Below are 144,179 nucleotides of genomic sequence, written 5' to 3'. Positions count from 1 at the left end.
GAAAACAGGTAATCTGTTTAGGCCCTGTATTTTCAGTGCTGATGTGACGTTAAATATTAACTAACTCACTCACTGTATTTTCAGTATTTCCGTTTTTCACAACACGTGTCTACGCAAACTCTATGTATAATAATATGGGGTGTAGTCATAACCCAAGTTAGCAGCAGGGTACAGAAAGTCCTGATGAGATATTACCATCACGATCTGAACTGTATTGTGAGAGAGACACAACAGAGCAATGAAGTCCCACCTAAACCTTTCTACGTCACATTTTATTGATAGATGAACCAAGACAGATGGTTAAGACTTAGCGTATTGATGAACTTTTCCTCCTAACCTTTAGTACGAAGAGGGGTTGGTGATACACCTCCAGACCATGACAGATAATGGACTCTGGAGCATGAGGCAAAGATCCTACTTACTTTGGTTAGATTTTCATTATGATGTGAAGCTGCATGTTTATCCTGTTTTTCAGGCTCTCTGTAGGTAGTTAAACCAAAAAGTGTGTTATGTCAGTATGCCTTATGTGAATATTTTACAATCTACAACTGAAACATGAGATCTGCAAGCAGCTGGCCATATGTCTGTCAAGGTTAATGGAGGCAGTTTTTACACGACACATGTATCTTTCCTGTTTTCAATTATATATTTGGAATTTCAGCAATATTTTAGCCGAGGTACAGAGAAGTGTTTGATTATTTTTACACTGATATCAGTAATGAAATGAGGAACTGATATGGGCCAGGTTATTAAATACTACAGCTAATATATGATTGACATGCCTTCTTCTTGAATGAGTATTTTTATTTACCATTTTTCACAATCTATGCATACCAGGTATGTGGAAGAAATTTCGTCACTTCTTGTTGTCAGATGTCATGTGTGCATAAACCATGATGATGACACTAAAATCGATGGCTTTTTTATTTATTCATTTATCAATTTGTATATTTGAGATGGTTTGACCAGATGGTCCTTCCAGTTGAAGGACTAGAATTTAGAGTTACCTCCCTTAGTCTGTGTGCACATAGTGTCTTCACGCGTGTACGTATAGACAGCATTGATAACTCCATTGGTGTGTGAGTATGTAAACATATCTGCTTACCGAGCCCTGGGGCAAATGTCTGACGCGTCTGCCTACCTCCCAGACAAGGCATTCTAGAGGCAGCCCTTTTGAGAGGAGCGGGCGTCTTCACAGGCCGTCAGCATACAAATGGTGTAGGGTTCAAACTCGTAAAAACAGAGGTTGCGCCGCTGAAGGTTGCCTAATTACAGCGTCAGATGCACTCTTCATGAATGAGCTGGCCAAAATGGAGCGTGTGATATTTGGCTGTGCACCGGGAGTGAAAAAGATATCGCATCCATGTTGAAATATATCTTGACAGGAACCAGCTGCGTTGCACTAAACACGGAACCTTTATCTGTTCGAAGTCTTGCCAGTTCAGACAACTTTTCGAAATAGCTTCAGTTGCACGTGAAGAAGCACATTTCGATGTAGTTGTTCACATCGTCTGTGGTGGAACTAACAGGCACAGGGGAGAGTTTGTGGGTAATTTATGGTATAAATAACCTTCCTGGGCTGATGGATAAATGGCAGTTGAACAGGCAGGTTCGGGACGCGCCATATTCATTGGGAACACATCGGTGTAAATGAAACTTTTATCGCGGAGATTGATAGCACTCTTACAGTACATTAACGCCACATGTTGGTGTCGCTAAACAGTCGAGAAAAGGGCTGCACCGGAGATGCCACAGATGGGTATAGGAGGCTTGTTTTCTAAATGAAATAGCTACTTCAAGTAATGTTGATGTTGTGGAAATACGGCTGACACCTCATGAATGGGTTAGGTGGCACTTGTAGGTTTCCTAGTGAATGTATGAGTGTTAACGCGGCCTTTATCAGTATTGACTGGTCTTTGTACCAGCGTGGAACCCGTGAAGATCCGGATTAGACGTGATCTTCAAGACGAATGATATGCATTCAGTGTATCTCCACGGCAATATATAGACGAGTGACGTGTCTAGATGACAATACATGGACGGATGACATACACATTTACTTTATCTCCTTGGCCATGTATGGCCGTATGACATTCAGTCAGTTTATCTCCTTGGCAATATATGGATGAATGAATCGGAACCCGGCAGAAGACATGTTTTACTAAAATAGTTCCACGTGGAAGTGTTAAAAGGGGATTGAAAAAATCGGAAAAAAATTCCTTGAAAATTATAGAATATTTTTCATGTGGACATAGTCCTCTCAGCTGCTAATGTGAGGTTGTGGGGTTCTGACAGGCAACCTGAAATGTATTTTGTATTGAAATTATCTGCCGACTACTGGGACGTATCGGACGAAATGTGTTTTCAAATCGTCTAAATGGGAAACAGAATATTTTAACACCGCCTCGTAAAAGTTCAAACCTTGACGTGACATTACAACAACCGTCATTTATTCAATAATCCCTAGCAGATATTTTGTAAGCGGCGTCCATGACTGATATGACATATCTGAACATGCAGAATTAAGTTTCGATTGTGCTTGCTTTGTGCTACCTGTGTACTATACGGAAACTGCTATTGTCTGCAAATACGAGCTCCTCAACCGTAATAAGCGCTCGATTTCTATTGCAAACTGGAGAGAGGATTAAGTTGTAGCATGTGTGTGCAGGTTCCCACGTGTGGAGCTCTGAACTGGAGCGTATCAAGATTATGTGAACCCAGGGCATCTGGTGTGACGGTCCTCTATGGCTGCATAAACACTGCAGGTTCCAAATCCATGGTCACTTTCCGTCCACAGACCGCTGCTAATGGAGAGTCGACTCTAGGATCAGTAATGCTGGGAATTGTGTATTTGATTAAAACACTTAAACGTGCGGCGAAAATAGTGCGAACTTATTGACACCATCCATATATGAAGTTTGGAGGGGGAAGGTATTTGGATCAAGGGAGACAAGTACTGTTGTTTTTAATACAACCAATGAAGAACGAACTTTCATCATTCATTCAAACGCAGAGTTTCCTCAAGTACTGCCAAACAATTTGCTGAATGTACTGCACGTGGTGTTTAGCTTGCTGTCTGTATTTGGCTGTAGACCTTGTTCTACACAAGTCATGTATGGACGACTCAACAATATTCCATCTGTATGGTGGCGGTCTGTAGACAGGAGTCTGAAACACACAAACCAGCCAGTGATCAAAATCATGAATATCGATCTACGCAACTTGGATTCGACAATTGCTTAGGGAAATTAGTTATAAAATATTCGAGTTACTGTGTGAGTCAAATTTTAATGAAGGTTACGTCAGATACATGTTCTAATTAGCCACCCTTTTCAGTACAAGCGCTGATTTATATATTTAAGAAGGGGAGGTGGGGTATCCTAGTGGTCAAAGCGTTCACTCGTATGCCGAAGACCCGGGTTCTGTTCCCAACACGGTAACCGTAAATGTATGAAGCACATTTCTGTTGTCCACAACCCTTTGATTGCAGGAATATTGATAAAAACGATGTAAACACCCAACACACACTCACAGTATTCAGTAAACGAACGCGAACAAGCAGTTCTGGAAGGGTATGAAGGTACTTCCGGATAGTGTCATGACATCTGCACCCAAGCTAGTTCCTTTTGTGGTGGTGCATACATATCATTCATTTTGGTCCCGAGGTTGTCCAGGGGTACTACCACGTGAACTGTGGTGGTTATGTCCGACCGTGTTAGAAAGTGGTATCAATGAGATTGGACTGGACTAAAATGTTTTTATCTAGTCACATGATGGAGGATACAGGTTTGTCTGGGAAAGATTGTCCTTTGTTGCCATTTCTGTCCTCTGAGTTAATAATACACTATGCACTAAAGGGGCATCGTTAGACGCAGAATTAAATGATATGTGGTTTGCAGTGGTGTTCCAATTCGCCTGATTTCGAGCGCTTTCTCTGCATCGCGTTCAAGAAACCGGTTTAGTGCTCATCGCGATGAAGAACGGGATCGCCCTGTGGTACGATTCTGTACCTTTAGTTTCGCTAGGGTACATTTTTGTATACAAATAGGTACCTGGGGTAATAGCTGTGCCGACAACGACCACTTCAACTTTACTCCCACTAAATGCCGGCATGACCTCCTACAGCTGAGATAGCAATATTGTTTGCAGTGATGTGAAACCAACTCCCTTAACACCATGAAACTCATTTGTTTCAACTATGATCCTATGGATTGATACTTAATTTGCCCTCATTTTGTTCACGAACAGTCTTTCATGTTGCCATGGACAGTCTTTCGTGTTGTCATGGACAGTCTTCATATTGTCATGGACAGAGCGTTAAGCGCCCTCATTTGTTGCATTGTCGTTCTTGTAGTAAACACCCCCATGCACTTAAGCGGCCTTTTTGTAAAACACCCTACAGCGTTCCCATGGGATTATTTGATAAATGATACTCACATCATTCTTGTAATAATCGTTTCAAGCGAAATACGCCCTATCGTGGTGTGCTGTTACGTTACTGTGAACATCAAACTCGTTCTAGCAAGGAGATATGACAATGTCTAGTCTTTAACTCACTCCAACAACGATTTCAGACAGTGTCTACTATTAAACTCGCTCCAACAACGAGGTAAGATAATGTCTACTTTTAAACTCGCTCCATCAACAAGGTAAGATAATGTCTAGTCTTTAACTCGCTCCAACAACGATTTAAGATAGTGTCTACTATTAAACTCGCTCCAACAACGAGAAAAGATAGTTTCTACTATTAAACTCGCCCAAACAACGAGGTAAGATAGTGTCTATTCTTGAACTCGCTCCAACAACGAGGTAAGACAGTGTCTACTATTAAACTCGCCCAAACAACGAGGTAAGATAGTGTCTACTATTAAACTCGCTCCAACAACGAGAAAAGATAGTGTCTGCTATTAAACTCGTCCAAACAACGAAGTAAGATAGCGTCTACGTTTAAACTCGCCCAAACATGAGGTAAGATAGTGTCTACTAATAAACTCGCTCAAACTCGCTCCAACAACGAGTTAAAATAGTGTCTGCTCTTGAACTCGCTCGAACAACGAGGTAAGATATTGTCTACTATTAAACTCGTCCAAACAACGAAGATAGTGTATTCTTTTTAACTCGCCCAAACATGAGGTAAGATAGTGACTACCATTAACAGGTGGGATAACACTACCACACAGTATAACGAGGGTTTAAAACCGTGTCTATTCATTCGCAACAAGAGGGTTTAACACTGCCCATTGCATCGAGGGTGTGGGGGGTTGGGGGTCCAAAGTGTCCATTGCATCGAGGGTGTGTGTGTGTGTGTGTGTGTGTGGGGGGGGGGGGGGGGTTGGGGGTCTACACTGTCCATTCACCTCAACAAGGGGATTTAAGACTGTTAATCGCATAAGAGGATTTAACATTGTCTAGTCATCGCAACGAGGGTATAACACTGTCTATTCATCGCAACAACACGGTTTAACACCGTCTGTTCATCGCATCCAGCAAGCTTGACACTGCCTACTTTATCGGAAGAAGAGGGTGTAACACTATTTATACTCCAGCTCACCGTTACACGGATATATGATGATTTTATTGTCTTTTAATCGCAACAAGAGGGTTTAAAACAATTAATCACACCAAGAGGGTTTAACACTTTTTTCCCACCAGCTCTTCGTTACAAAGATATAACATAATTCTAGTTTTCACTGTTAAGGAAGAAGTGTGAGGTTATTAAGAGGCAGGCAAGTCGACAACAAATAGCAGCACGTGCACCCACATCCAGCTAGTTGTTTGGTGCGTCGTGTGCTGATGGTTTGTGGAGAGCCTGTGAGCCAGCCTCTGTTACATTCAGCGAGGTATTTCCCTGAAGAATGGCCGATGCCAGCAAGACTCTATTAGCAACTGCCACAGAACCATCCTCAATACTTAACGCTGTTTGTACAATCCATTACGTCATTAGCTGAAACACATTTCGCACTGGGTACTGGAGTCCGTATCCACGCGTTAAATTGGATCATAAACCTTCACCAAGTATCGAGTAGGATGACAAAAAATAACTGGTTTTGAGAAAACGATTGTTGGAGGTAATATTTCAAACAATAAATATCGTTTAAAGAAGGACATTTATAACGTTCGCGCTATCTCCACAATCAGAGCGCTCATTCATCATATCACGGCCTTCAACCGAGCTAAAGACGTCATAGAAAAAGGAGGACCACGTTTCCAAAGTTATCCATTAAACTGGGGATAAACAACATGCAGCACTTAGCTGGCGTTTGATTTCAGATACAGAGCAGAGAGCATCCCCATAAATCAAAGAAATTACTACCAGACAAAGATTTGGGTTGAACGCGGTTCTCAGAGCACGCGTAAAAGCCTAAACATTGGAGAAGTGGCTGACGGAGAGATTTATCTGTTGCTAGGATACTCTATTTCCCCGGCAACCGTCCGATAGTAGTGGTAGTATACGGATGTGTGTTACATTTGATATGTGTATGTCACAGCCCTTGTATATCTGCAAGTTCGTGCATGTGTCGTGCGGCAGGTGGGATGTACAGATGTACATACTGGTGGTGATAGGGACTGTGATAAACTCGACACATGTTGTCAGACCAGCAGCCGCTTCCTGGGGATATCACATGCCATATATTATCAATGTCTGATTCCGGAGAAGGCTTCGGTACGTTCACTTGTACAGCTCCAGGCTGTTTGATGTAATTATACCACAAAGAGACGAATAGTTTCAAAACGGTCTAAATCAATAGTGTTCAAATTCAGTGATCTGTTTATGAGCCTTGCGACTTGAGGGTCATGTTTTCTACACAAGACTAACTATTGTCCATTTTATTTAATCCTCTATATGCCACCAGAATGACATATTTTACTCGATAACTAGACGGATAAGCTAACAAGTAGTCCCTGAAATGAACATATTTTACAGATCAAAAGTTCACAGGAAAAAATATGAGACTGAGACTTTCTTCACTTCCTGAAGCAGTGGAAATCTAGACTTGCCGCATTTTCTAGACTTGCGTGGTCTTTATTGGATATACATTGTATTTGTTTCGGGGTCTGTGACAGACTACTAGACGGAAGACGTGAACCGTACAGCCTGGTCTGACATCTGCACTATTGTCTGAAATATGAAACATTTGTTTATAACAGATTTACATATAATTCGACCAGTTTTGAAAATGAAGGCATTTAGTAGTTCGACGAACATGAACACATGCCACGTTTTGAGGATAACAACTTCTTGATCCATAAAACGTGTCATGTATTCAATTTTAAGACTATTTTCAGGGTACGACCTGAACCTCGGTAGCAGTCCATTCCATAGTATTGTGATGATTTAAGATATTCTGTTAGGTGACAAATACTTTGGGTCCATTCCCAACTAATGTGGATATGTGGGTCGAATTTAAAAAAAAAAAACCCGTCCAATCAAATTACTCTCACGAGCGAGAGGAGAGTTGCGCGAATTTGTGACAATGAGGGCGTCACTTTCGAAACACAGCTACTGTCGCAAATGGATCAAGGTTATATGTCATAACAAAATGGGTCCAAATATAAAACTGGATAATCGAGGGCGAAGCTAAGCTTAATGTGGTCGTTTAACGATAACCGTTGACATTTGCTGTTCATACAGACCTATTGAATGAGAAGTGTTCGTCTTGACGCGTTTATCCCTTAACAATAGGGATGCTTAGTGTGATTCTGTGCTGGTAGCCGTTTACAGAGGTAACTCGAGGCAAGTGACGTCACGTGACAGGTCCAGGCACCTGTCCGACAAGCATCTGCCTTTTTCGTGAAAAGAAAATTAAAATAAGACCGTATTTTCTAATCGTGCAGTGTCTGTGTTGAATGTTTAGTGTGAGAGTGAGTGTGAGTGTGAGAGTGCGCGTGAGTGTGCCAATACGTTTCATAACAGTTATTTGTGAAAAGATTGTAGTATACGATCTTTCCCACTCTTGAATTGGGCGAATACGGTGTTTTCATTGTATAGGAGTGAGACCAGCACGTTTTTCAACAGAAGGAAAAGATATCGATGATAATCTGTTGAAAGAAGTATCCTCTGAAAAAAATATATTTACATGACAAAGATGTTATCAGACTCGTGAAATGCGTTCACGTGTTGACGATGCTTGACTATACGGAAAAATGGCATCGAAATAATTGAACTAGAATAAAGGATAACCTCTATCAAAGTACCTACAAACTCATTTCCTTGAATACTAACACCAGTTAACCCCTTCTCAACATCCTCGGTATTGTTCGAGATGTTTTTACAGTTTTATTGTTCTGTTTCGTTTGTAGCAGGCGTCCCGACCAGGTGGTGTGTTCACCTGTTACCTGTGCTCCCGACCCTCAGTGCCCTTTGTCCAGGGTCGTCGTCCGGGCCAATCCGTGGTTATAGGGATCAGTAACCTGACATGACGGGCTCGCATTGCTGACGTTTTGGGGGCAAGTGTAGTCTGTGTCCCAGGCTCAAGAGAATATATCACAGATAGAGACCACCTTAAGTTTAGAATGACTGGTCACTCCAAAATGAAAAATAACCTTCGGCCCTTTTTATATTTTATTCTTGTCGGTATATAATATTTACAGTATATTTTTATACAGTACACAGTCGCTGTATTACACACCTGTATGTTCACAGTCTCTGTATTACACACCTGTATGTTCACAGTCTCTGTATTACACACCTGTATTTCACATCTGTATTGTCACACTTCACTGTTTAACACACACACGCTTGGTCATAGTCAGTTACACCCCTGTCTTCTTACTGTATGTTCACTGATCTGGCCAGTAAACCAAATGTGCTTACAAACATGAAGAGATGTGAACTCAACGAATAAACACAGCGAGGCCTTATTGAAACATGTACAATGTATGTACAACACTGCTGTGAAATCTGATCAGCTATTGCCTTATTACCGAACAACAATGATATGTCACAATACACCTTCAACCATACGTTGACATTGTAATAAGTACAAGCGGGGTTCCGCTGTATCCATATAAATGTCGCTGTAGCCACGTGTTTAATCACGTCTTCATAGTGTCAACAGGTGGTTGTTTACTCATAAACAAGGACGCCAATTCGTGTCCACCAGTTACATGCTGGTTTAGACCCCGCCTGATAACCAGCCTGTGTGTAAGACATTTACCCTACAGCAGCGCACCACGTGTTGCTGTGGTCGGGGGTTTGGGGAGGGGTTTGGGGGCGTGGAGGCTGTCGGTGACGCTACAAGTTGCAGCCCATATGTGACATCAACTGGACTGTATTCAATACGGACTTGAGGCTGTGTTAAGAGGCTACTGTTATTGTCTTGCAGCCCATCAGATCGGTACCAGCTGTGTTCCAGATGTGACACAGATCGCTTTACGCATATGTTGCCCGTGAAACCACTTATGCTCACTAACCCGGGAGCGGAAGTAGCTGTGATCGTCTCCAGTTGTGGTGTTATTCTTAAATATATACTAGCTATGTGTGTTCTGTATAGTAATGTATCCTTAAATCTACCCCACATCCCTCATCCACACCCTCTCCTGTATCTGTATGCTACAGGCATTGACTGTTTCGTCTGATTGTATGCTACAGACATTGACTGTTTCCTCTGACTGTATGCTACTGATATTGACTGGTTCCTCTGAGTGCATGCTGCAGGCATTGACCCTTTCCTCTGACTGGATGCTACAGACACTGCTTCCTCTGACTGAATGCTACTTACATTGACTGTTTCCTCTGACTGGATGTTACAGACACTGACTGTTTCCGCTGACTGGATGTTACAGACAGTGACTGTTTCCTCTGTATGCTGCACACATTGACTGTTTCCATTGTATGCTACAGACATTGACTGTTTCCTCCGTATGCTTCTGACATTGACTGTTTCCTGTGACTGGATACTACAGACACTGACTGTTTCCTCCTGACTGTATGCTCTGGGGCGCAGTAGTCTGTGTATATAAAGCACGTGTCTAGGAACACTTTATTCAAAGTATCCACTATAATGTATTTGAATGACAACATTCCTTGAGCTCGTTCTCGCTTAAAGCAATGCTGTTCATTGTAATGTTTGATTTTTTCTCTCATAGTACATGCCAGCAGTGACACCGTGTAGAAAAATGTCATATGTGTAGATGAGTGTTGACATTATCAATTAAAATCGTCCATCGACCCAGTGATTATCGACCGAGTCATTAAGACACGATATCCGTGTGAAACGCTGGGGGTTAAACATGGGGACGAAACAGCCGCAGTGCAATGCCTCGGTGCACACTATCCTTCTTATTAGCCGACGTTTAACGCAGCCTTGCTCATCGCAGGAGCAACAAAGTGGATCCTTCCATGAAAAAAATACGTCAGGAAGAATGGAGTGTTTGCCTCCAGCTCGCGCAATAACACAAGCAAATTGATCAGCAGTAAAGGAACATGACACTTTGAAGATTTCCACACCGCCATTCCTCGAGAAGGTCTAATTGTTGTCTTCCATCCGCCTCGATGTAGCAGAATGCCACGGGGCATAAAAGGTGTCTTTTTCAGAAATCCAATTTGTGTTTGGATGACTTTTGGAAATAAAACGAGGTAATACAAGCAAGTTATTATGATGACTCTAGCCTCCGAACATAAAAGTTTGCAAAATAGTCTCCTAACATTTACTCACATCGTTGGAGTGAGTTTCTTTCCTTTTAAAGTAATGGATGATCTCAATAATAGCTCTGATTCGTCTCCATTAACACTGACTTAGTAGTGCTTGCGGACGTCCGCCCCTATGTGGACATCAACGCAAACTATTTCAAACAGCAATGCTTTTTTGTTGTACATGGAATAATCGATTCTAGCAAATAGATAATCGGATTTCTGTAAATATCGTAACTTGACCTTATGTGTTCGTGAGATTATTTCCAGATGTTGTTTAATGTTGCTGTCATGATAGTTCGTCTCCATAAACAACGAACTGCCTTGCCCATGTAATGTCTCAGGAATAAATAGATGTTCCATTTGCTGCAAACTGCAGACATCGGGCTGTTTTTTTCCCTTTTGTAGTACAACGTATCCAGATGCTTTGTGCGTTTTATTGCGCTACACCACCATAAGCACAGCCGTGTGCCCTGTGTGCTTAACTCTCACTTTGTTATGACTCCTGTAAAACCGTAATGGAGTATTGTTGTTTTTGTGTAAACTGCGGAGAACTAGCATCCCCTTACACGCTCGCCATGTTTACAGCCGCGATTGCAGTGAATCATGGTACTTGCGATTGCACGTGCTTGTGCAATATTCCAAATAATCCAGGCTAATTTCTCTTTGATGACTCACACAAAAAAGTCCCCGTAATAATTGAAATTCATCCGCTAAGCACAATAAAAGGCACTCCCGGTAAAACTATTACGTTAATACGAGTATTATTCCCCGAGTGGCAGAACAAGTAATCAACTCAAAATACCCGTCATTTTGGGATCACGTGATCGCTGGAGATAGTTACTCGATAGAATACAAGACGCGTGCGTCCGCGCGTTCCATTTACAGGTCGCATGAGTAACGCGACACTGACACGAGACTTGGTACCTGTACCCTGCAGCCACCTGGTACTTCCGGTTCTACACGAGACACGTGAGTTCTGCGCATGTTCGGGTGGCAGACGTGTTGCCTGTTCGCTGATAGACACACTCTTTGACAGTCATTAAACTATCTTCGCGTGCCTCCGTCTATCTCCGTAGATTACCCTCGGGGTGATTTATTTTGTGTCTCTATGAATAAAACTTGGGTCACACAAGTCCTAACCAAGGCATTGATAATGATTCAACCTTCAATAGACTCACCTCACGTCGACGGATTACGACAACGTGTGAGCCTGTTAATGGTGACATGATAACAATCCCCATTGGGTGAATGAGCCTGTTTTTGGTTCCACGTCCCTTTGAACTGTATGCAACGGGCAGAGGTGCTGAAGGTCGTAGCCGATAGCCACTTTGATGAAACCCACGGTGTAGAAACATATCAAGGTCGAAACTGGGGTTCGAACCACTAATCAGAGCCTGCTGGTACGCCGAAGGGTCGCAACTCCATCTGACCAATCTCTCATTAGATTACCAAGTGCGAGGTGTCGCCATACAAGCATTGGGAAACCGAACTAGGGCATTCAGTATAACAAGTGAACATGATATCCACGCGGCTACCTCGCTGCTGCCGACGATGAACATAGATTGACAACCGCACACTCCTTGGTCGAGGTTCATTCCCTAACACGCCTGAATCTCCTTGAAAGTTACTAGTGGCCAAGATAAAACGATTCGGTAAACGTTTCCACACTATTGTATATCCAAACAACATTTTTTAGAAAGTAAGGTACTCTACGGATGGCAACATTTTTACTGCTTATGATGCGACGTTTCGGTGTAGATTCCTAATAGACTTTTATACCGTTGTCAAGCACAGAGGCAGTTTGTGGATGACAGCTTCTTTATAAAACATGATGCGACATTTCGGTTTAGATTCTCAGTCTTATACCGTTGTAAAGCCAGACAGCGGTATAAAACTATGAACCGAAACGTCGAATCATAAATTAAGAAGTTGTTATCCATAAAGTCTATAATTTCTTATCACTCACCAACATCTAAAATGCGATTCAAACACAAGACATTTCTTCCATTCTTTTAGTTCTGTAATACAACTGGGAGATGGAGACCCCGCTAGAAATACACTATATCCATGGTTAGGGTTACAGTTCAGTGGGCGTGGTGTCTCCAGCTGAATATATTGTTTGTTTGTTGCTTAATGCAGCAATACTCCAGATAGCTAACTGCAACGCCAGTTGGCTTACTATGAGATCCATCATCCACATCAGCGAGCCTCCCGATCCCGTTTTTGCCCCTTTCGACCATGCATCTATAGAATACCATTCCCAGTTTTCATGGTGGCCATCTTGTGCGTCTATTCATGGTGGTCATCCTGTGCGTCTATTCATGGTGGCCATCTTGTGCGTCTATTCATGGTGGCCATCTTGTGCGTCTATTCATGGTGGTCATCTTGTGCGTCTATTCATGGTGGTCATCCTGTGCGTCTATTCATGGTGGTCATCTTGTGCGTCAGTTACTGTATACTAGTATAATGGTGCACGATCACAGGTGTAGAGAACGTCACAATGTATTCTGTTGATGAACTTCATTCTTTCACGAAGCACCGCAGTTAACAGACTGTGATCAATATTTTCTACCCTTGTGTTCCCTTGATTGTTTTGATGGGTGTACATTGGTCATATTTTCTGATTAATCATAACTGCATCAATATTTCCAGGTATATTTTTCTGCAGATATGATTCTTTAAGTATTTGGAGAAGTACCGATGTTTGTCACGTCAGTGTGTTCTATGAATTTGCTTCCCGTCATCAAACATCATCCTGTATATCACATTTCCATTCTATTTTAGATACATTTCCGGGTAAAATTCGCTACGATGGTTGCGGATGATACGATGGCAAAGTCCCGTCCAATCAAACTGCACTGACATGCGAGAGCGTTTCTGTTGGAGGTTGCCGGCAAGAAATAGGGATGCCATAGCAGGGTCTTTATCCTAACAGACACAATGCACAGATGCTGTTGTAAATGGTACGGGAATGTTGCAAGGGTTTATTATTGAACATAATTCTACAGAAACTAGTAAGAAAAAGTTGGCAAGGTACAGATGTATTTATATGCCATTATTGTCTCTGATCCCATGTGTTCAATGCCCCCTACTTCCGGGATATTGCTGACAGAATGATAGGGCGTGAGAGTGAGATAAATTACACTTAGAACGTACCACTAACAGTGCACACGTCTAGGTGTAAACACATCTAGCGCAGAGGAAATAACGCCATTAAGCATCTCCACCTGTATTCCCCGGCGTTTAGCGCAATGAGACCCTGGACTCTCGTCACTGACTAGGCTGCTAATAGCACACAGTAGCGCTGATTGAGTCATTAGAAGATCTCGGTCTAATCCGCCTGTCCTGCTGGATGTAGTTTTGCTGTCGCCGCTCTCATGAAAACAGATTGGTGAAAGTTAATTAATGTGACATTGAACCATTGCCAGGTTGTCAGATGGTCTGTTGGCTCGTGCACTCGCTGTTCAAGAAAGACACTGTTGATTCCCATTTAAAACCCACGGGCCACTTAAATGTACTGATAATGATAAGTGGTTTATCACTCCACTGATTAGTTGCCTCCGAACTCGTTAAATGAAACACGGCGAAGTTTTGTCTCCCGACTGAGTCTATATTTCAAAATATTATGTATGCAGTATGACATGATGTGCAGGGTGAAAACACATTGCATGACTTGTGAGTATATTGCGAGTATACCTTTCATGTTATATCTGTAGTTTATAGAATACTGCCACTGTTTCCTAATGGAATGTTATGCAATAAAGTATCTTATCTTATTTTACCTGGTGGAATGTGTGTTGGGCTGTGTGAAACTTGGAGGAAGTGACCAAGGGCTCACTGTCCATGTTCGACGTCCGTTCGTTATGTCTGATGACCACGTGTATAGTGTCTGATGCGTGAGTTTGTGAGTCGACTTTAACGTTGCTCTGAGTACTTCTTCAGAGACACCATGTTCAAGTGTGAGATGCAAGTCCGAAGTGAAGTCTTTATCACAATGTAAGATCCCATGAGCAATGCATGTTGTAGAAATACCTAGAAACAATTTAAAATCTTGTCGAACCCGGATTCGAACCAGTTATAAATGATTTCTTGGTAACATATGGGACGTTTCTGGTTAGATGACTTGGTTGGCCACCCGTGATATCCGAAAATAGGGTTTCTGAAAAAGTTTTCAAAATATATGTTTTTTACTATTAATGGAGTCAAAAGTCCATTGTTGGGCAAACCACGAAATATGTCTCTGACGCCGCTTTCACACCCACCTCACTGTCCAACCATCCGTTTTTTAGTATCCACAACGACTGTTTCTGTCGACGGCATGTGCGACGACGTCTTTAGGTGAGACCACGTGTTCAGGATGATGACGCGGTTTTATGGACTTGCTGCCGCCATGTGGTTGAGGATTTCAGGACTGACATCAAATGTTCCCGCGGAAGAGTCCGGAAAGTGATCCCGTCGTAACGCAATGAGCTTTCCATTGGTCGACGGCAAAGTCGTAGGGCATTAACGTCATTTATGTCGTTCCAGAACAACCTTTTCGACAGCCGGAATGGTGCTTGTAATTTGCTGACAGACAGGACACTCATTTCGTCTTAGGGTCCGCCCGTCAGCAAATTGATAGCTTCACCAGTGACCACAGGATTATAACGGTAATCGCCAGGAAGTGGATGGGGCGGCATTCATGCTCTTGGCATTGTCAATGGTGATGTCAAACAGCGGCATGATCATGGCACCGACATCAAGGACAGGTCCTGCACGTTTGCAGGAACAAATATGCAACTTTACATCGATAATATCATACCTATTTCACCATTTGACCCTACTCTGTCTAAGTTGATATGTTCGTGTCAAGTATGAATATCTGTGGCGTTCTTCCAATATGCAGTAACTACTCCTTTAATGCGTTCATGATCACCTAGAGGCCGTTTCAACTTGAGCCTTCCACAGTCCAGAAGCGCTCACCTCTACCAGCAATCGTTACATACACGTAACCAAGTGCACTGCTTTAATAACTCTGGTAACGGCTGTTCGCAATCGTTATCAATAAAATGCACATTTACAGGAGGAGAGCGCGCAACAAAGAGTATGATTAATGTCGGGAGATTAATGGCGTGCATGGTTTGGCCATTTCGAAACACGGGTCCGGACATAGGCAAATATTAGCTGTTTGGCACGGAGTACATGAGTGCACAAGGACAATGTCACGGGGGATGCACTCCGAGCTCTCAGTCGATCCAATAAATATCAAATAATTTGTGGATTGGTTCCCCTGGCGCTGCCTATAGAACATCTATTGGCGCTCGTCTGAGGGGGTTTCATGACTGACACCACCGGCCATCTTCGGGTATTTCCGGAAACATGCTGCATTAAGCAGCGCGTGAAATCTAATTTGATAAAGTGTGACAGAGAAAAGGTGTTGTCATGTCTATAATAGATCTGAACTAGAGTAATGACGATGAACGAACTACAACCACTCTCTGGTTTCGTGTATAAAAGCGAACATTAACGTCCCTGCTTTATATATTGATTTAGGATTTGTTTATCAAACACTTAAGTCTAGTGTATTTGATTAGATGAAATGGGTTTCGTATTGTTCGTGCTCCTTCGAACGGCCGTGGCGGAAACAGTCTCTCTAATGCTCGTGGCAAGCCATCTCCATCCATTTGGACGACATCGCCCGGAACGACGTGTCAGTATCGCCATCTTTCAAGAAACAGAAGTATCTGTTATTGTATGAACTTGTAAAACATTTGACTTACAGGTCACACTTTCGGTGCTATCGAATAAATGTACTGATAAAACACAATTTATTTATTTATTGCTTGTAAATATATACATTCCGCAGAGCCTATTGAATAACGTCATTACAGAAAGGAACATCTGAAACGTTGGTTTCTGTATCTAATGCCAGGAATAAAGAAACTAATCCGATCCAGGGAAAAATATCAGGTCCAAAGAGAGACTTATTATATCTCGAATTCAATTTCGTCCTGGCCTCGCGTGAGCAGCTATCAGACATACGGTCCGGTTGCAGTGTAATTATACGCCCAGTCGCACTGTTATTATAATTATCTGTCTATACGTCAATGCTCTGTCCTACACAAAATCTATTACGACGCCTTTCCCCTAACACCCGCGATCAGTTACTTATAATAATGACATCTTATCCTGCTGACATTGATACACCTTCAGCCAATTACGGAATTTGCCGAGCAATAGTTAAGTCAGCGCCCCCTGGTGTTTGCGAACAGGCGGTGCTCCTGGAGAATTCAGACTCAACTGCCTCGAAGATATTCTGCCCACTTTCGACCTATAACAACAAGCCACAGTTTAGCCTTGATTAATCGTATCATGACCCCGGCGCTATTACAAATCAATATGTTATGAATAAATCAGTAATCCCTTGCCGCGAATAACAAATGCCGGAATGAGCGAGAAAAGGGATCCTTCGTTTCTGGCGAGGTCAGCTGGTGCCCACAACAAATAAACAGCGTTGAAAAAAGTGCCGTCGGATCCTGACTTAGAGTCCGATGTAAAATCTGACACTGCATGTTTTCCGAGGAGTAGTTTGACATGCGTCTGAGAGAGAAGCAGTGAAATAATGACAGTGTGTTTAACGGAATTTAGTTACACGAGTGTCCTTGTTTTGCTATCAATGCAAAGATAACCATATTGATTTCTCTTGCTTGTATTTAAAGACCAGTTTATGCGGTGTGTCAGTAACTGTCCATTCCCGGCAAACAGGCGGTGGACGTCAGTCGGTGACGTTTACTGTCCGGTTGATGATGACGTCCGTTCTTGCAGCTGACGTTTTCTTCGTAGAATTGTCACAGGACTTTCTTCTCATTACATTCATGAATATAATTTCCTGAAAATAAATCAGTATAAAATGCACTTTTTACAACCTCCATCATTTTATTCTTACCAATTTACGTCTTTGAATGTCATTTAGAAGTGAAAATACATAAGAATGAAGATTTTTATGGATATCAACTTCTTTATGAGAGAACACAACGTTTCGGAGTTAATGCTTACTCCTTCATCAGGTGATTGAGAAAGGGATACAGAGGTGTATTTATATGTACAGGTAAAACAATAACAAAGTAACAAGTGGAATGAGTTAACGAAAGCTAGTATAAACAAGCACTGATAGGAAGCCGATAGTTAAGATAACAATGATGGAAGCCAATGGTAATGCATTACAGTTGATTGGATATGTTTACATAACATGATTGGGGATAAGGATGGAAGCCAATGGTGATACATTACGCATGATAGGATGATGTACATAACACACGATAGGGGGGGGGTGAGCATGTTACATGAGGGTTGGTGATGTACAAACACAAGTATGTACTCGGGTAGATAGGCTATACATGAATTACATAGATAGAATGTACACAGGTAGATGAGATTAATTTATCAATAAGTCCCAGGCACTTGGTAGGTACACTCCTTGGTCGCGGTTGATGGCTGGTTTCTGTCTCCGGATCTCGATGGCCTCTTGCAGTTTCCTTTGGCGCCAGTTGTTGTTGTTGGTAGATAGTATCCTAGTGTCCTCCCATCGAATTGAGTGTTCAGGGTTCTTGAGAATGTGTTCAGAGATGGCCGATTTCTGGTCGAGTTTCCTGACTGAGGTCTGATGTTCCTTCATTCTGGTGTTGATTGGTCTCAGCGTTTCTCCAATGTATAGGTCGCCACAGTTGCAAGGGATCTGGTAGATGCATCCTCTCGGATTAGGGTGTTCACAGCTGGGTCCTTTACCGTTGGCTTTTAGGTAGGTCTTGATGGTCTTGCCACTGGAGAAGGTGACATCTATGCTGGCTTTGGTCTTGATGAGGCGTGATATTTGATGACTGATGGGGCCAAGGTAGGGTATGGTTACTCTGATGGGTGATGGAGAAGGTTTGGGGCGGGGTTCTCGGTCCTTAAGGGTCTTGTTGATGGTGGCTGTGACGAGCTGGGGAGGGTAACCGTTGAGTGTGGTGAATGTCTTTCTGAGGTGGTCCAGTTCATTGTTTAGGGCATCGGGGTGGCAGAGGGCTTTGGCACGTCTGGTAAGGGTGGCGATGATAGCTTGCTTGATCTGAGGGTGGTGGCAGGAGTTGTAGTGGATGTACTGGTCGGTGTGCGTCGGCTTGCGGTAAACTGAGGTTCTAAGTCCATCGTCTGTGGTGTGGAGGGATACATCAAGGAAGGGCAGGTGTTGGTTGGTCTCAGTCTCCATGGTGAACTTGATTCTTGGATGTTGGTCGTTGAGGTGGTTGAGGAGCTCATTGGGGTCGTTGTCATAGGCGATGGTGGTGAAGGTGTCGTCGACTTTGCGGTACCAACAGAGGGGCTGGAACGGAGCTGTGGAGAGGGCTGCTTCCTCGAAGGAGGTCATGAAGATTTCTGTAATGAGAGGAGAAAGAGGTGAGCCCATGGGGAGACCGTGCAGTCACATCCATCAACAGGTACAACCGCTCTATTAGCAAAATTGTGAAAACCAGTAATCATCTGACTTTCCTGTTACGATGCCGAGACAACAACCTCGTTCCCAGAGGATTTCAACTGTCATCTCCTGTCCCTCGCTCACCTGCCATCAACAAGATACTCCACAATGCCAGCACCAGAATAGTCAAGCACCAGATACAGCACCTACGCCGCCACAAGTCCCATCTCCATAAAGACATTGAAACCAGCAGAAGCCACCTACAAGACACCCTCGAGTCTGACCTCTACCACAAGACCCAGTCCTTAGCAGAGAAGACCAAGCAGCACCTCCATGAGAAAGTGAAAACTACCCACATCACCAAGTTCACCCAGTTACAACGTCCTTCCACCTCCAACATTCCCGAAGCTGACAACAACAACACCAACCCCAAGACAGTCATCAACCTCAGCAGCAAGCCTCTCACACCATCTCAGACATCCCTCCTTGCTAAAGGCCTGAAGTATGTCCCAGTCGCCGCCAAGACCAACACAGATGCCTTCATCACCAGCATTGAAAGTGGACTTCAACAACTGGCTCCCAATGGCAACGTAGACTACCTCCGACACCAGATTATAGACACCATCAAGCAAGCTCCCAAGCCCCGCCCCAACCTCACGCACCAAGAGAGACAGGCCATCACCGAACTCAAGAAGGATGACAGCATCACCATCACCGAAGCTGACAAGGGCAAAGCAGCAGTCATCATGGACACCCCGGAATTCCTCCAGCTCGTCAACAACAGCCTCTCAGACACCACCACCTACCTCAATATCAAGAAAGATCCGACGGCCAGACTGGAAAGACAACACAAGAAAACCCTGAAGGACCTCCATGAGAAGAGAGAAATCAACGACATCATCTTCAACCAGCTGAACCCTATCAACTCCCAAGCCCCATACGGAAGAGCCACCATCAAGATCCACAAGAATCCGCCCAAAGCCCGGATCCTAGTCTGCTCAAGAGGTTCAGTTTTCTACAACACCGCCCAGTTCCTCACACGTCTCCTCGCTCCACTTGGCAAAGATGGCAAGTCCTACATCAGCGACTCTTCATCCTTTGTCAACCAGCTGAAAGAATCCAACCCCACAGGCACCATGGTCAGCTACGACGTCGTGGACCTCTTCACCAACATCCCACTAGAAGAAGCCCTGGACATCCTTCGCAGCAAGTTAGCCAACCGGATAGATGACTTGGACACCCAGCTCACCATAGACAGCATCATCAAGCTCGCCCGCAGCTGCTTTGACACCTCCTACTTCACATTCAATGGTAAGATATACAAGCAGATCCACGGTCTCCCCATGGGCTCACCTCTTTCTCCTCTCATTACAGAAATCTTCATGACCTCCTTCGAGGAAGCAGCCCTCTCCACAGCTCCGTTCCAGCCCCTCTGTTGGTACCGCAAAGTCGACGACACCTTCACCACCATCGCCTATGACAACGACCCCAATGAGCTCCTCAACCACCTCAACGACCAACATCCAAGAATCAAGTTCACCATGGAGACTGAGACCAACCAACACCTGCCCTTCCTTGATGTATCCCTCCACACCACAGACGATGGACTTAGAACCTCAGTTTACCGCAAGCCGACGCACACCGACCAGTACATCCACTACAACTCCTGCCACCACCCTCAGATCAAGCAAGCTATCATCGCCACCCTTACCAGACGTGCCAAAGCCCTCTGCCACCCCGATGCCCTAAACAATGAACTGGACCACCTCAGAAAGACATTCACCACACTCAACGGTTACCCTCCCCAGCTCGTCACAGCCACCATCAACAAGACCCTTAAGGACCGAGAACCCCGCCCCAAACCTTCTCCATCACCCATCAGAGTAACCATACCCTACCTTGGCCCCATCAGTCATCAAATATCACGCCTCATCAAGACCAAAGCCAGCATAGATGTCACCTTCTCCAGTGGCAAGACCATCAAGACCTACCTAAAAGCCAACGGTAAAGGACCCAGCTGTGAACACCCTAATCCGAGAGGATGCATCTACCAGATCCCTTGCAACTGTGGCGACCTATACATTGGAGAAACGCTGAGACCAATCAACACCAGAATGAAGGAACATCAGACCTCAGTCAGGAAACTCGACCAGAAATCGGCCATCTCTGAACACATTCTCAAGAACCCTGAACACTCAATTCGATGGGAGGACACTAGGATACTATCTACCAACAACAACAACTGGCGCCAAAGGAAACTGCAAGAGGCCATCGAGATCCGGAGACAGAAACCAGCCATCAACCGCGACCAAGGAGTGTACCTACCAAGTGCCTGGGACTTATTGATAAATTAATCTCATCTACCTGTGTACATTCTATCTATGTAATTCATGTATAGCCTATCTACCCGAGTACATACTTGTGTTTGTACATCACCAACCCTCATGTAACATGCTCACCCCCCCCCTATCGTGTGTTATGTACATCATCCTATCATGCGTAATGTATCACCATTGGCTTCCATCCTTATCCCCAATCATGTTATGTAAACATATCCAATCAACTGTAATGCATTACCATTGGCTTCCATCATTGTTATCTTAACTATCGGCTTCCTATCAGTGCTTGTTTATACTAGCTTTCGTTAACTCATTCCACTTGTTACTTTGTTATTGTTTTACCTGTACATATAAATACACCTCTGTATCCCTTTCTCAATCACCTGATGAAGGAGTAAGCATTAACTCCGAAACGTTGTGTTCTCTCATAAAGAAGTTGATATCCATAAAAATCTTCATTCTTACCAATTTACTGTTCCGTACATCATCGACACTAGAAGGAATATTGCAAAGTTCATATTTCTCGCCCAGTAGTAAACTGACAAACTCTTACGGTATAATTTATTTTCCATCGGTCCGATGGCTCGAGTAGGTTCTGTGCGGATCTGCTGAGGTCACTTGAATGTCAAGGCTATTGATGGCCGACAAGTGAGTATGACTGCCGATGTTGTCTAAACGATATAGGCTCTTGTGGTTTTCCTCACGAAAGTTAGAGGCAAAACTCCGTTGTGGTAACTAGCAAGGTCCCGATCTACAAAGCGTTCTTAGAGCTACGACATTCGTATGCATAAACTATTGAGTTACGCCATGTCGTAGCGTTTCGAAAGTCTTCAGGTGAGAGTTATACTGCCTCCATTTCCCCAAGCCTGCACATTTACATAGAGGTCTAACATAAAATAGGTACCACAGTGTACAATGTACGCCCGCAATAACACTTATATAGCGCTAAATACATCCACTTCTTGGGTTTAAGTCCCCATGTATCTATTTATGTAGCTTGCTGAATATGAAGTGAATGGTCAGGCTCAACTACTTGCCTGCCGCATGCCATCGCGTCCCAATGGCAAATACCGGTGTCATGTCATTCATTAGCCAAGACGGAAGCTGTTTTGGAATAATATCACTAAAACATCAAAACTATTAAAGAAAAAAGTACAGCATATTGATTTCAGAGCCATTTTTAATTTTCAACTTACAGATAGACAGTTGCAATTCAACGAAACTTGCTTCAGAACCAATGTCGGTAACATGACAAGTGCGCAAAGAACAGACCCTGTGATCAGTTCTCTCATGTAAATGCCAAGGGTAAACCTCGGGACGACGGTGAGTAACAAACAAAAATCTACACGCGTATATTTAAGCTGGACAAAATGTGTGCATGACGTTTTACCAAGTTGCATACATAATAAGTATTATGTGACTGCATACTAGGAACTAGTATTTAGCCGTTTTGCGGAGATGTATGTGGCTATACATCCGAGATGACCATAATTCAGTTCGTTGTTACCTCGCCTCTCCTCGGGGTATACACTGTCGTACCCCTGACATGATGCAAACTGACACACGTACGTACGATGACTTCCTATACACATCCACATACCTGTGTACATATATACATGTCTGTAAAGCACGTATGCAAATGTTCCATATAAACAATGCTCGTGTCTACATTTGCTCGTGTAAAACATTCTAGACGAGAGCAAGAACATGGTTTGGATGCGCCCCTTTTGTCAACATGATATAAGTACAGTTATCGAACATATTTGTCCAACTTGCACCTTCACTTGATTCCTTGGCCATGATGTAATTTATAAATCACTAAAGTCATATCTTGATCAACTGACGCAGTCGGAATACTCCAAACACTTGATGAGTTCAAATATTGCAATAATTTCCCAGATAGTTTCTGAAACTAGACTATAAAACACAATATAGCCTTCCCTGTGCTTATGATTAGATCCATTTAGGAGATAAACATCATGTGTTGGCCAATTTCCGGGTGTTAATAAGTATTTGAAGCACGGGAATGCATTTGGAACCGACGACGTCAGCCGGAGGTTTCAAATGAAATATTCCCGTGCTTCAAATACTCAATAACACCCGGAAATTGGCCAACACATGATGTTTATCGACATTGTAAACACAAAAGTAAACCAAAGGGTTTTACTGTCTGCACTCGTTTACATCGAATACGGATACAGCAGTGAAGTGTCATCAGCTGGCCGTTTCAGCTGGTTCTCATGGTAGCATCTGGAGTTGCTCATTTGTGACGTCATTCTAACTTTACGTCACAATATGATTTGAATGACGTCACCACTGTTGATGACACAACAAAACAATTGTTTGCGAGGTTTCTACGTGTCAGTACGCAGTAAATAGTCTTGCAGATTCCGGGAATCTAATACCATTTGATCATGTTTTTCAACCAATCAGATTACAGAACACAGTGACTTTTGGTTTACAATATGCACTATACACAGCTATGCATAGTTACACAGAGCTTATCGGCCACAGGAGTTCTTATCCAACCTTGTCATTTACCGAATTGGGTTGGTGGGGGCCAAACCTCTTACGGCCCATCTTTACTACAGGTAGGTGAACGGTAGTGTGCTCGTTGGTATTACGGAAGTTAAAGTATGGTGAAGTTGTCAATACTTCTTGTTTCTATTTGATGTTTTGTATACATAACGACTGGTGGCATCTCAGATGAATATGATATGCGTAATTGAACTTCAGTTTACATTTGCTAAAACGATTTAATGCTTTTCGTTATTAACATGCTGGAGTATTTCATTACAAGCGTGCTTCAATTATATGTCAAGGAATGTAATGAGGCATCCCCGCTGCCCGCTGACATGATATAACATACTTGGACGTCTCTCAAGTTAACACTATTCCACTAGAACATGTCATAGAACGCTTCCTGAGTAGTTACGTTATAAATATGTAGTCGTGTATGTAGTTGCGTACATGGTACAGCACAAAATCAAAAACTGCTCAGCAATAACCTTACCAGAACTAGGTTCCTGAATCTAAGAGTGAAGGTTCAAATCACAGAGGAGGAAACACCCTAAAGTAGTGTTTTCCGTACTCGCCACAGATGTGTAATAGCAATTGTAAACCAATAGTTACTGTGTTGTGTAATCTGATTGGTTGAAAAACATGATTAAATGGTATTAGATTCCCGGAAACTGAAAGACTATTCACTGTGTATTGACACGTAAACAATTGTTTTGTTGTGTCATCAACAGTGGTGACGTCATTCAAATCATATTGTGACGTAAAGTTAGAATGACGTCACAAATGAGCAACTCCAGATGCTACCATGGGAACCAGCTGAAACGGCCAGCTGATGACACTTCACTGCTGTATCCGTATTCGATGTAAACGAGTGCAGACAGTAAAACCCTTTGGTTTACTTTTGTGTTTACAATGTCGATAAACATCATGTGTTGGCCAATTTCCGGGTGTTATTGAGTATTTGAAGCACGGGAATATTTCATTTGAAACCTCCGGTACGCACGCACGCACACACACACACACAAAACCCAAAACCTTGACATCAAAAGTGCTTCGCTCAAAATAGAAAACGAGTTTAGTCTGTTCAGCATGATATAGTCTCGTTGTGCAAACAGGTCCAGATTCTTAGCATCCAGTCAAACATGTATGTCGGTGTTCATCAAAGCGATGACGTCACGCAATGGCAATGTCATGCCCAGTTGCATCAAACAGGAAAGCACAAAACGTAATATTTAGGAATGACACACAGATCCATACAGCGTCGTATTTACTATGATCGGAGTCCGTGCATAATTAGGGAGGAAACTCGGTAATTTCCCAAAGAATAAGTGATCTTTGGGGCGGAGCGCTGTGGGATTATGGATTCGACTCGTGGTGGTATTATTAAAGAAAATATTCCCCAGGTAATAAGACAATTGACTTTACACATATAAGTACATAATCAATGTTGGTACAGGGAATTTGTTTGTAATTGTATTCCCAGGTTGATGGCCTCTAGAGGTTTATTGGTATTTATATATTGCACCTCTACGAAGGCGTATTAAGGAGGTGTACTGTACTCTGAGGTGGATATAGTAAGGAGGAGCGTGGGTATTTGATAATAAAGAGGCTAACCACCCGTACTTGATGACCGTGATGTAGACTGGCCCTTAGTTTCTGAATGCATATAATTTTGACAATAACAAATATACCCATTTAAATTGACGGGAGCCTCAGTCTTGCTCTATTTAGGGTTTTGGAATTGCAGGGAGGACTGGGCCATTGGGAAAATAATGTGGTTCGGGGTCTGTGGGGCAGAATAGCCGTTATGGTACACGAACGCACGCACGCACGCACGCACGCACGCACGCAAGCAAGCAAGCAAGCACGCACGCAAATACATGCACACACGCAAATACATGCACACACGCATATCCTTGGAACATTCCCTAACGTCTACGCTAGTGACGTGCGCCAGACGGCCGCTAACCGACTGATTTCTCAATTACAGATCAGGGCCAGATAATCAATGCCACAAGCCGGTGTGTGGAAATGTTTGAAGCACAACTAGACGATTACACTGGAAGCGCTGTCCTCTTGTGGCCAGAAAGAATGTGACACGGCACTCGTCAGCTACCAGCAATGTAGGCGCGCTGCAGACAGAGGAGGCTGGAGGATTGCAATCTGCCAACTGTCTGGAGAAACACGTTCAGGGGGTGATTATCAGGACACAAGATCATTTTACCAAAGTCCTGTGTACATCCCATTAGATATATGCCGCGTTTTCGGTGTTGTTTAACGCGGCATTGGGCCATATTCCTGCTATACTAGGGAGCTGGTCGAGTCGAGAGAAATTAAATCCAGCGATGGACGTCATGAGCACCGATGCACGCAAGGAAGAAACCATGATTCCAAAGAGTCATGATTCATGATTCCAAAGAGTACGTGGAGCGGCGTCTTATCGGTATCTCAGTTACGTATGAAGTGACGTCTAATTCAGAAAAAATTCTCGCTAAAATACAGATAAAGGTATAGGGTAGATTGTTTTTCACTGAGCAGAAATAATTGCAATGAATGAAGAATGTATCATCGTGTGTATTTGCGTCTTTAATATAGAAATACCCATGTGGCTGTGATCATGAACTCGTGAAGATCCAGCTTAAAATTGATTCTTAGTAATCCATGTTTGTCGTATGAGGCGACAAACGGGATGGGGTGGTCAACCTCGCTGAGTTGGAATGTATGGTCCAGACAGTTATTTACAGACCTCTGCTATACAGCTGTAATATTGTTGAGTGTGGCGTCAAACAACAAACCGACCAGCTTTGATATGTGAAAGTATTTCGGTCACTGCCTTACGCCATGCTACTCTTCTGTGTAGCAATATATTTCGCTCAATGCATCCATGAATATTTTCATTATGTCGGACAATTTGTTTGGCTAACTTATTATTATGTGGACATATTAGACAGCAGTCAGATCAGATCTTGGAATAGTACGATATTAGACTCCATTCAATTAATATTGCACATTCGGAAGACAATTTGACAGTGCTTCAGTATAAAAGGAAATCGGTTAAATTCCCCGTTTCACGAGTCACACCCTACTTTTGATCTCTGTTACTGAAATATCAAGTATGAACCATTAATCTCTTCTAACATAATCGTTTCACCCACTTGAAGATGGTGTCACGGCGGTGTGGGTAGCGGACGCCCACTAACCCTATCACAATCCTCAATACGTGAGGCCCTCCAGCGGAAATCGATCGTTTCTTCATGTCACTGAACGTAACGAAGAGTAAACGCATTCACAGCCCTGTGGACGATGTCGTACACATACACGTCGGGGTCGATGTCCCTGGATTACGGCATAACTCTCTTCAGAACCATCGATCCCTGCTTTAGAACCGGAAGTCCTGCTAATGAAACAAAGATGGCGGTCAATTACCGGTAATCTGACAATTGGAGAAGACTGTGAAGGTTTCGGAGTCAATGGAGGCGCGACAAGTATTGGACGCGACCGTTAAAATGATTCTCTGTTGCACTGAAACATCATAAAAAGTTAATTGACTTGAAACATCTTTATAAAACAATTTTTTCAAGGACGTGCTTTTATGTGCTGAGTGTTATTTACAAGGGAATGTCGTTATTCTTGAACACAAATGTCATATTTCTTGTTGTGAGAGGGTATCTGACAACTTCACGCCGTCAGTGGGATATGAAATTTTATATCAGATTCGTGTACACAAGGTCATTAAAACAATTAGTCTCCTTGAAGAAGTCAGCTTAGCAGGTAGAAGCTAACGACACGGTTTGTGATTTCTCCCGCCCTTCAGTCAGGTGTTCGATCCTTCCACATTGTCTCTATGTTATACCAGCTAAGATTTCGATTACACAAATACATTACAGGTATCAAATATTCATAAAGCTTTTGAATGGTGATTCCACAGCTCAGACACATTGATCCAATATTGGCTTTCTCGGTAATTATCCTTTGTTGACAAATAATCCGCTGTGAGGCGACACGGTTGAATTGTGATCGCTGTAAAGGTGGCAATGACAGGAGCAGCCATGCATGGAAAGAACAAGTCAAGCTATTAGCAGCTCCTTTAGGGAGATTCCTATCGAGCATATACATCTCGATCTTTGCTAAGAATAGCCTTGGCTTGTTTACGCTTATCTGCCTTAAAGGGCTCGGGAGAGGGTGAGATTAAGTTATTTTCATAACCACGCCCGGCTATTAGCGCCTAAGTGCTTGAGTCTGTTTAACGCAGCTTTCTAAAGGGGAAGCTTAATCTGGGAGGAAATCCCGAAGTGGTATTTTTCTTTAGTTGTTATGACCCTGATCAAGCTATCATCGAACCTGTTGTGAACCTGTGATGGTGCGTTTCTGGCACGTCTAAGGGACGCAACTCGGCATTGCAACTTCCGGTTGCTCATCCGCCAACCCTGTCAAAATATTGTTTAGCTAAACAGTCAGGGATAGCCCTTTGAATTTTGACACATAACTCACTGAATGACTTCATGAGCATCGAGCTACGAAACTGGTATACGACCACATGCGTCAACCAATCAGCAAGCCTGACCACAAGGTCGCTTTAGCCGGCTCTTCCGATGAACATGCCTTGCTGAAAACCAAATCTAACAGGTATCTTCAGGGCTGGCGGAAGGGAATGGTTTATCGGACTGGTTCAATACTACTTTTGGTGTTAGTTTGTTCCGACTTCAGTTGTGATTGCTTTTCTTTGTGTGCGTTATCGGCTGTTTTGATAAACGGTGATGTCTCGCAGGACTCACAATCGGTAAAGCTTTTTACGAACTATTTGCGTTATTTGTCTAAATTATTATCTATTGTAGATATGGGCTTAATTGTATGGTTTGGAGAATCGGGATAAGTGCTTAACCACACCGGGCTCAACTAAGTGACATGTCTTCTTTGTCTTGCAGCTTGCATGCTTATCCCTATCAAGACTCGCAGGAACTATTCTACCTGTTGTTACTGTTACTACGGCTTCTGCTGCAAGTAGTAAATGTGCTGAGTTGTATCATGAGATATATCATTCATCTAAACATTTAAGTGACTACGGCTATTTAAGCAAACAAAAATACTGATTTAGTGTGAAAGAAAACCGAAAGCCTCATTTAGGACGAGTGCGTGTGCCCCTCCAAAAAATTTTCTCTTTTTTTGGTCCAAATACTCTAATCATATCTCACGACTGGCAAGTAACCACGTCTGGGTTGAAATCACCAGTGACCTTTTATTATGGGCGTCCCATGATCTCGAGGTCACGGTGAACTCTCGATGACTGCAACAGTTTTCTTCCCTGCGCTACTGAAAAGTTCGAAAACTTTGACTTCGTCTCAACCGGACCAGAGCTGTTTGCTATCTGTGACGAGTGCAAATGACATAGATCCACTCATTTTTCAGTATCAGGGGCGATGGGATTTCGGGTAAAAAAAGCGCCTTGTTAATTGATTTTGGTTTAAGAAAAATAAATCTAATTAAGCAGGGGAAAATGTCCTCTACTTGCGTCCAAAGAATATATACTTATATTCATTCTTTTAAGTAACTTATAAAATATATGTAGAACAAGTAATTTAGCTTTAAAAAAACGATTCCCAAAACACCCCCATGACTCGAAAATCCAGTGGCTGTCTCACCAAGGGGATATAAAGAACGAGTCGTATTATATACTATAGCTACTCCAGGCAGAAAGTCGCAGTTGGTTAAATATCCGCGACAACAACCGAGTGTATATGTGTTGATTGATCTCCGGCATTACCATAGACAGCATTAGATCCATCTACACTATCAGATACTTAGCGATATCAGTTCAGAACAACCAAGTCTTGTTGTTAATCGCCCTCCTATGGAAGGTGTTATAAATACCATAGCCCTCCACTGACACAAAAGCATATTGAATGTAAACATTCCCAATGCCCTTGTAGGCCGAAACACAGGACAGGTCTCAACGCGCCACTTATCAGACTGAGCATGTTCACAAGCCGCTCCAGTATGACACTAATATCGTATCTCTGTCTGTGTGTGTAGATCAACATGCGGGGATATGTGTCGGGAGATACATGCACCGTTAGTACGGGGTCGTGACCTTTAGCCAGTTAATGTTCTTGAACTTGAAACCAGGTGAGGGCAGGGACGCTGGGCCGAGTTCAATGAGCCAACTCGGATGAACGTCTTACTAATGCGACTCTTATACATCACCGAATGGTCTTGAGCCAACGGTGGGCCAAACGATTAAATAACGAATGTCGTTTTTCTTTTGTTGAATTCGTGTTTACTGGATATTGTTCCTAGTTGCAGCTTCCAGGACCTACCAGCGTGTTACGTTGGAATGTGTAGACGTTGTGTAGTGAACTCTCATTAAACAGCAAAATATGCCTCAGAATTTTCTGCGCCTGTGTTGAGCGGTCAGGTAACCACGCCCTCCTGTCCGAGTCTGACAGGAGGGAGATAAGAGACGACACACAAGAAAGCCCACAGACTGCACTCTCCCTGGGTGGCAAGACTCCCAGGGGCAGCTGGGCGTGAAGCGTTCTAGGGGGTCACAAGGTTAATAGAGTTGAAACTGACATGACCACGACCCAGGTCCACCTGCAGTAAGTGAAATACTAACGTTTTACGGCGCTTTGAACAATACCTCAGCCATATGGGTGGGGCTTCTGAAATTAGCACCATGTGCAGTACCCATGTCTGAAGTCAAACCCGGGTCTTAGTCGTGACGAGTCAACGCGTTAACGGCTTGCCTTCCCGGCCCATGGTGTACATAATTCAGGTTTAACTTGGACAGATCTGCTCACGTGTTTACCACGAACAGCTGAGTTAAATCTTTTAACAATCTAAACATAACAACGCTCACATATGGATGCAAAACATGCCTATGATAATTCATTACTACAAACAATATTCACATTAGTATCTATTAGCATGAGATGATGACGGGACACTAAGGTACTGCAAGATGAAAGGCATGACATACCAGTGGTAATTACATAGTTAACATATACATGTGTTTGAAGGCTAAGACAACGTGATATGCAGTCTCACAGTCCTTGAACCATATTATTTCCCCTCTGCTCAGTCCCGCCTGCGATGCTACAACCCTAAAAGCGGCTTCCACTGCTTCTGAATCCCCTTCACGGAGAGTCGCCTTCTTTAATTATGCAATTTCAAAGACTTTACCTACATGGTGCTGTGTATGCAACAGAGGTGACTGACTGATTGAGTGCTGTGTAACGCCACACTCAGCAATTCTGTTATATTGCGGCGGTATGGTAATAACCGAGTCTGGACCAGGCAATCGAGTGATCAAATCACGCACGTGACACATATGGTGTCTTACCGGGAAGTAGACATGTGTTATTACAGTATATCTTCTTTGATGTCGGGGACTGACGGTGTATGTTATTTTAACGAACTAACTTTCTGGGTTATACGAAATTTTGAACTACCTAACGAAATAAGTTATATGAACTCAACCCGTGTTCTCTCACATGATTGAAATATAATATGCATTCATGGCATAGTCGCAGCTGGTCATCCATTGTACCTATTCATCATCGATACTTCGGGCAAACGAAATGATATAAACTCAAGTTCATCATTACGACGTTGTCGTAAGTTTAATCCATGAAAGTTGGAACAGATATATAATACGGACGACGGTTACAAAACATCCCGTTTATTCACACGTATGTCACTTTATTATTTTGTACTTGGATAAACCTAGCTTTACCATCGCTATGCTTTTAACCTTAATCTATTGTACAATTCATGGCTGTATAGTACCCCTGGCACTACTTCCACATTTATGTGGTACGTGTCACTATTTCATGTATTTCTCTGATGGTACGTATGCTGATTATGACACTGTACATCAATACTGAGGAACGCTACGCTGGTTTGAATATATATGTACTTGCTGACTGTATACACTGTGTGACTGCCCATGGGGGTAACGTATTAGAGTGTGTCGGGTGTGCTCTGTTCAACGATACGTAAACTGCTGTGTATGATTGTGAGAGAGCTTGGTTTTACGTAGCCCTCGGCAATATTTCGGCAATAAGACTGCAATAAGCGGTCTGTAAATACTCGAGTCTGGACCAGGCAGTTCAGTGATCAACAGCATGAGTATCGATCTGCGCATCTGGGAACCAGTGACAAGTGTCATCCAAGTCAGTAAGCCTGACCACCCGATCCCACTAGTCGCCTCTTACGACAAGCATAGTCGCCTTTTGTGGCAAGCATGGGCTGCTGAAAACCTATTCTACCCCGTATCTTCATGGGTCTTGTTAGGATGTGTCCCTTGATACTTAACGTGACTAATGTATCTGAGTAATTCATTTATAGAATCGTTGTTATTGGTGTCTGTGTGCTCTTGTAAATGATAGAAATGTGGTATAAAACTTGACTGTAAACATTTCTAGTATTGACTGATTATGTATACATTTTGTGATTGTGTAATAAACTAGACGTAAACCTTGTGGTGTGTGTGTGTGTGTGTGTGTGTGTGTGTGTGTGTGTGTGTTTTGATGCTGAGCTCTTGCTGAGCCAACTAAAAGAAAACACACATGGATATATGCTCTTGTACTGTCAACAATTTCTTGATATAAATGACGAGTTTCATATAAACGACGCTTCTAGGTACCATATTGTCACAGATAATGGGAGTGAGTGACTTTAGCTTTACGTCGTTTTAGTCCTAATCCAGTAGTATCACGGAGGGGGTACCATAAATGGGCTTCACACATTGTACACATGTGGGGAATCGAACCCAGGTCTTCGGTGTGGCGAGCAGCCGTGTTAACCACTAGGCTACCCCGTCGCCCTCGTAGACAATGGAGTCAAATTGCGTTCATGAGTTTTGAAGTTCTTGTTTTTCTCTGAATTGGACACGATACGACAATAAAACACCTAATTTTGAATAACGTTTTACTTCTGTTTCAGTTTAGTACAAGCATCTTCTTTTGTAGCATTTATGAATGTTGTTTTATGGCAGGAAATCTACAACGTTACTTATGAATGCCTAAAGGTCTACATTGACAGACCAACAATGCTATAGCGTACTTTTCCATTGTGGACGTGTACACATGTAAATAATGCACCTTAAACGACATTAATGAGAACACCACACATGCAACACAATACGACACAATATAGTTTATTACACATGGTACACGCATGGGCGCACGAACGGGCATCTGCCACTTACGCACGTTCCGTGTAAATATTCAACACTCAGAGGAGATAAATAATTTTATCACAAGTTGTCTGTTGATATTAATAGCAATGTTATGATATCTTTGTAATATCTTTCATAACAAATATGTATGTCAGGGTAGAGATCTGATTCTACCAGTAGAGATTACAATCAGAGTCTCTAGCAGTAGAGATTGCAATCAGAGTCTCTACTCGGACAACCTCTGATCCTACTAGTAGAGATTACAATCGGAGTCTCTACTGGTAGAATCTCCGATCCTACCAGTAAAAATTGCAATCAGAATCTCCAATGAATTGTCAATTTCCAATTCAACTGGTAGAAATGCTGATTTATCTGTGGGACAACAACAAAGACACTTTACTTGCTGAACAATAATACAATGCATTTTACTCAGGTATAGACTGTTTCCAGTTACTGATACATTTATTACAATATTTACACATCTTACTAACAAAACAGGTAACAATGAAGACAGCAGTGAAAATAAGTAAACCACTAAGTTTTTCCTGACAGCTAAAAGATCAAACAACCCAGCCTAACAAACTGATTTTTCCTACATTCAACACCAGCATGTAAAGAAGGTGTGACATACTGTTTTACGTTTACATTCTAAAGTATATAAAAATATGTTTTTTTCTAAAGATTCACTGCTTTGCATAGTGTAGAATTGCAATTTCTACCCTGACAGATTTGAGCTTCTACTGGTAGGGATTTGATTGTATAGGTTATTTTATATAATCAGAGTCTCTACCAGTAAAGACTCCAATCGCAATCTCTACTGGTATAATCTCCGATTCTACCAGATTGCAATCTCTACCCTGACATATATATACACGATGTGTGTAGGTCAAAAATTATTTTCAGCTCTGTTAGTCGATTCTTGGAACGACGTAATAAGATATAGAATAGAATTATTTGCGATAAGGGATTGTTATTCCAGAACGGCTAAAACTATAAACCAATCAACCTGCTACCTACTATACTATCATTATTATATCCACTATCATTATATCATAATGTATTGCCCACTGGACCAGAAATAACAGAGACATAAAAATCCTAACGGCTTCGCTGACTTGAAACGTTTACTGCGTGACGGATGGTTGGAATGACTTGCCACTAGGAATCATGAAAAGTTTTTTATATTATTGGATATAGTTTTCTGAGACGACATGTTTGTCGCTTAGACATTACTCGCAGCAGAAAGCGCTCGTGTACTTTCAGAATACGCCGATTATACCGTTCGGATCAGAGCTGATGCAAACGTAGACGACCAGCAAAAGAAAGTGTGAAGAGAAAAAGTCGCATCCTTGCGATGATGAGTCGACGCTGTGAAACGGCACAGGGTGGTTAAACACTTGTTTTCTAGTTACAAACAATTTGATGTGAATGCATGTTCTGTGCATGATTGAGACGACCACCCAAAGTGCCTGCACCAGTTCGATAATACATTAAGTCCCAACATACAGCTGAACCACTGTCAGGTCAGTGATAAGAACGTTGGCTGGCACATGGCGTAGTGCGAATGTCGGCTGCATGTGTCAAAACGCCTCCAAAATAATATAAGTGTGCCGTGGTGTGACGTTACAAGTTAGGCAAGTTAGGCTTTCGCTTGTTACAATGAAACTCGTGTTTCGGGTCTTAATTTATAAAGTCGGCCACATTTTGTACATCTGGCTTACAAATGAATGTAAATTACCAATTAAATGTATTTTACAATGAAATCTTCGTGCCAAATGAATAATAATGTCCTGAGTAATGATATATGGGAAGGCAGAAAGTTTAATCCTCAGCAATTTTGCAGCTATATGGCGCCGGTGTCAAAGGAATGTAGTCTGGACAGGACAGGCGAATGGTTGACATCAAGAGCATGGTTCAGCACTGTTGGGATATGGTGACATGCATCAACCAAGTCAGTGAACCTGACTATCATCCCATGAACCGCCTGTTACCTCAGGCATGGGTTACTTATAGCTAATGATAACAAGAATCTGTACGGGAAGCCTGTTACGCCAAGCATGAATTACTGAAGACCAATTGTAACCTGGATCTTTATGGTTAGCCTGTTACGCCAAGCATGAATTAATGAAGACCAATTGTAACCTGGATCTTTATGGTTAGCCTGTTACGCCAAGCATGGATTACTGAAGACCAATTGTAACCTGGATCTTTATGGTTAGCCTTTTACGCCAAGCATGGATTACTGAAGACCAATTGTAACCTGGATCTTTATGGTTAGCCTGTTACGCCAAGCATGGATTACTGAAGACCAGTTGTAACCTGGATCTTTATGGTTAGCCTGTTACGCCAAGCATGGATTACTGAAGACCAATTGTAACCTGGATCTTTATGGTTAACCTGTTACGCCAAGCATGAATTACTGAGGACCAATTGTAACCTGGATCTTTGTGGTTAGCCTGTTACGCCAAGCATGGATTACTGAAGACCAATTGTAACCTGGATCTTTATGGTTAGCCTGTTACTCCAAGCATGGATTACTGAAGACCAATTGTAACCTGGATCTTTATGGTTAGCCTTTTACGCCAAGCATGGATTACTGAAGACCAATTGTAACCTGGATCTTTATGGTTAGCCTGTTACGCCAAGCATGGATTACTGAAGACCAATTGTAACCTGGATCTTTATGGTTAGCCTGTTACTCCAAGCATGGATTACTGTAGATCAGTTGTAACCTGGATCTTTATGGTTAGCCTGTTACTCCAAGCATGAATTAATGAAGACCAATTGTAACCTGGATCTTTATGGTTAGTCTTTTACGCCAAGCATGGATTACTGAAGACCAATTGTAACCTGGATCTTTATGGTTAGCCTGTTACTCCAAGCATGGATTACTGAAGACCAATTGTAACCTGGATCTTTATGGTTAGCCTGTTACGCCAAGCATGGATTACTGAAGACCAATTGTAACCTGGATCTTTATGGTTAGCCTGTTACTCCAAGCATGGATTACTGTAGATCAATTGTAACCTGGATCTTTATGGTTAGCCTGTTACTCCAAGCATGAATTAATGAAGACCAATTGTAACCTGGATCTTTATGGTTAGTCTTTTACGCCAAGCATGGATTACTGAAGACCAATTGTAACCTGGATCTTTATGGTTAGCCTGTTACTCCAAGCATGGATTTCTGAAGACCAATTGTAACCTGGATCTTTATGGTTAGCCTGTTACGCCAAGCATGGATTACTGAAGACTAATTGTAACCTGGATCTTTATGGTTAGCCTGTTACACCAAGCATGGATTACTGAAGACTAATCCCAACGCTCGTCTTCACGGACAGACATAATGATGCTTTGAATGTGTTTCACCATTCAAAGTCGTAATCGTCAGGAAGATGGGATTTCTGGAATCACGGTGTCCACATTACTGAGAATTAATAGTAACAGTTAACCAATCTCAAAGCGTTGACATTTTGCTGTAACTACAACGAACGATTTACATGTAATTATACGTCTTGCAGATACAACGCGGCATTGTCATTTCCGAGGTTGATCTCACTGCAGAATACTAGAAAATAAATCGTTAAGTTCCACGAGGGAATAACGGTTGTTACCAGATGAACGTTTTTTATTTGTGGTTTATGAATTAAACATTACAAGATTGAGCAAAATATTCACCTTAATCGATTTACAGAGTACCTCTTGTGTTTGCAGGTCGTGTATGCATAACCCGTCATGTTTATACTATAGCCTTATTCGGGCACGTGTCATGACTAAGACGATGTCTAATGCAATTCGCATTAAAGATCCGTTATCATTATGATTCAACTGCATTGAGAAAAAAATCTAATAAATAAAACCGTTTGATGTGGGGCGACATTGGTACGAGCGAAATGAGTCATTGATGTTTGCGAGCGCAAATTGCATATAGAGTATTGTTCTTCTCCATGTAACATCGAACGTCTTTGTCTTTGATCTTCAGACGACAAGCGAACCCGTTCGGAACACCTCGGACCATTACGGCAGGCTGTTAATATTAGCGACGTGTTCCGAAGTAATGAAGGTCCCATTAGAGCTCTCTGATTGAAGTGTGCCTACCACCGCCTTCTCAGCGCGATTCGCAGTGACGTTGAGGTTTTGAGTCGTGACGGAGGCCCGCTAAACATCCCTCCCAGGATTACCGCGTTAAAAAGAAGCCATTCCTCAAAGAAAATTGCAACACATTTAATCAACCTTGCAGGCATTCTTAATCAATCCCTTTGATACTTGAAATATGATAACTAGAAGATACTTAGTTTATTGTAATTCAATCATGAGAAGAGATTTTTACTCGGAGTGTAATGTCTTTTTTAAACACCTCCACGAGGACGACAGGACTGTTACACGACTGTAAGGCGATACCAATCGATAACTTCACATCATCTGTCACGATCATGACGTCAAGCGGTGGAGAGGGGAAAGTTGATATCTCCATTCTCATCACATTTGGACGCTAAGTTAAATCAATAAACTACAGAGAGATTCTCATCGCCCAATATTTGTCAATCTCTTAGGCCTGTTTCCCGACCACCACAGTTAACAATATAGATCAATGCCTAATGAACTCGCCATCCGATCGCGGTATTCCTCACAGTCGCGATCATTCCAGTGTCAGTCTGAACAGACAGTCTGTTCTCATTACGCAACACGGCAAAGAAGGAGCGTCGCCCATGAAACCCAGTATACTGGAATAAGTAGTCATGGTGGTGTAAAGCTTGGGCCCTCTGTGGGCCCAATATCGCAAACGTTGTAACTCGTCACCTTCAAGTGTATCAGTGTACGTGCAAACAGTACACGTGAAGGTCAGACCTATTCCAGCGTCAATCATTTATATGAGTATTCCATTGCTCGCCATTATGTCGGTGACATGGATTAGCGTGATACCGGTATCACTCCTGGGGGGGGATTTATTAATATTTATGTATCAAAGATGTTTAATTAGTTCTGGATAGTCTACCTGGTTGTTGTGTTGTAATGGCCTTCTTATCATGCAACTGTTTAAAAGAATCTGAGTTCAGTGTGCTTTCCTTACATGTTTGATCCCCAATGTGTTACGGTCCTTTAGGTGACAAAAGAATGCGTCAAGGATATTGTTAACAGTAGCAGGTAAACAGCTAACTAAGAGCTCTATATTGAGTTATTCAGAAAAGTCCTTTAGGGAACATGCGAAGATTCTTGAGGAACATCCAATTGCGCTTCACAGAAGAACATCGTTAATTAGACTGTCGATCTGTTTGCAAAGATAAGGATTAAATCTCAAAATAGCTCATCATCACAAGGGGAATTCAGGAAACGCAAATTTAATTTTGACCTTGCCGGTGCTTGCTAAAAGACACACGGGGCTTGGGAAAGCCACGTGACCCGTGTTGGCACAGCTGAATGAGATCACTTGATCTTGATGCTACAGGCAAGTCGCGTGTTTAACGGCGAAATACGACACTGCGTAGCGGAGCGCTGTGCGGATCTTTCCATGTCTTGCGTATGGTTAAGCTGGCATTGAAACGTAAATCTTGTGAATACAGAAGGCATGGGAAGTCTCCACAGTGAGTCTACTCTGATCAATCAAGTTTACTCTAGTGTAAGGCTGCGATATGAATCCCTCGGCAGTTATGTTACTGGCACGATGATACGGCTGAGCTTCTGAGGGTGGGGCGTGCTCCGTCAGTAGGCCATTTATTCTCAGTAAAGATCACGTTCTTCTGTCTCTGATACATTTTACAATTAAGGAATGTTTTGACAGTGTAGTCTTTGTTACCATTTCCTAGAATCATACTCGGACGCGTCGTGCGTGAGTGAGAGAGGGGTGAGTGAGTGAGTGAGTGAGTGAGTGAATAGATATTGCCAATCGCTGTATCGGCCATTTTGGAGCTACAGCGGCAATCTGACGTAAGATAAATACTTTCAAGGTCTATTAGTGTATGGAACATGCATTTAACTGGACCAGCACGAATCTTGGGAAAGAAAGGCGCACATTGGCCCACATTAGTGTTGACAATACTAAAGTCAAGAAATACCGTATACCATGTAATGTTCCAATGGTATTTAGAAGTGTTTCACTTAACAGGGAATATATTTGGATGTCAAATTCGTTATTGCAGGAAGCACATTGTTTAATTCCCACTCCGCCATTACAGGGTGAATCCATATTGTCACATCCGGGTTGTTCCGGATTGTTCTTCAGCAACCAAATCTGTCGGAAGAGACGACGAACAACATTGGGTGACAAGCTGTCATCGTATTCCATATCGATGTCCATCACTTGATTGTCTGAATGGGATTATTTACAGTCATAAGGTTAGAATATTGCTGAATGCCACGTTAAACAACAAACAAATGAGTAGTGTCTGTTATCGTTAGCCATGTCCAGTTAATTACCTACATGAGCTCTTATTTGCTGTAACACGCTGAATTTGGGATTTATCCAAAACCATTCCAATGACACAAGGATTTCTTCTATTTGTTATTGAATACATAGTTGATAAGAAAAACCAATAAACAACACCAACAAAAAAAAATAAAATAAAAAACCAAAAAAACCCCAAAAAAAACAAACAAACATGCTCCTATGAACACGCAAAGAACCAATGTGGTACTGTCGGTTGTCAGTCATAGTCGCCGTGTGCCCAGATGATGGTGAACAAGCCGCCAGCAAGGGCAGGTAACTTTTGTGCAACGTCCCGCGGCAGATGCAAAGCTCGATTTGGGGATGTAAATAGCGCCAGTGAAACTAAATACTTGTCACAGAGATCACAGGTAACAATGATTGCCCGCCCCGACAGGTAGAAACGACACTGACAAGTCCTCGTACGTCAGTTCTGCGCATGCTCAGTCAAGGTGTCGCCGTTTCAGGAGCAATTTCGCCGACAGAAGGAGAGCACATGTACCATTGATCTTTGATTTTTTTTTCAAACATAAAACGATAAGATCTATTTAACTGTCTGTAAAATATGATTGTAAAAGTCTGAATTACATCTATAATAAATCACAGGTGTTGTAGAATATAACATTCAATTACACGTTATTCATATTGGCTTGTTAAAAGGTCATATTCCCAGCAAGATATCTCATTGATTGCATAATAAATATCTGGGGAAAAACATGTTCCAAATGACATGCAAATATTCACACCACGGTTCCACTGACTACTATGTACAAGAACTGAGTGTATGCGATATAATATGGTTAACATGTATTCCTCCTGCAAATATTTGACACATACAAATAAAGTAGCTCGTATTCATTCCACATTCATTTAGTAAGGCCTGCCTCCCTTGATTCGGTTTACTAAGCACGTTATTAACCTTCTCTTCTCTGATACGTGTTTGCTTTCAATATGAAAATTCATCCAAGCGTGTCGGAAATTGCCCATTGTAAACAAAGTCAGACTGCATTTCAGGGCCTCGATATGAGAACAATGCTGATTTACTAGCCAGGACAACAACAGTAAAACAGGTCATGCTTCAGGGCCCGTGCCTGTCACCTGTCTGGCTATAAATAGTACAACTGCCTCGAGTTAGAGACAAAAATATTGTCAGCTCAGAATTGTAATGAGGTCCCACTGACCCTCACCCACATGATGTGAAGATGGTCTTCGACCGTGCATTTGAAGACAAATCGTCGTAACAGAGTAGGGCGTTGGGTAGCACAGCAGTTGGTGTTTCTCCTGCCGCGGGTTTGATTCTCACAGGTTATGGGTCTGTTTGACAGACGTCAGGTTTATTGTAATTGTTCTTGTGGAAAAATAGGTTGTAATTATGCGTGAGTGAGTGTGTTTAGTTTTAGGTCGCTTTTAACAATATCACAGCAAGGGACACCAGAAATGGGCTTCACACATTGTATCCATGGGCAGATGCTTACCCGGGTGTCCGGATCGACGAGCGAACGCTTTAAGCACTAAGCTATCCCAGGCGGCCCTGTGATTTACTGCACATGTTTTTGTAAGTACCACAGAACGGGAGACGTAAGTTGGATAACCAATTCATTTCAGCGTAAATAAAATATGATAAAATGAAGAACAGGTAATCAGTATCTCTCTCTGTAAAAAGCCGATTTGAAAGAGCATTTTGTGTCCAGACTTGTTTATTGGTTCGCTGCGTGTTGTCGTGCCCCCATGACGAGACTCGTCTACAAGCCACTGTTTTGTAGATGTATTGTCGCTGATGGCGGCGTCAAACAACACTCACGCCCTTCGCCTTGGTGCCGACATAATTTCATGGTCCTAATGCCAAGATACTCTTACAGAAAGGTACCTCTGCCCATAGAAATTCACTTTTTGCTAAAACTTAGCATAATCATGCATTAACGACATTACATACCACGTTGACCACACGCCGCTCTTGTTCAGACAGACCAATGATCGTGTTTTATTCCGCACTGGGCCAGACCTGTTACCTCAGTCAAATAGTAAAGCACAGGGGCTTGTATCGCTTTGAAACGGCGTTCGAAAGACATATAGATGTATAGATCCCTAGTACTATATAAAAGGATATAGTACTAGGGTAGGATCTATACATCTATATGTCTTTCGAACGCCGTTTCAAAGCGATACAAGCCCCTGTGTAGTAAAGAACATAGACCTACCAAACCTGCGATCTATACCTGAAAGGTAAATGCACATATTCGTTAATAAAACAAATCTCCTTAGAAAGGGTTCATCTTCAACACAAGGACACTTCAAATTCTAATACAAAAGTGCTTCTAACATTTCTAATATGATCACAGCAACCTATGTTTGACGATAATCAGTCATCTCGCCCCATTTATTCGTCACCAACTTTCTCAAAACTTGTGCTTACCAATTACATCAAATATGTGCTTATGTCCTCTCATCCTTCTATTCGCCATTCCTACACAGAATTCATGTCATCACCACAACTTGCAGCACCCTGCCTTGGGTATGACATGTATTAACGACGCATATATGTAGTATCACCTTCTACCTGAATACACAATGCCAGGAAGTGGTCAGATGGTGCATGTGTTAGATTTGGGGTTACACTTCCTCAAATCCGTGATTACACACTCAAATGCGTGATTCGAACCCCACACTGTCAACGTCAGGCACCTAATCAACAGCTTGTCTTAAAATCAACCTAAATGTACTATAATCTGTACTTTCCTCGTTCCGTGCCAAATATAACCCACTCAGCTTCCACAAAAGGGAAGTCTGATAATCGGTAGCCAACACCACTTGCTTTGTATACCCCTCTGACAAGTGTAAATTGGCGCGGCTCCCATGGCCAACTCTTGTAGACAACGGTCAGACGCAACTCGTTTCAGATGTTCGCAGTATATTCCATTACTATAACAGGAGACACCAGAAATGGGCTTCAAACTACACACGTATGATAATAATGAAAATTTATATACCGCTAAATGCAACGACTAAGTGGATATCGAACCGGGTCTTTGGCGTGGCGAGCGAACGCATTAACCACTAGGCTACCTCACTTCTCCTCTTGAGCCACATCTGCCTTAAGACGCACTTTAAAAGTGATTGATGTATTGTGGTTTATACCTTTTCATAGACTACATATCCTGGTTCATAAACAATACACAATTACACATATTAACAGTTCCATAAGTATATATGTAGTAAAAGACTAAATGCCCTTGCATCTTTAAATACCGATGATTATCATAATGTTTATAAATAGAAAATACTAATCTGTTTCTCCAACACCAACAACTTAAGAGCCTTGTGTGTGCAAACAGAAACCCAGAAATGTGACAGAATCCTTACGTCAATTACCAGACCAGCTTCCCTAACGCATGTCTCTCCTGGTGGATACCGTAGATCTGCTAGAAACCGACATCCCGATCCGTCTGGAGCTTTGTTGCCTCTGTTAATGTCGGCTCTTGTTCCATTAGCCGGTGCAGGTTCTCGGCAAAGGGATCCAACGCATGCAATCCTTGCTACAAATATACTTCTGACATCGCTGGAGGTCGGGTTCTTCCTGCAGGCGAGTGCTTCTTCGCAGATAATGTACACACGTGTGTCACTACCAATGGTTGAACCACTCATCCTCAAGAAAGACAGGTTGTTAGTTTGTCATCAATGAGAAAAGCTTCTTCCGTTTAGTGATCGGATTTAGGGTCCCTCGTGATTTGCGATCTGTTTCTTTCTTCAAACGCAGCCTCTCCCCTTTTAAAAACCCTCTCGAGGAAATGAAGTTTTGATAGGGTTGTTTTGGTGCAAATCATCTGCTTTGACTCGAGCGGTCGGACGGTCGGAGGGTAACGTGGAGATGTAACACGTATCTCGCTCGCTAGTTCTGCTGCATGATTCACGATAGGTGCCGAAAACAGGCTCACTGTCAGATAACATGTTATTTTACTGGCGGTAGAAACGCAAATCTATTTACTTTTACGTTTGCAGCAAGAAGTGAAAATCGTCTGAAGCTGCAGTCCCCGCCACCAAAGTCACGCTCAAATGGATGACGTATTTGGACACCATGTGTCACCACGGGAGTAGGTAGCTGTTTCACCTTCGTAGTGTGTTAACCCATATATCCTACAATACCCAGGGATGCTGTGGTCAGTAGTTTCGTATGGATGCATGTTCCTGTGGTGAAGAAGAATAGGGTGTATTGTACATGAACACCCACGCAGGGCAGGCATGGTACAAACATGGATATGGCTAGTAATACAGGAAAGTATCAAAATCTGATATACACACTGTAACATTAAACATTGCTATTTTCAAATCTAGAGAGGAAACATTAATTTGTTTGCATGAACATGTTATTATAAATTATGTGTTTTACAGGAGTGTTTGGGGAATTGTACAAGTAGTCTCTAAAATGAACACATTTTACAGAAAAAAGTTCGTAGTAAAAAAACTAATATATAATGAAAAGGAGCCATGAGACTTTCTTCCTTTTGAGAAGCTGTGGAGACATTTTGTGGAGTTCCCTCGATATATTTGTTTGAGCATCTAGGTGGATTCAGATGTCAAGTGGTTAGGAGTAACAGCGGAGATAAACCATAGCATTATTTCCAATGTCAAACTCTTTTGGAAGGTCATTTCAACAGAAGTGCTTACCCTGACACCACTGATTAACGGAAGGTGTGATATTGGTACACAGACTAATGAAATTAATACTTATTTCGTGATGTCAGTAACTGGACTCATACTTAAAGGTCGCATGCAACCAAAAAATGAAACATAATTAAAACACAATTATCACTTATTCATGACATACAATACACATTGCTGCTTGGAAAAACCCAAATGAATAAAATCATAAGCGTACAATCGCGATTCAAAAGTGCAATATTTTGGATTTGGACTTACTTCATACGAAACGAAGCACTCGGGGGACCGAACCCAGTCGTAGCGGGTGGATGTGCATTCAAGTGTAACGACGGCTTCCGATTGGCTGGTTCATTTGCTGATACGCTGAGGGCTCATTGTGTGTTCAGAAAGATAATCTGCTTGATGGGCATTTTAGTCCGGCGAGTCACAAGAAAGTAAGATTCTTTATGGATAATAGCGTCTTTTATTGTACGTGATGCGTCGTTTCAGTATGGATTCATATACCGTTGTCAAACAAAATCATATACCGTTTGTAATCCATAAAGAATGTATATAGAGATGTTGGGCTTTGTAAATACATTGTCCTCTCAATTTGCGTTCGATCCAATCAAAAATCATCTCAGCAGATATGGTGAACTACTGCGCGCCTGGAAACTATACAAAGTACAAAGCAGTTTCCGTCAGATCCAGTCATCCGAGAAAAAATGAATGCAGTTTGTTTGCAACCCACAGACATAAAACATGTCATGTGTACAAGCAGCACACCTGCCTAATTACATAATGTGTCAGAGACTGGACTTGGGTGCACGAGTCATAAATCAATTTATTTTGTTTATGGCGTATAGTCATAGCCTTTAAACTGCACGTGGTCAATGATTGAACCTGTGTATTGCATATTGTCTTTATCAGTCAGGCAGACATATAGGTGTCAATAAACCAGACGTTGAGCTTTCTCTTTGACAGAGGCTGCCTATCACAATCAACAAGTTTTTTTTTATGTAACGAGTAGATTATTTACTTGTTTGTGTAGACAACCAAGATTAGACTACTGCTCACGACCTCATACTCCGCGAACCTTTTGAAACCACTTTTTCCCCCATCCTCGATATCTCTAGGGTATAAGTCTCCACTATACCCTGGACGCATCTACGGCTCTGCCAGATAAATTTATTACCTCCCTTGACTGTCTTTTGATCCAGTCAGGTGTCTCCGCTGGGAAGTTGAGCCAACCAATCACAACTCACTTTCATTTTTTGAATTATCTAACCGATTGTACTTGGCAACAGAAACCATGCAGAGGTTCTCTGGAAGAGGTAGAAGGCGTTCTTGCATATGTTGTTTTAAAGTTTCGGACCTGTCAATTTGTTTGTATGATTTCCCTAAAATCTGGGACGCACTGTGGGCAAACCTTCGCGGTTGCGACCGCTACCTTTGTTGACACTGGCAAGCTCGGTTATAACGGCGGCCTAGCTGATTGGCTACTGTGAGTAGGCGGAGCCAGCAAAGGGAGGTAATATATTTATCGGGCAGAGCCGTAGATGCGTCCAGGGTATAGTGGAGACTTATCGGAACGTATACCCTGGAGATATCGAGGATGTTTTTCCCACGGCGCAAGGGGAAATTTAGTGAATCGTTTGAACTCTGATTTCGCGGGGTTTTTTTTTCATTGCGTATGTTTCAACTTTATAGGTTGAATTGGCATTTTTGATGATTAGTGTCTGTAAGTGCATACCGAATGGTGTCAGTATCTGCAAAGTTGTGTTTTACGTTGCATGTGACCTTTAACGTCGCTCATCACCAGAACAGAACAGTAGAGAGTTCATCACCAACGTGATGTTAGAAATCATCACAGAGAGCGGAAAGGTCATTACTGTTAGAGGTCATGTTCGTGGTCAGCTTAGGTCAGAGCTTTCCCAGAGATAATATATTACTTTTTGTCGGTCAAGCACTGCTAAAAGATTAACTAACTCCACATGTGCGGCCACAGTATTAGTTAGAACTATAAACATATGATAAGAAAGGTGTTTCTTTACCCCAAGCATTTCCCTTAACACTGATCTCAGTTTGGTATACAAAGCCTTGCAATAACTCTTACATCGGATGTTGATGAACATCTGCAAGAAAAACTCTTAAACATAAACATAACATCTAATCTCTATTAATCTCATATCCAACAAATCCATGATTAATGTCGTGACGAGTGGCATTAGTGGGAAGACGGGTGACATTGTGGGGAAGGAGAACGAGTGAAGTATACCAGTACGTATCTGAAGTGATTGAAAATCCACAAATCTGAGACAAATGTATCACAGTAGGCCTTCTAGAGAAAACATTGATCATGTGACGAGACTTCTGCTGGAACACAGACCTTTCGCGTGACATTACGTTTAGGGAGAGTGCATACTGGTGGTCCATGACAAGGTATGTTTGAAAGATAGCCAACATTCATCAAGAAAACATTGGTCACAAGACGGGTCCTTAGGAATGCTCACTGGCAATATGACAAGTCCTCTAGACTACACACTGGCAACAGGACCTGCCTTCAGGTAACGGTTATCGTTCACAGGATAAATCTTCTCGAAGACTCACTAGCTTTTTGACGGAATTTCTATAACACTCACTCGCACCATGGCATGGCTACTAGAATACTCACTGGCAAAATGACATATCTTCCATAGCACTCATTGGCAACTTGACATGCCCTCTAGAACACCCTCAAGACAATATGTCAAGCCCTCTGGAACACTGACTGGCAACATGACATGCCCTCTAGAACACCCATAAGGCAATATGTCAAGCCCTCTGGAAAACAGACTGGCAACCTGACATGCCCTCTAGAACACGGACTGGCAACATGATATGCCTTCAAGAACACCCATTGAGTATATGACGTGTTTTCACTCACTGGCAATATTACCAACCTTCTTGAACACTCGCTGGTCACATGACATGACTTGACGAACACATACACTGGCTACAGGACAACTCTTCCAAAACACCCAGTGGCAACATGACACACCTTTTACAACTCTCACTGGCCATATGACATGTCTTCTAGAACACCCATTGGTCACAATGCATGCTTTCTAAATCAGATACAATGATTACCTGAAATGCACACATGTGTTTGAAGACACAATAGTCTACTGACTTGAACAATCAATGACACCTACTAAAATACGCAAATGTCAAATGTGCCAGAGGACACGATAGTGATGTGACCCGATCCTACTTTCACGAAAAGAAAAACTCAATTGCCCTAAAATCAAAATCATGATTTTATTCATATTTTCTTTTATACCTAACACGCTGCAGATCCCACTTAAATGCCATTACAAATCTGCAAGAGAGAAAGCTTAGTTCAATTCTCAATCAACTACAGGCTTCGCAGTAGTTGTTTTTATAGAAAGCTGATGAATCACAAGTCAGCGTTCCGTTCTGAACTCCTCCAGCCCGTTCAGCGCCGGAGCCAGTTGTTTCACGTCTCTTTGTTTCACTCTGCTCACACTCAAACTCATTTCAAGAAAAACTTGCCATTTTTGTCAATCTTTAAGTCAAGTCATCTCTCAGATTGAAAATCGATTTTCCGCAAGCTTCAAAGGGAGAGTTCGTATTTTTTCCTTTGAGCAAATACAGAAATGCTCGATCAATTGTTTAGGCCATGTGTCCACTGAGAGTCTAATCTCCAAATACCCAAAGAATTTCTATGTGTAATATTTATTGAAACCCTGGGAAATGGGTGTAATAAACATCTTTGATGTTGATTATATACATTCCCCAAGTTTTAATTCTCCATTTCCTGACCGTTCAGCCCTGAATCACACTATTGAAGGCTCATTGGCAAGGACCAGCAATTCACTGCCCACACCAAGGCGGTCGGGATGTACTTCTCACCAACAACTCGCTCAAAATAGACAGTTATGAAATCAATATCTGTAAAGCTTTGGTAGGCCGCAGAGGCTCAATTGGAGATGCACGATCGATTTTAGCAAGCTATAGTCGGCCTTGTGCGCCGGGCCTGATACGGGGCAATTGAAATGTCACTCTTTCGCTGCCTTGGGCGATCTTCAAAAGGGCTTTCTCATGCCGCAGTTCATCATTTAGTTTGTGTATTGGAATCTGGGCATCTGTAATATGATTGTGCAGTGCGATAGATACTCCGGGTTATGTTTTCATGGCATCTTGAGAATTGCCATGCTTTTGATCTAGCATAAGCATATACGCGTAATTATGATTTATGATTAAATGCGTTTCTGCTGTCCCCCGAGTGATGAATCAAAACTTTAAACTGCGCGGATGGCTAAATTGATGCAGCATGTCTTTCAGCGACAGGTTCGGTTTCATCAAATAATACCCGCTCTAATTGCCTTGTTTTATAACCATAACCAGTCGAAAAGAATATTGATCCAATCTGCAAAACTGTTATTGCCATAAAGAGAGTCATTAAGTTCCAAACGGTACTGCTCTGATCACCATATTTATCTCTCGGATAATGCTTGCATAATATAAACTTGTGCGCTGTGTTATGGTGTTTCCGAGCAGAGCAGCGCCCCCAGCTGTGATTACTACTGTAATGTGTAATCAGCGCATGATAAACATACCTAGACTGGTCTAAGGTGGCGGGGATTATGCTTCCTATAATCAAAGCACGGCGATGTTAACCGTATGTTTATTCATCGTCTCAAGCCAGGCATTTATGTAAACGTGAAAGGTTGACGAGGTGCTGAATTCGACAATAATGATGATATCAAGCACTACAGTGTTATCGATGACATTGCTTTGGCAAAAAGCACGGCGATATGTAGCAGGCGGCCGTGTGGTCAATACAAGTCGATCAACCTCGTCCATTACAGTAGCTGCTACTATTCCCAACACAGGACACGTGTATGGACAAACATGGAGCTCCCATGATGCCGTAACTAAATAACGCTGATATATATTTGATGTCAAATAATACATTCATGATGTATGTATGATATCCCTGCGAATTGGTGCATTAATGAGAAAGATTGTTCATTTCGTCGGGATTGATTTTACATCGGAAACACGATGGTTGTATGAAATGTGCAAGCTATCGTCTAGACAAGTATATCTATCATCGCTTTACAAGCGGGCGACATCTCTGATCATTGACGTACCGCCATTTCTGTATGTGGCGTTAGAGCATAACTAAATCGATGACTGCATTAGACCGAAAACAACTATCTTCGCATGCAATATCCGGAGATATTTTATTGGGACATGTGAGGAAAAATATTACGCCATATGCGCAAGAAGCCTCATCGCGATCACTAGACGGATCCCCGTCGTTAAGCCGGCGTTGAGTACAGCATTTCATACGAGTTTCACTGTCATCACGTAGACGTTGACTCTAACGTTGGTTACAATAAGGACCATAGAGCCTCCCAGGGGCTGTGATTGATGCACAGTCAAGATAAGTGTTCCTCGTTCGGTTAAGTACCTCTGTTTACCGTTTGGAATTGCCGGACGTCTCGCGACATGACGTCAAAGATTTCAATCTGGCATGTATAGGACTAGTATGCGATTTTATTAGTTTCGTCCCGTCTAAATGGCCGCAACAGAATGGGGATACTCGTTTATTGTCATTAATCCACACCACAGTCCTATCGTTAGAACATAAAATAGACGATTCCGGTAACAAAAATATTGAACATCGTAATAGGGTTTGGAATATTCCGTTGTATTTTGTTCTTTTTTATCTTCTTTTTTTTTATATTCTTATTTTTGCTTTTTTTAACATAACAGTTTCGTCTGATATATAGTATATTGGCCATTTTTTTTAAAAAAAACAACAAAACCTGGTATTTAATTGCCAAATATAAAACAAAAGACTGTTCACGTTAACTGGTTAAAAACACACTCATTTCCTATGAATGATAGGTAATTTTCTGAATGGCGGAAACTATCCAAAAGTAAGATTTATTTTATCGGCTCTTGCGGCTCATGGTGGCTTTGAAATAATTTGAATGTTGATAAGCTTAATATGTGAACAATAAAATATCCGTGGCTTGTACTATAGCCGACTATAAGAATTTTTCTCTCGCCACGTGAACACTGAAAAAAACTGTATCATGCAATTTAGAAAGGTATCTGTTACTGTACCACATAACATTCACTCTCTAGTACACTAACTTTATTGAAAAAGTAGAACATGTTTTTATCTCACTCAATCATAACACTATTTAGCTGTTTGTACGCTTCAGAAACATGTCTTATTGACGTAACGTAAGTACTGTAGCAATAAAACATTGCTTTTATCACATTTGGATGAGATATATACCGTAATTATCTGCTCAAATAAAGGACACGAAGCACGTCGTAAAGCAGACCAAAGAAGGTATACATTTTGAAAAAAAGGTATTTGAAAAAACAACAACGCACATACAGAAGTAAAACATAAAGCATCTATATGAAACGATTGGCGTTGATAATATATTTATCATTACATTTACTAGGGTCTGCATGCCGAATGACATCAGTTACCAGTAAATTTATGTCCGATTATTAACGAACAAGTAGAAATTGAGAGAAGATGTATTTTAAGAATATTGACATCCATCTCGTAGCATGTAATAACATCAAAGGTATTTGTGAGAATGTCACTTGAGTTCCTAGTATTGTAATGATTTTTTGACGAAACCTTGCCGCCCGGGGTGTCATCTGTTATTATCAATTTCACCAAAATGTAAGGTAACACTTCCCGCTACTTTCTTATTGGCCATGTAATAATAAGACACATGTACAGCGACAAAAACAAATTTCCATGATCAGGAGAACTCTCGACAGTAAAGCAATGCCTGTGGTCCGATTCCGACCACATTATAAGCATTTCTTTCTGAATCATCTGATACGAACCTAGTGCTCTTGGCAAGGCCATCGTATCAATGACGTCACTGGTAGAGCCGTGGCGATATATCGTAGTATCGATAATCGTGACTTTATCGGACGATAAACATATCGATACTTTTTACGCATCGTGATACGTATCGTTGACCTTAGAATTGTTAATTTTCACTAGATATTGATGGTTATGTCAAAATGTACAATTTGTAAAGAAAAAACTAATTAAAGATAGTATATCGTGATGTCCATTGAATCGAATCTTATCGTTCCAAGATATCGCGATACATATAGTATCGTATCGTGAATTTTCTGGATTATCACACTTCTAGACATCAGTCTTCATTTTTGTCAGTAATACGCCAAATAGCATAATTTCCTCCAACTAAAATGTATACGTTTTGACGCGTCCCTTCCTTTTCTGTCAACGACATTCCTTTGTTTTCTCCAGTTACCATTTGAATATGACCCACAAAGGAAGAGCAATTGTGTGAGAAACAAATCGATATTAATTGCAAATTTGAAATTGACATACACACATTAATTGACACTGTTATAAAACAGATATGTAAATTGTTTTCATACAGTCAGTAACGGGCACATCCGTCCGTAACGGGCACAGTCAATACATTGTTGACACCATGCCGTCTTCAAGGTCATATAATTGAAGGCGCTCGATGAGCATCCATACAAGGGAAACAGTGCAAACGAACATGCGAATTATTTTAGCAATTATTTTACGTAGTTGGCGAAATATGTCATTGTTGACGTAACTGAAACATTGTTGTCGAGATAATGCATAATGACGTCACAAAGAGATATTGACAAATGACGTCAGCATGATATTACGTCACAGTGTACCATCGTTGAGGTCAAGTTGACATTGTTGGCCTCTCAACACGATTTTCACGTACTGTGTCTTCATTTGAGAGAGTAAGATGTTCCGGATAGCAACCAAGGTTAGGTCAGGAAATGGCGTCACCAACTCTGTTGTCGGAACGAGAGACTGAAGGTGTTAAGAGCGTGTACCTCCAGTTGTGTGCACCGTTTGTTCTATGACAATGACAGTGATTGCCGTATGTACCATTACTCGTGTTATGTCTTTCCGGTAACTAAAGCCTAACACTGACACATTTGCAAACCTGGTTTAGGAAAATGAAAATGAATGACCCAACCATTCCCCTATGCCAAAGGTCCAGACAACTCCATTTAAGCTGCTTAATATATAAAAGCCTTAACCACCTGAATTCCACACGAAGTTAGCAATAGTAAAAAATATACGTTAGTTTTAATTGTTTGCAGGTTCGGGTCGAAATAGGTGCGAGGCGTCTTATAGACGCGAGGGTCATCAATAATACACAACAATATCCGCAATTAATAATGTTTAAATTATTGTGTGTTAGCCAATGAATTGCTACTGCAAAGGTTAGCCTTTTTAGTGGAATAAGCTCAAACTGACAAAATCTTGACTGTCGCTGTCTACATCTGAATAACAGGCTACCCACCTTGAAAACTTAAATCAACATGTTCAGTACTTTTAGTGTAGATAATGTTATCTTGAATATCTTTTGTGTTGTGCGAATTATGTATTTGATGAAGTTCAAAATCTCAGTTTGAACTCAGAGAAAATCAAGGAACGAAAGGCAAAACCTGAATCAGTCAAGTCTCTTAACCTGTATATCGATGTGCTATGATTTATTACTTCCCGGGTGAGTGAAAGAAAAGGGGTGCCATTGTAAGCGTCGTGGGAGTGATCTCCCTTTGCTAAGACTGACGTTAATAAAAACCATCAACCCAAACAACTACTGTGTTAGCATTCATATTTTCCCACTTCAACCCATTTGGTCCGGTTTCTTAAAACGAATCTGAATCCATAGACCGTTATATTCATTGCGACTCCACGGGGTCCAAAGATAACTTGAGGTTTCATTATTAGATGCAGAGACAGACGGACCATGGCCATATTTGAATCGTGCCCTGCAAACACAAACAGTCTGCTAACTCGCGTAACACTTTCCGCCAAAGTATTTCCCAACAGTATCTTGACGATAATAAACTAGGCTCTACTTAGTGTTAACTAGTTTTTAAAGATATTTTTGCTTTAATGTTTATAATCTACCCATTGAGTATTATCTTCTAGACAACTATCTTGCCTTGTCAGTTTAAAACAAGAAAGTAAACGTGTGTTTTTAGTAAGACATTAGCATTGCGTATTCCTCTATATATTTCGGTGTTTTTTGTTTTCACCATAATCTTCATCTAGATTTGTAGCGCGTGTCAGTAAACACTGGAGTAAGATCGAAGAAAGTGATGACTTGGGTAATTACCAACAACCCACGTCCTCGAGGGCTAAAATCCGTCCCCTACACACACGCACACACGCCATATTCACAAGCACACGCGCCCTTACTTTTACGCGCACACACACCACGCTTTCACACACACGCGCGACACGCGTTCACGCACACGCACGACGCACTTTCACGCACACACGCACACGCACGCAGGTACACACCCTCTCCTCTCTCTCTTTCTCTCTCTCTCTCTCTCTCTCTCTCTCTCACACACACACACACACACACACACACACACATTATCTGCCGGTTTAAAAGCATCGCCACCTTTAAACGATAAACACACTAACATGACTTTTTCCATCGATATTTCAGGGAACGAAATACATCTGGCGCCCGAGACCGGCCTTACCGTAAGCGAGCTAACCCTTAATTCCTCGTGGCTCTAATGCCTTGGAAAACCATTACATACCATACCTTTACGTGTATACACTGAGGTTATAGAGTTAAGCCTGGTGATTTACAGCCAATAAAACAACATTTATTTTGTGTATTACGGTAATGAGGGTTTTATGCGCCCAAACTATGATTGTGTTCTGAAAAATAAATATTAACATTTATCAAAAAATGATGTTGTAAGCTAAAAAAGGAGATCAAGTGTCAATCAGGTGTCATTTAGTCATAAAAACATGCTGAATTGACTTAAACAAACCCAAGGGGCCGAGTTGTTGTTTAAATGTTCTCTAATTATTGCCTTCTTGTCAGCAATATATACTTTGAAACCATATGATACTTGCCTAACACTAATCCAGAGAGAGATATTATTGATTGTCATAAGAATATATACTTAAGAGTATTTACAAGACAATCTGTTTTTGTTGGACTGACGAATCACGTGCTGTTTTTTTTGTTTGTTTTGTTTTGTTTTGTTTTTTTGTTTTTGTGTTGTTTTGTTTTGTCAAAAGAAAAAAAATGTAATATTGAGGCAATAGAACGTAACCGCCCTAAATCTGATGAATATGCTTAAGATAATTTACATCCTAAACATGATGTTGTGGCATGTAGTATTATTGAACATTATGAGTCATATCAATAACAGGGTGACTAGTTACATTAATTCCATTTCCTAAAGACTTCGTCTCAATATGCTCCATACACGACGTGGGAGCGTAAATATATTACATAAACCTCAAGGCGGTTTGATTACACTCGTACAAGTCATGCGACGGGATTCTGATAACAGTATCCAAACTTATTTACTGGGATGTTTTCGTTTTATACACAATTTAGTGCCCTCACAGAGCCGAAGCATATCACTTATCAACATCAGCCAATCAAATCGCTTCTTCCTATAGAACGGGACAAATTGTTTCAACAAGGCTATCGGGCGGGAGAAAGTGTGTCAGCTGAATTCCACATTCGTAATATTTTCGAGACAACGAAATAAGTATCGATCCTGTGGATATTACATGCATATAGATCATTTACGAAGGTATGTGATTCAATTATATTTCATCGCTGATAATTGACAATAACGACAAAAAAATCCGAAAGAGAGGTGCACTTCATGATCAACATCTAAATTCTCCCAAAGAATTGGCTAGCGTCTGTTATGAGACGGCGGCCATATTTGCTTGTACGGCTTTCAAGTGTAATGGTGGATTTGAAAGCTTGCGACTTTTAGCAATTTTCCTGGTGGCGTACAGGCAATACATACTACAAATTGTATTGATTTTGAAGGACAAGATGCCATAGTTGCCATATATAATATTAATGGCACTGGAAAGAGGTAAGTACGCTGAAAAATTACCTATTTCTTCCCGTATGTTTTTGAGTGTATTTGAAACCCCGATTCGACCAAAGCGGTTATGGTTAATATATTTTGTTACATGCATAAGTCTCCCTTACTAGACCTGTTGTGCATGTAATTAGGGTCGAAATACTATTTTATACAGGAAAGCGATTGCGTTTAAACGTCCCAATAAGTGGTTACTGGATTTTTTTGTCAGTACGCAGAAGCCGCGACCGCCATTTTGTCTGTTTCAAGCTCAAGACGGGAGGGAAAGTTGCGTCGCCATTTTTACCCGCTGTAGCCAAGATCTGTGCAAAAAATAGGGATTACTCAGAATTTTCAACTTTTTCGTATGTGGTGGTAATGACAACAAATTGTTGATGTGTTGCTGTAAGTGTGTCAAGTTGGCAATAGATAGGGCCTTTGTTCGGCGGTTGTCCTTTGTCTACGCGCTGTGTGTTGAGCCGAGAAGATACCGTGTCAGTAGGTCGGTTTTAATTTTTAGGATATTGTTAGTAATTTTTGTGTTACAAGGAGATTTATTTAAATATTTTCTGCTTGTTTCAGATGCCATGGACGTTTAGAAACAGACGCTACCGCTGCCATCTCATTCAAAATGAACACCTTTGGTTGACGGAATTTCAAGAATTGTGGATTTATCAAATTATTTCTTGAAATAATAATTTATTTTAATTTTTCTAACAATTACCTAATATATCCTACATATTGGAGTGATTGTCACATCCGATGTGGCAAGTTAAGCCAATCAACTTTGTGAACACCGGAGAGTTGCCGACTCGGGTGGACATGATGGACTGTTGTGACAAAGCAAATCGAATCAACAACGTGTGACACTGTGTTGCCCCCATCATGGTTAGGGAGGGGGACACGGGTTTGACCAATCCGACCTATGCAAAATGGTTGATTGAAGCTATTAAGAAAGTAAAACAACAAAAGCAGCGACCGAGTCTAGAGCGTATAAGCAATGCAGTCCGTCAAAACCACAAGGTCAGTAAAGAATCTATCGAGGAACAACTTGAGCTTGCTGTTACCGATGGAATTGTTCTGAAAACTTACAACAAGGGATTGATCTCTTACAAGGACCCATCTCGTATCGTTCAGCTACAGTCTCGAAATCTGAAGATCGGAAAGAAAGATGACCTAACTAAAGTCATAGTAAGAACCGTGAGAGAGTTAGGCGAGGTTGGAGGTTCTAGCCTGAAAAGCATTGAGAAGTTTATCAGGAGAAGCTATAACATTGAACTTTGTGATGGAGTTGATTTGGCTCAGCAGATAAAATTGTCCATTAAATCTGGCATTCAAAAAGGACTACTGTTGCAGGATGGAAGATTCATTAAACTTGGTACTGCACCTGTCAGTGAATCTGATTCTGCTGGCTCCAACAGCAGCAACAGTTTTCACAGCAGTATTGATGATGATAAACACTTTGACGACATCATTTTGCCATTTGAAAGACACAAAGTAAGTATTAAAGAATGACAATACACTATATACTATATTATAATATTTTAGCTTTTGAGAATATGTGTTTATTCTTTTGAACTTGTTTTTTATGGGTATTTTCTGTAATTGATTTAATAGTGTCTATAGACACTGGTTTATTTTCTCACTCGTGTCAAAGTATATTAACAAACAAAATATATACATTGTAGCCCTTTAGTGTACATCAGTTTACTTTCCATATTCTGATTTGTTATGCAGCTTGTCACAAGCACATGCATGGTAGTTGTTGTGATTCCTGAGTCACATGGCTTTGTTTACCCTGAAAGCGTGTCTAGCCAGCAATCCTGTGGTTGGCAAGTTCTGGCTTTGCCAGAACAGAACATTCTTCTGTATAACTGGGTCGCAGTCTTGCTAGCTTTGTTTGCCCCATACCAAACAAAGAGGTTTAAACATTTACATTTGTCTAGCTGGTTGACTGATTCTTTTTGTGGTTGGTGAATTTAGACACCAGTTGTAAGTCTTTTATGTGTGGTCCTCAGTCAAATCTTCGTCAACACATATGGAAAGGAGAGGAAGTCAGTAATTGGCTGATTAAGTTTGTATCATGAGCAACCGAGATAAATGGTGTATTGGTAGGATGAGGTGTCCAATATGCCCTTAACAGTGAATTAGCATGCCCACTGTGCCTGCCTGCCTGCCCAGCAGCTCAGAGGCGCAACGAGCCTTGATAATGTCGCAAGTAGCCCTTGTATTGATTCTGACGGCACTTGCTTAGTGGAAGCCATAGTAGCACAATCTGTTTGTGTGGTGTTTCTCTTTCGCTGATTGATCATGTGATACCTCTTCCTTGATGGCTGCTCAATCAATACGGCCATAGGGAGCTGGCTTTCTGAAAAGTGTCATTAGTGTAACAAGGCAAGTGCTGCATAATATGTGATACTGTTACTGGGATGTTGCTGTGAAGCTCTAACTGCCACTAGATTAATTGCTGTTGGGAGATAGTGGGACATTCAGTAATTTTTTTAGCTATTTGGACAGGAAAGTTATAATTATCTCAGGGAATCTTAAGATCTTGTGGAATATGCACATGGTATGTTTCATACACAGTGTCTGTCAACAGATAGGTGTCATTGGAAGGATTGACATGATTTGTGACATTTGGTTATCTTAGTGGTAGGACTAGGTAAGATATGTTCCAATATGGTAATCCATCTTGGGAAACATTCACATTCAAAAGTGAAGGAGAACTGTAACATTTCGTGAAATTCATCTCTCTTATTTTTGTACACAAAGAGTGCTGTTAGAACTGATTTAGTGTATATTTTACTCTTTTCATTTATGTTGTCATTAGCCATTCTTTCACAGTTGAAGATAGACATAGGATCTGAAAAACACCATTTAGAGAGAAATCGTTATATTTTGAACTATTGTACGTATTTTGCAGTTTTTAATCATTTGTTTTGTGTGGTCAAAAATAATATATAGCTATACCTTTACATTCTCAATACTTACTCCCAACTGTGGCAGAACGTTTGTTTAGTAGTTTGTGGAGAAAGTAACTTTGTATTTAACAGTAATTCTTCTGCAGTAAGAGTTGGTTCGTTGGATATTGATGTTGTGACAGAGGATTTAATAGCTTCACCCAGGAGGTCAAGTCATAGAACGTTTTATTTGGCTAGTTTATTAATTCTTATCAGAGCAGGTTCTGGCCTGGAGGTGTTTGTAGTGGTGGGAGTAAGTTACTCTGTACATCAAAGTTTTCTTTCATGTTTATTGGTATTGTAGAATTGGTCGTCAGTAACTCATGCTTGTCGTACGAGATGACTAATGGGATTGAGTGGTCAGGCCCGCTGACACGTTTCACACTTGTCATCATATCTCAATTGGTTAGATTGTTGCTTCATGTTGCTGATCACATGATTGTCTCGTCCTGATGCCATTATTTACAGACCACCGCCATAAAGCTGGAATATTGCTGAGCGCAGTGTTAAACAACCAACAAAACTGTACTGCTCATGGTCAGCACAACATATAGTATACAAGGAAGCAATTAGTATTTGACTTCGCGCAAATGTAACAGCAATTATTTCCTGATTCTATGAGGGATGCAAGTTCATTTAGAAACGTAATCAAATATGTTGTATTACTATATATTGGCATCACAGAGTGGCACTAGCCTTGTCTTCCCAACTATTTTATATTATGTAAAGAAAGCACCTGTACACCTGGTAGTTAAATCTTTAAAATATGATTGTGTGATTTCTTAAATGCACATATTGTTTAAATCAGAGAAGAATTTGATTAAGTTTTATGCCACTTGAAATATTTTATTTCAAGACAATCAAGAGTCTTAATATGTGCTTTTGGTTTCAGAAACTTGCCAAGCCACTGCCACTTTGTAGCTTCTGTCTAGGACCAGCAGAGAAAAACAGAGACGGCAAATTTGAAGAACTCATCTCATGTGCAACTTGTGGTAGTAGTGGTAAGATATTGACAAATTTTGTACCTAGTAAATATCAAATGTAAATTAAAAAACTGTTGAAGAATGTGAAAGAAGCAGAAAGATTTATTCTGCTGCAAGATGTGTTCTGATGTTTCATTTGTTATGAATTACAATGATTGTTTATGAAGATGGTACTGGGTTTAGAAAAGAGTTTTTGTAGATGTGTTACAGTCATATGGGGTAATTAAGGTACTTAAACTGGGGTTATTTGTGGTCTCCATGTCCTTAGAATTGATGACTCTGAACAAGCACAAACTTTAGCTTGTGCTTCATTTAAATCCGATTACATTATGCCCTTCTGGCTTCGTCACTTCACGGAGCTCTAACGGAAATACACAAAACAAGATTGGTAGTGTTTGAGGGCGCACATACACACTCACACACTTGTAGAAGTGGTGACCTAACTGCACAGAAGATGACTAGCTGTTGATGACAAAGTGACAGTTGGTGACAATGGCTGATCTCGCTAACAGATGAAAATTGAATTTCTACAAATACAAAGTTAAAGGTAATAATGTTAAACTCACTGAGCTAACATAATGAATAGTTCTGTTTTCAGACTGATTTGTTGTAATTAATGTTGTTTATCTTTCATCTTCACCAACACACAGCACAGATTACTGAAGTTATGTAGATTATTGCGGAACACTCCTATCTGCAGTTGATATATTTAGCTGGATATTTTCCCAGGTAAAGGAAAACAACTTTAATGAAGATTTTGAGTCCGGTGTTTCATTCATTCATTGTTTTGTAATCATGTAATAAACACTCTGCTGTGAAACTAATTCAGAAAAACGTTTCAAAATAACACATCAGTGACAATGATGGAACACATATGTTTGCTCATTAAATTATCATTTCAACAACCTATGTTAAAAACATAAAAATTGCTCTGTTTCAAATGTGAAAGTCAAGCGTTATTAGAGTGAGAGTTATTTAGAGCATTCCTGTATTGTCCTGTTCGCAGAAGCAGCATTTGAGTGGCCTGGAATAATCATTTTGATATTGAATTTACCTCCCACATGAACATAGTGTTTATTGACACATCAAACTACATTCTGCACTGTTGTTGTTTGCACTTGAAGAGCCTGTAGGTTGATGTTCAGACAGCCTGATTGTCTTGGACTTGGCTGTCTGTAATCTGACACACTGTTCCTAAGGTATTTGATTGCCTTGTTAGTGTACATTCCTGAGGTACTGAGGCCTCTGGAAAACATCAGTGATCCCAACCAATGATACTCCCTTGCCCGACTAATCTGGGAACATAAGTAGCTACAAACCTAAACACCTCTTTCTGCTGTACCAGGCTTTTGGAATAACTGCAGCTGGCAACTTATCACCCCAGGCCGTTCCCAGTTTCATATTACATAGTTGAATACACCAGCCACTTCAAAAACCTTGTATTATTCTGTGCTGGGTGGCATATGTCAGTCTACATGTGTTGTTCATTGTCATTGTAGTAGAAGTTGTAAGACATTTTCTATGTAATTACTAATTAGGTGTTTTATTATCGCTTTAGTTTCTAGGCTTTGGCGTAATCCACCATAGTTTGAAACTATATATTTTGTGTGATGATGACATAATTTGTGGATAGTTAGTTGAGACTTTAAAAGGTTGATATGGTTCAAATTACTAAATTGTTGACACAAAGGCCAAAGGATCTTTGAAGTTTAAGTTTGGATCATGCTAATGTGCCTTTCATTGTTGTGATTTTCACTGTACATTGGGAAGCAAACACATGACGTTACACTTGCCAGCAAAATTGTAAAAACATTTACAGTATGTTTTAAATTAGGTTTATTATTATTGGACCACAATATGAAATTGGCAGCTTTATCTGACAATTACAAAATATATCATTCAGTATGAGTCCGAATAGGATGTCAGTTGCAATGCTTACATTTGCACCAAATCTATGAAAATTAATAGTTTCAAATTTAATGTCTTTCAGGTATCTCAGTTTGATGTAAGATCCAAATATCTTACTGTGCTAAATTCATTTGTGTTGTTTGTCTGATATTCCTGAATGTTGAACTGAAACAAAGACCTTCTCTCCGCTTTTAGTTAATTAGTTGAAACATCTTTCTTGTATGCAAAACTTCAGGTGCCATATAAACCAGTTTCATTCTCTGATTGTTTTTGTTCCATCACTTGATAGTGCACTTTTTTGTTTTCAGGTCATCCAACATGTCTCAAATTTGCTCCAGAACTGGCGATGAAAGTAAGGAGATTGCGATGGCAGTGTATAGACTGCAAAAGATGTTCATTTTGTGGGAAGTCTGGAAAAGAGGTTAGTAATATTGTATTTGTGTAGGATGTTCTGATAAAAAAACTTTGCATTTGTACAAAGTGATACTTCACTACAGCTTTCAAAAATGTTATGTCATGGTTAAAAATACAGACTGTTATCTTTGTTTTTTAATATATAGTTTGACATTACTCATGATTTTGCTCTAGAATAATGATAACATGACTTTTAATAGTCAAGCATGTAATTACTCCCTTTGATTTTATTTTTTCTTGAAAGTCAAGGCAGGACTATTTCTGCTGCACATTTACCCAAATAGTATGTTCTAAAGATTTGTGATTGAAAAAAGAAGCATATTATGTCAAAGAGACAAGTAACAGTAACTGCCAAGTCCCCTTTCTGGTCAGTATTTCTTTCTGTCAGATTGAATTGACCACTACATTTGATGTCAAGAAGGGTTATTTGTGATAAACGTGGATGGTTATTGATGCTGTAACTGGAAGTTTGTAAGACAGCTGTTAGATGTAAAGAAATCTTACAAAATGTTTCTGCTCTTTCAGGACAATATGCTCTTCTGTGATGCCTGTGATAGGGGATATCATATGCAGTGTTGTGATCCACCATTGAACAAAGCTCCAAAAGGTGAGGTTGATTGAGCTTAAGAATAACTTGTTTATGAGCAAATACTTTGTGAAGTCTGATAAACAGAAAAACATATATTTGTCTAACATTATGTTAATAATTATCAGATTTAAAACAGTTTTGTGAATCTTATTGCGTTTGTTCTTCCTGAATGTAGGGGCATGGAGCTGCAACATTTGTGATCCAGATAGGGGTAACAAGAAAGGGAAAAAATTCCTTGAAATGGCAGCACGATATACACAGCGGCTGAGGGCCAAAGAAAAGGCAGCTAAACTTGAAAAAGCAAAGGCAGTCCTCAGTGCTGCAAGAAAGTGAGTACATTTGAATTCATCCAGATTGCTTATCTTATATGGTTTTGGAAAGTTGTGTGCATAATTTTCTAGATGTACCTCAGACTCAGTTGCGAAAACACTACATATTGCATCAAATGTAATATACATGATTTTTCTTTTGTAGGCAATATGAATCTGTGACTTCTGGGAAGGGCCTACCTAGAGGGCGGCGTCCAAAGCACAGAATTCCTGGTACTACTTCTATGTCCGCATCGTTGTTGATGACTGCAACAGGGAATAATGTCCATCTGAAACACTACAGGTCCCTGGAAAATGGTCACAGCAGCAGAGAGGACAAGGAAAACACAAGGGCAGCAGCATCAACAGCAGAAAATGGCAATCATAGCTCCTCCTCATCCTCATGTGAGTCAGACAGTGATGAGGACTTGAGCATCTTACAACCTTTCATGGCTGTCAACAAACCTAAGGGCTTAATAGATGGCCTATCACGCTTCTTTACTCCGTCTAACAAGAGAAAATCTCGAGTCTCACTTAGTTCTTTAGAAGCTGACTTGGCAGCTCTAGTGTCTAAGCCAAAACCTGGGCGACCCAGCAAATCGCGACAGGCTGCAAAAAAATTGTTGAAAAAATCCAAACTTTTACAAGTGAATAAAAGACGCAGATTTCATAACTGCCCACCAGGTAGTGGTCAGCTTAAAGGCCTCTTTGATGGCCTTTCACACCTGTTTACTGCACAGGGGGATAGGAAGCGTAACTTTCCAATTTACACACCACCAAGGGGCATGCAAAAGCTCTTGTCAATACAGACTAGTACACCTATTCAAGACTCTTTCTTGGATATTGAGATTGATAAACCAGACAATCCCTTTGAATTTACTGGCATAGAGAGCCCTGTAATTCTCCCACCTATCAGGGGTAGGGGAAGGGGAATTCACAAACCTGACTGGAGTGACTTAGGATTTCTCTCGACGTCCCTCAACAAGCACAAAGGACGAGGACGAGGGGTTTCCACGCCAACCGAAACCTCTATTGGCAGAGGGCGGGGGCGAGGCCGTGGACAGAAAAAGGGTAAGATGATTGATGATACTTACACAAAATCAAGCGATGTGGCTATGTCTTAAGGCAGAGTAGCTAGTGAGAAAGAACTGTGTATTCATGAAATGGGCAGAATCTGAAACCAGACTTTAGAAATGGGCAGTACTTGCCCTGTTTGTGTACAATGCCATTGTGAATGCATTGATCATCATTCTGTCTTTGGAAACCTCCTATCCTATCCTGGAACGACTACGAAGATGTTTCACTCTTGATCAACTCCTACCTGCTACCCAAATTTGAAGGAAAGCCTTCAGTGACGAACATGTGCATGGCTCTCACTCTCCAGTTAACTCTTCCTACCTAGATACTCACTTACTCACTCACTCACTCACTCACTCACTCACTCACTCACTACCCATTCACTCACCCACTGTCCTCTTCTGTATTTGCATCACAATAACCAAATAAATAGGCAGATAGTACAAGCCATGAAGATGCCATGTAGTTGTTAATGTATGTAGCTTATGTCTGCTTTACACTCGTAGATTAGTTTGGGTTTGGTTGGTTGTGGTGTGTTTATTTGAATCTGCTAAGTCAGATATGGTTTGTCACACAACATTCCTATGGAACACTCAAGTTGAATGGAGAGTTTTCAGGAAAGTGTCTTTTTAACAGAGCCTTTGATGTAACCAGTGAGTTAAGACCAACGGAAATCAGCATGGGTATTCCATGTAAATTAATGTGCAAAGATGTGTTCAGTGTCGTAACTCAGTGAAAGCCTGATCCGGTTATTCACCTCATGCAACAAGGATGAGATTTATAAAAGTGGTATTCAGCAACCCATGCTTGTAAAAGGTGATAAAGTGGTTATCCTTTCCGGCTTTTTCAGTGCATGTTATTTTATCACAATTGCTCAAACGTCAATCACTGGATTGCCTGGTCCAGACTTCGGTATTTATTGACTGTAATAGTCAATAGTATTTAGTCACCGGATAGCTGGAAAGTGGTTGAGAAATATTAAGCAACAAATGAAACAGTGTTCGAAATGAATTTTTTTTATGAAATAGGAAGAACTTGCGAGCTGGTTTCAAAGTCCCTTACCTGCTATCAGATTTGTTCCTATTGCGTAAAATGCATCATATAATCAGTTCATGACATGTTAAGTACCTCTGCTCACTGGTATTTATCAAATTTACTTGTATTAGCAGATGTTTAATCGTCCTTACGCTTCAGGACATGATTTACGTCCGTTATCAAACATATGAAGCTATAATGTTACATACTCCTGCACATGTGCCCTGAGCTGACTTGCTCTCTGTTGCAATTATGCAAGTATTGCCATGTGTAAGTGACCAAGAAATGTTACAATGAGCATTTTTTGCATAAAAGCAGTATTGGTAAGTTTACAAGTGAACATGCATAAGTGGAAATCTTTCCATTGAAAATCATGGCTAATTGATGTACATAAGCGGTGTCACTAAACAATACCATGTAGCAAGTTATTGCTACCGTGTGGGTTTTTTTTTTTCAGGTAGCAAAATAGGATTTTGAAAAGCAAATTTGGTACCTCAAAGCATAAATTTCAAACCCTCTGAAATAAATGTCATGTTCATATTGTTGAAAAAGATATGTTTGAAGTTTTATGCTTCTGTTGTTGCTGGAAATATCATATGGGACTAGATTACATCTAAAAAATGTTGGAAGTATTTATGAAAAAAAGAATTATGTCCAGAGCCACTTTGACAGCAAGTCTAGCACATCTTGTTCATTTGTTCCATAGGATGGAGATGGCAGACCATTTCTAACTTTTCGAAGTAAAAACTTAACCAAGTTAGTTATGTGCAGCTTTCACTATTTATTTTTCCAGCACTTTTGAGATGCTGCTTATTTGTAATAAAAAGCCATGTCTCTAATTTTGTTTTATTTATTTAATATGTGTGGATCATCATGCTTGATCTTGCATAGTTTTATGTATTTTGTTGTAATGTTTTGAAGTTATTCTCATCATTTTTCATTTTTTTCTTTCAGCTTATTGGTTCTGCATTTTTTATATTGCATTTAAACAGATTTGTGTCTTGTGTTAAATTTTATAATTTGCTTCTAGTTACAGAAGTCTGTCTATATTTCTTTTTGTAGGAAATAAGACTTTTCAGCTTTGGCATCACAATTTTTAAGCATATAAGACCTATGCTTTCTATCAGTATTTAGGGTAATGTGTTGCCCAGAAGACTCCACAGTTGACCACAGTTTAGTATGACTGACAAAACAACAAGTTGATTGAGCCACATTAAGACATAGGCTATCGGATGTTTGAGGGGATGCCAGCATATAACATGGAAAATACAGTAAAGCCATCTGTCCAAGTCTGGTGGTTGAAACGTTTGAGGTCAACAGATATGCACCGCGACCAATCTGAGCCAGATTGTATCAATTAGTCGCAATAAACAGTGGATGTTGATGAACTAGTTATTTCGTTATTGGAGACAGTTTCATAATCCTCTCTTTTCAGTGTGTCACAAATGTAGATGTTTTCCATTGCTCAAGAGAATGTATGTTACATCTCAATATGTGAATGCTTTTGAGATGGCCTTTTACTCGATGCAAGTATCATCTTCATAAACAGTCATTGTAATATTGTTGATACATAAGGCACTTGCTTTTCCTCTCAAGGTATGTATCAGTGTTATGTGGGAATGACCTCTTGACAATCTTGTGGAATGGTTGCAGAAAATCTGAAACTAGTATTTATGAGAAACTTCCGCTGTCAATGAAATAAAGAACAAACATACTTTAACATCAGCAAAATGAATTATAAACTCCCACTGGAATGTCTTCTATTTTGACCGAGGTTATTTCCATTGTGATGGAATGTGCCATGGAAACATGTTTTCTGTCATCTGGTCTTTGTACTGATGTTTTGCAAAACCATTTCTTTTGGTCCATTTTTAATTTATACTCATCAGTTTTGCAGGGACTACATGTTAGTGCCATTTGTGTATCTCTTTATCTGGACATGTGGGTAAGGAAATGCTTTGAAGATTGCATCTGCTAAATGGGAACACTGATCCATACTGTGAGAATGAGCTGACTTGCTGTGCTTTTGTTGATATGATTTAATACTAGTTTATGTTGTGTTACAGACAAGGAGAGCTCGGCTGCCCCCCTGCCTCACTTGGTGACTGAGGGTGATATCGATCTGTTCAAGCAGGCACAGGAAAAGGCACAGCAGTCGCTCGGACAAGTGAGTTGGCCCAGCGGCTATGGTCACAAGGTCTCTGTCGTAACATGCAAGCACTGCTTTGCTTTCCTTTCTCTTTCATTGTTTAATCTTGTTCATATACCATCATTCATTGTGCATCATGAAAAATATACATGCATTGAGAACTATTTATTGCTTTGTAATGGTTGAATTTGTATTTGTATAACTTGATGAAAACTGATCAATTTCATGTCTGAACATTTTCTTGATTATGAAAAACCCTTAAGTAAATAAATATGAGCTCTTTTGTCTCTTATAAAATCCTCAAGAACAATTTAAGTAAATTTTATATTACTGGAGGGTATTAAAATAATGAAATCCATAACAATTCAGTTCAGTTTTGATGATAGACATCACTGTGTTTTTGTTTTGCAAAGCCTCTTGAATGCCTGTCATGGCTATATCATGTCATATGTGATATCTTCCCAATGTCTGTCTGCCCATGTATTCATCTTTTTTGCATTGCATTCTTTATACTTTTCACATTGCTGCTTTTACCTGCTTTTCAAGTTTCACTGTTAAATAGAGTGTTTTTGGTGATTGTTTTTCAATAAGAATTTTCAAAAACAATGAGTCAATGAGTGACCCTGTTTGGAAATGTTACTAAGGTATTTTATTGTTACTACTTTTATCTTTTTAATTTTTACTTTTATCATTTTTACGTTTGTGAGAAGGTGTTAGATTGTGGACATCAGACTTGGTGCAATACAGAAAATAAATTTCCACAGAAGAGCTGGAACCTTTTTCATTTTGTAAATCTGAAGAAACTAGTTTCTTAAAAAAAACCCAACCTTTTTTCCTCTTGCTCCCATTGTCGTCAATGTGAAGTCCTTGTCCAGGAAAGTCAAACAAGATTTAGTTAGGGCTGCAACGAATACACGATACGTGCCACGAATAGTGGGAAACGAATACAAATAATTATTCATGAATGCACTGTTGTAGTTTAGTGATTGATGCACAATATGGAATGCCCATGTGGACTGAGTTAATCAGTCAGCCAATGATCTCATTACACTCAGATTTTGTGTGTATTAGTTATCGTCGACAGTAGCATGTGTGTTTGTGGCAAAACTAACATGACGTGTGCTACTGCAAGGCTAGTGCAATTCTACACATTCCATTCTTGCATATCTCACCTTGGAAAAAGACATAAGGATTCAAGTAAAAGATGCTCTCTTAAAAAAAAATCATAATTATTTGTTAATATTTGGTTTTGGTGACCACAAATAATGAACTGAATTCATGAAGGCTGCGATTCAGTACCCCAAATTTGCAAGTGGATCGTTACTTTATTTAGATGTTGAACTTTGAAGCTCGGGTGTAATGGAAATATTTTTGATGTTATTTGGGAAGTGTATTTGATGAGAAAATGAAATTCAATTTGTTGTCTTATGGTTTGTGACATTGCACATTATATGCCTTGCTTCCAATGGCTTTGCATGTGTTGACATCATTTATATATTTGTGTGGGTGTTGTCTTCCCCATTTAACTGGCATTCTGAATGCTGGAAATCAGGTGTTGCGTTAACACACAACTTAAAGTATAATCATTGATTGGTTTGCTTCTCAGAGCTCCAGCACAGGAGATGCTCCGTCCGAACCTCAACACCGATTTCCACCATGTATTGAATTTGGGAAGTATGAGATACAAACATGGTACTCCTCTCCATACCCACAAGAATATGCCAGGTAAGTCCAGACCAAGATGTATCAAGTTGCAAATAGTGAGGTATACACAAATTAGAAAGGTTGCATGCATCTTATATGTGCCAGTTGAATTTTGTGTCAGTGCATCAGTGCATTGCAGTTTTTTAAATAGTTTGGTACTAGGGTCTTATAGGTCTGTTGGGTTAATTTGAACCCCAGACTACCTTGGTTAAGAGAAGGACATTATGGCTATCATGCTAAACTTCAAACAGTACATAGAGACCAACAGTAAAGAATAATTATAGACCTCACCTAATTATAGACCTCACCTTCAGTTCATATTGAAAATACCTTGTTTTCAGGTTACCAAAGTTGTACATTTGTGAATTTTGTCTGAAGTATATGAAGAGCAGAAGCATTCTCCAAAGACACATGGTAGGTCAATTGTTTTTGTGCATTTTTTGTGCATTATATTGGAGTCCTTGAATATTATATCAGTAAAAGGTTTTTCTTATAGAATTAAGCCCTGAAAACTTAAGTATACTGGGACATCATTGTTTAGAATAGAATGTCTCTATATTTAGGATGCTCTTCAACAGTCACAGACAGTCTTCATTCATGGAAGGATGTATTTTCAAGTATTTTTCTCAGCATTAATACAAATTGCCTGCTACAAAGCTATCTTTTTGGTGTTTTGTGTGTCTGATATGTCATTAAATTGCAGTGGGACATTTTGTGGCATTTGTGCATTTTTTGTTACCAGAGCAAGTGTGGCCTCCACCATCCCCCAGCCAATGAAATCTACAGAAAAGGAGATCTCTCTGTGTTTGAGGTGGATGGCAATGTCAGCAAAATATACTGTCAGAACCTGTGTCTACTAGCCAAGCTATTCCTCGACCACAAGACGTTATACTATGACGTAGAACCATTCCTCTTCTATGTTCTAACACACAATGATGACACTGGGTGTCATCTAGTGGGCTACTTCTCAAAGGTAGGTTTGTGGGATAGAAACAATAGTTCTGAAGAATGATTTGCTAAATTCATTAACTCACTACATATTGATATTTTGTTTTCTGTTCCAAGAAGTTTAACTGTAACATGCTCAAATGTGACTTGAGCCTTCATCGGTGAGGCTTTTGTGAAATCTGCTAAGTCATAATGCATGTCTTGATGTTCTCTGAAGAAAAATGATTCACCTGTATTCCAGGAGAAACACTGCCAACAGAAGTACAATGTGTCCTGTATCATGACAATGCCACAGCACCAGAGGAAGGGATATGGCAGATTTCTCATAGAATTTAGTATGTATCTGTTATCATAGTCAATTTAATGATTAATGTCTGTATTTAAAAGCTGCTGCTGACGGTTTGTTTTTACAAAGTTGTAAATTAACTGAATTGCTTTTGAACCACTTTTCTGTCATATTCTGCGCACAAATTAGCCATTGAATCGAGTAATTAAAATTAATAGAATATGGATGGATGGCATCATATAATGTGATTACTTTCCTGTGCAGGTTATCTACTGTCAAGGATTGAAGGTCAGCCTGGTTCCCCAGAGAAACCACTGTCAGACTTGGGCAAAGTCAGCTACATGGCTTATTGGCGCAGTATCATCATTGAATACATGCACAAGGTGGCAGATGATAAAATTACAATCAAAGGTCAGTAGGATCGGCATTCTTGATTTTGTATTTAATCTCAGTTTGTTACTTAGTAAGTCTCATCCATCATTTGACAAATTGGCAAATCTGTATTATGGATTCTTAGAGAAGTGCCCCCAAACTGTATTTCAAACTTGTCAGTAAGTACCCTCTCTTTTAATAGGCTGGAATGTACAACTTTGTCCAGACATTTCAGCAGAACTAACTTCCCCAAACAATAGAAAACTAAGCTGTGTGCTCATTAAGTTTAATGAGATTTTTCTTTTATGGATCAAGTTCTAGTAAAGTTTTAGGTCATCATCTGTCTTAGGCTTGTCTGAGTTTTATTCAAGTGTAGACATCCTTATCCTTATGCTACTGTGATTAGATTGATGTGTTCTGATGACACAGAGCTCTGCTATAGTCTCCAAACATTTGAAATAAGTTTCTTTCTTGCAAACTTCTGTTACTATGTCTGGACTGAATGTGATCAGGTGTTGCATCAGGTGCACTTTCTGGTAGCAGTTAGACCTGTCTGTGAGGGAAGGGAAGTAACTCATGAGGCTCTTAGACAATCAGAATTTTCTTAAGCATTCAAAGGCCTGAAGTAAAGTTAAATTGCTTTGTAAAGGAACAGTTCAGCCATCTACATGTTCTTTTTTTATTGTTTGCTCTTTATGTGTCAATGTGAATTCTAGGAAATTGCAAATTTTGCAGATGTGTGTTTTTTTCCAGCCATCAGCCGTGCAACTGGGATGTGTCCTCATGATGTTGCTGGGACCCTGCAGCAACTGACCTTCATGGTCAAGAAGGATGGAAAGTAAGTATTGAGACTGTTAGATGCATGTAAGTGAAGTTTGACTTCTTACATGCTTCCATTTCATGTCAAAATACTAACAGTGTTTCAGTATTTAATGATTGTCTTACAGGTTATTTACTATTGGTTTGTCCAGTTCATATTGGATCAAAGTCTCTGTCATATAGTTGAATGCCAAAAACTATATTCAGTTGCTGGAAGTTATTTCTCCTTTCAGCATATTTAAGAATTAGACAAACTATTGAGCGTTTTGAAAAAAACATCTTGTTAGGTAAAATGTATTACAATGTCATAACTGTGTTGTCATTTAAAATAATTCTGAAGACTGCAGTAAATTTCTGTTGCATTTACTATATTATCTGACATGTTTTTTAGAATTGTCATATCTGTGAATCGCAAGAAGATCCAAGAATACATGGATAAACTGAAGTTAAAAGCACACCAACGTCTTGAGCTAGATGCTGAGTGCCTACGCTGGACCCCTTTAATATCTAATCAAACTCTATTGGAAGAAGAGAAACGTGCTGAGAAAGAGGTGGGTCCAAGGTTCCGTCTGCCATTTGGAGCTCCTACAACTTCTAGATACTTTAGGGTGGGTAATATTTGGGTTGTTGTATGGTGGCATGCTTGTGCTGTGAAGACCATTTCTGTATGGGATGTTACCAGCAACTCTGGGCTTTTCTTGTCTGCACCCACCTGCATAGTGTTACTTTTGTTTCTCAGGGGTATCTTGTAGCAAGGTATGTCATCATTACTTTGACCATTATCCACTTCTGTATGTAGTTCTGTTATGTCTTTAGATAGCTTGTCTTCATCACAGATGTAGTTGTTTCATTGGGAAAGGAATGAAGTAGCATATCATATCATTTGAAGTCAAAACTCATTTCAGCTAAAGCTTTGCCATGAACGCTTTTGCAGTAACATGCATTATACTCAATTATCCTAAACTAAGATGTGTGACATTGGATGTAGGTGTAAATGCAGCATGACACATCCACAGTTTGTATACCTATGTACACTAATTACAGTGAGATTAACATTGTCATACAGAGTTAACATGTTAGTTTTAACTGATTACAGCGGCTAGCTGTTCCCTACACTCTCAGGTCTTTCTTTCTTTGTATAAAATAGGTTACTTATTTTTGTCCTTCTACGGAGAAAGGACTTTACCACATACTTCTCAGTGATAGTATTTGGGGAATAAGTTTTCTTGCATAGTGTGTTATGTTAAGGGTTTATAGAGGTACTCACCTGAGTTTGATCACTATTTTCTGAATTAATGTTGAAAGACTGTATAAATGCAGAACCTTTATGTGCGCTGTCACTTTAAATAGTTTGATGTTGTAATCCCAAAGACTTCAGTTCCTTTTATTATCTGTTACTTATTTATTTAAAAACACCAATGTGTTTAGCACCTATTGAATAGAGCATTCCTATTTAGTACTTATTAGTGTCAAACTCAGAAAATAATGTTTTAATTCCCTTCATCAGGTGATTGATTCATATACTTTGTCACAACAGCTGATCAGGCATTATCCTGGTATGCTTCATTTGCATGTGGTTGTTTCATAAGAACTGTTCATTTCTACATAATACATCAACATTTCATTGCACGCTTCCCTTAGTGTGTCAGAGCTATGTTCTGTGTGTTGTTGATGTTACTTTCAAACATGAAGACGTGGGTCCTATTTAACATCAAATAAGTGATTTCAAATTGTCATAGCAACACATAAGTATATTTTCCCCTGTATTTGCAGTATGTTTCATCATGACTGATTCAAACAGCTTGTTTATGTATTGATATATATATATTTTTAAAATGGTGTTTAGTAAGGAAAGTGTTTTAAGAGTGTTACAAGTGTGAATTCCAGGTTTTAAAGAAATTGTGTTTACGTGCCTTTGATATTGACGTAACAATCGTGCACTACAGTTACGGGAGATGAGTGAGGTGGTCAACAGCATAGCAGAAGACCGACGCCAGTTGCTGGAAGAGTCAAAGCTCAGTCCTGTCAAAGAAGTCCCAATCAAAAAGGTATGCTGGGTACATACTGCCATAAAGACCTTGAAACATTATAATATCTTTGATATATTAAATATGGTAAAAGAATTGAGGCATAATGTTTTCATCAACATACCATTGAGTAAATAATATGAAATATGCTATGATACTGAAAGACACTAGACCCATGGTTGCTGTACTTAATAATTGCTTAAAGCCATTGCAGCTCATCAGATTTCAAGAACCCTTGATTAATACTTTGCTCCCATGCCATTTCCATCCTCAGTTTTGACTTGAAAAGCAAATGTATTTTCAGGTTGGAAAGAAGCCAGGGAGGAAAAGGTTGAACAGCTTCAAATCCCCAGTTCCAGAACCTAAGAGATCTCGAAAGAGTCTTATGACAGAAATAAGCAACAGCTATCTTGAAGGTGAAGGACTGCCCTCAAACAGTTTCTTCCCAAACAAAAGAAACCTTTACCTATATGTGCATGTCCTTTTCAATTTTTGCTACCAAAGTAATAGATGCCAGATTAGATTATACATTAGTATAGAACACCTTGGATCATGTATAATCCAGTGGTCCAGTGGGCTTCTCATCAGCTTGATTCTGTTTTGCTGTTTATTAATTCTTTATGTGTTTGTATTTACCACCCCAGATAAACTGAAGAGTGTCCCCAAAACAGAAGAAAATCTTAATGGCAACAACTGTAATAAAATGTCAAACAAGACTCTTAAGAAAGAAATCAAAGGAAGACCTGACATTACACTCCTAAGGAATGGACATATTGTAACAGAACATGTGGTTCAAAAGCGACGAAAGAGGAAAGGTGGATGGCCAAAAGGAGTTCCGCGTGGCTCGCCTGTGAAGAAAGACCCAGTAGTACGTCGAGGCCGGCCAGGCAGACCACGAAAGGTGGGTGCTCCTGCATGATCTGTGACAGGTGTGACATAACGAGATGCATATCTGGATCCGTAGTCCATGTAGATGGCTTGTCTGGCACTATTTGCCACATTACGCTTTTAGTTAGTTACACTTTTCTATTGATAATTAATATCAGAGAAAAAAAAATAATATCAGTATTAAGTATTCGGAGGTATACAGATTGCTATAGCCAAGGCCTTATGATTTGGGAAGAAAAGACAAAAGTGGCCAGTTTTTCTTTTTTGACTAGTATTTATGCATTTTCAAATCTGAAGCGTCAAATTTCTTAGTTCAACAAAAGAGAAAAGCCAAAAAATATGTATAATTGTGAATCTGTATTATCAGTTCTATGGCAGGTTCTATTTTAGTTTTACCTTGTAAATATATCAATGGTTACTGATTGAAAAAAATAAAAGACTAAATCATACACTAAGCACAAAGTTTGAAAAAATTATCAGCTTTTTATCTTTGTTTTTATTGACCTTGACTGTAGGTTTTTAGAAATTGTACCTTAAAACATCTGAAGAAGCATGTTCACATGTGGTGTATTACATTTTACAGACAAATTTATTGATTTTGTTTTTCTTTAGGATCATAAACTCTTATTTTCTTTTGTCTTATATCATGTCCAGCTGTGAAACATTTCTCCCAATCTTTGATGAAAAATATAAGAAAAAATGTGTGTTTAAGTCTAAGAACAAACATTGTACTGACATCATGCAAGGTGTATTTATCATCATTCAGTTTTCATGTGTATTCCTCAACTGTAAATTGCTTATGTAGCACAAAGGGATGTTTTAAGATACTGTAAAAATTAATTAGAACAGAATCTGCGCATCCAAAATATGCATGCAAGGTGTTGTTTACATGTTTTTATTATTTTTTTGTGTGTGAAAAATGCAAGTTTTTGCGATAATGCAAACACTGAATGGTGGAAAGACTGGAAAGAGGAAAACTGGTTGGACATGGGAGGATTGCAAATTACAATCATAATACTTTTAATGTAATGTAGTTAAGGAATTGTGATACTGCTGGATATGTGATGGATGAGGGTATGTTGTAAGAAAGCTTGTGTTATTTGAGATCCTTTACTTCAGTTAGAGGGTTAGGTACCCTACTTATCTTTACTTCATTAGGGCATGTCTGGCTTTTCAGGAAATACTGATGAAGAATATACTTTCCGATTTTGACTTTTTCAAACAGAAGACTGATTTTCAAAAGGATGTTGCCATATCACCATTAGGAGTGTCACTAATAGACCGATCCATTCTGTCAATCAAAATTGGCGCATGCATCAATTTCAGCCAATCAGCAGGGAGGGCGCGCATTGTGGATTTGTCAGGCTTATTTCCAGGGTCAAATGATGCTTCCGAAGCGATGTGCTAGGAGTTATGCCATTCACCCTATATCTATTATACAATGTTGTGATTTGATGAGTACCTTAAACAAAACCATTTTGTTGCGCACAAAAAAAATTGTGGCGGATCAAGGAATGCAATCGACCTCACGATCAGTTAATTGTCGGCACCATTGTTCTTGAAACCTACGTCTGCTCGAAGTTGAGAATTGGCATGAATTTCCACACTTTCTCACACATGTAAATCATTACCAAATACATGACAACTTTAGCAGTTTAAGACTTCGCAAGGGTTATAAACAGGGACAATTTTTGTAACTGCAAAACTTTTTTGTTTATTGTTTTTAGTCAATACTGGACATTGAGTTGGTAGGCCATAAAGTTGAAACGTGACAGGCAAGAAGGCTGTGACACAATGTAAACAAATTCAACAGCGATCCCATTTCGGTTAGGGACGACCAAAACAGCAAAACTTCTTACAATACAGAACAATGTGGTTAATATTGTTACATATTCTTAAATTTGTCACACATTTTAGGAAGTTGTTAAGTTTCAAAAGCATAATCTGAAGGACTACTGTGCAGTACAGTATATGTAGATAGTACAAAATATTTGAGGAGAAATATTTTTTTATTCAACGGGACAGTGTCAGCAGACGCCTATCACGCAATATCCAAAATATGAAACGTATTTCAAATGAGTGTTTATAAAACCATGTCTTAAATATTTTGGAATTTCTATAATGAGATGTGGATCGAGACGAAAACTATGCGAGAAGAATAGTGGCTTTGTGGGATATTGGAAGGAATAAAATAAAATTGTATTTCTTAACTAAGAGAACATTATTTGTCTTTAATTTTTGTTACAACATACTTTTTTTACATGCAGGAGTGGTACACTGGTACATTTTAGGAAACTGTCAATTTAATTACTTCACTGAAAATGATAGCAAGATAACTTTTAAGAATGGTTCATCCTTTAGTATCCATAGAAAGGTAATAAAATAGATAATAATCTAATCAGTTATGAATAATTATACCTAACTGACTGACATATTAGATTCATGTGGTTTGAAAGCAGAACCAGGCATTCAAACACTATAAACATATCATGGGAGAGCAATCACTTGGTACTAACTTAATTTCTTGATTCCTGCTTTAAGATATTTTTCAAATAATGTGTTCACTAATAAGATTATTCTGAAAGTGATTACTCATATCATGCTCATATTAAAGTTATTTCAACATCCTGAGAGTTAAACAAAATAACGGCAAATTGGTTTTGGCCACACCCTGGTCTGGCATTATTCAGTCTTGGAACAGAATAACTTGCAAAATCTCAGATGACTATTCGCGTAACTGGAGGAATGAATATTGAAACATACCCAGATTTGATGTAATACTTCCTATAATCCATCAGCTTTTGCGGAGGTTACTAATGTTGCATGATCGAGTCAAAGTGGTGTTTATTAAGATGTTGGTTTGGACAAATTGTTCGAAGGTTTGTTGATAGTTATTTGGAAAATTAGCTTCATATTAAATTGCACACTGGTTTGCAGGATGTGAAAGCTTCAGCACATTTTCATCTGTTTCCTAAACTTTTGTTAGGACTTTTACCACATTTTGAAACAACTTAAATGTATTTTTGTAACACTAGTAAGTATCTCAGAAAAGGAAATATATCCCAATTAGTGATTTGTACTCTAAGACATGGTCTCAGATATTATAAAACACAGATTACTAGCATCATTGCTTGAGAAGCAATGATGTCCACATGTGGTTCAAAATGCTTTGAACGTATGATATATTATTTGGCCCTTATGTACATTGGTAATTATCTCTGAAGAAACCTAGTTAATTGTTTTGGTAAATGTGGATCCTCTGTTCAGAGATTTTCCTGTTTCTGGAAGATGAATGCATACAGGTGCAGACTGTTTCTTGGATCTTCTTTGTGTTATGGTGGTGTTATATACCTGAACATAAACGCTAGCAGTTCATGAAGTCCAGTATTGTGAATGTAGTAAATTAGGATTCCACAACAAAGTACACACAGAAAAATAAACTGGAAAGGAAGATTGAAGAAAATATTTTTCCATTTATTCAGGGTCATTTTAGGATTGTGTACAGATTTAAAGAGGGAAATTTTACTGATATTTGCTGAAGATTAGCTGCTGAATATTTGCTTCTGGGTACATATACTGGTATGGAAACATACTGCACTGTGTACAAGCTCAATCAACTCTTTCAGATTCCCCAAATAAGATCAAATAGGTCATGCTGTGTTTACATTTAACACGAACAGAAAAATAAGGTGCACAAAGTAGCAGAGGGTAAAAATATTTTTCTGCTTTGTTCATCAAAGTTAGAAACCCATGATTTCACACAAATGATTGAACTAATTTTAAACATCGGAAAAAAGATAGAACTAAAGCTGCCTCACACAGCGGTGACAATCTATTCATAGATACCCAAACACTCTGGCTATTGAACATATGGTTGCGTTCACGATTTTATTAAATTACAATGGGAATTTTAGATTTTTATAAAATTTCAGTAAAAAACAAACAATATACTTCATTTGCACTTCCATGCTAGTATCTTAGACAGACGTGAATTGCCAGATAGATTAATTATTTCGAAGGAAAATAGATCTACGCTTCCTACACGCTGAGACAATTTTTCATCGGTATGTAGCTCATTTTCACTCGCTACTTACAGTCTGTCAACTAATATATCAAAAATTAAAATATGTATGACGTTCCTCTTTAAATGTCATTCACAAACGGCGGATACGAAAGCACCACAAGCAGAATTCATTAATAACGTTCTCAATCACGTACGTTTCGCCGGCGGTGACGCCATTGTTATTAGTCAGGTTGTCCCCCCTAACGTCAAAAGTGAAGTGGATGGGGCTTATTGGTCTGGACTGGATCGATCTATTATTACACATTTTGAGTTTTTTTTGGTAAAATCGAGAAGTGTTGGCATTCATTGATAACTATAATTCAATAGTTCACTTAATAACTTAATATATTTAATCTTACTAAGATACCCATTACATATGAAGACAGGAGCTGTGATCTATTTCAAATGTGTTTCTTCTCTTCTCTTTTTTTTCCCCTGATATTGATGTGGCTTAACTAAAGAATGCACAAAATGTTTGTTTTTACTTTCAGCTACGCCACAGAACCCTGGTTGAATCTCAAGTCTCTGGTGCAGAAGAAAGTGATAACCCATCGACTCCAGTTCACACAAAATTGGAAAACAAAAGTGATACTGAGGAAGAAGAGCCAGAGACGAAACGTGAAGAAGAGGAGGATGTTGATGATGAGGTGACCATCAATGGAGATGTCCGTAAGCTAGCAGATGGTAGTGATGGGGAGGAGACGGACATGGATATCACAAACAGTTCCGTGCAGAATTCAGTCTCACCCGACAAGGCTGTGTCTGCTGTGAACAGTGCTGCAGACTCCGGAACACCAAGCAAGAGTGACAGAGTGGCTGATTGTGATGACAACAATGAAGAGAAAGACAATAAGAGTGATGATTCATCGTCATCATCATCATCATCGTCTGATAGTGACAGTAGTGATGATGATGAAGATGACGATGATGACGATGAAGATGGAAGTCATGAGGAAGATGAGAAGAAGTGTAGTGAGGTTGATACAGAGGTATCGGTTAAAGCCCCGGTTGAAAGTGAGAAAGTTATGAAACCTGTTGATATTCATGCAAATGGAGTTGAAACAGTTAAGGACAAAGAGACTGAGGAAACAGTTGAAAGTGCTAGTAAAAGTGATGATGATGATGACGATGACGAAGATGATGATGATGATGAGGAGGAGGAGGAAGAAGATGATGAAGAAGAGGAAAGTGAAGAAAGTGAGAAAGAGGAAACTGTAAATTCACCCAAAAATGTTCCAAAATTGGAGTCGCCAGCAAGTTTGGAACAAGAAAGAGAGACATTACCCAGTGAGTCTTCAGGTCCACCTGAGCCAAGTCCAGCCATTGAACCTACAGAATGTGTGTCCGATTCAAATAGTGATGATGGGCCCCCTGCCCCTCTCACACCACAAGTGCCAACTCCTCGGCCTATGTCTCCTAATATACCCATGCCAAGCCCAGGTGCCAACCCAGACTCTGAGCCAGAGCCTGAGCAATTGCCTATGCATGAGCCAGAGCCACGGCCTCCCACTCCGCGCCAAGAAGAGCCAGTGATTCAGGAGAGCAAACAACCAGACACTCCCCCATCTCCACAAGTACCAACACCAGTTCCTGCAGCAGCGGCAACTGAAACCCCAATAGCTGCATCTGCTTCAACAAATTCCTCTGTGGAGCACACACCAGACACAGCAGATATACCCAGTGATGATAATTTCCAGGATATTAGTAGTGATACCACTGTGCAGGACACTCTCAGTGCCTCTAATAACTTTGAAGAAGCTCTTGCCCAGGAGCTGAGGAACAATTATGAACAAATTGACAATAGTGCAACAGGTAGCATTGCAACAGAGCAAATGGCTCAGCGTGACATGAGTATGAACAATGTACAGCCACCAACTCCAAACCATCCAAGCCAGACCTGCAGTAGTGTGGGACCTGTGTTCTCACCCCAGAATACACAGATCAATAATATGCCTAATACCAATCTTGGCAACAATGGATTTAATGCAGTGGATATAGATGTGACTCAGTTAGGCCTTGAGTCACCTACATCAATAAGTAGTAATGAGATGGCCAATAACTCTGTTGAATCTGCTCCGACCCCTAATTATTCTGATTGTGCACAAGCCCAGATGCCCCCAACCCAGATGCCTCAACCACAGCAGCTACCCCCAACAACGCCACAGCAACAACAGCAGCAGAGCTGTGCCCAGGTTCAGAGTTGTGCTCAGTTGCCACAGAACTGTTGTATTCAAGCCCAGCAGTCATATTGTAATAATCAAAGCCGTGTGACTCGATTCATGGATACTGTTCAACATCACCCAATGCAGATGCCTGTGAGTTCAGGAACATACCTTCCACCACCAGCTACAAGCTCTGTGGTATATGGGTCATCAGGTTCAAGTTATAGTCCTAGCATGCTCCCCCAGAATACCCACAGATTGGTCCACAATAATACTCCTTGTGGAGGACAGCAGAACACTGGCAACTACCAGAATCCAAATAGCTGTAGCTTGTCCAAATTACAGCAAATGACTGCCAATATGATGGACTTGATGCATGAAAACACCATGACCCCACCACCCAATCTGACCCCTCCACCTCATACCATGACCCCACCTCCAGCCATGATTCGCTCCATGGCAACTCCGCCCATTCCCAATCTTCAGCCACAACTTCAACTTCAGCCTCAACAATGTAGCAAGTATCCAAGGAGCAGACAAACCACACGCAAACCTCAAAGTGCTAACCCTAATGTGACAGTAAACCCTAGTGTGCCGTTCACTCCAAATGTGACAATTCAGCCAGGGTCTGGAATGCTTCCCCGGTACAATATGAACATGTTCAATAGTTATCGTCAACCAATGATAAATCATGGTTATATTCCTAATCATGGTTTCTTGAACCAACCTCAACTGCCAATGCAGGTAGGAATGATGAACATGCACCCTGCAGCCCAGCAACCCTTCCAACAACAAATGCAGCAGTCCCAGTCCAACAACCCCATGTATGCTTACAGCTATATGACAGCTCCATCACTCAACATGAACAATGTCAACCCTGTCATGCGGAGGTAGTACTTGCCCCACTGACATTCAACACATGCCATAAAACTTTCATCGCATTTCATTTTGTGTACATATATATATATCAGAGAGTTTGCTCATTTTCACCCATTTTCATTGTTTGCATTTGTTCAGGTGCAAAGTGTTAAACTAATTTATGTCGTGATGGATCACAAGATGACAGGGACATTTGTGAAAAGTGATCAAAGATCTCAGACATGAGATAGTGAGTGCTATGTTCAATAAATGGAGATTACTACACCCAGCAGAACAAGATAATCATTGTTTTGTAGACATGATTTGGACATTTTGTCCTAGACATGCTGTACATTTGACTTAAAAAGTTCACCTTCTGAACACAGGGACATCCCGAGTGTCTATTTTACTAGATGTCTCAGGTTTTTCTTACTTAGAGGTCAACTGTTGTACAGTTTTTATTATTTCACCTTCCATTGATAACTGTGAGGTCGTATTTGTCTGATGGTATATTTTTGTCTAGATTGTAAAGATCTTTAAAAAAATGTGCATTGTGCATTTTGAATAAATTATAACTTAATTCAGTCAATCACTCGTGTGAGTGAATGTCTTTGGTTTGATTATGCTGAGGTGCTCTGCTAAAGAGCTGAAAACAGACACATGGATTCCACAAAAGTTATATTTTCCCTGCAAACATGATGTAAAACAGTCATACAAACTGACAAGTCTCTCTTGTACCAAGAAATTGTTTGCATAAGAACCACCATGTAACAAATCAGGATGAAATGAAGCCTGTATTGTCTGACTAAAGTTGCTTTTAAGTATGGATTATTTTTACAGTTTTAAAGTGATATGAAAGTTCACCGTCTCAAATGAGAATATGAAAAACCATTACTTACTTGATATGTTGCATAGACTGGAATTGCCTGGAATTAATTTCATCATTTGTACTTCTTTATACTTAATTTGTACATCAATCTACCACTAATTGAAAAAAAACCAACAAAAACACTACTGGTTTAACATATCACATTTATTGAAATGTCGGGGTCAACTTTAGATAGGCACCAATCTGCAGAGGATGGTCCTCTTGAGCTACAAAGTTTGCACTTGACATCTGTGGTACCTCTGAAGTAGGTACCACTGACCTAGTACCAGGCATAAAATTGAGAACACAAAATACTGTCAGGTGGGGTAACATTTTCCTTCATTAAAGATGCTTTTTATGTTTTGTGATCTGCTGTACAATTTGTTAGGAGATAAATACTGAATACCAGCAAAACAGATCACTGTGGGATGTTCTGTCATGGTCAATATTTCGCTTCACAGGGGTGAATTGTTGTGGAAGACTGCCATCAAATAGAAACACTGATATTGATATGACCCATGAACACATCATACAGAACTCACTTAAAGGATCAATTAACATTTCAAATGATTTGGCTGCAGAATGTATTTTGAGGGATTTACCCCGATCATGGCTATGGCATGAACAAACCAACACAGTGTAAATCAGGATTTAAACACATGGCTTCAGGCTTATGCTGTGCTCAAGGGCCACAACTCTGCACAGACAACTGCTGCCCTGAAGACAAAGGATGACGTTTTAGATGCTGGTGTGATGAAAAAGGGGTGGGTAGTTCTAAGTTTATACAACTTCTTCATTACAATTTACATGTGCATTCTTTAAAAGTGAATGACAACCTATGAAGAATAGCACCCCACAACACAAAAAGGGAGCATCACATGGCATCACATCCTAATTTTTTTCTCTGAGGCCTGACAGTATTATTAAGAGCATTATCTATTTCTGGAGAGGTGTGGTGTCATATAGTGCCATGAAACGTACCCATCATGAAGCAGACCGACAGATTTCATTCATTCATCTCTTCACCTTCCCTCATAGCATTGGATAGAACCGTTCAGAAATCACTTTTAAATGAGTGCTCTTCTGTGTAACTCATTTGCTAGAAAAGGGTGACACAAGACAAGTCATAAAAGAACATTTTATTACGTAGCATATATTTAAATACATCAGATCACTTCATGCAGCTCTACAGCTGTTACCCTCGCTGTTTTTTTCCTCCATCTCAGGGAGGTAACCTTTGACCTGAGACTTCATTCTTCAACTTTGCAACAGGTGATGAGATGGATTAAGGTGATGAGATGGATTAAGGTGATGGTACTCACTCATGCATACATATTGCTTTTATTATGTTCAAAACCCATATATCATACATACATCTATACAAAAACCTGTCTACTGCTTAATCTGCTTTACTGCATCCATAACATCAGTCAGGTTGGCATAATCTCCAAATTCCTTCTCCCTGTGCTCAAACAATATTCCTTGCTCTCCTGGACCAACCACGAATACAGCTGAAACAGACGAAAACATATATGTGTTAAGGAGAAGTTAATCAGCTTTCCACAATTATCCAAAGTGCCAGTTCTTGAAATGGAAAGAGAGTGAGTTCTGCACACCGCAATATTTCAGCTATATGGCGGCGGTCTATATAATCCAGTCTGGACCAGGCAATCCAGTGATCAACATCATGAGAATCGATCTGCACAACTGGGTACCGATGACGTGTTTACCAAGTCAGTAAACCTGACCACCCGATCCCGTTAGTCTTCTCTTACGACAAGCATAGTCACCTTTTAAGGCAAGCATGGGTTGCTGAAGACCTCTTCTATCCCGGATCTTCATGGATATTGAAAAGGGTAACTGTTGTATTAAATATCATGATCTGGGAGAAGGATGGTAATGAGCCAGAGGAACCAAGACATAAGCCATATCCTTTTGTCAGTTTTCAACTGTGTAGGATTTCACTGCCACTTAATTTGAGTGACATTTTGAATGGAAGCACCTACCTCCCAGCAGCCTCCCTTCCCCAACCATGTTGCCTTTCACTCCACTCTGTCGGTTTGAGATGATATTCATCCATACTTTAACTCTTAGTAACGCTGAAAACAGCATCCATCGCTCTGTTGGGCCATAAAACTTGCGCTGCAAAAAAATCCACCAAATATTGTAACATTCTCAGATGAGGCTATTTACCAGTAGATCCATGTGTTTCAGAACACCTGCGTAGTCAATTGGTTGGCTTTGGACTTCAGGCCAGAAACGAGAGACAGTTTTTATTTGATCACTGACCTCACAAATGAATGTCACCCAATGGAAGAGTAAGTAATTTTGCAGCTGTACCATGCTAGGGAGCAGATAATATATCCTGGGCACACAAGCCACTGGACACGATAATCATCATCTTGCAATCAATGGGGTACACTTGTGCAATCATCAAAGTTGTTAAACTTGACTACCTGACATGCACTGGCTTATCAGATTCTCATGAGATGTCAGTGACATAGCAACATATAACAGTGCATACGAATGTTATACACCAGAAATCACAGCCTCACACCAGAACAAGTTGTCCAGCTTTGTTTTCACACTACAGGAGATTTCTCCGTTGTTTTGTAATTTGTGTCGTAATGTTACTGAATGGATATTAATGTTAAATATAATATTTCTGAGATGGTAAATGCTTCAATAGCAGCACATGAAGTACCTCTTTGTCCAGGAAGACATCACCCTTAAAAAAGGGTCGGAACTCTTTGACTCCAAGGGTCTCATGCACTACAGCATGCAGAGCCACTCCTTGGGCGTCAAGATCCGACTTGAGGGAGGACAGCCCCAGGGCCTCCTGCAACAGATCACACAGTCATACACCTCAGCTGCTCAGGGGGAGGGGAAACTAGTGAGGGAATGGATAGGTGTGGGAATGAATATGTGGGGCTGAATATGCTGGAGTTGTTGGTTTGTTGTTTAAAGCTGCATGCAGCAATATTCCAGCTGTGTAATGTCGGTCCATAAATAATCGAGTCTGGAACAGACAATCCAGTGATCAACAGCATGAGCATCTATCTACACCATTAGGATATGATGAATTGTCAACAAAGTAAGCCTGACCTGGCGATCCTGTTAGTCTCCTCTTATGACACGCACAGTCGCCTTTTACCGCAAGCATGGGTTGCTGAAGGCCTATCTACCCGAAACCTTCAAGGGTGAGAATAAATGAGTAAACTGAATGGAAATGTGAAAGTTTTCTGTACACATGATGTGAAACAAATATCGATTTCCTGTTCTGTCCACCCTGCCATGAACACACCTCCCGACACAAAGGTCATCCTGGTCGCCGGACAGCCATTATCACTGCACCACCTTTCTCCCATAGTGCTTTGGCCTGGAATGAGACAGACAAGAAAATCAGTGGTGTGAATCATTACGCATAACATGTAACATATTTTCCCTGTGGATATATTTTCATGAGTATAGTCAAGATAAACCATTTTGTGAGAACTTCATTTTGAGCCTTGGTTTGAGTGAGGAACAAACTACATATAGCTGTGAATTTTGAGGTTAAAGGTTATTTTGTGTGTTTTCTTTAAACATTCCATATACGCAACCACACACCATTATCTCAATACAGCATTACAATGTAGTCAGCTATTTATACAAATGAATCAAACCAGCAAGTACCAACATAATCATTTAAGAATGACAGGTTCCAGGTAAGTTCACTGTCCATCATGTCTTTGAGGAAACGGCATCCAGGTCCAATGTATCTAGAATCTGTCTAGTTGTCAAACATACATACTAACCTTGGAAGATGTGACCTGTTATGGAACCAAAGGGGACAATGACACAGGTCAAGCACATAGTCAAATGTGTCAATGAAATTAGGTTTGTGTTTTGTCAAACCCATCCCACATGTTTCATGGAAAGATTTTGTATGAGTTTTCCAATCAATACAGACCTTATAACTTATAAGTGTGTCGTTCTTGTGTGACATTCTACTGAAAACAACATAAAACAGACACACGTAGCTCTCACTAAAAGCTATACTATAATTAACAGGTACTCGAGTCCAGGTCGGGTTTTATCCAGGTCAATTTTTGCTACCCGTCAGAGCCCTATTCTCAATGCAACTGTAAAAATCAACATTACTTACAGTCCATCTGTGACATAGTTGACATACAGCGGACTACAGAGTAAAACTACAGTCACTATCTCACTTTCTAAATAACCTGATGGTAAAAACACCATCAAGTTTAATTTCAGATATGACTCTACCCCTTCTACAGTAAGCAATCAGAATAGTCACCTTGAATTCTTTTGGTTTGTCCTCAATTGTTTTTAGACTGATCCCAGACAAATATGGCAGTGTTGCTTTCACTGGTGTTGGTACAAACGGGTTGGCTGGCAAGTTGCACAAGATGGCTGCCCCGGCAGCAACCCCGGCCATACCCAGCAAAACACGAGACAAGCCCATCGTGGGGAGGCTGGAATAAACAAGCATTCTAAGTTTTAGTATACCAGCATTGGAGTTTGAATGAAAGGAAAACTAGTGAGTGAGTGAGTGAGAGAGTTTAGTTTTACGCCGCTTTTTCCAATATTCCAACAATATGACGGCGGGGGACACCAGAAAATGGGCTTCACACATTGTACCCATGTGGGGAATCGAACCCAGGTCTTCAGTGTGACGAGCAAACGCTTTAACCATTAGGCTACCCCACCGCCCTGAAAGGAAAACTAGTATAACAGCCTTAGAATATACAGCCTAATCTTGTTAAATATTGTAGAACATGGTAGATCTAATATCATTATGCATTTTAGTATATATCATTATTCCTAGTCTTCTCAGAAAATGCTACTTCACTGCACAGTGACTGAAACAGTTTCCAATTAATGCAGGTTGACACAACACAATGGTTACTAGACCATTTCACAACACCAACTCCATATAAAATCTGGCTAAGATCAGATCTCATCAACCTATCCTGGTTATAGGTGAAAAAATATACTCTTTGACCAGACACTGAAAACTGACTCTGTTGATTGTGCTCCTTCACATGGCACGTATTAACCTAATGTCAGTCAGTGGACTGACTTCCAGTTACACGTTGTCAAAATATACATATGGAAAAATAATTAAAAACACCTATTTCCTTGAATTTAGAAAACAGAACACTTTTTCAGGATGATTTATTAACATTGCATCTTGTGGTTTTGCATGATTTTTTTGTGGTGGTACTTGATGCAGGTGCAGTGGTGTGGAATGTCACATACCTACATTATTGAAATCAAATGCTTACTGAAAACATGTCACACTCTCTATTTTCCAATTTGGACTGAACATTCAATACCTTCAAGTCATGTCATACTTGTCAGAGGCTACAAGGTGGCCAACTACCAGCATGAGAAAAGTCCCTAAAAATAATCTGGAATCAAGTTTGGCACAATCCTTCCATCATTTTAAGACTCATGAGCAAACAGAGGAAGATCCTCCAACACTTGGCAGACTTCTTAAGACAACAACAAAAGAGGATGGAACATGGGTGAGACTAGTTAGGTGTTGTTGTTGCTGTTCATCAGGTGAGGCTTGAGCACATGGTTAAAGCAACAGCATTTACCAGGGGTAGCCATTTCTTGCAAGACCATCATGAATCGGCTAAAAGCTGCAGGACACAGGGCCAGAGGACCATCAAGCATATAAAAGTGTCTTCAGCTCATAAAGCAGTATGATAAGCCTGATGGTATGAACATGTGTGCTGGAACATTGCATCATAGCCAATATGTGAGCGAGCGAAGGAGTTCAGTTATATTCCCCTTAGCAATATTCCAGAAATATAAGTGGGGGATACCAGAAATGGGTTTCAAATTTTGTACCCATGTGGGGAATTGACGTGAAGAGCGAATACTTTAACAATCAAGCCACCCCACCACTCCCATGGCCAGTGAATCATGTTCTACTGCATATGGTGCATGGTCTTACATGTGTCTGGAAACAAAACAACACAGCTATGGTTCCCTGCAGCAATAGCTAGGGGATGTTCCCTTTGGGTTCTTGCCATACAATGCTGTTGACCAGTAATGAGTGTAGATTTCAAACCCACTGAGCACCTGTGGGACATTTTCATCAGTCGTGTTCAATAGAGAGATCCCCCTGTCCAGACTCAAAATGACTGCTGCCTTGCATAAAGAATCGAACAGGATTCCTCACAGACAAATCTGGAAATTGATCCACGGAAAGAAGAGGCAACTTTAATCAGTTGTTGGTGAGCAGGGAGGTTAGATCTACTCAGGAAACTGATGGAATGTCAGTATTTGGACTTGCAGTACATAATTCTGCAATTCTGTGCATAAGATGTGTGCATGGTACTGCCAGTTAAGACGAGAAAAATGAAGTTCATATTGTTTTTGCATGAAATGATATCATTTTCCAAATCTCCACCATCCTCAGAAAAATAAATAAAGACATAGATAAATATCAAAAAGAAATATTAGAAATAAATAAATAAATGAAAACATAAAATTAAAAAAATAAATAAATAAAATACCAGTAACTTTAAATTTAAGCATGGAATGTTAGATAATGTTTTTATGTTACACTGTTTATATTTGCTACAGAGGTGGTCATCCTGCCATTGGTGTACTATGAAAACCCTCTACCTGCTAGATTGCCGAGATGCAACCCATAGACTTTAGTGGACTGTCAACAGAAGAAGTGACATTTTTATATAGTTTATAAGCAGGTATTTACCTTGAGCACTGGTTTGTAGGGTCCCTGAGACTCATACTCTTAATTTTCAGGGGTCCTGGACAACAAAATAGGGTGTCCCCGACACCTGACTATTATCACTCTTACTGTTATTGAATTGTGTACCAAAATCATCAAATTATTTGTTACAGTAACAGTAACTGAGTGAGTTTTAGTTTTCCGATGCTTTTAGCAATGTTCCAGCAATATCATGGCAGGGGGCACCAGAAAATGGGCTTCACACATTGTACCCATGTGTGGAATCGAACCCGGGTCTTCGGCGTGTCAAGCAAAAGCTTTACCACTAGGCCACCCCACTGCCCCAACTGTTACTGAACTGCAAATGATAACATAACCCAGCCAGTAGCAAGCTTATTGTCACTTAATTGACATGCTACAAAAAGTATTTGGATTTTTTCTGCATCCTGTGGATGCTCTAACAAATTTTGTTGCATCATTGTTAATTTTTGTGAGTATAGGATGCAAAGAATTCATGTATAAATCCCTGGTTTATATGTATGAGATACTGATGCTAGGACGTTTAAGTAAAGCTTTATTGAATATATGTAAAGAATTACTTACAGTCATCTCCAGATATAACACTCAGTGTGAACTCCATATTCTAGATTTTCATAACTAAGGTACATCGCTTGTATCTTTCTACTTCTGAAGCTGGATTGGAATTGGGTTTGAGTTCAGCTTTCTGATGAAAGTGACTTTGCTACATGTGGAGTAGGCTGTGACAAAGAGGTACAGCAAAGAGAGAGGTTACTGTATGTGGAATGTGGCAATACCAACCCGTAGAAAGCTATGACTGCTACTACAACTGCAACTACGACCGAGTACCCAGCTCTACCCGTCATTCACAGCCTAAAAAGACACAACAATGTCGCTACTGTTTCAAAATAAACTTGTTATATCATGTTAAGGCAGGATGTTTCATGACTACTCAGCAGTAGCTCATTGTGTGATGTTTTACAAATGGTCATTTGATTATTGGTGTACAGCTAGTATCAATAGACGTGTATTGATAAATATGGAAAGAGCTCATTGATCTAATCATAAATGACAAGTTGCATATTGAACACCTGTGTCACGAAAACAATGAAAAGGGCAGTCAGCTCATATTTCGGTTATATTTGTCACCATGTTTTCAACTAACATATAATATTATTCTAAACGTACGGCACGATGTAAAACGTGGCTTAACTACAATTGCCTCAGACAAACTACAATAACCACACTTCACCAGGTTTCAAAGGCCAATGTCCGTGTCTTACTTAACCTCCCTGTGCGATCTCCGTCTATGGTGAACAATGACTAGCCACTATTTCGGTGACGGTACAGGCAGGGTAACTCGCCGAGATATTTTGACATTTCGCGGTCGCGACTTTGGACTGCGTATCAATGACCCGTCACCATGCACCTCGGTCGGGGATGGTTATCTGGGTCAAAGATATGCTTTCTTTTGAAACATGCCATATCTTACAGAGACGTAGCATTGCTCACCTAGGGTTGGATAAGAATTCTTGGAGTTTGGACAGAGACATTAAGTTATACTAAAGCCATGACACGATGATGCATCGCACCCGAGGGTTCATCTAGGGGAAGTAACACTGTCAATCTGAAAGAGTTACCCCCCCTCTGGAGGAAAGCCTGCTTGCTCCCTTGTCTGGTGATTAACCAGTCATAAACGACTGTTTTAATAATTAGAAAAAGAATCAAACTCGCCAAGATTTCATCAGATCCGAAATTATGCGTGTTTGGTTTACGTTTTATATAAATGAGAAAAAATATGTTTTTTAGGGCTTGCTTGTTCTTTCACCAGATGTTGTGGGTGTACATATGTATGATTGTTGTGTGTTATTTTGTCATGTTTTGTAATCAGAATTATTTTCCTCACACTGGATTCAAACCTCTCATGTGTTTAGGAGTAAAGCAAAACTATCTCTTTGATTTTTTACCAGTTTCTAACTATTTTGACATGAAATGGATGTTCATGGAAACCAGAGACCATATACCGGAAACTAAACGTTTGTTTCATGCCTGCATGTTACTTAAGGTTGTCGATTATCAACTTTCTTTTCCTTCAGTAGAATAACTTTCGCTTTCGAGATGTAAGTTTATTTTGCATTTACTATGCTTCAGAACGTTCACAATCATTTCACAGCAACGGTAGAACTGCGTGAGTACACACAACCTTCTGCCTGGTACCCTTAAATTCTACACATTTCAAGAATGAGATATCATGAAACCATCACACGGTAATTTCACTAAAACATGGAATATTCAGCGTCAGTTTGTATATTTAGTATTGAGAATGTGATGTCATCCACTGTTGATGACGTCCTAGGAAGGATCTCAAATTTCTCAATGAATGATGGCATATACATATAACAAATGCCCCCTTTTATATAACCGTAAATTTGTGGAGCCTCTTTGTACAATTGGTACAAATGTATAATGAGGTGAATAAAAACTGATAATATAAACCAGTTCAAATACATGGCATCATGATTATATGTACATACAGACGAACCACGTTTATCCCATCTTCGATATCTCCTGGGTATACGTTCCGAACAGTCTCCACTATACCCTGGATGCATCTACGGCTCAGCCCGATAAATTTATTACCTCCCTTGGCTGGCTTTTTATCCAATCAGGTGTCTACGCTGGGAAGTTGAGCGAACCAATCACAACTCACTTTCGCTTTTTAAATTCTCTAACCGATTAAACTTGGCAAACAAACATGCAGAGGTTCTCTGAAAGAGGTAGATGGATTTCTAGCTTATGTTTTTAAAAGGTTTACGACCTATAAATTTGCCTGTATGATTTCCTCAAACCTTCGCAGTGGCAACTGCTACCTTTGTTGACACTGGCAAGTTCGGTTATAACGGCAGCCTTGCTGATTGGCTACTGTGCGAATGCGGAACCAGCAAAGGGAGGCAATAAAATTATCGGGCCGACCCGTAGATGCGTCCAGGGTATAGTGGAGACTTTTCGGAACGCATACCCTGGAGATATCGAGGATGCGTTTATCCGGGCGTTTTGGTTTCAAAATGGTTTCGGATAGCGATATGTCCGGTTAAATGGATCAAACAAGCAATGTATCCATGTATGTATATCAATGAACGAACACTGCTGTACTGCATTTGTGCAAAAATGAGGAGGCTCACTCAATCACGTTATTCCATCTTATTTTTAAAGCTACCTCATCGTGATATATTACTATTTGTTTTTGTTATTCTAACAATGACAGTATACGATAAATATTTCCGTACAGAAAATAACCAATATTTGCAATACAGGTTTTTTAAATTATCTTTTTATTTCAAAATAGGCTTCAAATAATCCAAATCATTTATCAGCATTTACACGTTTTGTTCATAAGGCAAATGTATGTTTTGCGAATGAGTTATCAACTCTGATGATGTTTATCATTAGGATTGGTGCCCTCCCGTCTATCCCAAAATTGAATTAGCCCTATTCCCGCCTATCCCAAACTTGAATTACCCCTATTCCCTCCTGTCCCTAACTTGAATTACCCCTATTCCCGCCCACCCCTAACTTGAATTACCCCTATTCCCGCCTATCCCTAACTTGAATTACCCCTATTCCCGCCCACCCCTAACTTGAATTACCCCTATTCCCGCCTATCCCTAACTTGAATTACCCCTATTCCCGCCTATCCCTAACTTGAATTACCCCTATTCCCGCCTATCCCTAACTTGAATTCCCCTATTCCCGCCTATCCCTAACTTGAATTACCCCTATTCCCGCCAGGCCCAAACTTGAATAAGGGCACGTCTCTGGATTTTCGTGCAAATTCATCAAACGTACATCGGATTTACCATTAGTGTCATTATATAGACTAGGCGACGTGTTGGTTCAGGCTTTAGAAGTGATCGACATAGATAAGTTTGCAGAGTATGTGACTAACCAGTGGGTTCAGAAGAAGGCCGCCAGACATGGAGCAACTTTGACAACCAGGGTCCCCATCTTGAAGGGTGGAATCATACATTCAACAAAGCCATCACGACACCTCCATTCTTATTTGTACAAGTTCATCAGTGTCTTCAAGACCATACAGGTCAAGGATGAAATTTCAGTTATCCAACTCTAGGCCACAGGTAGACTAAAGTACACTAAGTAGAAGATTTGCAGACTCAACTTCAGACCCTAAAGGCCAGATACAGATGTGGCGAAAATGACGTTTTCATCTCTGCAGACATCGCTTCCTGTTTAATAAATGTTGACTAATAAATTATTGTTTAAAGGCTAGAAGTATAGGGGTCTGAAGAGTAGGTTCAGATAACAAACTGACTGTGTTTATTTAGTGCGACTAATCCGTGAGCCCAAAAGTTGTAACTATTCCCACATAGCCCAACGTGTTTGTAAAGTAGTTACAGCCAGTTTTGGGCTAGGCGGGTATGATCCTTCGGATTACAGAGTAACCAATCTTGAAAAAAACTCACATAACCATCTGTTTTGAAATTACCTTTGGAACATCAGCGTTTGTTTAATGCATGTAACCTTTGGTGGTCTGTTCATTACTTCAGTAGACAGTTGTTCAGTTGTAGCGGCTGTTGTACCAAAACAGTTGTGACTAAAATTTGTTTATTTCGATCGAGGATGAAGTTTAATGAAAATAACTACTATCTTGACAGGAACACGGCAAGGGAAAGAACAAAGTGTTTAAGGGACCGTTCATAATTTATCTGTGTGTGAGTGAGTGAGTGAATGAGGACCCCCCAACCCCACCATAAAATTTATGTACTAAGTAAGTGAACTATGTTTTTGTTCCACCATCATTCACTACACATTGCTTCAGTGACACATTAGCCACAAATTAACCTATTATGCTTCCATGTAAACTTTTGTCACCAATTCGACACTGTTGGTCATCACTTGAAACGGGTGCCACTATTGGTCATCACTTAACACGGGTGCCACTCAGTAAACATTGCTGCTGTTTAATTAACGTGGTAGCCTTTACCTTAACCTCTGCAGCCACACACTAAGCACTGTTGCTGTTCTGAAAACGTGGTAGCCTTAACATTAAACTCTGCAGCCACTCATTAAACACTGTTGCTGTTCAGCTAACGTGGTAGCCTTTACATTAAACTCTGCAGCCACACACTAAACACTGTTGCTGTCCAGCTAACGTGGTAGCCTTTACATTAAACTCTGCAGCCACACACTAAACACTGTTGCTGTCCAGCTAACGTGGTAGCCTTTACATTAAACTCTGCAGCCACACACTAAACACTGTTGCTGTTCTGAAAACGTGGTAGCCTTTACATTAAACTCTGCAGCCACACACTAAACACTGTTGCTGTCCAGCTAACGTGGTAGCCTTAACATTAAACTCTGCAGCCACTCATTAAACACTGTTGCTGTCCAGCTAACGTGGTAGCCTTTACATTAAACTCTGCAGCCACACACTAAACACTGTTGCTGTCCAGCTAACGTGGTAGCCTTTACATTAAACTCTGCAGCCACACACTAAACACTGTTGCTGTTCTGCTAACGTGGTAGCCTTTTACTTAAACTCTGAAGCCACCCACTAAATACTGATGATGTTCAGCTATCGTGGCAGCCTTTACCTTAAACTCTGAAGCCATTCACTAAATACCGTTGATGTTCAGCTATCGTGGTAGCCTTTACCTTAAACTCTGAAGCCACTCATTAATGGTGCTACTCAACTCGTATTGAGTGGCAACACTTCAGATATGATATAAATCCATCCATCCATCTAGATGAGAGTGAGAGGGAGCCCTGGGACTGCAAGCAGGAGATACCTGCCGATTTACCTGATCTCATGCCTTGACACACAATGCAAAACAAAGCCATCAAACATTCATGAATATAAATACTTTATTCTCATAAGCATTTTTCACTTACATTTGTGATCACATTTACAATGTCATCACCACCTGTGAGGGAATATGTGCTGAAGATTCTGATCCCTGACGAGCAGTCTGCAGCAAATATTGACACCAGTGCTAACAATCTGGCCAGCAAGGCCTCTTCAACATGACAGAGATGTTCACTGTCTTCAGTGTCACATATCATTTCACATGACCAACATACTTTCTTCATAAAGTAACTGATGTATGATAGCCACCACAACAAAATACAAGATAACATGACTGTAAGTGAGGCACCTCCAACATGTTCCTCAAATACTGAGCAGGACTGCCCACAAGTTGCTTGCATTACTATCTGTATGGTACTGTCAAGTGTTAAAGCTGACAATTGTGTGTGCATTGTGCAAGGTCTGTCACTGCTGGATCTGTGCCTCCATTGTCTTCAGCATCCATTCTGGTGCAGTCTGTGAGATCTTCTCAATGATGTGGTTGACCTGGAAACACAGGCTCTGAATCTGCCGGTCCCACGTGGGAAGTGTTTCTCGGGCTGTAGGAACACACACAGGCATCAGCAAATGTCAAAAACATCATAGAAAGTAAATACAAACAAGTTTAATCAAAAACATCTTAAAAGTTATGTTTTACTAGTGCCAATGTTTCTTAGAAGCTTATCAAAATTATGTGTACTAATTTTTAAATGTATGTATATGTTAACAGTTAGCAAACCACCCATTCTCTGGCAAATCAGAATAGAAGTCTTTCATCCTACATCATCAAGAACACACAGTAACATAATTTGATGGCCATAGGAAAATGATTAGAATATTTGCTCTTTCAGTAGATGCATCATGGGTGAGTGAATTTACTTCTCTGCCGCACTCAGCAAACATTCAAACTATATGTCAGCAGTCTAAATAAACGAGTCCGGTCCAGACAATCCAAGGATCAACAGCATGAGCATTGATGTATGCAAATGCGATATGAAAGCGTGTCAGTGAGCCTGACCACCTCATCCCATTACATCAAGCATGGGTACTGAAGATCAATTCTAATCCTGATTTTCACGGGTGGCACCAAGAATGAGTATCAGTACCATCTTTGGATCTGAATGTCCAGAAGATACAGGACATGTTATAAAATGATACATCACATAACGTTCAGAGCACCAGAGCATTCACTTCTGTAACAATTCAGATTTGCATTTTATGAACTGTTAAAAGAAGAAAAAAATCCTCATTTTAAGACCTCTGTTCCCAGAACCACATCTAGGTTGAGCAGTGGGGGGTTTACATGATGAAAATGTAAATCATGGTCACTCAATGACAAACACATCCATTCCCAGTAACTGGTATACCGCAATGTGGATACCTGTATATACTGCAGTGCAATCTCTTTGTCTGAACACTTCACAAGTAAGTACACTGGATCAAACTTTCAGTGGTTTCCTGGATTTCAATTCATTTTTTGAACTTGTGCCAGTAAAATGAAAATACAGTGCTAAAAACTGCGGTACACCAGTATATCCCAGATGTTTTGCAATATGAATTCAACAGGGCTGCGACCCTGTTACAAGATACAAGTGTGCTACACCATGATGTGTTGTACAACCCTACAGGAGGTGGGGACATGGTACAGCTGCTGACGTCAGCAAATAGCAACACATGAACACTTAGTGCATACAGAAGACGTACTGAGGAGATGACTTACCTTCAAAATGAACAATGGAGTCAATCTGGTCTATGTTCCCATTCATACGGCCTTCGGTGATCATCTGAGAGGCAATTTTTTCTGCCTGAATGAAAGGACAAAACCCTACAGGCAAAAAGTTCGTCAACATTCTACACTCAACAAGTAAACAATCTAAGACTTGAAAACTGGGAAATGGTGTACGTAGAACTAAGCTAGCAGGAAGATTTTTTAGTTCATGGTGTCTTTTGTCTACTCACAGCTGGTCAACATTATCATGGCATGGAGAAAGTCTAACAGAAGTATTCAACAAACAATGCACAGTGACATAAACAATTACAATAGCACGCTTTCTGAGGTCTTGCCTTTGTTAATAATCCTAACCAGTCTCCTGTTACTCTAATATTTAGTCCATTTATATACACAGTGATACATCTGTCTAGTCTCTACTATTGCCAGAGAAGGAAAGTCTCTGTGACAATAAATTAAATCTGGTCAGTCCAGAAATCCCTTTTCTAATCAATTACTGTTTGGGATGTCTACACAAGCCTAGCAAGTGGCAATCATCAAGACATAATTTCTTCTCCAAAGGGTTCCAATGGTTGGTGTGATGAGATGGTGATGCACCAACTAGTTAAAGATGTCGGGTCAAATTTTACATTTGCAGATGCCACTAATATGATTGAACATAAAAAATTATAATTATCGCCACGAATTTATTGAGAAATTACTTTGAAAATTATAAGGTACCATCAGTGATCTTTATCTAGTTAATGGACCAGAAATTACTTACTTCACTTTATTAAGTCTTCTAGTAGTTTCTTTTTTTTTGAGTATTTTTCATTCACTTTACTTGTGTACTTGGTTACAGTTCAACAGGATATATGGGTAGAATAGGATGTAACAAACTGCACAGTAAAGAGGCAGACAGTACAATATATTTTGTACTGGAAATATCTGGATTAAACAGTACAACTGATACACAGATGATACAGCGAATGCAAGACGCTCGTTTCTAGTTACATTATTGTAGCAATGACATTCCATTTTCTGTAAAAGTGTTTCATGTTGACATTTTTCTTATCGATAATTTCTCTGTCTCACAAACATCCTTTAATAATGTTCTGTAGAATGTGAAGCTGGGTTTGTATCCTTTTATATTCATAACGGTAGTTCCTAAGCTTCTGGTAGCTGATCCTAAACACGAGTAACCCCATGTGTGCAGAAGACTGAGTCATGCAGTGCTATCAAGTTTTACCAGTTGAAGGGTTGCACTTCCCAACAGAATGAAGAGGAGATGAATTCTGTTTAGGGTGAAGATAACCCATTTATGATACTGTTGTGAGATAAATGAACTTTCAAACCAATCATATGTCAATGACAAATGAGCCAAGATGTGGACTCCCATTTTGACAACAACAGTGAGGTCATTAAAGAGGCGGAGTGTTGGTTTCCATGAAATTAGGGGGTCTATTAAAGCAGTCTGCTGAAGGTCAAGCGATGTTGGGAGAAAAGTGTCACTCTAAATGGTGACTATGTAGAGAAGTCTTTAGGACAAGAGTTCAAAATAAAGTTTCTACCCTGAAAACATCTTGGCTGATAATAAAAACTTTTAGATTAACCCTCGTATCTTGTAAAAACACCTATCTTGGCCAAACATTTGAATTCTTGAAGCATGTTTTCAGATGAGTAGACCAAATTCATTATGACATGTTTTTCTGCTCATCAGTAAGAGCTGCACCAAGTTCATTGAGAGTGGTGGGTGGAATTTGATGTTGATGTCAGTAGTTGAATGAAAATATGATTTCAGTGTGAACCAATCAATGTTATACTTTCCTTGATTTCCTCTAACTCTAGAAGTATTTTGGAGGACATAAAGATATGTTTCCATAACCATTGTTATTATGATACTGTTACTGAGATGCTGGTGTTACCATTTCCCAACAACAACCGAATGTGTTCCCATGATGGCATGTTGTCACACACCTACCTTCTGTGGAGGAATCTCAAGAAGGGAACCCAGTTCTTCAAATGAAATGTTGTTATAAAGTTTACTAGCAGAGAGCAAGTTGTGTTCTATCACTGCTCGATCCAAAATGGTTGACCCTAAAATGAACAAATATTTTGACAAATCAAAAAATATAGACAAGAAAACTGCACGAGGCAAAACAAAATCACTCAATACTGACTGTATGCCACCAACAGTCCTCCAAACACTGACTGTCTGCTACCCTCCTATCATGTGATCACTTTCTGCTACCCTCCTATCATATGATGTCTGTCTGTCTGCTACCCTCCTACAATTTGATGACTGTCTGATACCCTCCTATCATGTGATGTCTGCTACCCTCCTATCATGTGATCACTTTCTGCTACCCTCCTATCATATGATGTCTGTCTGTCTGATACCCTCCTACAATTTGATGACTGTCTGATACCCTCCTATCATGTGATCACTGACTCTTACATAATCACTGACATTCTATAGTAAAGTGTCTGCTACCCTTCACAGTCTACACACAGAGCATCTGCTTCTCTCCTATAGTAAGATCACTGACCGTCTGCTGTGATGGCTTTCTGGTGGGGCTGCAACAAGGCTTGAAAGTCCTGGAGGTCACTGCTGCGGATGATGCGATCTAAGTACCTGTAGGACGGGAAATACATGATCAGTGTCATGTAGTGTATGGTGAGTCTACCCAACATGAGACAGCTCCTGGTACCATCTGATATTTACTATTACTTTGAACAGTAACCTTCCCTCTGTTCTGCTGTGATCAGAGTTGTGTTTGGAGGTACTGTGATTCCTGATACTGTTGACACTACATGTAGTGTTCCTCTCATATACACATATACACTGTTCCAAAAGATTCTCTGATCACTGGGTCTTCGCACAGCTAAAAGGATTTGTGACCAACTTGTTTTGCTGTGGAAACTTGGAAAAAGTGAATAAGAATTACTTTTATTTTAGAATAGAAACATTCTAGCATTACCATGGCAGACTTCACATGTTATCAGTGAAACATAAACCACAAAAATCACACATTGTCAACAATCCTATCAACTAAACATTGACTGCCTGCTACTTACCTAACCCATTTATCAACAACCATTTGCTATGACAACATACTAGCAGTACCATGACTCATTTCACACATATCATGTAATCAAGTCACTTATTTTTTATATCATTGGGAATTTATGATGACTTTGGCTCCATATTTACAGCAAACTACTGTGCCCTGAGCAGGTGTAGAGGAAATCTCATAATTAGGTAATATATCCCACATTTGAAGACCAAATGATGACAGGATGTGAAAAGAGTGAGTAAGTTTAGTTTCACGCCACACTCAGCAAAATTCCAGCTGTATGGTGGAGGTCTGCAAATAATTGAGCCTGGACGAGACAATCCAGTGATCAACAGCATGAGCATCGACCTGCACAACTGGGAACTGAGATGTCAAAGCTATGGTTAAATATAAAACGCTGGCAGCAACACTTGGAGGCTTGGTGTTAGTGACTAAAACTTTTCTTTTCTTTGTGTTGGATCTGACTTCATGTATACACTGTGGTAGCGCAGAAGCATTACTGAGTGCGGTGTTAGCGAACAAACAGCTACCAAAAGCTTTCAACTGTTTAGTGCAAATTGTGTGTGTGAGTGACATGTGGTACAAGCAGAGAAATACATTTACCATATTCATTCATACTTATACCTGATGTCATCACTGATTTTCAGTGAAGTGGTCATACAATATGACATCCAGTCATAATAATAGAATATGTTTTGACATGTCCTTGAGACTGATTGTTCCCTATGTTGTTGATATTAGGATTACTCACCACTGACTTATATCTGTGTGTTGAGAAGAAGTATGATAACACATGTGATAGTCCATGGAATTATGTTCAATTTTAATTTTTTTCCAGAAACATTGGAGATTTGTTTCTGTGTGATTTATAATAAACCTTACGCTTTATTTTCTCAAAAAAACTCAGTGTGACTCACATCTTCTCAAGGATGTTGAAGGCTGGCAGCTGCTGACACCTCTCATCCTTGAACAAAGTTGCCAACATCCGCGATCTCTGTTGACCTGCACAGAGACAGTCAAGTCTGTGAGACAGCTGTGGCTGAGATACTAAAAAAACTTGTTCAAAATAACAGCAAGTGAATAATTTTCTGTTGTTTATTGACCCAGTAGGCAATATGGCAGCTGTATAATTTCATTCTGAATATAATCAAATATGGACCAGACAAATGTTCGACTGCTATAAGGAACAACCCTCATATGCAAATGGGACACACACTCAACCACATCAGTGAACATCCGGATTAGAGTAGGCCTTCAGCAACCCAAGCTTGTCGTAAGAGGCGACCAACGACACTGAATCGTCAGGTTTACTGACTTGGTTAACATATGGCATCATATCCCAATTGTTTAGGTCGATGCTCAAGCTGTTGATCACTGGATTGTCTGGTTCAGACTTGATTATTTACAGACTGTTGCTATATAGCTCGAATATTGCTAAGTGCAGTGCAAAACTACAACCAACCGACTACAATCAACCAGGTCACTGATAGTCACCATAACATCCATTAAAGTGGAAGATGTCTAATCTGGCAAGTTGTGAACACCATCATAAAATATCAGTCCCATCCGTGGCTTGTACATTTATCATCAGCTCTACAATCTTGCACATTGTCTAAACCAGATTATTTCTTCAGTTCCAATTATTGCTGGTTTAGACTGTATATTGCCTCTTACAACAAAAATAGGTTATAGGGACCCATCATTGAATCCCTACATGGCTGAGGTTTTAACAGGAGAACTGAGATTTCACGGTTAAACATTCAGCAAAAAGACAGTCATAAGACTTGACGGCCTGTAAATTGTTATCAAAACTGTATGTTTTATGTTTGTAAATATTAGAAATCTTTTCATCAGAGAACCATCATTAAAGGCAATGGGTAACTAGACAGAAGATAATAAAAAGCACCTGCTGAAGCCAGTATGGTACAGATGAGTGCATTCTTTAAAGCTGTCAGCCTCTCTTGTTCTGCTACAATTGTCTTGTATGACAGTTCATTGTATCTCTGGGCAGCCTCAATAAATTTTCTTCTGAAATCCAGTACTCGTGCATAACATGCCTGTAAAAAATGAATACACGATTAGTCATATTTTCAACTGATTATTTTCTCTATAATTTCTGAAGTATTTTATATTACTATTGAATTTCGCTTATTGGCCCATTCTCTGTAATATCTGTATATATAAAAGATGTCATCACATTACATTACATATATTTTGATTTGAATTGACACTAAAATGGGAATTCCCAGCTCCAGTAAAGTTTTCACAAACACTGACACACTATAGCTGACTGAGACATAATACCGGGATATAAACTTTAAGAGGTTGGATACTGTGGTTTGTGTGCATACTGTATACGAGGGTATTTATATTATGCAGTTATTTCCCTTTATTTGGCTTCTAACATACTTGATATTTTGGCCACACAAGCATTTATCTCAAGGTAAACGTGGTCAAGAAGTATCTCCCCTTATCAAATTTAAATGGGTATGCTGTTTCAGATGGAGATACTGTTGATACCCTCGATAATGTTGATACCCCCTGGTAACATATTTTCTAAAATTTTCATTTTATAAAAAAAATCTTGTTACTATAAACATTTTTTTCCACTAATGGATCAATACTTTGTTTGACTTCCTTTTGCTAAAGAATTTAATGAATGTGTCAAATACTACATACTGTCCTGAAAATTGATTTTCCTGATTTATTTCATATCGATTTTTCTACAAATTGATACCAAATTTGACATTTTGATATTTGGTATGCAACCTCATTAATGGCACTTATAAATATGAGCCTGACTTCCATGGAGTGGCATTTTGTCTTGGCAAAAACAAACCCCAATTTAAGTGGAATTCCCCAATCCAAATATAGATCAAGCTTAAATTTACCAGTCACATGAACTCAAACGACAGTCAGGAGCACGACCAAGTTCCAGGGATTGAACAAATGCCAAGCCAGTGATCGTTTATTTCATATTAATGCCTCTAAATATCCCCTCCTTTTCAGGAGGACTTAGCAAGGGCCTTGATTAAACCCCAAGGGTTCACACCCAGACTCTCAATGTTTTATCCAATACACAACCGGACTGTCAAAAAGCAATGGAGAGTGAGACAGTGCTCAAGGGTGCTCTGATAACACCCAGAGCGTCATCTACCTTGGAAAACATAAAAACCTGCAGATAGCAGACAGACTGCTTCGATAAGGTCTATGAATACTGTACACTCCATATTGTAACAAAGCAGCAATAATAAACACTTAAGAAGAACTTGAAAGAAGGCTTCAGCATCTCAAGGACCAGTTTCACACATAAGAGATTTCAATAATGAACTATGCTGATCAGAATGGCTACCTTGCTAAAAGTGACCACAACAAAGAATCTACTGTATGACATATTTTGTTTTCCTTAACAACCTGTGCATCAAATGTCGCAGTGTTAGTGGATGATTATCTCCATTATCTCCTTACGTAATAAACGAATTTATAAAATTCCAGTTTTCGACAGTCTGGGTGGACACCACCCCAAGAAAACAAGCAAAGCTTTCTCAGGAAATTGAACAAAAGCAGACGTCATTATGTAATTGACGGAAGCGATAAAATGCCACCACCAGAACCCCTCATTATGACGAAGGAAAATTTAAACACCCATCTCCTGAAAAGATACAGAAACAGTGTTATCCCAAAACCTAACTCAGTTATAGACAAGACATGATAAGACATGACAAGACAAGACACGATAACCAGACTGACCAAACCGAGCATGCACATTAAAGTGCTTCTCGAGTCGGTAGTACTTAATGAACGTGGTAGGTTGTCTCTTCAATGTTCAGGGCTGCGGCATATGCTTCAGAGGTCGCTACTGCTACAAGCTCAATAGGAGCCATCTTGTGGAAGCCACTGTCTATCTTAAGACTGGCTGTCTAATATTGATTCTGTCATTGTGAAAGACCATCAGCTCGGGATCACATGAATGATGCCAAGCCATCTGCCACACATTACTGCCAGAAATGCCCCCTTCCAACTCAACAGTTGGAGTGGAAGAGACGACGGATTATGAAAAAGAAGACCGAACAGCCAATCAAGGGCAATGAGAAGGTGCTGCCCCAAGAGAGCACCATTGACAGGTATGTGGAATGCTGAAATATCATTGGAATAATGGCTGAAGCAGCAAGACCTACTAACTTGCAGAAAAGTGTATGGCATGAATAGCAGGCTCATCCATCCATATTCTGAATGTTTGGTGCACAACAGCAGGATACAGTGTCTCCTTGCTTCAGGATGTAAGTCATCAGCATCCGGTTGTCCATCTCGAGATAAACCACCTGTTTCTAAACGTGCTCCACAAACTGTTGAAACACCAACCTGACTACTCTCCATTCCAGCTCATTGATGAGGATGACCTCATTCTCTGACATTGACAGTTCGCCTAGAACACCTCCCCTATCTATGAGGGGTGCATCTGTTTGGATCAAGAGGGTGTCCCTTGTAGAGATTCCTGACATTGGTCTACCACTGAAGATGAGGAATCAACCACTCTGCCATGTTTCTTAGCAACTGGAGCCATGTCCTTGCTGAAGCTCTGGAAGACTCATGGAACTGAAGAGTTATCTTCTGGATTTCAACATTGCGGTCTTCAGACTTGGAGACAAGGCCATGCTTAGACATGTATCTCACCCCAAGAAGGACCAGATTCTGAATCACGACAAGGTCTGACTTCTTGAGATTGACAATCCAGCCCAGTTTTGTAAGAATGTCCAACATTGGTTGTGTGGCTTCATGACAAAACTGTTGGGCTAGTGCCCTGAAGAGTCAGTTCTTTAGGGATGGGTGACAACACTGGCTTTGCGATCTGGTAACATGGCTGGATTGAACATCGATCTGTTGAAAACCCTCACCAGAACAGCAATGAATAAGGGGAGCACATGAAAAGGGTAGCACAATCTGCTGAAGGAAAACTGAAGGTACTTCCTGAAATTGGGGGGCATGGGACATGGGTTCTTGAGGTCAAGTGTTGTTACTCAATCTCCTACCTCGAAAGATGACATCACTGAAAGCAGTGTGTCCATCTTGAAGGATGGTATTTCTGTTAACTTGTTCAGCCCACTGAATTTGAGAATACGCCAGAATCATCTGTCCTAAGTAATGAGGAAATAAGCTGAGTAGAAGTTCACATTTCCTCACCTTTTGGGACCCTGTCGATGGCTGTCTTGTCCAGAAGAAACTGGACTTTGACACCGAGTCCGGCAATCCAGAAAATGATTATATATCTCAGTTCCAAATGCCCATCCCTGAGCATCAACAGGACCCAGACATGGCTTTCTTCCAAAGGGAATATTGATAGCCTGCCTCACAGGTATTCGCAGTAGAAAGCAGTGAACCTCTGCAGCTGGCATTTGGTTGTGGTGGAGACACCAAGGGATTAATAGGAGTCAGAGCTGACTCCCCTTTCCAAATGAAAAGGCTGCTGGAAGCCAGCTGCCCTGCCCTTCTTAGTCTGCAGAGAGCATTCCTCTCAATAGACTCCCTCCGTGATGTGGAAGGAAGGGAAGCGGCAAGAACCGAGGACCATAAGTGAGAAATGGAGGGTTGTTCTAGGAACAAGCAGCCTCCAAGACCACTTCAGATACAAACCCCATATAGTAGGGCAACAAGAGTAGTGCCTGTTGTGTGGCTGCCAAGTACCTTGGTCTGGCAAGTCAGGCAATGTTTAAAAGACAGCTTAATTAAAATCAACCAAACCTGGTAAACTGTGTGTATATGTATGTAATAAATGTATGTATTCTGAACATAACGCAAACCTTACCTACACAAGGATAACCTAATGCAATTGCAATAATTAACATGTGAAACATAAAAGCAAACACAGCAACATTCACTAAGATGTAAACATACAGAAGAATATAGAATGACACTGCATTTGCCATCTTGTCGAAAATGTTGCCTAAAGTGGAGACTTTGTGCAAAGAGAATACAACACTAAATGCAACAGAATGTGCAGAAATACCTCAGCAAAATTCAATTAGCATCTTCAAAATAAAAAAAGCACAAGCTTGAAGCAAATATGTAAATAAACATAATGTGATGTAAAAGAAATAATACACACAACAATCCCAAATCAAAAGTGTAAGAGCCTTTCAAGCAAAAATGTGCATAGGATTAGGAAATGTTGGCTGCCACAAGCCACCGTCTTACAAACACTTGGTTTTGAGTGGTGACGTAAAAGTTACAACATTAAAGAATGGAATTTTTTCTAAATGTGTCCACCCATGTAATTAAAAAGGGACCATACATACAGTATTCATATCTTTCTCACTCATCTTGATAGGAAATCGACTTTAAAAGTTCAAAAATCGTGTGCATGTCTTCACTTGATCAATGACAGCATGGAAATTGATTAGTGAGGTTAGAATTACCTTGTCTTGGCTGCAGACCTGGGGAGGCTCTCTAGGGGTGGTCAAACACAGCAAAGACAAGGTTTTTTGTTTTGTAAATATTTTATTAAAAATATTGGTATGACTGTAAGAATTTGTGTAGGACATAAAATAAGTACACCAAGGAGGACCTCTTCTGAAAAAGAATAGGAGGTGATATTACTCCTCATCACCTTGTAGTGTATCTGGAGATGTTCGTTCTGAGTGTCAGCCTGGAGGAGAGATGCTCGGTTGATGTATGCCTCTGCTTGCACAGGATCATCATCCTCCAAGTACAATCTGGCAATCTTCAGGTACGTCTCTAGCTTGTAGTCAGTGCTGTACTGCCTGAAAGTCACGTGCAAATACATTATAATCTGTTAGTGCCTTTTGCTAACAGTACAGAATTACAATGACCTGAGGGTTTTCTAAGAGGAAACAATAGTAAAGTGGAAGCAGTGTTTCATACTCTCTACGGTAAACCTACTTCTGTCCAGTCTCCAGTGGAATTCCAACCAAGACGTTTGCTGCTTCCCTCCAGCACTGCTCCCGCTCGTAGATGTCTGCCAAGTGTTGTCTAATGGCTGCAACCTGCAGCATATAAACAAGGCTGTAATCAACTAAATAATCCAATTTTACAGTACTTTTACAACATAAATATTTTTTTCATTCAGTGCATAATTAATGTATACTGTAGATTTATAAGAAAATATTTCCACAGAAGTTGATTTACATGAAGGAAAACATCTAAATTACACATTGGTAAAAACAATAATTTCAGATTTGATCTGATTTCATACCTGTTCTTCAAAAGATATGACTCTTGTGTGTATCTTGTCTAATGTGTAGTGTGCCACCTGCTTTGCTATAGCATCTGGTAACTTTGAAAGCTGGGAAGTAAAATCTGACAGAATCTGCCGCGATATCACCAGGCTAACATTTTCATTCACCACTGCAATGACAAAGATTGAAAGGTTTATTGCAAAGGTGGGTCTCTCCAGTGAGATGTTTTAAAAGTAAACATAAATAAACATAATATTAGTTACTTGTTCCTCAGGTTCCCTTTTCCTCACAATACACAACTTGAACCATATATATCATGGAATTAGTATGGAATGAGAGCAAGTATTCAAATGGGGGTCTCCTGTTCTTTTCTCTCTGATTCTATAGTTATTAATCTGAAGGACCTTTAGCATTGTCAGCTTTGGGGCCATGTCATTTTACCTTGACTTTCAAGGACTTTAATGGACTTTTCCTTAATTTGAAAACTAAATGTGCTGTGCTTTTAATGTTTTCTACATGATATCATCACATCATAAATGAATAGCTATACATATTATATAATGTATTTGCAGAGCACTTAATATCCACCTCAAAGTGGCCCTAGCTATGAATTGTTGCTTGAGACACAATGCTGAGCCTTCACAATGAGATATTTTACCTCGGCATGATTATTAGTAGGATAGGATGGATAATGTGGAGAACTTAGCCCGCAAAGGAGGACAGCAATGGAAGAGTAAAGTTAAGGACTCACATGCTTCTACAAAAGCTTGAAGAGATGGAATCAAGTCGGCTCCGCCAGTTTTCAATACAGCTTCAAGGATGGCTTTATATCTGAAAATGGAACAGTTATACTATATAAACCTGAAGTTTTAAATGTCAGCTGAAAGGAAATTCTGCAAAACTTCTTGAGGTTCATTGCTCTTTCATCACAAGTCAGACAAAAGAGACTGTTTACTGAGTTCAGCAACATAGTGCCATTAATACACCAGACTGAAAGTAAGTTTGGCTTAAGAATTAATCTAATTAGCTATTGTAGCCAGTACACTGCCACAGTACCATGGGTGCCATCACAAATAATGAGTGGTTGTTTACTGGGAATAGGTAAAAATAGCCATGGCTATGGTCATTTTGAGAAGAGGCCATTTTGACAAGGACGCTTGTTTACAAACTATGCAACACGCAACTTGTTACCTGTGGCAGCAAACCTCAAAACTAGATTTATGAAAAGTTGAAGCAAAACACTGGGCCTGATTGGCTGATGTGTATCTTGGTTATGAGTTTCGTACGAAGTATACTCAGACAGAGATACTGGAGGCGTGTGCCCTCTAATAGAGAGAGACTTGGTGGTGGTGTTATTTGTGACATCACAGGAGTGTTCTCATGCTGTGACGTCATGGCAGCACAGCTGTCGGTGGGGGATTCCGGGGACACAAATACTGGGAACAGGTTAAAATGACGTCACAAATAACACATCCACCGAGACTCTCTCTACAAAAAGGCATGCATGCCTCCAGTATCTCCATCTGATGAGTACACTTTGTACGAAATGTGTAACCAGGATACACCTCTGCCGATCAGGCCCACTGTAGTCACACATTTTGTTTCAACGTCTCCCTCTCTACTGCATGCTCAGGATGTCCACAGTGGTTACACCGATCATATCAGAGAGCTCTTTCTCTAGTATCACCACTGAGGTACAGGTCCATGGACCTGACCCATCAGACATGAAGAAAAGAAGAAGACTCACATTAGAGTTTGAACCCAAGTCCAATGTAACCACCGAGTCAAAAGCGGTTAAATTAGCCGACTCCCTGATGCCTACATACAGGGACCTCAGGAATGCTAATTAAAAGAGGGCCCGCTGAGTGCATACATACTTTTTGGAAACACTCAAAATTTGTGGCCAACCCACCACCGATACAAGCCACATACCCCATTGAGCTTGCCCAAACCAGAGCCCAAACATCAAAAAGCGTACGCAATCAGCTTATTGCGCACACAAATCCAGTTCCAAAATGCCCAGCTGGAGAGTATTTCAATAGTGCACATCGCACTACAATTCATGGCTGAATTTTCAAGAAACAAAGTCACATTTCTTGACACCTGGGTCTCATACAGTAAAGACCTCCACAAACTGTAGTTCACACTTTACTGCAAACCCACCGACTCGTACCTGTCGTATACATCTTGTCACCCTACACATATTAAAATGAAAGGTCCTTTCAGTCAATCTCTACGATTGAAATGCATCTGTTCAACCCGAGGAATATGAAAAACATAGCCTCAACTTTATCAACTACTACCTAAAACGAGGGTATCCAAAGAAATACATACAACAAAACAAAACAAGGTCCGACTCTAACAACAGGACATGTCTCTTATCCTCCCCAACGAAAAAAACACGAAATAATAACAGAATGGTCCTAGTTAGCAACTATAATCCCATGAACATGGAACTCTATGCCATTGTCAGAAAACGCTGGCTCAGTGGCTCAGACATCTGCCTAGACACTTTCCCCTCACCTTATTGCAAAAATAAAACTCTTAAGGATCACCTAGTCAAAGCCACTTTGACCTATCCCAGACAACTCCCACAAATCAGTGGACAGTCAATTTCGTCGATGATACCACAAGGCTTATTGAAAAAATCGGCAAAATATTAAGCAACAGCGACACTCTCACCAGCTCTGTCACCAAAAAGGCCTTCAAAACAAGGAGCTACATTTGCCAATCCCGTAATGTAGTATACCTCCTCACTTGCAAACACTGCAAGAAACAATATGTAGGTGAAACCAAAAGATGTTTCAGAATTCAATTAACAGAACACCATGCTGATATCACGCATAAGCGCGACAAACCTGTCGAACTTCACTTCAAATTCAGAACATCATGGCAAAAATTATCTACAATTCCAGATCATAACCCAACTCAAAGACAATCCAGACTCTGGGACAACCATGGAAAAAAGAAGATCTCTTGAATTAAAGTGGATATTTGAGCTCCATACGTTCCACCTGCAAGGACTCAATGACAGGATTGTAGGCCGAAATATCCCTTTCGCCTTACCTAGATTTATGAAAAGTTAACTCAGATTGTGCTGATTTAGTCAGTAAAAGAGAGACCAATACCCTACAACTAACCCAAAGGATGATTCATAAATGGGTGCCTACCATTCAGGATATTAATGGGACATTTTGATTTGTATTGCCCTCTCCTAAATAGCTGTTTGATCTGAAAGGAGTGAGTGAGTTTAGTTTCACACAGCACTCAACATATTCTAGCTATATCACAATGGTCTGTAAATAATCAAGTCTGGATGAGACAATCAAGTGACCAACAGCATGAGCATCAATCTGCACAATTGGGAACTGATGACATGTGTCAACCAAGTCAGAGAGCCTGACCGCCTGATCTCTTTAGTCACCTCTTATGACAAGCATAGTTACCTGTAAAGGCAATCATGGGTTGCTGGAGGCCTATTCTACCCTTTACCTTCACGGATCTGATCTGAAAGGAGTGCCTGATCCAAATGATCTTAAAACAGTGGTTGATGTAAATGAGGACCAAAGGGTTGGAAACATAATTCGGTGAAAAATACCAAATACCAACAGAACAGTGTTAACAGGAGAGGCAGCGTTACTATAATCTACGTCCGGAAAACTTACTCTATTAACTTCTTGTGCAAAAATTGTCACAAATTATAGAATGACTACTACTGAACTTTGTGACCGATCGAACACAATATTGAGTCCAATTAATAGCAGAACATTTCTCTCATGTATATAGGTATGAACTTTGTCAAATCGAAACATAACGGATATATGGGCAACTGTCAAGGATATGCATTGGTTCGCTTAGCGTCAACTTGAGCGCTAACAGTAGATTTAGACATTGACTGAAGCTGTGTGATAAAGGGCAAGAGATGATGATAGTAACGTTTAATTATGGGTTTCCGTATCTCTATAAGAACATTGAAATAAAATCACTACTTTTCAGTGACATCTTTGTGAGAACCGCCGGCATGAGACAGGTTTGCCAGCAGAGAAAGTTGTTGTTTCACAGGGGCAGCCATGTTTCTTGACACATTAGGATCGCATAAAAATAAATAAAACGTCTGATACTATTAGCTGGATAAATAGTGGCTCAAACGAACTGTACTAGGACAGATGATTTTATCTCTAATCTTTCACTTTTATTTTAACAAGGATTTAATCCAAAAATGTATATTTATCCAATCAGCACGAAAAGATTATTCCATCCGTGCGACTGTCTTCGCGGAAAATGATGCCGAGTGTCCACATTATGGGATGGTAATGGTGGGCGCGTGATTTTGAACAAATACAGAATGCCTGCTCAGAGATCAGGTACGTGGTTTCTGAGCCCCGGACCACAATTGAAAGGCCATGTTGAGCTCTCACGGAAAACTAAATCACTAATTAGGACGATTCGGCAATAATATACAAACGGCCATGTAATGCGTCCTCCAATGTCATCCAACCCTATTTGGTAAATATGGCACAGTGGTGCGATATAGAGAATGTAAGGTACTGAAATATGCAAATAATCCCCTGTCCTGTATCGAATATAGACAGAACGATCCTTCTTTCAGACGTGCGATATGATATAATAGGTTGTTATTGAGGTTGTACAAGCTTATTCCACTCCTAAAACATCCCGGCGATTTAAATTTCCCTGAATTTCCATCTCCAAATGGCGCGTGTTTCAAGCAATGTTTACGTGTCCCAGATATGGAATACATATCCAGTTGTGTTTACAAACGCGACCAAGTGTTATTAGTACAACGTGTTTTAACGAAATTATCATATTAACTAAATATAACTATCAGCAGTCTCAGAAATCAAATACAAAAGAAACAGGCGATGGATTTGTGTCAGTATCAGCATGCTAAATGCACATAGTGATACATTTATTGGGATACCTTCTTAGTTGAACTGACTAGTGAGATGTTTTTACTTTTCTTTTTGATATGCATGCATATATATGATAAAATGTTGCTAGTGGATGTTAATGAGCTAATGTTCAAAGTTAGTGACAATTTTCTGTAGAGGTTCATGTTTTTGTGGTAGTGCTTAGCATATCTAGTTTTGTCTTAAAGTTTATCAACAACATCAGAAGCAAATGCTTGAGTTGAATGAGTAAATTTACTGTTATCAAGGATTTCTCATGGAGGTAAATGGGCAGGAAATCCAAAAATGTATGTTTGCTTTGCAACTAAAGTGTTTTCATTTATATTTTGTTCATTTGATGCAGCCTAGTATGATCTGTAGATGGTTTGGGGACATTGGATAATTTGAAAGTTGACGTTCTCTTGTAATTGCTATCCTTGTTAAAATTGCACGTTTATGCATTTTAGATTTTCTAGGTCATTGAACACTGAGCAATATGCAAGGTATGTGGCTTGTCAGTAATCAGGTTTGGACCGGACAAACCAGGGTACAACATTCCATACTGGTTGAGTTATAGATTCAGTTGGCCTGACCTGCCAGTCCACTTGGATCTATTCTAACTTGATTATGGCATTCTATGTAAAGAACTTGTAGAAAAGTGTAGAACAACAGAGAAATTTTGATGTGATGTTTGTCTTAAAAATGCAACCTTACATGTTTACATTTCAGAAACTGACTGCTTCTTGCATAACTTATTATGTGGCAATATTGAAGATTTTGTTGATATCTGTGAAGAATTACATGATGTTCATGATATTTCAAAAGTCAGGCTGATATGGAGCACATGCCTTGATGGATATATGAAACAGCCTGTCAGGCAACAGTGCCTAGTGATATAATTTCGTTGATATTTTTTGTTGTTAAGCCTTTGAACAGTTTTCTTTGAGTTTTCTTTTTTTGTTGCTGTGATATCTACAGCTTTGTTTTATCTTCTTCAGGCATTACCAAAAATGATGAAACTGACGGGTTACTCTTAGCATCGATTGAGAATGTGAATGTTGACACAACACCACTTCCCATTGTGAAAACAATCTCTTCAGAGGGTGTGTCTCTCTTGACTCCCTTGATGGGACGTGCTGACCAGGCCAACAGTTCTGGGTCGGACATCAAGACAGTGGAGCTCATTGGGGTTGATTCTGACAAGTTGCAACCAAAAGATATTGTGTCAAGTGGTGATTCTGTTGTGGTTCAACCGTCTACAAGTTTGATTGGATCATTATCATCTGCACTACAAGGCACGCAGACCATATATCTGAGAGGCCCTGGTGTGGGTGGTTCTCTGGATTCTTTTGCAGGTGGAACCAAGACTATAGTTGTCCAGTCTCCAAGTAACAGTGGAGGTTTAGGGACAGATAGTGGACACCAGACCATACGGGTTGATACAGGCAGTGTTCGAGCCAACCAAATGCAGACAGCAGTGGTGGAGGTGCCATCTAGTAATGACAAAGTGGGGATCAAGAGGCAACTGTCTTCAGGATCTGGCACAAATCCAATTGTGACTAAAGTGATAATTACTAAAAACCCCACGACTAGTCAGCCCCAGGCTGTCCCTGTGCAAATGGCTCAAGTTCAGCAAGGTCAGCCTGTTTCACTGCAATCACTAGGTGGGATAAATGTGATGCCACATGTTCAGTCGCCAACTAAAACAGTGACTATAACGTCACAGGGAATAGTGTCCCCGATGAAAACAGTGCTAGCAACATTACCAGGATCTCCTACGAAAGTCATCCCTGTAAATAAAGTCCCGATCTCTCCAGCAAAAACTCCTACAAAAATTACTATGATCCCTGTGTCTATAGCTAAATCTCCACAACGTTTAATGACAGTATCAGCAAGTGGCACTGTAATGGCAAGGACATTTACTGACTTAGCAAGCACGCACACAACCAGCACAACATCAGCGGCCAAACCTGCAACCATCACAATGTCTCCATCTAAACTCATAATTAAACAAGGCAATGGGGTAAGCAAATAAGACTAATAATTATTTCTTTTCTCTTTGATGTTTCAGATCAGTCTTAAGCTGTCAAGCTGTTATGTCCAGATGAGTTTATTTTCAGTGTCAATCAATATTGTCAATGTATGAGTCTGTGACGATTATTCAAGGTATAAGATTCTAAACTAGATCTGAAGGTGCTGGTAGCAGGCTGTTAGAGAGTTCATCAGTGGAGAGCCAACAGTGAGCACTAGTGGGACAAAGTCAAATTATTTACATACATACATGATTTACAGTTACTTTTACATTCATATTTCATTAACAACATCATTATGTATCAAATTATATTGATTTGAAATATAGTATGAAAATCTAATGAATAGTGAAATATATTTTCATAATTTGAGGCATTCCTGATCAGTTGACCACAGGGCATCATTTATGATATCCCGCCTTTGAATGAAATATCAAGTTGTTTTGGTTTATTCATGCATTAGCAAGTATAGGAGTGGGAGTGTATAAGGGCTTTTGAATGTAAGGGATCATAAAACTAAACATTTCCTAGCAAATTAAGACCTATGTGATTGTTGATTACATTACATTACTTGGTTCATTTAAGGCTTCGGCATTCAGCAAAGAGGGCTTGTCAGTAGGGGAAATAATGTGGGCAAGGGACTGTGAGACCGGCTGCCCATGGTGTTAATTCTTAGGAATGGTGTGGGAAATAGCAATGTTCTTGTCCAAGGGATATGTTGAAATGAGTAATTTAGTTGCCTGACAAGGAAAGCTGATTAAAGTATTGGCAACCCCAAACAAGACACATCTTTCCAAGTTCTCCAGACAGGACATGTGTTGATCAGAGATAGATAGGTCACTTAAACTATAATAGATGTTATTATCTTGTATGACTTATACTCCATTTGGCTTAAAAGTGAACCAATGAGTTGCAATCTAACCTGAATACTAACCAACATAAAATATTCAGTGAAACACTGATCATAATCAAAACATCATACCAACTCTTTGAAGTTTTTTGCATCATTAAAATATTGACAGAGTTCATTGATTGTTAGGTGGGAGGAATGCAGAGGAAGGGACAGCCAGGTGTTCAAAAAGCATGTGCACAAGTACCGACAGTTACTTAATCTTTAACCTGTGCTGTTCCATCTCTCCATCCTTTTTTGCACACCTGGATTTCCCTTTCTCTGAATTGGCACCGATCAGACAGTACATAAATTGCTGTGTATCAATAAGCTCAGCTTTTTACAATTTCAATTCAGCTTCAGTCTCAGGTCAAGTTTACTGCCCACTGTAAAATAAATCATTTGAAGTGTTTCAGTGACACACCTATCAAGAACTGATATTGTTGGGCTTGTTAAGTTGAACCATCAGTGACCCCCAAAAGAGGCCATTTTCAGTTTTTAGTCTTGAGGCAAAAAACAAGTTCCAGGTGACGTCAGAGCCATTGTCAGCTTCCACAAGTCAAGAAAGGCATTTAGAAGTTGGATGACCATGAATATATGTTTCATGGAGAACCACTTCTTTTTAGTCTTAATGACAACATGTCAGAGCTATTTCGTGCTCCTTCATCGCTGAAAGGTCTTAACTGGTTGACTTACACAGTAAGCCCCTTTGTGGAATGTACTTTGTACATATTGTAGGACCTCAGAGCCAATGTGTTTATCTGGTTGAACAAAAAGATGAAAGGGTGCTGTAGTTCTTAAAATAGTTATGAAAGATGAAAGCCACCAGTATACTGTCTTGATTACTTTGAGTTTACTGTAAAGATAACATCTTGATTCAGTATGTAACATGGATGCTCCCTCTGAGTCCAATCTCACTGCATGAAGTATCAAATTTTGCTTATTTGACAGACCAAATTTTTTTTTATAGTAAGTAGTCAACCGAACTATTGAATCTCAGTTGTCTGATCCAAAGAAAAAACATGAAGCTGCCGAAGCCGCATATGACAACTGTTGGTTGACATGATTTATCAGTGTTTAAATGTAGTGTAATCCTTGAATAGTTCTCCTAAAGTGTTTGAATCAAGAGACCCCCTAAATCTGAACCTTTTGTAGTGTGACAGTTACTATCCTTTGATGTATTTATTGTGAAGATGTTTTCTAGTGTGTATGGATGCAATATGAACAGGTATCTGATGATGTGTGTATGCATATTATTACATTGTTTGTGTATTGATTTTTTTTTTAGTTGTCAAACATTGTGAATTTGAGGCAAGAATGCAGGTGTTTGTTGTGTAACATATTGTAATGTGAGTTTACTGACTGGTGTATCTGGATACACTATGTCCTAAAGGTCACATGCAACCAAAAAATCAAACATAATTAAACCACAATTATCACATATTCATGACACATACATTGCTGCTTGTAAAAAAAACAAATAAACAAAATTACAAGCGTACAATTGCGATTCAAAAGTGCAATATTTCGTACTTGGGCTTACTTCCCAAGAAATGAAGCCCTCGGGAGACCAAACCCAGTCAAAGCGGGTGGATGTGCACTCAAGTGTAACGGTGGCTTCCAATTGGCTGGTTCATTTGCTGACATGATGAGGGCTCATTGTGTGCTCAGAAAGATGATCTGTTTGATGGGCATTTTAGACCCGTGAAGGTCCCGGGGTAGAATAGGCCTTCAGCAACCCATGCTTGCCATAAAAGGCGACTCAGCTTGTCGTAAGAGGCGACTAACGGGATCGGGTGGTCAGGTTCGCTGACTTGGTTGACGCGTGTCATCGGTTCCCAGTTGCGCAGATCGATGCTCATGTTGTTGATCACTGGATTGTCTGGTCCAGACTCGATTATTTACAGACCGCCGCCATATAGCTGTAATATTGCTGAGTGCGGCGTAAAACTAAACTCACTCACTCACTCATTGATGGGCATTTTAGAAGTATGGCGAGTGACAAGAAGGTAATATAAGTTATCACATCGTGTCGAAGGAAATACAGGGTTTTATCTGGGACTGATAAAACCCTGTATTTCCCGAGACACGATGTGATAATGCATTTATCTAGCTTAATGTTTTCACTAAATCAAAACAAAACAACACGCATCGAAATCGACTTGCTGCCATGTTGACACCAGCTGATCGTTTGACCTCAATGCACCACACGTTACTAAAGGCTTGTCGACGCACGCTTTTCCCACTTTGCGTCATCACCGAGGCGTAGCGGGGTGATATGACTTTCGTAGCTGGAGTACATGACTTTTATACTCCCGCTGGTGGATCGTGATGGATGTACATGGTATTTTATCAGAGTCATGTGGACCAATCAAAACTCGACATTCTTACATGATAAGATAAGATATAAGCTAGATAAGATTCTTTATGGATAACAACTTCTTTTAGTGTACTTGATGCGTTGTTTCAGTATGGATTCATATGCCCTTGTCAAACAAAATTATATACACTAGAAGAAGTTGTTATCCATAAAGAATGTATGTGGAGATGTTGGGTTTTGTAAATACATGTTCTCTGAATTTCCGTTCAAGCAGGACTTGAAACTGACAAGAATTTGTACCAGTGTCTGTTAGATCCAGTCATCTGAGAAAAATGGATGTACATGTAGTTTCTTTGCAACCCACAGACATAAAAACATGTCATGTGTACAAGCATCACACCTGCCTAATTACATAAAGTGGCAGAGACATGACTCGGGTGCACGATTATTTTTGAGAAACCTGGGCAATTGGCCAGGTGTGATGAAGAATTGATGTTGGATTTGTGTAGCCCAGTGAAGCATATTCTGAGAGACTTTAGAACTGAAGAGGCAGTGCACAGACACTTGATTGTACTTCATGAACTCTTTTTACGTTATATATCTTTTACCCTTTGTTACACCAATTGATTGGGTGTTAATGGGATTCACTGAACTCACTTGTACCATACAGGTAGCACTTTCACCGATCTGTACACCCACCTAAGTCCATACATGAGAAAGCAATGTACATTAAACACCTTACCTCATTATAGAAATGGTGTATGAAATTTTGTTACTTGTTCTCTTTTGACTTTCTTCTGAATATGACTCACATTTACGTTTTTCTGAATTTTGAGGGTGTGTTTTTGTGATGATATGCTGAGTGGTCATCCAAACAGAGAACTATGATTTGTTCACAGACTACGTTGCTTCATGTTTAAATGAATACGAATCAGCTGATAAGGTCACAAGTCCTGTCTCCAGGTGTTTTTTATTTATGGTTCTTCTTTTTAAATGACATTATGGGTAGTGAATAGAATAACCAGCTCAGTATTCGGCACTGTGAACATTACTAGTATTTCAACTTCTGCATATATTCTGTAATCACTCGTCTGTCATTGGTTATTCTATAATTCTCTCCAGCACAACTTCATCTCATGCAGGTTATTCCTAGAAATTGTTCATCATGCATGTATAGTTGCACTTGTAATGAAGCATAGTAATTATTTTCTGAGCTTATTTTACTACTGTTCACATGACTTTCAATGGAAGTCATGTATGAATTGATTGACAGATGTCACCAACTTACCATTATTTATAGCAACCACAGTCCGATAACAGCCACTAATGCCCTGAAACATTTTTAGGTTGACGCAGACTGGATGTGTATGCAAAAACATATAACTCAAATAAAAAGTGCGTCCACTATCAGCTTGTAACTTTTTAACCAGATGAATTATAGTGTTCTTTTCTGAATCTTAAATACATGTTTTAAAAGTATTTTCAAAGAACTTAATATCTTTATTAATACAGCACTAACATTGTTGTGCAATTTTCTACAAACTGAAGTATGCAAATCTAACTGAGAATCATTACCAAAATTATTTGAATCTTGTGTATGTATGGTGTATGGCAGGGAAATATTTTTAAATAACCTTTCTCCAACATGCTACCTCCCCCTGGAGGTGTGTGTGCATTGTTCTTGGTTGTGCACTGTTGTCAAGAAAAGAGAGTTCCTGTTTCCACCAATTTGTTGAAGATATTAAAATCCACTTATTTATACGGTCATGACTCTTCAGTGAAAATACCAGACATCTGTTTGTCATTGCACTTTGACCATGCTATTTGCTTTTCTGATAATGCATGTCCAGTATAAAGGTTATATCCAGAGAAACCACTGGACCTATGTAACTGTGGATTTGAATGAATACTACTGACCAGTGACCAGTTATCGCTGTGTACCAGTTATCACCAACACCTGGCTGTAGCGCTTGCACAGACAGCTTTACTTGTACTTCTGTAGTATTTCACACATTGACACATCCAAAAAACGATAGGTTACAAGAGTTAAAATTACTGTGAGTATTTTATATTGTAGATGTTACAAATATGAATCCCTCGGAAGATGAGACCCAAACACATTGGGGTATGTCGTGGGTTGACATGAAATTTCATGAACGATGAGAATTGAATGAATATCATCCAGGCTGTGTTGTGAATCTATGACTTTACAACTCAGTCCATAAAAAGTGCAGATTTTAATGTGTCTGAACATAACCATAATGCCAACACTCAATCACCTAACTTTGAATTGACCCAAATTTCCATCTCCATTTTATGGACTTGACAGAGTACATGCAGACAATACTGACAAAATATAACTCAATGTTCACCCTTATCTTTTCGTTTTCCCAGAGAAAACAGACATTGTGAAAATTGCAAACTACTACTCAAAATGTCAACTTTTGGTAAGTTCAACCCCTCAATCATCCTTGATATCTCCAGGTTATACGTTCCGATAAGTCTCCACTATACCCTGGAGGCATCTACGGCTCTGCCAGATAAATTTATTCCCTCCCTTTGCTGGCTCCGCCTTCTCACAGTAGCCAATCAGCTAAGCCGCCGTTATAACCGAGCTTGCCAGTGTCAGCAAAGGTAGGGAAGGTTTGCTCGCATTGCGACTCAGATTTTAGGGAAATCATACAAGCAAACTGACAGGTCTGAAACTTTAAAACAACATATGCAAGAACTCCTTCTATCTCTTACACATAACCTCTGCATTGTTTCTGTTGCCAAGTATAATCGGTTAGATAATTCAAAAAACGAAAGTGAGTTGTGATTGGTTCGCTCAACTTCCCAGCGTAGACACCTGATTGGATCAAAAGACAGTCAAGGGAGGTAATACATTTATCTGGCAGAGCCGTAGATGCGTCCAGGGTATAGTGGAGACTTATCGGAACGTATACCCTGGAGATATCGGGGATGCCCCCCAATGGCATCTCTGTATTCCCATCAGCTTGTATCGGCATCCGTCAACATTCACAATGAGAGCGAGTTTTGTTCTTTTGAATTTCTTTATTTTAAAACAAAGTCCAATTATGAAATTTCTTCAGTATGTCATGGTTTGAAACACAATAGTTTCATTACCAAGTTTATGTCAAATTAGGTGAATAACATAAAAAATTCAGAAATGGCGATAATTGTTTTTTTTAGTTGTAGGGAAAGCACAAAATACACTACCATGTTTCCTTTTGAGGAAACAACTGTAAACAAGCAGAAAACATCGGTGCATAGCTGATCAAGACAAATTTTATTTCATTCTGTTAAGAAATAATGGAGCAAATCATTAAAACCGCATAAAAATGGCGATAACTGGTTGCTAGCCAGTATGGCATTAGATAATTCATCAATTTCTGTGAAAATTGAATTGAATATGTAATTGGAATATGTATAGGTAGATAATATCTTTTTTTGTTGCTGTGTCATATTTTTACCCTTTAACTTGATTTTTTTTAACAAATGATTAAATCCAAATTTCTGGCCACCAGAGCAGCCACTCTGAAATGTTATGAAATCAGCTATTATGTCATTAGTTTGGGGAACAAAATGATATGAAGTACTCTGCAGTGGGATGTAAATTTTGACATTGTTACATGTATACAGTTGTAGTGGCCCAGCGTTAATAAGAAGTTGATAAGTTGTATGAGTTTTTTAAACTTGTGTCATCACCTAAGGAAGCAAGATGATTTGTCTGTATACTGCAGTAATTGTCTCTCTGCATTATCCTGCTATTGTATTAACTGATTACAAGTTTATCACTTTGGCTTAGCACTGTTTGCTGAAGTTATTCCTGATCTTGTGTAGATTACAGGATATGGTAGTAAGTATATTACCTAGAATTTTGAAATTGGCAGATATGGAAATCAAATCGGTTTCTTTTTAGGACTTCACGTGGCAGTATTCCAGCTGGATTACAGCAATCTGTTTATAGTTAATAATCAGTTCTGGGCCAAAGCATCCAGTGACTGACATCATGAGCTCTATTCCATCAGTGCCATCAGTACTTGCTTTTCATCATTATTCTGTAATACCACATGCTATATTATTTTCTTGGCGTTTCAATGCTGGGAACTGACTGTATGTAGTAGGTCAGTGACTTAGTATGTGTGTCAGGTCTGTTACAATGTACCCATGGATTTGGTGGGTCAAGCCATATCCCTTATTTAATTCAATACATTATTCACATTCTCTAGAATTTATTATGAATATATTTGAAAGAATAATACATTAATTGGGTGCTATTTATTAAAGTGAGGTAAATAAACTGGAGTGTATCCATGTAAGGAGGGTAATAGTCAGCACTCTTGTGTATTGAATTTGAAGTGAATCCTGGTCATTGTGGTCCATAACCCAACCAGTATGGTCACAACTTGTCAAATGATGTCTTTTGTTATCGTTTCACTGAGCCTAATGAGAATCCATCACCTGCTGACTTGTTATTGTCTTGGTTATCCAACGTTTTTGATACATGGCCTACTCACCCCATAGTGGAACTGTTGTACCACAGGCATGTGTACTGTGCACAAAGAACTAAAGTTTGTGATGGACCTTACATATCGTCCCGGGAGCAATGCCTTCAACTTCTTTATTCTCCTTCTACAAGCTTGGTACATATGTGCAAAAGCATCAGGTTTCACTGACAAAGGCAAGATGTGGCACAGTTAACATTTGAAATGTGATAGTATACTGTTAGTAAACTAAATGTGTTAGATCATGTTATGGTATATCGTTAAAGTGGTTGAAGCTTTATGGTGTTAATTAAGATTCAGTAAGTTAATTCACTCTCACCCTGTGTTAGTGCTGTAATCTTAAATGACATAAAACTCAAATTTCACCTCACACATGTTGTGATGACCACAGTTGGTTAATAAGGTTTGCAACCGGAGAAACTGTTCAATTCTTAGTGGATTCAGTAACAGGCACAACTGATCAGACACACACTCGTATGACATGAAATTCAGCAGGTGAGAGCTTAGATACGCCCATGACTTGTACATCAATAATGATTGAAATTAGAGGTTATTGAAATAATATGTATGTTACGCTGTTATTAAGGAACAGGCTTCAGAATATACTGAGTGAGAGTGAGGGAAATACATGAATACGAACACAAGTAAATATGTATGCCCCAAAACATTGTTTGAAGCGGGTAATAAGTCAGTGTTTTGTGACTGCTATTCTGTCGTCACTAGGCAAGTAGAGGAGACATCTTCTAGAATCTTACTTTGCATATCTTCCCTTATGCGGTAGTGACTTAAAAGCTGTAGAACAAATGTGTCCCATTTGAGCTGTCTGCACTTGGTATACTAAAGGTGATCAGAGCCTGAATTATAAGCAACAAAGGGACATCACTCCAGTTAAAGCCCTTAATTAATAAATGAATTTAGTGTATACAGTTTCATAACTTGTTTGACTTCTGAGATGAGTATTTCCTAGTGTGTACATACGTCATTCAGTTGAAAAGACCTACAATTTTCAGGTGTATGCTGTGATTGTGCTTTTTGCTTTCTTGCTAGAAGACTAATGTGTTGGCCCAGTCGGTGTCTACGAAGAGTCATCCACAGCTTGCCCCTGCTCAACCCGTGTTTCGCCCCATGCAGATCCGGGGGGCAAGCAATGTACAGCAAATACAAGTCCCCGGCAGCAAGTTTCATTATGTGAGGCTGGTCAGCCCTGCTTCTCAAACCTCTACAGCCACAGGTCAGTGCCTTCCTATTTCAGCTCATGTTGGAATCGTGTCATTATGCCGTTTTCAAAGGTTTGACTTTTAATATTGTTTTCTTATTTTCCTATCTTGTATGATATCTTATGTGCCATCATGAGACATTCAAAATACGGAAGGTCTAAGGGAGAATGTTCAGTAAATGTGTGCCTGAACACTGGGGTGTGAACAATTCTAGCAATGTTCTTTATATACAGAGAATATCAGTAGACACTAGACAAGTCTAGTTCTGTATGTTGTAATCATCTGATTATTATTTATTTACTTGGTTGTTCCAGTGTCAAAACCCTCCACAACCGTTACCCAGGTGATACAGACAGGGCGGCCCATTGCCCCAGCTACCTTGACAACTGCTTCTCAACCCAGCACTTCCCAAGTGAAGATAACCCTCCCTGTACAGTCAACACAACTGGTACAAATGCCTCTATACATGAACAGATCTCTCTATCAGGATGCTTTTTAACTTGTTTGTGTTTGTACATATGCAGTTGTCTTTGTAAATGAATAATTGTGAGATTTTCTCTTTCTACTTCAAGTGCCGTGGACTGAAATATATATGTTGTACTTCTTTTATCAATATTCAGGCATTTATTTGACCTATACTTTAGACATTTTCCTAAATTAACTTATGCATTTCCTTTGAACCTCTTGACCATTGAAACTGAAACTCCACATTGTTGCTACCTCAACTGACGACATTTGAATATGTTTGAACGTTTCAATGACCACTTTGAAACACCCTTCTTGGACAATTACTTTATGAAACTTTACATTTTTCTTCAGTAGTAGTGCTCACCATATATTGTACGCTATTAGCTTGTTTGTATGCGTTGACGTTTATTTTATCTTTGTTGAAATAATTGTGTATATTTTTTATCCTATATACTCTGAAATTGCCAAACTAGTGTAGCTGAACTTTTGGCTTGTATCTTTCCCAGCATAACATCATGAATAGTTCCATTCAGATGTAAGTGTTGCATTTTTGTCTCCAGTGTCTGTGCGGAAAATATCTGAATCTCAGTTCTGACAGCAGTATTTTGTCATGTGTCTGTCTATCCTTGTTTGCATTTAAACTCTTTACCACTTACGCAAGTGAGCTAAGGTGTCAGGCCCTATTTTTCATGTTCAAAATAGATTATAGTGTATAATTTCAAGATGCACCCTTCAGTGAGCACTTAGAGGTCCTCTTTTGATCTTGTCTCCATAGGTAGCCAAGTCTGGGGTTTCTGCTGGTTCCCAGAATGTGCAGCGTATCCTGCTCCCAGCCCCGAACACAGTGAACACAGTGAGGACAGCAACAAACCAGAACTTGTCTCAGCTGCGACACAGTGTGCAGGTGTCTACCCAAGGGGGTGTGACTGCTCTGCCATCAGGTGCCACCATCCTCTCGGCTGGAGGCAACATCCAGGGGCTACAAGGCTTTGCCCTGGTTCCTGCCACCTATGTCACTCAGGTGAGATGTCACGTTTAATCATCTCATTGGAACTGACCTGTGAAGGTCCAGGGTAGAATAGGCCTGCAGCAACCCATGCTTGCCACAAAAGCAAAACTATGCTTGTTGTGAGAGGCGACTAAGATGATCGGGTGGTCAGGCTCACTGACTTGGTTGACGTGTTATCGATTCCCAGTTGCACAGATTGTTCACTGGATTGTCTTGTCCATACTCGATTACTTACAGACCGCCACCAAAACACCCCAAATCCCTTGAAGCGCCCTTCTAATTGAAGCAGATGTACAATACACTCCCCCATCGGGAGCCTCCCTTTCCTGCCAGTACATTCATATGACCAGCCATGCTTGTCACTGTCTCGTTCATTGTCCGATGAGGATGGCTGGGGGCACTTTCGGGTCCCGATAGAGTAATAATAAGCTTTTGCTTTTATTTCGGTTCAATAATTTAAATTGTGTCGTATTTGGTTTTTGGATTGTAATTATTATCATCATTATGTAAAATTTTGTTGAAACTTAGAAATTTTCACATATTTTGGACACATTGACTTAGTGTGTCTTAGTGGTGCACTGATCAATCAAATAATCGGCTTATTGATCGTTTGTCACTCAAGTTTCAATAATCGATTGACAAAAAATCCAATTGATGTCATTTGTATGCTATCTTCGTAAATAGTAAAAATAATTGGTGGTCATACAAGATTTGTAAATACCTCCAAGTAAGCTCGTGTTCGCAGCCGTAATGTAGGAAATCGAGTCTCTTTATAGCTTGCAGAGGGAGGGAGCATTTTCTTCTAGTATAGGTAGTGGCTTGCTGCATAATAATAGTTTTAGCATGGATGCATACATTATGTAAACACAAGTTTAATAACATGTTTAAATATGCCAGCAGTCATTAAAGCTTTGTAAATGTAATATGTTGTGAAAACGTTCTAAAAACAACAAATACTCCTGAGAATATAACATGATCAAAACAAGCAATTTGATTTGCTGGTCAGACTGTCAACAAAATGCCTCCTTTCCCGCACATTTGCTTTGAGAAAACATTTTGGTGTTGGCAAAAGGCTTAGTTCTCGTCAAATTCATGAACAAGTTTGGAAATAGATAGGAACGGACCTCTCAAAAATGATCATGTCATGAGCATCCTACGAGATGGCTACAAGATCCAACTACAGGCAATACCACCACTCACAAGAGCCCCATACCCTTCGTGTATGCCGGGGATCAACAAGACAAGTTAGCCAAAGCCATATTATCTCTACTAGAGAGAGGCACAATTGAAAAATTACATCTAGATCGACTATCACCAGGATTTTACTCCTAAATCAGTCTGGTTCCCAAGAAAAACTCCAAGGAAAAGTTTCGACTCATATACAACATGAAGGAGTTCAACAAGGATTATCTACTGAAGACAGAATGGTTCAGAATGATCCATCTACCACAACTGCGGCATCTCATCTGTCCAGCGAATTATCTGCTCTAGCATCAATCTACAAGATGCCTACCTGCACATTCCGATTCATCCGGACTCCAGGAAACATCTCTGTTTCCTTCTCAATGGTCAGCACTATCAATGGATGGTCATGCTGTTTTGAGTATCTTCGGCCCTGTGGCTATTTATTCGGGTCACCAAGCCGATAGTCACTTACCAACATTGGCAGGGAATTTGCAGTGCCTTTTACCTGGACGATGTTAACTCAGACTACTATTAGAATTTACTGACTAACTGAACTCAAATGGCTGATGAATTTATTGAAATCGGAATTTGAGCCACAGCAAGATCTTCAGTTCTTCGGGATTCAGTTCATCACCCTGTTGAACCACATTGTCGTCACAGAGTATTGGTGGGTCAGAATAAAAGCGATTATCTGACCAGAAGAGGACATATACAACTACGCCCATTACAACTGTTCCTGATTCAGCACCTCAACACCTCGGATTGGATAGGGCCGACGGACATCTTGAGACCTTATCTACTATGGTTGACTCCCGGATCAAATGTCTGTGCATGAACTTGCTGATGCAAGTCTACAACAACTGTCTCTATGGATATGCGTCGCTACAAGGTTGGGGTGTCCACCTAAATAACATGGTGGCAGCAGGAATCTGGTCAAGCAATGAATGCATTCATATCAATCACCTGGTGATGAAAGCTGTAATGAACACAGTATAGCATTGGTCGACAGCATTGTTCATACATAAACCTCCACACTAGCATTCTACCTAAACAAGCAAGGATCAACTCGATCTCACGCACTGCATTTCAACTTTTCGACATTGTCGACGACTTGAACCTCCCCCTGAAGTCATGTCACATCCCATGTGCACGCAGCATCTCAGCTGACCTTCTGTCACGCCCTCTTCAACCATCTCCGACGTTGCGAGACTTTAGTCAAACATTTGGATCCTCTCAAATAGACCTATTTGCCACAAGGTTCAACAAGTAGATGTATATGTCTCCTGTACCGGATCTGTCAGCATGGGCAACAGACGCTCTCAGCATCTCATGGGAAGGACTGAAAGCTTACGTGTTCCCCTTTCCTGTACTTCTACTGAAAATCATCAGGAAAACAAAACAGATGATGCTGATACAACTGATTTTGGTTGCACCTTATTGGCCAGCGAGGGATTTGTTCCTAGCACTCAACAAGGAACTAGGACAACCAATACTGAAACTAACAGAGTGGAAGAACCTACTTTGTCCATCAGCACACCAAACAAACACGCAGCAATCGAACATCGATCAAACTTCATGTGTGGATCAAGGCCTGCTAGAGACATCAAGGATGTTTGACTAGAGCAGCAAAGTCAGTTATATTTGCGCTATCTAGACCTACCCGCACCTTGTATCATGATAAATCTCACCCATCTCACATATGAATATTGGACGAACAGGACCAAACTTTGACCATTATAGTTCCCGAAGGGGGGAAGTACTGGACATACTCATATGGCAGTCAACAGAATTCAGCATGGCCTGACCCACCACTGTTTCCATCAGATTCTGTAAACTTAGTAGGCATGAGTCAGGATAAGGGAAACTGTCTGAATAAAATTTGATATTTTATACTTATCCTGACTCATGGTGTCAAGCCCACCCAACGGACACTTCACTGTAATTCTTGTGTCAAGCTTATGAGATTGAGAGAGAGTGGCAAGCATGGCTTGTTATGTAACCGTATTGGCAGGAAAGGGAGGCTCTAGATGTGTGAGTATAATGTACGTCCACTTCAGTTAGTAAAGAATTTCAAGGCATTTCTGGCGTTCCACTATCTTCACATAGAGGGAGGATATAAGCATAATGAGCATGAGTCAGGATAAGTATTGTGTAATTTATTCTGTAAAATAAATTATGTGAATACAGTCATCCCTTGCCATAATGCGCTTCCTGATACCGCAGATTCGGTTAAACTAGGGGGTAATCCATAGCTCCCATTAAAAAGTTGAACTAAGATCACACTCCTTCACGAAATCGAATATAAACAAATCTACTGTTACACTCTGGTAAATAACGCAAATTAGTGAAAATCACTGCGGATGCAACTGGCCGTGATTATTGTACATATCTATTGTGTTTCAGATGCTTAAAACATGCAGGGTTTTCTCAATAATAATTTACCAACATCGTCATAGTAACTTAATAAAGACAAGAGTTAGGATCAGTACTTACAATGTCGGCTGTGATGCAACACACTGTGCTATTAAATGCAGTCATCTGAGAACGTATGGTGTCAGAAAACACATTTTCTTTGATTATATTCAATCCCATTTTTACTCATTAAAACTGTTGACGGAAACAATGGAGACATCGTGAGAGAATGACATTACTCCATTCCATGCGCATACAACTTCCGCTTACCACATTCGTGAGTGTCCGTATTTCTCGCCTACCACGATAGCACCAATTTCACATTATTCTGAGCAACTACGAATGGATTACAACCTGTCAAACTGTCTAGTACGTAAAATGTATCCAGACAGGTAACGGCCTGTGTTCATTGTTATGTTAAATATGTTTACAGAAAACATGCATTATATACTAAATTGATAGCAATATATAATATATCTGTTACAACAACTGCTTAATATATAAAATATTCTGATAATGGAATAGAAATTCTTTGATGTAATATTATCGGATCGTTTTTACCTGTATCACTGGTACATTGGACCAAAACATTCGTGCACAGCTGATTGCTCTTTCCCGGCTTAGTTGAATAACAGGTAGCATAATAGGAACAGCAATAAAAATATCATGTCTAGTGATTTTTTATTGCAAGTTTCCCGTATATATTTTGCTTTCATTTTCAAAGTTTGTTTGAAGCCACATACTGCATCTTATGTTGACCTTTGCTTTGAATTGTCCAGATTATTGTCTTGCCTTAGGATTTGAATTGTAACTTCCTGAAGCTAAAGTATGACAGGTATTTGGGTAACTGAGTGGCCAGTTGTCGTAGATGACTATTTAGTTGTATAGGAAAGCATGAGTCCATGGTTTGGTTGGTGCATATTCTAGTATGTGCAGGGAAATGTGATATGAACTGATGCCCAAAAGAGACTTTACTACTTTAAAATGAAAGAGTTTAAAACCAATGCTGCTTGATCAACAGAAACCCACAATCAGGGTATGTACATGACCTAATTCTTGTTAATGCAATATCTCATGAACCGTTGTGACTAGTGTCTTCAAATATGGTGACATCCTTCATAGGGGGATTACACTGACACCAGTCGATTTTGGTGGCCTTGATCTTATTTTCAAGGTCACCATGACGCTTACCACTCTTCAAACTCTTGTTAACGCAATAGCTCATGCACTGTTGTACCCAAATTGTCTTCAAATTTGCTAAGCACCTACATTGGAGGATTACACTAGTTGATTTAGGTGGTTACCTTTACCTTATCGTCACGGTTACCATGACACTCTGAACACTTTTCAAACTTCTGTCAACGAGATACCTTACGCACTTCAGTGGTGGAAATAACTTTAAAATTGTTTATATACCCTGCTATAATTTTAACTGTATACTGGACGATTTGATTTTCTTATTGATTTTTTCAATCAGCATTGGAATGGCATGATATACAAATTTGCTAGCCCAACAGAAAAACACACTGGACTGGGACATCAAGCAATGGGTTATATCTGCATTACTGTACCCAATTTCCTCAGTCTTTGTGACAGCTTATATCGTAGGATTACTCAGATTTTGGTGACCTTGACCTTATTTTCAAGGTCACCACAACATTTAGGCCACTTTTCAAACCTATGTAAACGCAATGAAACATTGCAGCCAGTGTCTTCACTTGTTGTGTTTAGCCTGCAGTTGGTGATTATTCAGACCCCAGTCATTTCAGGTACATTATCTGGTATATTAGAAGTAGTAAGTATGTTATGAATGTTTCATTCTTTAGCGTCCGGGAACAATGCCATATTAGTGGTAAACATTGGGGTATTTTGGTTATGAAATCCAAACTGTATGTCATCAGTTTATATAGAATAGTTAGTAGAGTTAGGTATTATAAACACTTGTTAAGTGTATTTTTGTTGTCACTCACTCACTTATAGATTCAAAAGCAGATGCAGCAGTCAAACCAGTCAAGTCAACCACAGCAGCAGCAGCAGCAGCAACAGCAACAACAGCAGACGATACAGGTGGCGCCTCAGCAGTCCCAACAAACGCAGCAGAGAGATTACATTCCTATAGCCAGTAGTGATCCCTCTGTATCTGCATCAGTGCTGGCCAGGAACTCACTGAATGGGTGAGTAGCAGGGCGTTCCAGTCTGTCTATAATGTGTAGCAGGATTTATGACCTTTTTAGTATGTGCAAACATACATCATTGATCATTACTGGCTATAACAAGTGTGTCCAATTGGTCTGATCAGTTGCTGAATCCATGGCTGCTGGGATCTATCTGTTATGTGTTCTGGAAAGAGTATTGCCATCATGATTTGTTGGTGGTCATTTCTTCATACAGCACTGTCATTATGTATAGCTTACCTTCACGCTAAGTATTTTAATTTCATTGCACAGTAACACTTTATCAAGTTTCCGTGTCACGCCTCTAAGGAGGGTGACAACTGGAAAAAATAATACCCGCTGCCATGGTAACTGCAAAACTCGCCAGTGGGAAGCTGTATCGCTAACAGTTATATCATGTCATTCATACATCTGTTATCTTCTATTGAAGTTATTGGCTCTTTTATGGAAAACAGTACATTCAGGCATTAAAATGTCATGCCCAGACAATAAAGAATAGTTGTCCTCTAATCTGCTCTGTCAGCAAGTGAGTGTGATGTCTTGGACATGGCATGAAACTTACTTATATCCATCGTGTTTCTCAGTCTGGAACCTTGTCTTTACATCCAGAGGGATCATTTAATGTCTGTTTCCGTGTGTGACACCCACCATGAGTTTTAACATTTCCTGTCTTTGCTTTCCAGAACAACAACACTAGAAGCTACTGGTGCTCGGCCAAGAAAACCGTGTAACTGTACAAAATCTCAGTGCTTAAAGCTGTAAGTACTGCTTGTGTGGTTAAGTCTGATTTGTTAATTACAGAAGTTTTTTGGTAGTCAAAGTCTTACAAGCCCCTACAACCTATGATTGTCACGAGAAGCAACAGTGCATCTAGCATTCAGTCTCTGTGTCGAGATTTATCGTCATCTCTTGATAGTGCTGTGTCTTGCTTGTAACATTGGTGATTATCCGGCCCAGGCTTGATAGATGGCCACAGTCATTGAAACATTGCTGCAGGTGACAAAGACATTTAAATTTTAATCTAGAATTAAAAATATGTCACATTACATTTATATAATGTTAATTATTTAAGTGTAACTATTATTTGGCCTGTAGGGTCATGTTCATGTTGATGTCTCACTGGTTCAAATTGTCCACAGATACTGTGATTGTTTTGCAAATGGAGAATTCTGTCACAACTGCAACTGTACAAATTGTGCCAATAACCTGGAGCATGAAGAAGAACGCTCTCGAGCAATCAAGTCATGTCTTGATAGAAACCCTATGGCTTTCCATCCAAAGATAGGAAAAACATGTAAGTTGATGTGCTTTTATTTGTATTGGCATATCACTAACACAGCTGCTTGTGTCATTACGAGGCTTAAAGATTGCTTTTAGAGAAAATATGCAAGTTTTGAGATGACCCCTGACTTGAAATGCTTCACAGTACAACATATCTAGACAAGGCCGGACACTTCAGTGTACCCCACCCACCTGCTTTGCCAGTCGCTATGCTACCATCGCATGCAATTGATTTAAAATTTAATCTAAACATAATAATGGGTGATTGGCCTATCTATCACCACTCATGACACCTACCAGTTCATTATGTGTTTTCTACTAAAAGCCGATTTTGACCCAGAACTAAACAATCTTGGAACAAGTGGCGGACAATGGCAAGCATCGACCAATGAGAGGCCTTGGTTTGACCACACCCACTTATTGCAGCCTCATGTCCTTGCTATAACTTGTATTGAAGTCAAGTTTTAAAACATTTGTTTGTCATTTTCATAGCCAAAGTCGATGGTGATAGACGGCACAATAAAGGCTGTAACTGTAAGAGATCTGGTTGTCTGAAGAATTACTGTGAATGCTACGAGGTGAGGTTGGCGATAGGACATTGTTAAAGATTGTTTCAGAGCTAGTATCTTTCATTTATCCCCATAACACTAATTGTCAGTGTATGAAATAAGGCCCATCTGACTGCCTGTAGCTGGGCTAGATTCCATATGGACAGGCTACATTTACAGCTGCCCAGCCCGATGGTCTCGCAAAATTTGTGTATGATCTGTTCCATACCACTGAGTGATTTTCGTTTGATTGTCTGGTCTGATTAAATTTGATTTTGGCTGGTAACATTTTGAGTTCACTGGCCCTGATTGTATGCGCTTTTGGCTTATTTCATACACTGCAAATGTCTGTGAGACTTTTATTTGGAATAGATTTTAAGATGCAAGTGGACCCATGAAGGTCTGGGGTAGAATAGGCCTTCAGCAACCCATGCTTGCCATAATAGGCGACTGTGCTTGTCGAACGAGGCGACTAATGTGATGGGGTGGTCAGGCTTACTGACTTGGTTGACACGTCGTCGGTTCCCAATTGCGTAGATCGATGCTTATGTTGTTAATCACTGGATTGTCTGGTCCAGACTCGATTATTTACAGACTGCCGCCATATAGCTGGAATATTGCTGACTGCGGCGTAAAACTAAACTCACTCACTCACTAAGATGTAAGGGTATAGATGTCAACTTCTGTATGAAGAACACTACATTTTGGAGTATATTCTTACTCCTTTATCTGGCAAATGAAAAACTTGGAAGAAGATAGCTATATGGGTACATGTGAATGAGTATAGATTTACATTTACCTTTGATAAAGACAGATGTCTTAGATGTTGTGTGAAATAATTTGTTCTATTGAAACATGATGAAATTCTATTTCAAACTATGTAAAATTTGATCAGAATGGGCTGGAATCGCTTGTCAAGTGTTGTTGATGCATATGTTTTTGTTACATTTGATTCCAGGCAAAAATTATGTGCTCCAGTATATGCAAGTGTGTTGGTTGTAAGAACTTTGAAGAGAGCCCGGAGAGGAAAACACTCATGCACCTTGCTGATGCAGCGGAAGTTCGAGTGCAACAGCAGACAGCAGCTAAAACTAAACTGTCTTCCCAGATGTCTGGCCTCCCGTCAAAACCGCCACTGTCATCAGCCAGTGGGGAGAGGTAGGAATCAACACAACATACCCTTAACAGAGCTTACCTAAGTATATGTGGATTAGTAAGTTTACTAAGCAAGTATGTACTGCCTCATGTCATACATAATCAAAACCAACTTAAATATAATGGAAAAGATTTAATAAATTATCACTCGTCCTATACTGACAGTACAACATTAGTCTTATACTAACAGTACAACTTGATAGCAATCAATGTCTTTTTCATTATGCAGGCGATTTATAAAAATATATTCACTATGCATATGTTTTAGTCCTTTTGCGTATCTAACATTTTAAATTTGTAATTGATTTGTAATAATTATTTTTGAATGCGTATTTTGAAATTGTCTTGGCCTCTGCTCAAAATGATGTAGCTCTGCTCATGGGTAAATCAATGGGCCAACTGTAGAATGGAACAGGTCCCCAGCAACCTGTACCCTGATGGCACATTTCTCTTTGCTTGTTTTGCTGGTATCGATTATTTATAGGACATGGTCAAGTACAGAAAGTTTGCCTTGCATGTAAATAGCAAACAACACCAGGTCTCGCTTGTACAACGCGATTTTGGCACTAAAATGATTGTAACTCCTATTCTCCAACATTGGGTTAAGATAGTTGTAGCAAAAAGATCGCTTTGTGCAAGTGGGCCCTTATTCTCAAACGTTAAGAATTAAGAATTCTTAACTTTTATCATAGCCAATGTGTTAAGAATGGGTTTAAGAAGTTTTAAGTGCTTCAGACGTTTTGAGAGTAGTTAGCCCAGTTTCTGTTGGACACTTGTCAATGACAATGTAGGTTAAGCCTCTGAATGACAAAATCTTGGCTAATTTCCGATAAGTACACTTAAAATTGTGTTGTAAAAGTGTGAATATGTGGCATTATTCAGAACTAAATAATTTCAGCTCTTGCTGCAAAGATTTATGTATACCTCTTTAAATTGCTTGGCATAGCTGTGGTGATATAATGGTGTGCTATCATAAAAACATTATTAATTCAGATTGCCGTACACATTGATCACGACGGAAGTTGCCGAGGCAACTTGTGCATGTCTCCTTGCCCAGGCCGAGGAAGCTGAGCGAATGAAGATGCCCCCAGTGGTTCAGGAGAGGATGGTCATTGAGGAGTTTGGACGCTGCCTCATGCAAATTATAGAATCTGCAAATAAGACTAGAGGTCAGTGCTTATCACAGCAGTTCGAGAACTTGTGCAGTGAGGATTTTTAAATATTTGAAACATTCTTGATTGCTGGGCCCAGGGTCATGGAAAGTTTTATGTTGATTTGTTTTGGATGCAGTGTTGATTAATGTTATTATGTCACCTCATTCAAAATGCTTGTTTAATTAAAAAAAAATCGTTAAGGAAACTTTGATTTATGTTAGATCTGGGTAAAGTTACAAATTCACAAGTGTTTAAGAAAAAGGGAGATTTGAAGACTTTGTCCTCTTATTTGATTTTTAAAACAAATCTTCTCAATGGCTTGATGAAACGAGGATACTTACAGCCCTATCTGTTCTGTTACAGCTGCTCAAGAATCATTGCCTTGATGGACAGAGACCAGTATCCAGAACAATCCCCGAGGAGTAGCTGAATGAAGCTCTGTCCACCTCACTATGAGATGCCTTGTCTCCTTCCAGTCACATACAGTACTTCATGCAAGGAGTACATGATACATTGCCAGGCAATAGAAGTCCAATACTGCTGCTGTGCTGCATCCCATGGAATGCGCCTCATCTACTTTGCTGGCCACGCCCATCAGACCATGTGGCCATGTGATAAAACTGTGTATAAAGCAATGGCAATACATAGCTGAAGTCAAGTTGTGATGTGCTATTAGGAGTGAAACGACTTCTTACAAGTGTATATTGGTCTGGCTGAGATCCGGACTGAAAGTGATACTGAAAGCTGAGCCAACCACATGATGATTGATGCTGAGGATGTGAACATACAATTCTAAGAGTTTTAATGAAATAATGACGTTAAGGGCATGGCCTTGCAGTGACAAATGACATTGACGGCTTGCAAAGATGTCCGAACACCTGTGCCTATAGAAGCTTGGTCAGTGCAGCTTCATGATGGCCCACGATCTTTCCTATCTTTGCGATGCTTGTCATGAAGCTCGCTCCCTCACTTGCTGGCATCTTGGCATTGCCCAGTACGCCTCCACACCAATCTGGTAGGAATGGACTACCCTCTAAGATATAATAATATATGCAGATATTGTATAATGTTCAACTTGTACAGTGTTAAGATGGTGCATATGTGCACATGTATTATTCAGCAGATCATGCTGACAACAGATTTTATTGTTGTTTATTATCTATTGAACTGTATGATATATGTGAAATATGATAAACTATTGTTTAAAGTATTGTTCACTCCAGAGCATGAACATTTGTACTATATTTATCGCCAGCACTCGGCAGTGCCAAACTGTTGAATTTTACACTGTGTTTGTAACTTGACTTGATGCTCTGGAGGGCTGGAATATTGTAGTATTTGTTTCAACAGTTGCATCCTTGTGACATAATCTGATGGTGTGTTATAGAACTGTCCTCCCTCTGTTCCCCATGTTGGATGTGGGTTGGTAGCCCTGTGGAAATCATTTGTATAGAATGTAATGATAGTGCAATATCATGATTTACTCAGAATTAACTGTTGTATCCTCATCATTTCTCATTAACTGACAGTGCTCAGCAGTTTTGCCTTCTTAGGATGTGTGTGAGAATGGACTTTTGAGTGGGGTAACCAATCCATCTGTATATGATGATGCAAGTGCTGTTTGCTGTGAAATCCTTGTAATGCAGTGGAACTTGCAATTCTTGTTGGAGAGATTTGCCACAATGGCAGCTTAATTATGACGATATGAGGATCAAGTAATGGTACTGATGAATATGGCTACAGACAAATTACACACCTGATAAGTAATTTGTGATAAAGTTCGCTATTCACTAGTGTTGTAACTGGCTATGCTGGGATGAGACCTATATGACCATACTAGGCCCTGAGGGCATGGTGCTAAAGGGGACGAAGAGATCAGCTCATCGTTCTTCTTCAGAATTTGTTTGGAAGCTGTCAGTGTGGTTGTCAGTTATCATGTTTATCTTGGTACAGATTTGCAAACAGTTAATGATTTGGTGATATATTTGTACGAGTCTTTAGAGGGTTCAATCAGTCGTGACAGTGGATGTGATTATTATTTCTGTGTTGTCACCTCCCTCAACTGCTGAGCACTTCGCCATTCATCCCACATTCTTCTCCATCAAGCCTATTCGAGATATATATATTTTTACCACAAAGTAAGTCATTAGTGTATCAACACATTGTAAGGCCACTCGTGTTACACCAGCTGTCCTGTTTGCTCTCATCTCAGACATGGTTCCATACTGGGAGCACACTGTCCCCATTGCATTACCCTGAATCCTTCAAGACATTTCTTTCATTGGTAGCTTGTTACAGGCAATGTTAGCAGTTCATACCTTCTTTCTTCCTAACTCTGAGTACTGTAAGTGTAATTCAAAAAGAATCTGTTTTGGAAAAGTGCAATTCAAAAAGAATCTCTTTTGCAAAACGTTTTGGACCTTTATATGACTTAGAACACAGATTTCCTCTGTAGTACTTATAGTATTGAATCAGTTGGTCTTTGCTTTGCTGGTGTTTTCTTTTGTTTCACTGAATTTTTTTTTTTTTTATATATATATATATAAACTTGACTTTCATAAATAAAAAGATTATGTAATTGTATATACATTTTTTATACTTATTGGTATTGAGTATTGATAAGTTATTTAAGGTAGTAAATGCTAAAACTGACTTAGTTTGTTTTTGACCCCTTTAGGATGACCATTCATTTCAGTCACCTTGTGTGTTTTGGATGTTTCTTTTTTCTTTTTTTTCTTTCTTTTTTTTTTTTTTGTCTCATTCCTGTATCTAATCTTGTTGATTTGTAAAGTTCAGCAATTTGTCAGCATTCAGCTCACCTCAAGTCCCTCAGGTGTCATGAATGTGGCATGCAATCAGGCTATCCACGTTACAAACCATCGCCCTGGAAACCACAAGGCCCCAGTAGCTGAATCATATGGTTACTATTCCCAGCAGTGCAGTTTCATGAAACTGCTTATAGATATATATAATTGTCAGGCGTGCAGTGAAGATGTTACAATTTAGAAACTAAATGAAAACTGTCTGTCCCAAGTTTCTATTCAAGTGAGCAGCAAAGTTGTGTCACTTTTTATTAAATATATTTGTAGTCTTCAAGGACAGTAACTATGAATCTAAACAATTTTTCAAGGAGTTTATTTTTAAACGGTATTATTGTTGCACCCATTTTCAAATATCACATTTGATTCAGGTACATTTATCTGAGGAAAATGTTTTACTATGTAAAGGTGTTTTTGTGACATCTTAGAAAGAAATTAGTATGTACCTTACACATTCACTTTTCATTCAAGTAACATTCTTCCTATAGTTATTTTCACAAACCAACTAGAACATTTCAGTGTTAATCTTGCCACAGTAATGTATGAGTGTACCTGTGAAGGATCAATGTTGGGAAACAGTTGAAAACGAAAGAACCATCATTAATGTATCAGCTTCTCCAACACATCTCATTCATTGCTTTGCCATGTGTTTACTTACATAAATACTCGCGAAAAATTGTCTATTCTTAATCCTCAGTTCTGTATACAAAAAATGTTCATTAGCTATTAACGTATTTTCATTTAATTTGTTTTGGTCTGTATGATTTTAAGTGCACTACCATGCCAAAATAGTGACCCATGTTTACTGAGACAATGTTTAGGTACAGCTAAGTGTGCTAACAGTACGTTGTTGGAAGTCCAGTGAGGCCATGTGCTCACATTACTAACCTCCTTGTGAATGAACTAATAGTATGCTGAGCGTGAGAGTTGTATGGGGAGATTGTGCTGACATCTTCTAGAACTGATCACATAAAGGTACGTATGGATGTATTCATTACTCCCATCCCATTGCAGTGAAGGCATCATTAAAGGAAAATTCTAACAAAAACAAAACTTGTCATATGTAGGCAAAGGCATTCGAAAAGTCACCATTGACAGTTGGTTGTGATATTGCTGCAGTGTTAACAGCAAGAGGACTTGCTCAATGGGAGAAAGTGAATGTTACACTGAAATCATAATAACTTTTCCTGGACAGTTTAAAGTTATTGTGTCACATCAGTTGGGTTATACTTTTAATAAATCAGTTCGATTGGAACAAGAATATTGGATAAAATTAGGATGAAGATTTTCTGGGAATTTACATAAGAATCTACACAAGCATTGTCTTGAAGTGGAACATTTGGGTCAGTAGACTTAGTTGGGATTAAGGCATTGTGTTTGATATTAAAGTAATGGAAAAGTCAGGTTTAAAAGACTAGCTTAGCTTTGCATGATTATGTCAACTGAAGTTTTATGCAAGTGCAAGGTTAGTTTTATGTGAACACGTAAATTCAGTATGCATATGTTGTGTTGGAATTTGATGGGATGATTGAGAGAAAGTTATGTCTTCAGTCTATAACAATATTATTCGAGGGTAATCAGTGTCTTGCATTGAGTGGGTAAGAGTCAAGTTGTTAAACACTCTAACAGGGATAGATGTAATATGTGGAAGAGCATAAATCTGACGATTTTTTTTAGAATGAGAGTCAGATGCTAATTTAAGCATTTTGTTAAGTGTGCAAGATGGTGGAGTGTAAGCAAAGTGAGTGTCTGTTGGAACCTGTGTGAGGAGGGTGAATGCATCTATGTAGAATGTCTGTCTGTCCTCTGTCCACACAATCTCAGATTGCTGCTTCATCTTGCTTCTCCTAGTATGCAACTTGTAAGCTGCATGATAAACTCATTCTTAAATTGTGAATAAATTTAATGCAAAATATCAGGTTTCCTTGTGTATTTTTGTATCCAGCTATGCATTTATAATGAATTGTGTAAATATTCGGAGTTCGGACTTATTGAAGCAACCGTAAAATACCCTGCTCCTATCGGTGAAAGGAGAATACCTCAGAACTTTGTCACAGCATCCAACTTCAGTGCCCAGGATTGCTGACTGGTATTAGCTATCATCTTGGTGGTGACATGCGACATGCATTGTTTGTTCTGAAGGACTTGCACCAAGCAGACCATCCATCCGCGATTGTCATTTTGGCACCGACATGGTGATGGAATATATCCAACATTCTCTTGTCAGAACTGAACCCACAGTCAGAATAAACCAAATATATTCGTGATTCAAATTAAATATCAATGACATTTTGGCAGGCTTGCGGTATAAGTCTTCAATTGCCACTCAAGATAACGCTATCTCTATTTTGGAAAGCTTGTTCCTATACAGAAGGTATCTGAACACTGGCATGTTTCTCTAACACTTATTTTGTCTCCATTCCATTAAACATTACTAAACGTCTCAACGTTCTGTGTACACATCGTGTAGTGGAACTTCTCAAATCAACCACTCATACTCAGTGCCCTTGCTTGAGATTCCTCATTAGGAGTGTAAGACAGAATAGGTTCCTAGCATCTTTCCGACTTGTTCGGACCGGATGGTTACAGATTACCAGATGTCATCGCGATGTAGCACGAATATTGCAGATTGCAGAGTGCAGAATAATACGAATAAATTGGGGAACACGTCAAAAAGGGCTAAGGGAAAGTCAAAAGTGCCTTAGATAAAAGACGAAAGGACCAAGGGTAAGTCATACTGGCCAAACTTCTGGAAAATAGTAAGATTAGAAGAAGTTTATTACAGGATGTTGCGGTAGTTCTAACCCTAAACATCCCAGAATATAACGCGGGATTAGTGAAGTGCTGATGTATGTAAAGGAAGCCCACATCTTGTCGAGGACGGTACACCCAGAAGAATCCACAAAATAAATCCGGGATAAATGTTAACTGTTTACTAGCGTATCTCACCAGAACTTTCGACAGACTATGGTTTTATTTGGCTGCCACTCATCATGACAGTATCTGCAGAAATATGGATGAGTTTGTGCGTGAAGTAATTTATAGCAGACATTTACGTACGGAAGATAAATGACAAAGAGTTCATGATTAAACACAACATCTCAAGAATACTTTGTATATGTTTGGTATTCACTGCTATGCTTTTAGTAGAATATTTCGGTTCCTATAAAAATTCTTTAAGATGTCTCTTGACATGCACAGTGCTAATTGTGATGATTAAAGCTTGAGAAAACATTTTGGTCAACGACAAATTTATTTGATGTGTCCGACATTGTTTATCAGTGTTCGTGGTAATATATTTTTTTCACTTTGATGCTCACCGCGAATGTCCTCTAAATTACGGCGTAGAGGAATATTCACTTACATAACAGATGGAAGAATTTCGGGCAGAAACCAGTGTCATATAAATGGAGGTAACTGAGTCTGCTTTAAAGTGTAACTTTCCTGAAAGACTACGTTCATAACTATTAATTTTTGAGGGAACACGTTTATTGCGTATTTGAACACTTCACCAGTACTGGCAAGGCGAACTGTAAGCATGTGAAAACATTACACGGAAAATGACAAATTTAGATTTTCAGTTACGTCCACTCCGCCTGAAGTGCACGCTTTTGTGATAATGGTGGATCAGTATCATGCCTCCGTACATCGTGATCCGTCTCGTCCTACGAGTGTTCAGTCAGTTTCACGTATTGCGATTTTAACTCCGTGTCCAGTCCGTGTGGAGTGCTCTGCTTTTGCAAATGGTATAAGGTGATGCGTTGACGTTAGCATTGGTTTCTTCGTGGGAATAAAGTGCTGCTGCAGGTTTTCGACAAATGAAATAAGGTTGCCTTTTGAAGTGGCGTGATCTTGACCACCTGTGCTTGAGTTTATCGTTCACATCATTATGTGTTACTGAATCTATGGAGTCAGTATGTAGAGTTGGCGCAAAACGTTTATGGCTTCGTCGGTTAATCCCGACTGTCCCATCAGCTCGGTGTATCATAACTCTTGGCTAGTATCTGGATGAAATATTTCATCATCGATTGTAAGACCATAACATGTTACTGACTATCTCAAAACAGCTTTGATGTTGAATTGTGCCCGAGGAAGGTAGTTCTGCACCGTCTGATCAGAGATACCCTTTACAGTCCAGGGGGTGGTGGGGTAGCCTAGTGGTTAAAGCGTTCGCTCGTCACGCCGAAGACCCAGGTTCGATTCCCCACATGGATACAATGTGTGAGGCCCATTTTCTGGTGTCCCCCGCCGTGATATCGCTGGAATATTGCTAAAAGCGACGTAAAAGCAAACTCACTCACTTTACAGTCCAGAGTAACTCTCATACTTTAACATTGACTTACGACAGTCGTAGCTCTACTCATCGCTTTGAGGAGCGTTGCTCTGGCCAACGTTCCACAACGCTATCGTAGAGCTAAGCCTCCCATACTCTTATGCAGACTTACGGCAGTCGTGGTCTGACGATCCCTTTCTGGAACAGGGCTCTGCTGTTCAAGATGTGGTCCGTCACATGACGTTGAGATCAATGGGTCAGGAAGTCCTTGGCTCAGTGGATGTCCTCTATCCAAATTACGTGGATGGATGCTGATGATGGCACCCTCTAGTGTAGAATCGATCATTTGCAGCCCGCTTTCAGACTCCGTTAAAAATCTAAAACAAGTACTGCAGAATAAACCACGTGCGTCAACATCATAGTGTGTGGAATGTTAATTGCCTACGATGTTTTCACCCGTAGGGCTTGTGTTTCACACTGAAACAATTACAACTGTTTTAGAAACCTAATGTGCGGATGAGTGTGTGTGTGTGTCCATGTGTGTGAAGCTAATGTGTGATGCAAATTTACAAAAACTTTTAACTGAATCAGTTTGTGTTAATTTTACACAAACATTTATACTTTCTGCACGTGTACTTTACTTTACTGCTTTATGTTAGGGCATATTTTGATACTGAAATAAAGAGTTCTACAAATAAGAGGGAAGTTTACCATTTATAACTGGACTTTACCATTCTGTCTGAAGGTGATAAAAGTCGCCGCAGGTGTATAAGACAACGCTGATGTCGCCTAGTGGTTGAGTAAATGCTAATTTACGCGTCAAATATAATATAAGCGGACGAGTCGACTGAAGTGAAATGGTGGTCAGACTATACCATGTCGACAGCCTGATTGTGACCATTGCCCAGTGATATCTGCCCTTACTGTGGGCGTTTTCCTGACACACTGTCTTTCTTCCTTCAACCACACAATAAAGTTCATGTGAATCTCATCCGCAGTTAGCAATATTTATATTGCGTAACAGACGCCTGTTACCAAACAGGACAAGAACGTCCCACCACTTCAAATCAAAGTATACTCCTGAATAACCAATACTAGGCATGGTAACAACAAGCTGTTGTTTTAAAGTCTTGCGGGATGACCCACCAGGGAAGGAACCCTCTAGCCCACGCCCGTAGGACAGACGCTCTGTCCATTCTACATACTGGGAGTCACAAACTATATAGGTGGGCGGGTTGGGATGGGGGATACTTTATCTTCATTACAAGTGTTGATAAGCAAGAATAATATATCAATGAACGAAGAACGTTTATAGTATGACTACGTACAGCTGGCATACCTCCGTGCACCAGCAGACAACTCCACGCACGTGCTACTTTTACGACCCTCACCAAGGATATATACCAACTGAAGAATGCTCTTGGCTCCTAGTTAGGTCACAGTGACATGCGTACTGGTGTTCGTGTGTGGTATCCGTTCTCCTTCTATATTACACAGTGTACAGTTGTGTCCATTGAGAGTGTCCGAACACAACGATTGTGGGTTGTTCGAATCCCGGTTTAACCTACTTATTTTGCTGAGTTCGATACAATATTTGCTCCAAATGATAGTGTTCTAACTTGCAACGTTCGGTGGCCAATACTCAGTGCTCGTCTTAGGTGCGTAAACATTCCACACTTTGCACCTGCCCAGAGATCAGTACTGTTCTTTCCTGGATGACTAAATCTTCCCGTGCATTTCTGTGTGTGCAGTTGAAAATTGATGGCTAAGGGTTCACGTTAATGTGTGTGGTTCCAGATGGAATACCGGAAGTAACTGGTTCCACGTGCATTACATGCAATGATTGGCTCCACTCTTAGAGATCTGTAGTCCTCCGCTGCCATATAAAACATGCCTATTCAGTTAGCGATTTCACAATTCAATAGTGTGAGTTTGTTGGACATACCGATACAGAGCCAACTGGGATCTGTGCTCAGTTGACCACGGACTCACAAATACTTTTTCTATATTTAGTACAAATAAAGAATCTCAAAATCTCCGATGCTTTCAGGGGTGTTTTAATAGCCATTTCCGTGAATGTTCATATATCTTAGAAGAAGAAGAAATACAGAAAAAGATGTAGATTTTGTTGTAGAATCTTCTTCTTTATCGACCACCCCCCTCCCCTATCCCATGCATTCTCAACTGTATATTATGCCAAGTTTCCCGGCCTGAACGTAATAAAAGTTGTGTTCTGCTACCAATGGTATTCAAGATTTTCTAAGACCTGGGAGACCCAGTAAGACAACAACAAAAGAGGATAAAGCATTGTTGAGACTTGTCAGGCGTTCATGACAGACAAGCACATCGTTAGGCTACAGTGGCTACCAGGGAATGCCATTTCCTGCAGGATCCTTAGGAATCAACTGAAAGAGGCCAGAGGATCCATCAAGCCTATAAAACTGTCTCTAGTTCACAGGCCAGCACAGCGAGTTCGCTGGAATATTGGACCATGGCGGCGGGTACTATCTGTTCAGTTTCTTCTTGCATATGGTGGGTGGTCGTACACGCGTGTTTGGAAACAGGAACACTTCTATGGTTCCCTGCTAAATTATATATCCAGAGAAGGGTCAATCAAGGTTTGGTGATGTATTTCTTTGGGTTGCAAGACGGACCTCATTGTCGTTCGTGGTGACATTAGAGGACCTCGGTATAGACAAATGATGATCCTTGAGAGAGTTGTACCACATACTGATAACCATTCTCTAGCCACAAGACACATCTTTATGGATGAAAATGCCAGGCCTCGCAGAACACTTGCTATCACCCAGGCCAGCCACGAGTCCAGATCTCACTCCTTTTCAGCGTCTGTGGAGCATTTCAGGCCGTCTTGTTCCCCACTAGTCCAGACTTTCAATGCACTGACTGCTGGTGTGCATGACAAATGGAACGAGATTCCTTAAGATCAAATCCAGAGACTGATCGAAGGAAAGAGGAGGCGTCTTGATTCAGCTGTTCATGTACGAGGAGGTAACCCAAGATACTGGAGGAAAGTCAGTATATGGACTTGCAAGTTATTTTTTTTTAATCCCGTGGGCAATATGTGTACATGGTACTGACAGTTAAGTATGTGCAAAAAAAGTGAAATTGGTGATGTGTTTTTGCAGAAAATGACGTCATGATTGTGCCTTTTCCAAATATACCAAGATTGTATCATGGTAATCTTGGCTATGTTTCTCTTTTTTTCACTGCAAAATTGACTTGGCATGGAAAATATTTGACACATTTTATGCACCAGTTCATTGAACTTGCTCAGTTTGAGGAAATGCCAGTAACGCTTAAGTAATTTCCATAAGTATATACGGACGGACATAGAATTCACATCTTATCGCTGTTAATTGCCGATCTTTGAGTCAGATACGCGCTAATATCCGCGCTGCGCCTTAAGATAATTAATCTATGATCCAACCAACAGGCTGTATTCCAAGTCAACTCTTACAACGTCTACTTTCAAACTTGCTTTAAGGTAATATGCCAACTTTAAGTGAGTAAAACAGAGATTATTACTCTCGTCCTTGATATATGTCGATTTGTATTACAAGCTCATTAGATACGTTTGAAATACATTGTTCTCCTGTGCAGGCCTGTTTTGTATCATAAATAACCATCCAATACATTATATCAACGTTCACGGTATTGAACATATGACGTAAAAAATATTAACACCTGCTCAAATTCATCGCT

General features: G+C 40.0%; 5 protein-coding genes across 11 annotated transcripts; 3 read left to right on the top strand and 2 right to left on the bottom strand.

Annotated features, from left to right (window-relative positions):
- Positions 1-14,954: 14,954 nt before the first annotated feature.
- LOC137283320 (uncharacterized) lies at positions 14,955-30,457 on the top strand. The gene is made up of 3 exons (XM_067814773.1): positions 14,955-14,974; positions 19,093-19,839; positions 30,313-30,457. The coding sequence occupies exons 1-3, from the start codon at positions 14,955-14,957 to the stop codon at positions 30,455-30,457; spliced, it is 912 nt and encodes a 303-aa protein (XP_067670874.1).
- Positions 30,458-54,950: 24,493 nt separating this feature from the next.
- Positions 54,951-81,249, top strand: LOC137283407 (histone acetyltransferase KAT6B-like). Of its 5 annotated transcripts, none has more exons than XM_067814873.1 (19): positions 54,951-55,127; positions 55,698-56,612; positions 58,968-59,076; positions 61,275-61,387; positions 61,906-61,987; positions 62,145-62,298; positions 62,444-62,682; positions 66,456-66,556; positions 68,145-68,263; positions 68,584-68,656; positions 68,985-69,215; positions 69,432-69,525; positions 69,741-69,887; positions 70,602-70,686; positions 71,059-71,275; positions 72,614-72,715; positions 72,999-73,110; positions 73,339-73,595; positions 78,137-81,249. In XM_067814873.1, the coding sequence occupies exons 2-19, from the start codon at positions 56,001-56,003 to the stop codon at positions 80,699-80,701; spliced, it is 5,412 nt and encodes a 1,803-aa protein (XP_067670974.1). In that variant the 5' UTR covers positions 54,951-55,127; positions 55,698-56,000; the 3' UTR covers positions 80,702-81,249. The 5 variants fall into 5 exon arrangements, with proteins under 5 accessions (XP_067670974.1, XP_067670973.1, XP_067670972.1 ...); XM_067814872.1 differs by having other exon boundaries at positions 62,444-63,348; positions 71,059-71,218; XM_067814871.1 differs by having other exon boundaries at positions 62,444-63,348.
- Positions 81,250-82,657: 1,408 nt separating this feature from the next.
- On the bottom strand, positions 82,658-89,896 carry LOC137283415 (peroxiredoxin-like 2A). Of its 2 annotated transcripts, XM_067814886.1 has the most exons (7): positions 89,779-89,868; positions 89,068-89,139; positions 85,834-86,011; positions 84,838-84,912; positions 84,238-84,372; positions 83,540-83,675; positions 82,658-83,044 (listed from the first exon to the last, which is right to left on the bottom strand). In XM_067814886.1, the coding sequence occupies exons 2-7, from the start codon at positions 89,130-89,132 to the stop codon at positions 82,926-82,928; spliced, it is 708 nt and encodes a 235-aa protein (XP_067670987.1). In that variant the 5' UTR covers positions 89,133-89,139; positions 89,779-89,868; the 3' UTR covers positions 82,658-82,925. The 2 variants fall into 2 exon arrangements, with proteins under 2 accessions (XP_067670987.1, XP_067670988.1); XM_067814887.1 differs by lacking the exon at positions 89,068-89,139 and having other exon boundaries at positions 89,779-89,896.
- A 4,235-nt stretch (positions 89,897-94,131) lies between these two features.
- Positions 94,132-110,396, bottom strand: LOC137283414 (COP9 signalosome complex subunit 4-like). The gene is made up of 11 exons (XM_067814885.1): positions 110,097-110,396; positions 106,859-106,938; positions 106,125-106,276; positions 105,812-105,915; positions 105,519-105,672; positions 100,821-100,971; positions 99,832-99,916; positions 98,387-98,472; positions 97,819-97,934; positions 95,850-95,934; positions 94,132-94,689 (listed from the first exon to the last, which is right to left on the bottom strand). The coding sequence occupies exons 1-11, from the start codon at positions 110,177-110,179 to the stop codon at positions 94,556-94,558; spliced, it is 1,230 nt and encodes a 409-aa protein (XP_067670986.1). The 5' UTR covers positions 110,180-110,396; the 3' UTR covers positions 94,132-94,555.
- LOC137283408 (protein lin-54 homolog) lies at positions 110,378-134,851 on the top strand. 2 transcript variants are annotated; one of them, XM_067814878.1, is made up of 12 exons: positions 110,378-110,471; positions 112,013-113,037; positions 121,809-121,992; positions 122,293-122,426; positions 123,222-123,467; positions 129,045-129,226; positions 129,910-129,984; positions 130,366-130,520; positions 131,000-131,085; positions 132,014-132,213; positions 133,204-133,379; positions 133,728-134,851. In XM_067814878.1, exons 1-12 carry the CDS (start codon positions 110,453-110,455, stop codon positions 133,748-133,750), a joined length of 2,505 nt encoding a protein of 834 aa, XP_067670979.1. In that variant the 5' UTR covers positions 110,378-110,452; the 3' UTR covers positions 133,751-134,851. The 2 variants fall into 2 exon arrangements, with proteins under 2 accessions (XP_067670979.1, XP_067670978.1); XM_067814877.1 differs by having other exon boundaries at positions 129,033-129,226; positions 133,728-133,847.
- Positions 134,852-144,179: the final 9,328 nt, after the last annotated feature.

This window comes from Haliotis asinina, chromosome 5, assembly GCF_037392515.1.
Source record: "Haliotis asinina isolate JCU_RB_2024 chromosome 5, JCU_Hal_asi_v2, whole genome shotgun sequence".
Taxonomy (NCBI): Eukaryota; Metazoa; Mollusca; class Gastropoda; order Lepetellida; family Haliotidae; genus Haliotis; species Haliotis asinina.
Note: the sequence above shows the minus strand (reverse complement) of the source record. Positions and strands in the feature narration are given on the sequence as shown.

What these genes read in the sequence shown, in the direction of transcription:
- LOC137283408 (XM_067814877.1), top strand. An exon ending in TAATTAAACAAGGCAATGGG is followed by an intron (nt 113,038 to 121,808) that starts GTAAGCAAATAA and finishes CTTTCTTGCTAG; the next exon opens with AAGACTAATGTGTTGGCCCA. An exon ending in AAATCTCAGTGCTTAAAGCT is followed by an intron (nt 129,985 to 130,365) that starts GTAAGTACTGCT and finishes AATTGTCCACAG; the next exon opens with ATACTGTGATTGTTTTGCAA.
- LOC137283414 (XM_067814885.1), bottom strand. Translation starts at nt 110,179, where the DNA reads ATGGCTGCCCCTGTGAAACAACAACTTTCTCTGCTGGCAAACCTGTCT. An exon ending in TACCATACTGGCTTCAGCAG is followed by an intron (nt 99,917 to 100,820) that starts GTGCTTTTTATT and finishes GTCTCTGTGCAG; the next exon opens with GTCAACAGAGATCGCGGATG. An exon ending in TTCAACATCCTTGAGAAGAT is followed by an intron (nt 98,473 to 99,831) that starts GTGAGTCACACT and finishes CCCGTCCTACAG; the next exon opens with GTACTTAGATCGCATCATCC.
- LOC137283320 (XM_067814773.1), top strand. Translation starts at nt 14,955, where the DNA reads ATGTGCGACGACGTCTTTAG. An exon ending in ATGTGCGACGACGTCTTTAG is followed by an intron (nt 14,975 to 19,092) that starts GTGAGACCACGT and finishes ATCCATCAACAG; the next exon opens with GTACAACCGCTCTATTAGCA. An exon ending in GACACCCCGGAATTCCTCCA is followed by an intron (nt 19,840 to 30,312) that starts GCTCGTCAACAA and finishes AATATGCCTCAG; the next exon opens with AATTTTCTGCGCCTGTGTTG.
- LOC137283407 (XM_067814871.1), top strand. Translation starts at nt 56,001, where the DNA reads ATGGTTAGGGAGGGGGACACGGGTTTGACCAATCCGACCTATGCAAAA. An exon ending in GCATTCTCCAAAGACACATG is followed by an intron (nt 68,657 to 68,984) that starts GTAGGTCAATTG and finishes TTTTGTTACCAG; the next exon opens with AGCAAGTGTGGCCTCCACCA. An exon ending in CAACTTCTAGATACTTTAGG is followed by an intron (nt 71,276 to 72,613) that starts GTGGGTAATATT and finishes CGTGCACTACAG; the next exon opens with TTACGGGAGATGAGTGAGGT.